At 41.5% G+C, this 118,694-nt stretch overlaps 4 protein-coding genes across 12 annotated transcripts; 1 reads left to right on the top strand and 3 right to left on the bottom strand.

Annotated features, from left to right (window-relative positions):
- Nucleotides 1-8,919: 8,919 nt before the first annotated feature.
- On the bottom strand, nt 8,920-21,844 carry si:dkey-182i3.10 (gastrula zinc finger protein XlCGF57.1). 5 transcript variants are annotated; one of them, XM_031573275.2, is made up of 5 exons: nt 20,996-21,838; nt 15,023-15,257; nt 14,771-14,877; nt 12,224-13,614; nt 8,920-9,143 (listed from the first exon to the last, which is right to left on the bottom strand). In XM_031573275.2, the coding sequence occupies exons 1-5, from the start codon at nt 21,152-21,154 to the stop codon at nt 9,140-9,142; spliced, it is 1,896 nt and encodes a 631-aa protein (XP_031429135.1). In that variant the 5' UTR covers nt 21,155-21,838; the 3' UTR covers nt 8,920-9,139. The 5 variants fall into 5 exon arrangements, with proteins under 5 accessions (XP_031429135.1, XP_031429136.1, XP_031429137.1 ...); XM_031573276.2 differs by lacking the exon at nt 8,920-9,143 and adding an exon at nt 9,187-9,225; XM_031573277.2 differs by lacking the exon at nt 8,920-9,143 and having other exon boundaries at nt 11,869-13,614; nt 15,023-15,280; nt 20,996-21,844.
- Nucleotides 21,845-24,224: 2,380 nt separating this feature from the next.
- Nucleotides 24,225-48,329, bottom strand: zc3h4 (zinc finger CCCH-type containing 4). Of its 3 annotated transcripts, none has more exons than XM_012827068.3 (14): nt 48,025-48,329; nt 42,882-43,116; nt 42,675-42,782; nt 42,068-42,326; nt 37,355-37,515; nt 37,172-37,268; nt 34,947-35,101; nt 33,926-34,027; nt 33,438-33,549; nt 33,197-33,306; nt 32,683-33,104; nt 32,174-32,490; nt 31,746-32,012; nt 24,225-27,003 (listed from the first exon to the last, which is right to left on the bottom strand). In XM_012827068.3, the coding sequence occupies exons 1-14, from the start codon at nt 48,102-48,104 to the stop codon at nt 25,442-25,444; spliced, it is 3,987 nt and encodes a 1,328-aa protein (XP_012682522.2). In that variant the 5' UTR covers nt 48,105-48,329; the 3' UTR covers nt 24,225-25,441. The 3 variants fall into 3 exon arrangements, with proteins under 3 accessions (XP_012682522.2, XP_012682523.2, XP_012682524.2); XM_012827069.3 differs by having other exon boundaries at nt 33,926-34,030; nt 34,965-35,101; XM_012827070.3 differs by having other exon boundaries at nt 34,965-35,101.
- Nucleotides 48,330-54,180: 5,851 nt separating this feature from the next.
- On the top strand, nt 54,181-75,977 carry ercc2 (excision repair cross-complementation group 2). The gene is made up of 23 exons (XM_012827071.2): nt 54,181-54,460; nt 59,335-59,434; nt 59,512-59,589; nt 59,673-59,735; nt 59,860-59,973; nt 60,053-60,169; nt 60,361-60,477; nt 64,923-65,046; nt 65,156-65,252; nt 65,486-65,619; nt 66,383-66,551; nt 66,912-67,030; nt 70,607-70,676; nt 71,678-71,747; nt 71,848-71,949; nt 73,392-73,455; nt 73,541-73,662; nt 73,866-73,958; nt 74,100-74,172; nt 74,536-74,606; nt 74,743-74,886; nt 75,061-75,204; nt 75,370-75,977. Exons 1-23 carry the CDS (start codon nt 54,456-54,458, stop codon nt 75,460-75,462), a joined length of 2,283 nt encoding a protein of 760 aa, XP_012682525.1. The 5' UTR covers nt 54,181-54,455; the 3' UTR covers nt 75,463-75,977.
- A 417-nt stretch (nt 75,978-76,394) lies between these two features.
- Nucleotides 76,395-106,342, bottom strand: klc3 (kinesin light chain 3). Of its 3 annotated transcripts, none has more exons than XM_031573279.2 (14): nt 106,034-106,342; nt 91,492-91,517; nt 90,459-90,698; nt 90,134-90,364; nt 89,975-90,050; nt 88,177-88,414; nt 86,811-86,898; nt 86,532-86,633; nt 86,092-86,265; nt 80,079-80,178; nt 79,136-79,185; nt 76,957-77,087; nt 76,806-76,872; nt 76,395-76,719 (listed from the first exon to the last, which is right to left on the bottom strand). In XM_031573279.2, the coding sequence occupies exons 3-14, from the start codon at nt 90,666-90,668 to the stop codon at nt 76,618-76,620; spliced, it is 1,569 nt and encodes a 522-aa protein (XP_031429139.1). In that variant the 5' UTR covers nt 90,669-90,698; nt 91,492-91,517; nt 106,034-106,342; the 3' UTR covers nt 76,395-76,617. The 3 variants fall into 3 exon arrangements, with proteins under 3 accessions (XP_031429139.1, XP_031429138.1, XP_031429140.1); XM_031573278.1 differs by having other exon boundaries at nt 91,482-91,517; nt 106,034-106,341; XM_031573280.2 differs by lacking the exon at nt 91,492-91,517.
- Between the last annotated feature and the right edge of the window lie 12,352 nt (nt 106,343-118,694).

Genomic DNA, 118,694 nt, shown 5'->3' with positions numbered 1-118,694 from the left:
GTATATTTCAATAAGTACTGGATTTGCAGTGTTATAATTTGAGCTACAAATTTGTGAATCCATTTCAGATTGAATTCTACAATAGAACATCAAAATGAATTTACACTGCTGTATTAGCAAGTCATGCTCGTAATGCAGCCAGTAAAATGAAATTAATCATACCTGGGATCCTGTGTGCATTCCATGCCTCTGCGACATTTGTGATGCCAATCCTAGCCATCTGGCATGTCAGGTTTGACACACAATACCTGGATGTGTTGTCCTCCATGTCCAGTTCCTCCTGGTCCACCAGCTGTACCAAAGCTGTCTTCAAAGGGTAGTTGACCCAGGCATTCACCTCCGACCACATTCTCATGGTTCTGTGCAGGTTTTAAGGATAGTGTCAGTCAGTCTGCCTGCCCTCATTAGAAATACGCCTTAATTGCAAGAAACCAGGATTCATGGAGGAATTCAAGGAATGATGTTTAGCATAAATAAATTGAATTATAAATAATAAATCATCTTAGTTTAAATGTTAATTTTTATTCTAAATGTTACATTTAATAATAATGTCATTAAGACGTGCATTTTTGGGACATTTTTGGATTAACAACCAACGTGTTTATGGTGATCGAATTAAATAAAAAAATTGCATTAGCCCCAGCCAAATGCGCGACTTTGCATATAACTGTGGTCAGCTTTTTATGTAAGCGTAGCATTCCTTTGTATGTTTAACAAAAGCGGTAATCGTGAAAGGTGGATGATAAAAAAAAACCTACCTCGAGAATACCTTCAGCGATTTCGACTTCAAGTTGACTATCAGGGCAGAGGTCCCTGACAGGCCCCTGCTCAGCACACCACCTCTGCACATTCCTCTCTAAAAAACCCCATGTCGTCCCAAACTGGGTACATAACGCAGTGGCGATATCACCACAAGACATTCCATTCATTCGGTGTTCTGAAATAAAACCTGCATATTCGTGCAATGCCATTCTGTTGAGGTGCGTCTCATGGATGTCTGACTCCAAATTGAATACACTGCCAACTACTGATAGCTAGGGATGAGAATTGATAAGATTTTAACGATTCCGATTCCATAACGATTCTTTCTTATCCATTCGATTCCTTATCGATTCTCTTATCGATTATTTTTGGGCAAGAAAAAAAAAAAGAGTACAAACAAGTTTATTTACATTAATTTTCTTTTATATAATATTCTCTGAATAGACGTTGCACAGCATATACAGTATGTATGTATACATTTAAATAACCAAAAACAAATCTAAGAATAGGTCAACAAACTCTCAAAGTAAGGTCCAGAGACCCATAGCCTAGGGATCCTTTTCCTTGATGGGGTGCCAGGGGGTCCCAACAAATTAGTTTTGACTATAATTCCAACCATAAGTAACAGAATGTATGACTGATTTGGTAATGGGTTTCATACAATTTTTGTAATAAAACATCTAAACTCAAAAATATCATCAGATGGGGGAGCCTGGAAAATAGTCTTATCAAATAGGGATCCCTCCCTGGTCTAATTTGTGGCAGTTTAGGTGTCCTTGATATACCAGAGTTTGAGACCGCTGTGCTTAATATTTGAACATGCCAATTACAGTGCTGTTTTTTTTTTTACAAGTGTATTCACCTTGAACTAAAAAATAAAACTGACAAAAACTGACAAAAAGTGAAAGCTGGTTTATACAATGAAACAAATGACACTAACACAATAGACTGTTAGAGTTTACCTTCAATATTAACAGATGAAGCGCTAACGTTAGCCGCGATGCTGTTGCTTGGTTGAGATTCAATAATGTTATCTTCACTCCATAGCGCTAAAAAACGTGACATTCCTGCAAAGTTATTGCATGCAGTATGGACAAATGTTTCGGAGTAATGGTAGTTTCCCCCCCCTTTGATGAAAGAGACGTTTTGCAAGCACTGCAAGTGGCCCTGTGGTCGTCTTTTTGCGTGAAATATAACCTCACTTTTGAACGCCTCTGCCTAGACGCCATGTTGGCTGCAGTCTAAAACAAAACAAAGCTGCGTGTGCGTGACATACCTAAACTGCACTTACATCGATACGGAATCAAAAAAAAAAAAAAAGTCTAAAAATGAATCATTTTTAAGGCATCTATATCGCATTCGGGAAAAAATATCTAAACATTAATATTTAATTTTTTTTTTTTTTAAGTATTGATAGCGGAATCGAAAAGGATTTTGGCTAACGATTCCAAGGAATCGGTCCACTGGGAACCGGTTCTTAACAAGAATTAAGAAGTATTTTGATCCCCGATGTCCAACACCGTATTTTAATTCCCGATTTCCATGTTTAAGCACATCAAAGAAAAGCAGATAACGGGTCGTTTTTTCGTTTTCAGTTTTCTATTATCAAAACAAACGGAAAATGGGTGGTTTTTTGTTTTCCTATTTCTAAATGGTAATTGGGAAACAGCTCGTTTCCCGATTTTGGTTTTCTCATTTCAAAAAGAAAAATCCGTTGGCCGCAAAGAACACGGACCTACACAACATCTGTCTAAGCCATGACATAGAGCTAGGAGAAGACAAAATGCGCATGGAACAAGATGACCACCCTCCCATCCCAGCTGGCTGGAACATGCACATCACTGCGCTGAGAAGAGGGGAGCTGATTCATCAACTATACCAACAGGTAAATAATGCTGATAAGAATAAATGCACACATGTTCACATTTTCTTCAGAATGTTTTATTGAGGCACGTTTGTTCAAAGAACCCTCAATAGCAGACAGAGTTCGGCAACAACCTCACTAACAGACTCATTCAAGTCCCTTTATGAATGAGAAGAGGAAGCCACTGGTGCTTCGGAGACGTGCTTCGGAGACGTGTCTTCTACCATGCCACATACTTTGCTTTTGCCATTACGCCACCACACAGGCTTTCGAACAATGTTTTGGCCCACATCTGCTCTTCCATCAGCAGAACGTGGATTTCAACCTCACTATAATTCTTCTTTTTACATGTTTCTTTCTTGCTTGCCATTGTCACAGAGAGTTTGTGCATTGAGAATGTGCTCAGTTTGTGCATTGAGAATATGCTAATTAGATTAGGTAGGGGCGTTTAGAGGGCGGAGATTCAGTTGCGCACCATTCCACGATCAAGGATTGGCGTACACGTGTTTTTTTGTGCGTACGTTGGTTTTCTGTGAATCACACTTACGATCATTTCAGAAAATGTCTTAGATCAAATGTAGGATGGTTTCTACGCAACATTTTATAAATGAGGCCCATCGCATTGATGACAAACTTTACTGCAAACTCTGCTTTGAAGCAGAAATGACCAAAGAACATGGAATGCTATCAAAAGTGTACAGCTTGGGAGAAAAAACATCAAGTGGAAACTTCTTTGCTCATGCAAAAGCTGCACACAAGGAGAGTACAATATTTCTCAAAGAACAATCAACTAAACTGGCTAACTGGATCCAAACTATTGCTTTGGATGCTAGTGTGATGTCTACCACAGATTCTACACCATTAGATACATCTAGTCTTGTACCTGTTCCATCATTTAGGAAAACTAGTCCTCTCTCTTCAATAAATTCCTCATTAACCATCATCTTTAAATCCCCAAACTGTACTGTGCGCATTAAAATCCCCACACCAAATAACCTTCCTGCTTAGTCCTCCCCATACTTCTTCCAAGTGCTCAACCTCCAACTGCTTACAAGGATTATAAAAGTTTATCACCTTAATACTCCCTTCTTTACTCCATATCTCAATTGCAATAAACTACCACTCATCTCCTCTCCTTAACTCTCTAATTTGCAGACCCTCTTTCACAAAAATAGCGCACCCTCCACCATTCCCATTCACCATTGTGTATCATTTTATAACAAAATCGAAAAACCCCTTAAGCCAGGTTTCCTGAATGCAAATAACATCTGGTTTAACATGCATTCTCTCAATAAAGCCTTTAAACTCATACCCATTGGAAATGGGGCTTCTGGCATTCCACTGCAGAATTGCTAACATGGCTCTGGTTGAGATGCTGACTCAACCCCTTCACTCTGAGATAAGCCAACCCATACCTTTTCAAAGGTCAATTCCTTAACATTCAGAAATAATCCTGCAGCTTTCATAATCATCTTGACCTTATCTCTCTTTGAGCTGGCTTGTTCAGCACAGTTTATTACATAAGCTATGAACAGAACCAGTTTCTCTGTACTGATTCCTTCACATTCCTTATTCACTGGTTTTGTTGTTTCTCTTTCTTTCTTTTCTGCATCAACCACTTTGATTGCCTGAGCATATTTTAGCTTTCTCTGCTCTCACCTGTTGCACTACCACAGCCCTTTTCCTTACAGGGCATCCACCATATGCTGCAGTGTGGCCTCCCCCACAGTTACTACCCTTTATTACCTCACTCCCAAATTGATCATACTCATGATCTCCACCACACTTCCCACACCTTTGCTTCCCTTTACAAAATTTTGCGATTCGACCGTAACTCTGGCACTTGTAGGCATTGGAGGAGGGACATATTCCCTCACATTAAAACACATATATCCAATCATTACTTTGGCTGGCTTCTTGAAACTGAAGAATTGAAGTGCTATCGACTTTCTGACCCTCCCTCACCATCTGCAGGCGCTTAATGTCTACTACATTTCCACCTTTGATGTTCTTTTTCAACTCCTCCAACTTTTCACCAAGAGGAATTCCAGAGATCACACCCCTTACCTTCCTGTGTGCACCAAACCTCTTTATCTCATACACCTCTTTTTTGCAAACTGTCGTTTATCGCATAGCCTTATCTTGTTGTCCAACATCCTTACACTTAATCAAAAGCCTACCATCGTGCAATACTTGTGCCAATTAAACCTCCCCAACTGATTCTTAATCACCATAGTTAACGCAATGAGAGACACAGCCTGAATATCATGTCCATCCTTGAACTTCATAACCACCTTATACTCATCTTCTACAACTCTCATTTGCACCACTCAGGTGCTTTTTCACAACGGGAACCCAGGCAAGTAGGTCTCGAGTCCCGTTCCTTCCCGTCACCCTGTATAAAAAGGATTCCTCCGGTCAGTGTGCCAATCAAAATAGTTCAATCAAAAACTCTGTGGCCATTAGTCCATCAACTCATTAGTCCACGGTAGAGTTCCTCCACACAGTTCCTCCCCCCCTCACTGGTTACAGCACAACACACACAATTATAATACAGCAAACACATGACTACACAAATCAATAATCAACAATAATTCCCTAGACCTCGGCCCCCTAAGGGTTAACAGTAGGAAATATGGCCATTTTATCAGTACCACAATTAGCATAATATGATATAAAAAGGAGAGGGAGGGACAGACTGCCCGGCAAGGTGTATGGGAATTGTGTTTATGTTTAGTTTTAGGCACTCTTCTTTTCAATAAAAAGCTTTAATCAAAATGCTAGGTAATATAAGGAACTCTTAAAAACACTTGTTGCCAACATGTTTCGGCCTAGGATCAGGCCTTCATCAGGGCAAGGGCAAACGTTCAGTGTCAGTCAGTAAGCTATACCCTACTCCAGCAATTAGCCTCGGATATACTTCAGCTGGAGTGGGCGGAGTAACCAAACAGCTGAGAAGTGCACAGTCTAAAAACATCAACCAGAAAACAGAAGCACAAACAGTTAGAAAATATCAGTGATAAATCCAGTATGATGACATTTTCTAACAGACTTTAGATAATTTAGCACAATTTCGGATCTTTTAAAGAAAGGACAACATCTCAATAGAGTCATTAAGACCTGGGAAAGTCATGGCTTTTAGTTTATAAATCCAGCGGCTCTCTTTTTTTTTGCCTATCCCCGCGTCTGGAGGCACATGATATATCCCCATTGCAGTAAAAGATGTAGGGCTGTCCTTAAAATGTTTTACCATAGCATAATCGCCAATTTTAGCTGCATATCTATGTTCGGTGAATCGGTCTTATGTACGACCAACATTGGCACTCTGAGATTCTTTTGAATCAAGAGTGCGCTACAAATAAAATGCATTATTATTATTTATTATTAACATAGAAGGCCTCACACAAACAACAGTTCAACTTATAAATAACATTCGTAGTTTTGCAATTTATGAAGTGTTTAGTCATAAATATTTGTTGTGTGACTGGGTGGGTAAACCCTTTTGTCTTTACTACAATGTCACATATTCTGCAATGTCCACATTTAGAGGTACCATTAGGCACTTTATGAACCAGGTTGTCTGCTCCTTTGCTGGTAAATTACTCTGTACTAGCCTATCACCAATTGTAGCTCTTCTAAAGGAGAAGACCAGTGACCCACTAAAGAGATCACTAAGAGTCTCATCACATTGAAGGAGGGCCCAATTCTTTCTAATTATCTTACGTATATTATAGGCCTCTGTGCTATAGCATGAGGAGAAAAAGACTCTGTCCTTTTTAGAGGTTACAGGTTTCCTTTGGAGCAGAGAATGGCAGTCAAGTGTGCTGGATCTAACCAGTGCTGACTCCAATACATTTGAAGGGTAACCGCGCTCTCTAAAGCGATTGTACATCTATTTACTTTTTATGTCAAAATCAAGATGATTATCACAAATCCTACGTAGCCTCTGGAATTGGCCAACTAGGAAATGTTCTGAGGGCTTTGGTCATGTTCAATATTTGGGTATAGAGCCTCCACATCCATCATCACCATTAAAGCGTCAGGTCCAATAAAGTTGTTTTCCTTGATTTTACAGGTTATAAACCTCTCCGCTGGCGGATCCGTGTGGGGTAGTTGTGAGGTGGGTTTCAATAACCTGAAAAAATTACTTAGGGCAATTATTTTAGGAAGGTGACGATATATATATAGAAATATAATTCTTTGTTGTAACAATGCTTCTTGGCAATAGATCTTATACCGTTGGAAAGCCTGTTTATTTCCCTTTTAAATGGTGACACATTTGAAAGGAGTATGTGGGTTGCGCCCATGAAAAATGTGCCAAAATTCTCCTGTTGGTATTCACTCTTGTTTTGAGTTGTTTTTTGGATTGGATGATTGAACTCTCGATCAGTAACAGGGAACAAACCAGAAATATTGGCAATTTTACACTTTATTCATTTAATACACCATCAGGGAGAGAATGGAATGGCCCGCCATGAGTCCAGACCTCAACCCAATTGAACACTTTTGGTATCAGCTTGGGCGTGCTGTACGTGTTAGTGACCAACACAACCACGATGGCTGATCTGCAACGACTCTTGGTTGAGGACTGGAATGCCATCCCACAGCAATGTGTGACCAGGTTGGTGACCAGCATGAGGAGGTGGTGCCAGGCTGTTGTGGCTGCGTATTGATCTTCCACCCGCTCCTGAGGCTCCTGAGGGTGTATTAAATGAATAAAGTGTAAAATTGCCAATATGTCTTGTTTGTTCCTTGTTACTGATCGAGAGTTCAATCATCCAATCCACCAAACAACTCAAAACAAGAGTGAATACCAACATAAGAATAAACTGTTTAGCATTTAGCAATTAGCATTTAGCAATTTTGGCACATTTTTCATGGGCACAACCCACATACTCAGCTCTGCTGCTCATCCCCCAAATGCATGTTCCTTACAAATGTGTCACCATTTAAAAGGGAAATAAACAGGCTTTCCAACGATATAAGATTTATTGCCAAGAAGCATTGTTACAACAAAGAAATAATCTACCAAACACAAATTTCCTTACTTTTTGTGCTATGTTTATATATTGCACTTGCATCTACTTTGGAAAAAAGTCTGTATGAAAATGGATAAAACACCTCATTACAGCAAGAGGGGCACAGGTTACAGGTTAATGGATAAAGGTGTAACAAATGTAATGAGAAACCTAAACAATCAACTACAGATCAAACTTTGTATGGCAGCACAGTAACCTATAACCAACCTTTTTGGTGAGGAGTTTATAGCCTACTTTTTACTTTTATAATATGGTCAGGGCCTAAAGTTTAGCCTATATAGAAGGGAAGGCTAGCCGAATTATTAATACAATGGACATGCGCCTAAAATGAACATTGTGTGGATTGATTATCCAGTCAGAGGTTAAAAGAGCTCTAATCAAATAAAATAAACATGTTTAACTGATGGATGAAATAAAATGGAACATGTTCAAATGTAGAAACTATGTTTAAGAAAAGCTATAGCTGATGGGCATGTCATTTTCTAAAGTTATGTATCGGTTGATAAATGAATAAATCTGCACAGCATCGAGTAATGCTAGCATTATGTCACTGATATATACTACAATGGTCAATGCTCTGGCCAATTAACTGGTAGCAAACAAAAATAAACAAACTAACAAACAAATAGATAAATAAAGTAAGCAAAGCCAATAATTACATTTTATTTTATTTATATAGCACCAAAACTATAACATTTACAGAGTCCAGGGCCTGAACCTCCTGAAACAAGCCCAGAGCCAACAGGGGCAAGAAAGGGAAACACTGTTAACAGAAAGAAACCTTGAGCAGAACATCGGCTCAAAAGGGCAAGGCATGTGCTTGGAGTGGAGGGACAGAGATGGAAAGGGGGGTGTTGATAGTGGATAAGGTAGGGAGAGAGCATTCAAGTGTTGGAGAACAGCTTAGGGCCGAAACACACCAAACGCGTTTTTAAAAACGGGACGCTAGCAAATGCATTGTTTCCTATGGTACGGCGCGCCTTGCGTGTGCACCTTTTCTCCGCCACGCGTTGCGTCTTTCTGGCGTTTTTTAGATGCGCTTAAAAGTTGAACTATTCTCAACTTTCCAGCGCAAGGCGCGGAGGCGCACCGCTCATCAATGTCACACTCAGCCCAGGCAGGTTGCGCACGCTGCTCCGCTTCCTAGGCGCCGGGCAAAACAGCCTGGTGATCCTGCGAATGTTTTGCCCGCCGCACTTTGCCAAGGCGTTTTTAAAGCATCTGCCGTTTTAAAAACGCGTTTGGTGTGTTTCGGCCCTTAGAGGGTATACAGTGTGCTCACAGCGCCCCTATTACAAGGGTAAGTCGAGTTAAGGAAAACATCGAATGTCGATGGTGGCAATTCTTTATTTTGCAGGTAAAGGCTAGCACTGAGTATGAGGTAGAAAGTGCATGACAGTGTGGGGTGGGCACAGGGTTTCTGCAAGTAGACCAGGTGTAGAGACTACAGTAGCATCCCACAGTGGAGACAGGCTTAACTAGGAGGGTGTGTGTGTGTGTGTGTGTGTGTAGACCAGGTGTAGAGACTACAGCAGCATCCCACAGTGGAGACAGGCTTAACTAGGAGGGAAAGAAAGAGACACAATGAGTGGGTAGAGTCATAGCATGTATGAACAAAGGTATAAGACAGAGAATATGGTTAGTAAACATCGATTTGATAAACAGATACATTTAGGTAAGCAATTAACAGTAGGTAATATGGCCACTTTATAAGTATTAATGCCTTAGAGGGAGAGACTGCCCGGCATAGTGTGTGGGAATTTTGTTTATGTTTAGATTTGGTTGGCTGACCTGGCGACAGCCGCAAAACGCGCCACATGCTGTACTTTGGATCTGTAAGAGCACTCCTTCACAGTACAACACGTGCTGTCTGTAGCCAAATTTGATTTATATTGGGAATTTTATATATGTTTAGTTATGTTGGCTGATTTGGTGCATGGGGGCTTTAGTCATATAAGGATAGTAAGGGTGGCAGGATACAACAACAGGCTGGTGACAGCCGAGATACGCACCACAGGCTGTACCCACGACCTACTTTTTACGTTTTGTTTATATACAAAACAAAATATATTTGAAAGTTCGAAACTAAAAAATCAATTAGCACTTTGTAAGGAGAATATAACTAAAATCTTGCACATTTCAGTCTCTGAGTGAAGAAGCAGTTGCTAACGACCCACCCATTAGCAAATGAGGGCTATTCATATGATAAGAGAATGGTAAATCGGTGATCGATATTGGGTCATGACGTAGCAAGAACACCTGAAAAAACACCCTGTTTCACCAGTCCTCTTGGTGAGGACAAACGTATCGACTTTGAGCTTCGTCTTGACCCAGCTGAGGATATTTGTGATGAGTAAGTTTTATCCGTTTGACTAACCCTTGTAATACATGCTGTGGATTAATTTATAGGGAGTAAAACACGTCATATTATGAGTTCTGAGTTTAGGCTACTACAGTCAACTCTGCACAGCGATTCATCCATATTCATTGTGTAGGGACACTGGTTTTGGAGAAGAAACAGTTACTCTGAAGTTACTAAAACTTTCTGATAAAATTGCCTATGTATAGCTAACACATATGTTTACCAGGTTCAGAGTTCCAAAGTCTTGGCCCGTAATCTTTACAATGTGTTCATGTAAGTCTGAGCATCTTTGAAAAAAGGTTTTTGTAAGTATGTTTACATTTGATTGAAACCACCTAGTAAACGAGAGATAATGTGACAAAGACCGCACTGCAAAACAAGCCACATTTGAAAAGAAATCGGTTGAATGGAGCATTATCTTATTATATAACTTTGCCTATTTTATGGGAGTTTGAAGGACTGCTCCAGCCAAAACATGATTTTTTTTCAACATAGTTTTCAGTTAATAAACTCAGCCGTAAGTTTTTCATAAACACATTTTCTTTCATTTTTAGATCTGTCAGCTAGCTTGCTATGGATGCTAACACTAAAAACTACAAACATGGATGCTAACACTAAAAACTACAAACTTCCAGTCAACTTCCACACTCTATTAGCCAACTTTGCTGTCAGGGGTAACTGGCCCTTTAATGGTGAACCATATTTTAGTTAATATGTTATTATTTTATAATAATTAATTCAGTTTGTAGTTTTCAACATAAAACTTGTTGAAATTATTTCAGTTTGTGTATCTGTAATTTTTTGACCATTTACAGCTCATTTTAACAATAGCGTAATAATACTGATACCTGAACATTTTGGTCACTGTAATTTTGATACTACATTTTCGTACTGTTTCATCTCCACAGGAAACACACCCTTGATCTGTCATTCCTCAAAGTAGACACAGGTCCATTCCAGTTAGTGCAACATTTCATGGAGATTCTTTTCTAGTACCAGTTTCACATCACTTTAACTATGTCCCAACCATAGCCTGCCTTTCTGGGCAGACCCCAGAAATCAATTCCACCTAGGGCACTCAAGTGGCCTGGGTAAAAACCACTTGACAGTGGTAGGGCTGGTGGGTGGGTCTAGGGCACGCAAATGGCCTGGGTAAAAACCACTTGACAGTGGTAGGGCTGGTGGGTGGGTCTCCCTCATTTTCAAGCAAAGAAACAGTTTCAAAGGGAATGTATACAAATCAGTATGCAAACGATATCAGAGGGAAAAAGAGCTGCATTACCTTTTTATAATTTCCTTTATTAACTGATTTAGTTTGACAAATCTACTGCCTCACACAACAATGGTTCTAGCAGATCTCACAGGTACTATTATATTCATGGTTTGTAGGCCCACAACCACAAAATGTATGCGTTTATGAGATGTTTTGTGCTTATCCCCAAATTACACAGCACTGCAAACCAAACAAGTGGACCATCGGGAGGCTCTGATTGTCTGTAGACCAAGGTCTCATACCCTTTTGCCTACCTCAAGCGACTCTGCTTGTGGTGAGTATGCAGAAACGGCTTTTTATGCATTACCCTTCCATTGGGCTGTCCTTGTACAAAGGGTGCTGGACTGTGGAACGATGTACAATGACACCATCAGCAGCATGATGTTCTTGGAGCTCTTTAGAGGTGATCTGTGGTTTGTCTGTGACTATTCTAACCATTCTTCATCTTTGCCTTTCATATATTTTTCTCGGCCTACCACATCTTTCCTTCACAAGGACTGTTCCTGTGGCTTTCCATTTCTTACTACATTTCTGACACCTCAAACCTTTTTGATAACTTTGTATGTCACTCTCCTAATTCATATTGACCAATCATCTTAGTTTGTAGGTCATTTGAGAGTTATGTTGAGGTTCCCATGTTGCTACTCTCCAACAGAGAAGGAAGGAAAAGCACACCTACAATTAGCTATGTTAAATTAGCTTTTTCATGATTTGTTGCAGCTTTATTTGCAGTTGAAGGTTCAATCAGCTGATCGAAAGAATTTTTAGTTTCAATCAGTTAGCAATAAGCGACTATATGTATTCAAATCAGAAGGGTGCCCAAACTTTTACACACAATTGTACATTTCTTTTCTCAAGTAAGAAGTTCCATATGACCATCGAGATTACTTTGTGTAAAAAACATTTAAAAGGGGTCAACATACCCGTCGTATCGATAGACACATTTGTGTTCTTTAAGGTTCCTCAGGTAGGAGAAGCTCTTTCCACATTTATCACACATGTAGGGCTTCTCCCCCGTGTGCACCTGGAGGTGAGCCTTCAGGCTGTTGGCCTGATTAAAACTCTTCCCACATATACTGCAGCTGAAGGGCTTCTCTCCTGTGTGTATGCGCTGGTGTCGGTTAAGATTTCCCAGAGTTCCAAAGTTCTTGCCACACACATCACAGCTGAAAGGTTTGTCCCCAGTGTGAACACTCTGGTGTGTCTTCAAACTGCTTTGTTGAGTGAATGTCTTTCCACATTTCTCACAGCTGAAGGGCTTCTCTCCTGTGTGGACTTTTTTGTGGGTTTTCAGGTTGCAGGATGACTTGAAGTTCTTTCCACAGACATCACAGTTGTGCACTTTGTCACTGGCATGAAGCTGCTGGTGAGTCCACAGGGCACTAACAGAACTTAGTTGTTGTCTGCAGACTGAGCACTGGCAAGGCATACTCCCAGCATGCATTTGTACATGCCCTCTAAAGGAATCTATGCAGGCCAGTTTCTCTCCACAGACCATGCAAGAGAAAAGGTCCTTACCCATATGAATGCGCATATGAGTTTTGAGCCCACTTCTCTGGACAAATTTTTTCCCACATGTCTTACAGCTATATGGCCTCTCTCCCGTGTGGATACGCTGATGGGTCTTCAGAGTGTCTAACTGGTTAAAGCTCTTCCCACAAGTGTGGCAGCAGAATGGCTTCTCCCCAGTGTGGATGCGCAGATGGCGGTACAGGTTTCCAGCGATGCTAAAGGCCTTGCCACAGGTGCCACAGCAGTACGTCTTCTCTCCCGTATGAACCAACTGGTGTTTCTTCAGGGTGTACAAACGGCTGAAGGATTTTGAGCACATACTACAGCTAAAAGTTGTTGGATTATAATGAGATCTCAGATGCTTTTGAACACATGGTTTCTCTGTGAAGGTTTTGCTGTACAGACTGCAAGGCTGTGGTTGGTCTGCAGTGTGAATGAGCTGATGCTTTTCCAAACTGCACTTCAGCATGAAGCCTTTTCCACAGCATGTGCAGGTGAAGGGCAGATCAACTTTGTGCATTGCTTCCTTGTGCACTCTGAGGTACGCTAATTTAGTGAAACTCTGCCTGCAGTGTCTGCAGCGAAACCGGTTCCCTGCATTGCAAGTGATCTTTGTGCCTTTGCTCCTTAAGGTTTTCAGCTGCTGACATGTCCTCTTGTTTGCTTGGTCACCAGTGACTGTATATAGTTTGTCTGAGGATATCAGCTGGGAAACCTCTCCATCTGCTCCATCAGTCTCAGTGTCTTCTGTAGAATCCTCAAACCCCTCTTCCTTTATCACAACCTCACTCAGTTGCTCTACCTAGTAAGAGAGGTAAGGAGACATAGGTCAATACATTTATAATTGATGTTTTGTTTAGTCTAAAATGTCATGTATACAATTCATAGGTGGTTTCATAAATGGTCCCTTTGAAACAGACAGTCTTGTTTTGGAACCATGACTTTTGTATTTTGTAAACACATGAACTCAAATTCACCACTCTTCTATCCTTTCAAAGACCATCCTGTTACTGGATTGCCACAATTGAAGATACCAGACCCAGCACTGTAAACATATAGTTATAGTTAGGGTATTTAGCATATGCTTTTGTCCAAAGCGACTTACAAAAAACAATGCATAAAAATACAATAAAAACAATACAATAAATCAAACAAAAATACAATAAAAACAAAGACAAAAACACTCGCAAGCAGCAATCGTTGAGGTCCAAGCCGAATGTGCGAAGCTCCCCAAGTTCCAAAAGGTGGAATCATTTGACAGCTTCAGCAGGTGAAAGAGGACAGTTAGAATTATGGAAATGTTACATAAGGATTTAAAGGCAAAAAAGAATTGGACAAAATTGCGCCGGGGGTGGTCCAAGGCCATGTAGAGAGACTCCCTACTTGGCTCTGGGGCAGTTTCATTCTAATGAGCACTACTTGGAACGTCACAAGCAGCAGCAAATCTAAAGTTCTCGCTGAAGCTTATCCTTCTGACATAGAGAGACCATAACAAGCTGACTGGGTTGTCTTTTTGCAGCGTGTTTGGGTTGGTAGGCAGGCCAGATACCCAAATCATTGGGTAGAAGCAACTTAAAAAGTGAACATTTCATAATATGTCCCCTTTAAGGGTTGTGATTGGCTGGTAAATTAAAATACATTTGATAGCATAATGGATATACCATAACATGGTTAACACACTCCCCCCCCAAAAAAAAAAAAATGCAAAAACGGATGGGATTAAATGGACAACTTTAACATCCAATCAAACAATTCTATGTCCAAATCCCAGCCTTGAGGATATCCTTTACCAACTCCAGTCTCACTCGTGTCATGTTGCTTAATCAGTTTATGACCGGCTTCTACATTATCAGTAGCAATGATCATTACCTTCATTGTCTAGTTTAAATTATCATTTTTTTTTTTAACAAACAACAAAAAAAAACCTTATGAAGCAACCGGGAACTTGAGACACTAACCTCTTCATTTCTGATGCAGTGTTTTTCTTCTGCAGCTTTTTCATTGGTTGACTCTTCCAAAGCAGAACATCCTCTTTCATCTGAACCTTGTGTATCTGAAGCATCCCCTTATGTGATGAGAATATAGCATTTGTTTTGGATAGGCACACAATCTGGTGAATAAACATTGATTTACAGTCTATGATATGTTCACTATTACTGACTAAGCTTTAGCTATTACTAAGCTTGACAAAATGTGAATGTCCTGCTCACTTTTTTGTTGGTTAGGGGAGTGAACTTTTCTGTAGAATTGATCTGAATACTGTTGATATGCCTCAGGCCCGTTGATTTTTTTGAGTGCAGTCCTAAACCCTTGGTCCATTCGTTCAAAATTTCCCTTCAATGTTTCCTGCTCCACCGGACTGCCGCACTGGCCTTCACTTACAAGCCTACAGATTTTGTCCACTGCTTCCTTTGCCAGCACTTCCAAGACAGACGTCAGCTGAGTCTGAAAGGACAAAGATGGGAGATCTGGAGGAGTGCAATAAAACAATCCAATAAATCATTACATATCTGAGTACATATTCACATATTCCTCAACAATTGAGGAGTTGTACTGGTAAAGTCAGTTAGATAAATAAAGTGCAAGATTGCGGTTAGGCTAGAGGAAAACCGTATGGGGTACTTGTGCCACCAGTATGGGGGACTGACACACAGACCAGTATGGAGTACTGACACAGAGACCAGTATGGGGTACTGACACACAGACCAGTATGGGGTACTGACACACAGACCAGTATGGGGTACTGACACACAGACCAGTACTATGGTGGCCATGAAGAAAACTGAAAACAAATCTATGTTTTTATAAATGAGCTTGCCTGAAAAATATAACCATGCCTCATAATGAATATACTTATGAATTAGGGAACTGTTCATCGTTTTAAGTACCTCTGCTTTTTAACATAAGCTTGACTGAAACAAAATACACCCGACTTCCCCGTCACAATGTGTTCTGGCCATGGTGATGAATATTAACTTCACAGTAGAATCAAAACAGTAGAATTGATTACGCTAGTTAACTCCTTCTTTTTACAATGCATGAGCTCACCCCTGTAACAGTAACCCTATGAGCATACTGTTTACCCACTAAGCTGTTTTGTATGCATCATGTATATACCATATGATGTTTGTTTGTATTATGTACAGTACATCTGCCACATGATCTGCTGTGTACATTTACCACTTGTCAGGAAGGAATCACTAGCAACAGGAGTGTGTGCGTATGTGGAGGGCAGATCTGGTGGAAGTGTGAATGATTCTACCAGGCCTGAATTAGCCCAACTCCAGTAGTAGATAAAACCCCACTTTAAAAAAAGAAAATCACTCATGATTGGTTGAGTAGATCTGTTGCTATGTGTTACGCTGGGCCATTATAATACAAGTTTGGATAAACCCCTACTTTACAATAATAATAATAATGTAAAGGTATGTATTAGTTTGTAAGCCTAAACCAAACATACTAGATTATATATTCATGAAATATATGCTATATGTTGTACATATTCATATTATTGATGTCCTATGGGCTACACCAGTGGTTCCCAAACTTTTTACAGTCCCGTACCCCTTCAGACATTTAATCTCCAGCTGCGGGACAAAATACAGGGGAATTTGGGCGATTATGATGCACAAAATGATGTTTCCGTCTGAAAGTTGCAATTCTGTTTCAAACGGTACATTCTGCGAATTCCGTCCGTTTTCTGTTATCGCGGACATTTTCTCCCCGCGTACCCCCTGAACCACTTCGCGTACCCCTGGGGGTAGTTCCCCAGTTTGGGAACCGATGGGCTACACTATAATCAAGGACATGCATGAATTTACTGGTGAAAGAAAAATACATTTGCAAGGCTTATTGATTACAAAAAAGAGCTTTATTGCACAACTGTGTAGAAATAGCAGGAAAGTTCCAAGAAGACCCTGCCCACAAAACAACTAACAACTAATGTGAATCTCACATTAACTAGCAAGCACTACTGTCTGAAAAGAACTACAGGCCTAGCCAGTAACTTTTAACATGTGCAGCAACTAGAAGAAAAGTCAGTCAACAGTAGGGACCTGGGGCCTCAGACTGCACCTCCGTGTGCAGACGTCTGTGTTGTGTTGCCATGTACTTAGATTAGCATCCAGTCTTGTTGTGTTGTGTAGCCATGTACTCAGATTAGCATCCAGTCTTGTTGTGTTGTGTAGCCATGTACTCAGATTAGCATCCAGTCTTTCCTGCAGTGTGGCACACAGGTGGGTGAGCTCCTGCCTGTACTTCAGATTAGGATCGTCTTGCCTGCAGTGTGGCACACAGGTCGGTGAGCTCCTGCCTGTACTTCAGATTAGCATCCAGTCTTGTTGTGTTGTGTAGCCATGTACTTAGATTAGCATCCAGTCTTGCCTGCAGTGTGGCACACAGGTCGGTGAGCTCCTGCCTGTACTTCAGATTAGCATCCAGTCTTGTTGTGTTGTGTAGCCATGTACTTAGATTAGCATCCAGTCTTGCCTGCAGTGTGGCACACAGGTCGGTGAGCTCCTGCCTGTACTTCAGATTAGCATCCAGTCTTGTTGTGTTGTGTAGCCATGTACTTAGATTAGCATCCAGTCTTGCCTGCAGTGTGGCACACAGGTCGGTGAGCTCCTGCCTGTACTTCAGATTAGCATCCAGTCTTGTTGTGTTGTGTAGCCATGTACTTAGATTAGCATCCAGGCTTGCCTGCAGTGTGGCACACAGGTCGGTGAGCTCCTGCCTGTACTTCAGATTAGCATCCAGTCTTGTTGTGTTGTGTAGCCATGTACTTCAGATTAGCTTCCAGTCTTGTTGTGTTGTGTGGCACACAGGTCGGTGAGCTCCTGCCTGTACTTCAGATTAGCATCCAGTCTTGTTGTGTTGTGTAGCCATGTACTTCAGATTAGCTTCCAGTCTTGTTGTGTAGCCATGTACTTCAGATTAGCTTCCAGTCTTGTTGTGTTGTGTGGCACACAGGTCGGTGAGCTCCTGCCTGTGGAGGCTCCTCCTCATGGGATATCACATCAATCATGATGCCCTTCCAGAAGTCCATTTGATCTGCAGTTAGTACACTCTGCCTCGCTTCCAGCAGCTGGAAACACAATCAGGGCAGAAAATCAAAACTGTGCAATGCAACTGAATCTACCATTGCAACTGAACATTGTTCAACAATGACAATAAAGTTGAATATACTCTAATAAATCTCACCTTCTTTCTTTTCCGTTGACTCCGAGCTGTAGTCGTCATAGCTGCCGCTAGGGCTCCAACCAAATAAATGACTGCCTGGTTGTAAGGCGAGCTCAGTTGGTGAAAACAAATAGTAGATAGACCAGATAATGTATTTATTTATATCCAGCATGCATGTTGCCCTTTTTTTATTTTTTTAAACACAGCCTTGCTCCAGTTCATATCGCCTGCAGAGATTTGAGGTTTGAAGACGACACACCACTTCCTATACAACAAGACAAAAAAAGTCACTTTTGTGAACAAACTTCCACTGGCTCTGTTTAAGCGCTCATGTCTCTCTCTCCTAAGCAACTTCCTCGCTAATCCAACAGTTGTTTACACGCTATTCAGATCTGTTTCTTCAGTTAGCGATGGGTTCTCAGAGCTGGCTAGCTAAATAGCTACTAATTTCTCACATCATTGTTATTTTCATAAGAGTAAGGTTTTGTTCAAAGTAGCGTGGCCGAAGTAAATTCTAGAACCAGATTTATGGCCAGAAAATCTACTAAATAAGTGGTTGAATTTAAACAGCTTCGGAGCCTACTGTTTGAAGACAGCTTTGTATGTTTACAAGATTTTCAACTGCAGAGCTCCAATTTATTTGAATACTTTAAGAAACTCTAATTCTGCTAATCTCCCCCATGTCTACCCATAACTGATGGGTAGGTCCTCTTTTCTCTATTTTGGGGCAGAGGAATGAAACAATGAATCTTTTAGATACCCTCCTCAACAGCAGACCACAGTGATATTTCTATGCAAGCTATGCGGACATGAACAATTCAAGCTAAGCAAGGATGGTGTACAAATTACAGTGTGGAGTGTTTAGTGGCATCTATTGGAAAGGTGGCTGAGTTGCTACCAGCTCGAGACAGTGTTTTGTTTTGTGTGTGCTGGGCTGTTTATTGTGTGTCTTATTCCAAGTGAAAATGTAAGGAACTATAATCTATGGATATGGTGGCTGTACACTGATAGGGTGTGGAGCAGTACCTGAGAGTTACGTTCTAAAGGTTCAACCCGTCTAGTGAATGAGGCATGAGTGTGACTTTCTAACAGATATATTCTTGCGTTAAATATGAGCATATTGTGAAATTGACATTGTTACGTTGTTTAAATGTATTAAGGAACAATAAGAGCTTCTTTGTATAAATGTACTTGCCATTTATTTACAAAGTTTTGAGAAATATGCATGTCTAAAATGAAGGAGTATTAGTTGAAAACAAGAATATGTTTGAAAACAATGCTAAATGTCCAGTATTGATATTTATAACAGAACAATGCACTATCATTATAATACGTCGAAATATAGCCACCAGCAGTGGTCATGGGGGTTGAAGCAGAACTGAGAAGAATTGTATGAAGTTTGAACCTTTGCATTGGCTGCTGAATTTTGATTGGCCGTTGGCAACCATGTTCTTGAGCAAGCCAAATGGATAGTCAAGAAATGTGAGCAAATGTAGCCAAGTAAGCACACCAAATGTCAACATATTATTATTATTATTATAACATTATAGCTTTAGTGCTTCTTGAGATATTGAAATATGTCCGTTGCAGCACCCCCTATGGACACAATTTCATGAACAAAATCTGTGGTAATGATGAAGCGTGTGAAATGTCATGAGGTTTTAACCTTTACATCACGAGATATTAGCAAATGAAGTGCTAGGTGTTTGCTTTGAACATTATTCACTTACTATGTGGCGCCTCTCCACAAATAATTGTAATGAGCTAGGTTAATGCCCCATCTAGAGGTTAACTTGCCATAAACATTTTGAAATGTATGGTGAAATGTGTCAGTTGCAGCAACATTAAGGACAACATGTCTTGACATTTGCCATGCATCCAAAGAACGTGGTGGAGCCAAGTTTGAAGCTTCATCTCACAAAATAGTGGCTAGTGAAGCTCTAGATATTTGCAAGAAACATTATTCACTATGTGGTGCTACTCCACAAATGAGTCTTAATGACATAGGGTCATGCACCCCCTAGAGGTTAACTTGCCATAATATTTTGGTGATTTTTGGCCTGACAGTGGTCGAGCTATTGCCCAAAAAGTGCTTGGAGCCTACCCCACTCTAGCATGAGGGGACACGCCCACCTAGGGACCCATACCATTCATTCCACATTAGCCATACGAGGCTACAATCATGCCAAGTTTCATGCGTTTCACCGCGTTGACCAAAACTTAGTGAAGAAAACACACACAGACACACACACACACACACACACACACGCAACTCTACTCTACATTTAGAAATCCCAGGTAGCCTTTAAAGCACTTTACTTCTTATTTTATTTTTCTATGTTTTTTATAATGCAATTCACTGTTCTAATATTTAATGTTTCTGTTCTTTTATCGGCTCATTTATAAAGCACTTTGAATTACTAATGTGTATGAATTGTGCTGTATAAATAAACCTGCCTTCAGACAGGCATTCTTCAGATTTAGGTTGCCCAGAATTAGACTAGCCAAAATGAAAAAGACAGAAATGTATACATTTGAAAAAACATTTAATAAATAAGGTGTGCATGGGCTATTGCACTCAGTCAGGATCAGCGATTCTAAGGCTGCGGTCGATTAGTCCTTTTCAATTACAGACTATGGCCTTTCCCCAAATTAGATTGTACATGACTGGTTGGCTGATGACTGATTGGTTATAAGGAAAGTAGAGAGTAACGCAATTAGATCGATTAAATGTATGTTGTCGCCTCTGTTAGCAGCAGGTGTAGTACCGGGTTAATGGAGACACAGACTCAGCCTGAACTACAGACGTGTCAATCACTTTATAAACACGATCGTAGGTATATCATTCAATTATCTAAAACTATTATTTTGAGGTAAAATCGTTTTGGTGTTGCTAAATTCCACTTGTTGCCAATGATTAACGTTACAGCAAATATGTTATTGTTTAGACGAGCTAACTAATCATCGATACAATTTTTGTTCCAACAATGTTTCGTCTCACTCACCATCAGTTCCGAAGATGTATTTGGTGAGTTAGAGTTACATGTGTCGATTTCTGTCAGGGACTGTAGGGTTCCAGTCTCGATTACTTTCTCCATCTCGGCTAACGTCGTCTTGACAACGACTTCCATAATTAATCTGATCTGGGAACACAGGTGCAACATCTTCTAAACATCAGCTAAATATAATTTGCTCGTGGATCTGGAGGTTGCGATTAGTGCTTGACAATCGACGGCTGTTCGCATCTCTACCGACAACAAAGATTTTATACAGCGGAGCGTAGCTAGCGACAATAAGGACAATTTCAACATGGCCGCCATTCGTAATATTTTCAAAATAAAAGTCGAGACTTATTTATTAGCTACAAATTATACAAGGCCGAAAAATGTATGCTCTTTAAAAAGATGTAGCCTATGTGCTACCAAAGGTACAACAAAAGTAAAGGTGGTGTACAAGATGGGAAAAAGCTTGAAATGCCTTTTTAAAATACAAAGTGCCTACCCAGATAGCAGGGAGAGGTTGGCCCAAAGTTGGCCCAATGTTGTCACAGACGTTGTTTCCTCAACAAAGTCCTCTGGGGTTTTTTCTCTCTGTAACTCTCAGTATTACTGTCTTCTCTTTTTACATGTGAATAACATTAAATGTCATGTAGACAAATGTACAGATCCTGCCACCTTCCCTGTCTTGATTGATATGAAGTGCAATAATTACAATTTACCCTTTGTTCACCAGCTGTCATGGGTGTATATACATATTGTATATTCTGTATGTTTGTGTATGTACTATACATACATATATATACCCTAAGGGTCAACCTACTTTATATGAGGATGGCAATTCTTGCACAACCCTATCACTCTTACAACAACTCTAGTTGTATTTTACATAAAAACTGTAGTTGGTGCTACTAATTCAAGTAATGTTACTGTATTCTCACAGAAGCCGCTATGAAATGTCAACTTGTATATTATTAGTTTCAGTAGCTCACGTTAGCAACAAAACATTTAATGAACTGTGAAAACAAAATTAACATTTCATGGAAAAACCCATTTCAAAGAGACGTTAGATAAGAATGGTAAATGGGTGATGTACACGATGTTAACTGAGTACTAAGCTTTAAAATGCAAAAAATATATTACTTCTCCGTCTCTCTTGTTGTGCTACTGGGTTATTTTATTCGTTAGTAAATGTTATGTTGTCAAACCGTGTAGAGATTAGATTAGATGCGCCTACCAGACGTTGAAAACCAAGATTTCCATGCAACGCCTACCTTTTTGATCAGACACCCATAGGTATCTGCCTTCCAAGGTGCTTAGGTCTGTGCACTTATGATGAATTTACCAAATGAACGATACCTAGTAATAAAATAAGCTTTATGGGATACCCTGATTTGTTACACGCAAAAGCCTGCTGTGTGCATCTATCAACATCAAACGCCCATAGTGTTTCTTAAAGAGCCACCACCACCAAGTTCAATATGAAGAGTGTTTTAGGCTTAAACCTTCTAAAACACTGGCAACTTCAAAATCCCAGCCCTCCCCGACACAAACCACATTAATGACGACTCTCATGAACCGTATCTGCCCAACTCACAATGATCATGCAAAGTAACAACGGAAATCCTATTCTATCTAGTGAAGGACAGGTGCCCAATCAACACTTTGTCTTCTAGAGCCATAGATGACACAAGTGTTAAAGGTATGTGTCTGATTCTGGCAAAGGGTACATACAGTACGTGTTGATTGGGTGGATTTGTTTATGGCTCCTTAGGAGCCATTATGGCCACTAGGCCTTCGATGGAAATATTTTGTTTAAAAATGGTTGAATAATCAAATAAACATTTTGTATATACACCCGCCTTGGAAAATTGTATGCAAGTTGTTTGGCAATGGCGTTCAAGAACTTTCATATAATTTTCACTAAATGTATTTACTTGTTTTCTATATTTTCAAAATCCACTCTGGTGAGTGATGACAATAAAACAGCCAAATACATCTCTTGTGACACTTCATTGAAATGATTGAGGATTCTATTGGAGTTATGGTAATTATATAGTGGTGTAGACTTTTGAAGGGGCAAAAGGGCCAAAGGGCAATGTTGGATAAATGATGTCATAGCTAGCCATTTATTTCAACAGAAAATGAAGCAGCCAGCTACATGATGTCATAACCAGCTAGCTACATGCCTCCCAATATTTTCCTTCTTCCACTTCCATGTGGGGTTACTGTAAGTTTCCATTGATAGTACGTTTTATTACAAAAGTTTTACCATTTACCTGCTAAAAGCATAAACATGCTGCTCTAAACGTTACTGTGTTTAAAAATACAATAAAATACAAAACCTAGTAGGCCTAAGGTTCCAACAGACTGTCCACAACAGACTTATTTACATTCATCATCATTCATTTGGTCAGCAGATAGCATTCTTCACGAGCAAGCCTGACGCTGCAATTCATCAATGTAAACCAGTCTCGACAAGACCACCGCTGCACTTTACCCCACTACTATGAGCTACATCATTATAAGGCAAGACCACCGCTGCACTTTACCCCACTACTATGAGGTACATCATTATAAGGCAAGACCACCGCTGCACTTTACCCCACTACTATGAGGTACATCATTATAAGGCAAGACCACCGCTGCCCATTCCCACCTTATCACTTTGCAAATCTATACCACCACAAGCACACACTGTCCCTAATGATAGTAACCTTATCAGTGCAATAGGACTCTCAACATGCTGGAAGAGCATTATTTTGATATGGTGACTTTCCACTCCTTTTCTACACCCTGCATGTATGTGCACACGATGCACGTGTGTTCACTGCACACACACATATGATTTCTGTCTGTCTGTCTTTGGTTGATTCTATGTGTGTGTCTTGATTCTTTTGTGGCACTTCTTTCCTCTTCTATCTAGCAGATTGGGTTCTGCTCAAGTTTCTTCCAGTTCAAAGGGGAGCTTTTCCTTGCCACTATCACCTTGTGTTGTTCTAGGGGGTTCAGGACTTGGTCTATGTTGAGACAATGTGTGTTGTTAATGGCATTACATAAATCAATAATATTGAACTGAATATGTCTAAAAATGGTCTTATATCCATCCACATTTAGGCTAAATTCATACAGGGGTGAAGTCAGGCAATGCGGATATAGGGTGTGATGTCACTTTATGTATGCGTATTATATATCAGACTCCCAAAGCCACACATTGAAACAAGAGTGGAGATCTACGTACCCTCTAGGCCTTTATTAATGTACATTACTGTGCATATTGTATTGCCTTTATTAAATACTTCACTTTATCTACAGTGAACAATTACAAAATGTAGCCTCTTCTCAAATATGGACACTATTTAATATACAAAAGTCCTTCTCCAAAGGGCAGACTTACAGAAACCAAAAGCTCTGATGATCTTGAACAGTCATGCACCCGACTATTCAAGCAGAGAATGAGTAGGGTTGTTTCCTCTTTAAAACAAATGAAAATATCATACAGTCGATTTTTTTCCTGTTGTCTTGATGATGCACAACCAGTGCATTCCATCAATGCCCTTCCAAATGCAGTTCGGGAAACATATCTGTACACTTTCCATAAAATTGCTTTGTTGGTGATGTCTCAAAAGAAATAAGCACATGTGTAAGTATAAAAAATATAAATTAAAATGATCATATTTCACATGTGAATGACAAACACAGCAGCTCTACAACAGATTTTCAGAGTGGCAAACAGGAGTCGAAACTTGAGTTACAGGATAGGCCCCTTCTGGGCACGGGACCCCAAACAACACACTGACAAATCCACAAATAACAACAACTAGGCTTAGAGTTAATACAGTGCAGGTACAGAGAGGTTAAAACACTTTAAAGCTGAGAAGTTGCTCAAGGCAACACAGGGAGGACATCTGGGCTGTCGATTTACAGAGAATATAGACCAGCATGTATTATTATAGTCCTATTTATTGTCATAGTTGGATGAAGTGGCAGTGTACAATTTTGTTATTGTTATATCTTGCTGCTCCAATGTGGACAGTGAGACTCAAATTGATGGCTGAATTTGTTAAACAAAATGGTCACGAGAAAGTAAGCAGTCGGAAAGGCCTTGATGTAAAGGGGCAGGGACATTTACAGAAGATCAAGAAGGCTTGGGGTAACATTCAAAACAGATGAGAGACGTCTCATATGCTAGGAAGGTTTAGATTAAAGGTTACCCTGGTTCTCTGCTGGTGTTGAATGTTTAGAGCATGGCTCCAATAAAATAAATCTATTTGAACCTGATTTTTTTAATGTTTTTAAATGCTAACTTTGCCACTTTTCAGCATCCAAAAACAGAATATCTAAACTCCAAGTTTGACAAGGAGGGTTGTGTCCCCGTCTCTCCATCAATGTCAGCAAACTGAGAATTCATACCAGAGTACTGTTTTAAACCCAAATGACAGCACTGGTCAGGTGTCACTGGCAAAAAGGGGACGCTGTGGGGTCAAAGCCTTTGAATACATCTTTGAGAGAAGCAGCGTCCTGCTCTGAGGTGTCTAGTTGTGCTGGGCTGTTGCCACCGAAGGGACTGCCTGAGCCAGGTTTGCTGACCTGCTTTACCATGTGGAAGAGAGACGAGGAAACGGGTAAGTTATGGACTCCAGGCAGCTGCTGCTCAAGCCCAGTCGTTGTAGCAGTGGAGCCTCCTGGGGTCCCAGGGGAGGGTGAGGGCTTGGGTCGTGGACGGTTGTAGCTGTTGTAGCGGTCAGTGGGTGGCTCGTTAGGGCCCCGCTCAGTGTCAGGGGCATCCAGGGGGGACTTGCGCACAAACAGTGGCTCTTTGGGCTTGGCCTTGACTACTACATCAGCAGTGCTGGCTTTGGGTTCAGCTGAGGAAGCAGAGTTCGTCGTCTGCCCTGAACTCTCTGAACTTTCCGCAGTTCTGGGGTCGTATAAACTGATACTGCTTAGCACATTGCTGCTGGTGCCAGTGACTCCTGCACCCGCTCTGCCCACCCCACCTGCTGACAGGAGCCGTGGATCATACGGGGCAGTAGTGGGGGCTGAGGGGGTGGGGGGGCGGCTGGGGCTGGCAGACTGAGCGGGCTGAGGTGCAGTCGACTCTGAAGGAGGTTTCAAGGCAGATTTCTGATGCTGCAGCCGGGGATCTGCCGTGACCTTGCGGGCCATGCGGGGGTCCACTGGCTTTTCAGGTTGAACGGGGTGAGCAGACGGCGGCACTGATGGAGCAGTGGAGACCACGCCAGTAGGGCTATTCTGAGAAGGACTAGGAGAAGAGTTAACAGTCTTGAGAATGCGAGACAGCAACTCAAAGTCTGGAAGGGAGGATGAGGAAGACTGGCCGTGCTCTACGGGAGCAGGAGGAGCGGGTGGAGCCGTGTGAACCTGCTGCTGGACACGTGAGAGTCGGGGGTCCTGGGACGCCACAGGAGGGATGCCAGGAGGAAGCGGAAGAAAATCCTGCTTGGGGATGGGCACAGGAATGAGGTCTTCAGGGTTCCACAACACAGTCTTGGAAAAATGAGGGACATGAAAGCTTAAGTCTTTCTTGATGTGGCTGAACTGCTGCAGCTGAGAACGTGGGTCCCGCAGGGCCATGCCCATCAGAGGGTCAAGAGGGATAGGGACAGGTTTGTCCCGCAGAATCCTCTCCCCCTCCTCCTCCTCCGCCGGTGCTGTGGCAGGGACAGGGGGCTTGTACACAAGCACAGCATCAGCTTTGAGCGCATGTGCAGTATTGCGAGCCAGGCGAGGGTCAGAGGAGGAGGAGGAGGACGAGAGCAAGGCACTGGGGCTGGGCTCAGAGGCCTGCACTGGCTCGGTACTTCTGGACAGGCGTGGGTCACGGCCTAGCCGTGGGTCCGCTGGACGAGCTGCTTTGGACAGCCGTGGGTCACAGGCTTGCTGGAGCTCAGGTTTGCTGGAGCTCTGACTCTGTTGTCGTAATGTTTTGATGATGGAGGAAACGCTGCTGCCTCCATCCTCATCTTCACTGGAGTACCAATTTGCAGAGTCACCTGAAAACACCAAATACTGCAGTCAATAAAAAGAACACACTCAATGGACATTAACCACTATTTGTGTCAAATCAGTCCATACAGGACAAAAAACATGGAATTGGATCCAATCGGTGCCCCATCTACTTTTTATGAATCAGCTATAAGACGATGTGACTGCTATCTAACAGAGATAACCATTTGAAAGACATTTCATCCTGGTGGCACCGGTGTCACCAACTCCTTTGGTTTGTGGCGCCGGCACCCGATTTAGTGGCTCTATTTTTCTTTACGTCAGAATACAGAACATGTTCATCTTAGAAATCAAAGCACCATTGCCCTGTACAAACTGGCAACCTGCTCCAAATATAGTGACATGTAAGATGTGAGGCAAGCAAGACAATGTGCAACAATGTGCAACAATGTGCAACAATGCGCAGCAGTTCAAGAAAAGTGTTATTAGGTTACCAAATGAAGATTGGATAATGAATGTTTTGGCATAGCAGGTTTAACATGTAAGGGGGAGCAGAGTCACACAGTTCATTCCTCCAACACTAGGGGCATCATCTCAAAATCAAGGTCACTAACTGAGCTCAATTTCTCCATTTTTTTATTCCTTCCAAGGTAAAAATATGTCATACAACATTTCTGAGTTTAAATACTGAATTTTTTAACGTGTGTTTGGGGCAAGTTGTCACATGTTGTATGGACTATTGAAGCCTGACAGGTTCTCAGCCGTAAAGTGGAGATCCAACTGGTTATCACTAGGTCAGCGAACATTTACTTTGGTTCATTGCCAAGTAGCGCAGCATTTTAAAATCTCTCCTGTGTGGGCAGTCACCCAAAACGAGTTGAAAACAGTGGAGACTCCTATCACTGTTGAGTGTTATACTGCGCTGACCGGTCTGTGAATGAGCGACTCCTCCTATCACTGTTGAGTGTTATACTGCGCTGACCGGTCTGTGAATGACTCCTATCACTGTTGAGTGTTATACTGCGCTGACCGGTCTGTGAATGAGCGAATCACTGTTGAGTGTTATACTGCGCTGACCGGTCTGTGAATGAGCGACTCCTCCTATCACTGTTGAGTGTTATACTGCGCTGACCGGTCTGTGAATGAGCGACTCCTGACTCCTATCACTGTTGAGTGTTATACTGCGCTGACCGGTCTGTGAACGAGTGACTCCTATCACTGTTGAGTGTTATACTGCGCTGACCGGTCTGTGAATGAGCGACTCCTCCTATCACTGTTGAGTGTTATACTGCGCTGACCGGTCTGTGAATGAGCGACTCCTCGCACTGTTGAGTGTTATACTGCGCTGACCGGTCTGTGAATGAGAGACTCCTCCTATCCCTGTTGAGTGTTATACTGCGCTGACCGGTCTGTGAATGAGAGACTCCTCCTATCACTGTTGAGTGTTATACTGCGCTGACCGGTCTGTGGAGACTCCTATCACTGTTGAGTGTTATACTGCGCTGACCGGTCTGTGAATGAGCGAAACACTGTTGAGTGTTATACTGCGCTGACCGGTCTGTGAATGAGCGACTCCTCCTATCACTGTTGAGTGTTATACTGCGCTGACCGGTCTGTGAATGAGCGACTCCTGACTCCTATCACTGTTGAGTGTTATACTGCGCTGACCGGTCTGTGAACGAGTGACTCCTATCACTGTTGAGTGTTATACTGCGCTGACCGGTCTGTGAATGAGCGACTCCTCCTATCACTGTTGAGTGTTATACTGCGCTGACCGGTCTGTGAATGAGCGACTCCTCGCACTGTTGAGTGTTATACTGCGCTGACCGGTCTGTGAATGAGAGACTCCTCCTATCCCTGTTGAGTGTTATACTGCGCTGACCGGTCTGTGGAGACTCCTATCACTGTTGAGTGTTATACTGCGCTGACCGGTCTGTGAATGAGCGACTCCTGACTCCTATGACTGTTGAGTGTTATACTGCACTGACCGGTCTGTGGCGACTCCTATCACTGTTGAGTGTTATACTGCGCTGACCGGTCTGTGAATGAGCGACTCCTCCTATCACTGTTGAGTGTTATACTGCGCTGACCGGTCTGTGAATGAGCGACTCCTCGCACTGTTGAGTGTTATACTGCGCTGACCGGTCTGTGAATGAGAGACTCCTCCTATCCCTGTTGAGTGTTATACTGCGCTGACCGGTCTGTGAATGAGAGACTCCTCCTATCACTGTTGAGTGTTATACTGCGCTGACCGGTCTGTGGAGACTCCTATCACTGTTGAGTGTTATACTGCGCTGACCGGTCTGTGAATGAGCGACTCCTGACTCCTATGACTGTTGAGTGTTATACTGCACTGACCGGTCTGTGGCGACTCCTATCACTGTTGAGTGTTATACTGCGCTGACCGGTCTGTGAATGAGCGACTCCTCCTATCACTGTTGAGTGTTATACTGCGCTGACCGGTCTGTGAACGAGAACAAAATGTCCAGTGTGCGTGTAGAGGAGGCCCTGTTTGCCGTTTATGAAAACCTATAGTAAATTGTCAGTGGGCGGGAAAGGTAGTTATAATCTGTGGGTTAGCACAGGGTTGGCAGATTGATCTAATTTGCCTAGAGCAGTGGTTCCCAAACTTTTTACAGTCCTGTACCCCTTCAGACATTCAATCTCCAGCTACCTTCTAAGGTTGTTGTTTGCCAGCCATCAACAGAACATAAGACTAAAAAAACATTATTTGCAGGCGATTGGGAAGATGAGCAAATTAATTTGACAGGCTGTAGGAGGTGTCAACCGTTGAAAAGGGGGGCGTGGCCGGAGCGGAGTTCAGCAAAGATGTTCGGCATGATGAAACTGCTCTTATTCTGAACAAAGGTAATATCATTGCTCTTGTAAATCGTTTCACCGCATAGTAAGAGAGGAAAATGCCACGGCTGTACAATTCATTGAGCTGGAGCTGTATATATATGTATATATTCCAATCATCCAATGTTTGTGGAAGAGATTGTAACTTCGACTACCGTTTTAGAAGGGAATAGCCTAGTTCTCGATGTTTAGTTTGTGATGTACATAGGCCTCCTTACAGTGTCTAACAAGGCAACCTATTTGTGGGTGTGGGTGTCCAATCATTTATCATTTTGATAGCCTCAAAAAGAGGGCACACATTACATTACATTGTGTAGGAATTTCTGTTTTTTTTTTTTTCTTCACAATTTGGCAACCCCAAGAGTTTTGGGCTGTAGTTCACATTTAGATCAGACACTGCAATGTAAAAACCTTATTGTAACTGAAAAATATGTCTGCGCCAGCTATCTAATGTTAGCAGGCTACTCCCACAAGGTAAACAGCGATGTATTGACGGATTGACGGAGACGGATAGTTAAAAAATTTGGGAGCTCGGAGGGTGTTTGCAACGACGCAAGGGGCTCTGCGTGTCTGCGTAAAAGGCCGACCACAAATTAGGCTTTAGAGTTGGTTGTGGAGAAAAAGATGTTGCACAGACAGCATATCACCTCCATGGCCTACTTGTTAGACTGTCTATCTATGTCTATCGAGAAACAGCCAAACTGCAAGCTAGTGCAACACAAAAGACATTGCAAAGCAGTTTATCTGTGCCATGACAACTGTACAGAGTATAGCAATCTACTAGTCAGCCACTAGCCGAAGCAGCCATTTTGGGAGTAGCTGCAGGACCATATCTGGTGATGTGTGCGATAGCAAGACAGCAGGTTTTGCAAACTTACATAGTGCCAGTTCAGCCAAGAGGGAGACTTAACGTGAAAAGCAGAGGTATCAATCCCAATGTTACAAGCCTGTGCACCATCAAAATTATTTTAAGCTTTTATTTTAACCCTTCTATTGTCTTAAAACTGATGTTAGAAAAAGGAAAAAGTTAGAAAAAGGTTGACCTGGGATGTAATTTATCTTATAACTGACCTAAATATTTTGTACAGCTCTTCAATTTGGCATATTAAAACTACTTGTGTAGAATTCAACCAAATAGGTGTTTGCTAAGTCAGGTGATTTTCTCTATGTATAGCGCTTAAACAATCAAATTGTCTCAAGGCGCTTCTCTAGTTTTCTTAAATAGTTTAAAAAGTGTAGAAAAATGCCATAGTGCAACAAACAAGATCTACGCAAGTTTGAACGAGGTTTCTATGTTAAGCGGTTGAAGCTGATTTTATCCAGGATTTTTATCCAGGAATCAAAAAAAAAAAGAATGAAAAGCCTAGAAAGAACAATACAGTGCATTTATCTGCATGAACTGTAAATAGCTTTCTTGAAATTGACATTTTAGCAGGTAATGATGAGTATAAGGGAAGACTAGTTTATATCACACTGAGACAGAACAGCTCACATAGCCTGTTCTACATCAAACGCTTTTTGGGTCATACTGACATACAGCCTTTACGTCTTTTATAGCAGCTACACTGAACCTGACAAATATCAAATTCTCAATAGGTATTTATGGGCTCATTTTACGAAGCTGAATGGACAGCCATGGAGTTGGCCGACAGCCGTCACCAACTTCTATAGTTTTGGGTCACTATGACCCAGGGACAATATGAGGGTTGAGTTTAAATTCATTAATTGTGTTGTGTTAAACATTACATAACAAAACACTATTTTGTGTTATTTTAACTATTTTTAAAGAGCCAGCCAAGATGCACATTTTCTTAGAATTATGACTTTGAATAGTCTGCTAAAACAGCATTATTTTTACTGACAGCCATTTGACATCTATGTTGTTGTCTGTATCATGTTTCTGATGTGTGATGGCTGTATTGTGGCAGACCTTCTGTGTCTTTCTGAGCTCCAACTTCTGCCAACCTCCTGGCTTTTTCCTCATCCTCCTGTTGCTTCTGATGGATCCTCATGAACAACACACGTTGTGCTGGCGGAAGGAAGTCTGGCACTGTCAGGCTGGGTGTGTGGCCCTCTGCAGCTCCATTGGAGGAGGAACAGTCTCCACTGCCAGTGGTGCTGTGGGTCCTAGAGGCTTGATTTAAACTTCCTTCTCCAGGACATTCTTCAATTGTTCCAAAGCCCTGGTATTCATTACCTGTCAGTACAACAGGAAGGTTTACTCATCACACATTAATCCAAAAACTGTATTTCCTGCAAATTCCCAACAAAAGGTATACAAGGAAGTTGTGAAGTTGTGTGTGTATATATATATATATATATATATATATATTAAATATATATGCAACAAACTGATACCATTGTCTCCTCCTTCCATTCCTTGTTGTTGATGAAAGAAGCCGTCATAAAAATTGGCTCCAGTTGGTGCAGATATTTGATGAGTCATGCCCTGGTGGGGTGAGCCCTCCCCAGGCCCAAAGGTGGGCATCAAAGGTGGCCCTCCTTGGTTGGGATTACCTCCTGAAGGCATGTCCACGGGCCCAAGTGGGATCATTCCACTTGGATTTGGCCCTATATGTCCAGGTGGTGGTGGAGGGCCTGAGAAGCGAGGTGGTGGCCCTCCCTGTGGTGCTCCTGAGGGGCCAGAGGGAACAGCTGCACCAGGGCCTTGACCCCTAAAATGTTAATGAACAAAAAAAAAAATTATAATCACGGTTGTGGTTATTTATTTAGAGTTGTTTTATCCAAAGTGCCTTACACAATTACCTTAACAAGACTAACAACAGGAACAGCTTGTTTAAACGTGTTTAAGCTCTTTCAAACATGTGTTATGCCACTGTTTGAGACAAGAGAAAATGAAGACAAACCTGACTCCAAGTTTGTGAGCCAGCTGTCCTGTGGGCTGTACAACAATCTCAAATAAGGATGGAATTTTTTTCCCAGCAGCTCCTTGACAAGGTGGTGGCGGGCCCAAGGGTGGCTGGGGAGGGGGGCCAGGATTTGGTGGCCCTTGAAATGGGTTACTGTCTGGACAAGGGGGTGGGGGTCCTGGGCAGGGCCCAGCTCCAGGGCCCAGAAGAGGTCCTTGAGGTCCATTATGGGGCATATTGGTAGGCGGTACAGACAAGCCAAACTCCACAGGGCCAGCGCAGTCAGTGACTGGCCTAGGTGGCGTTGGGAGAAGGCCCACCCCTGGTGGGGGTTTGGGTAAAGGGTTAATACCCTGCTTCTTCAGCTCCTCCACCTCTTTTTCATCCTCAGCACCAGCCTCCGCATCTTCTGCCAGCATCTTCAGAGAGAAAACAGGAGAAATATGAATAGGACTATAAACATGACATAATTCATAGGTAATGTGCTCTTCAGATTTGTGCTTGACATTACCTTGTCTAATAACTCTTGAGTGTCCTCTGTCAAGGGCTTGTGAGAGAACATACATTCATCTCCATTCACACAATTTCCAGTGGTATGAAACAGCTTGCAAGGAAAGTCACGTGCTGATGAGTTAAGGACCTTACCAACACTGAATTGTAATTCCTATCAATGTCACTGTTACTCCGGCTCAACACTACACCTGCCCTACTGCTACTAATGAGCAGAATGGACAACACAAGGGAAAGGATATCATGCATATACGGGCAGTTCTCTGCCCTGGCGCAGAAACCCGTGATGTAAAACTTGCAGAGCTCTTTCCTCTTGGGTAGTTCAATGTCGTGGCTGAAGTTGCAGTGCTCACCCTGTCAAAAAAAGGGACGATTAATGGATGATTACATGGAAGAATACATTAAGCTGAATAACATGCATGTTAAATGAGGACAAGTAGTTTATTCTGTTTCAAAGCAGATGACATAAGGTTTTTTCTTATCCAACATCAATCTACAACGAAATAAACCCGACAGCTCACACATTCATTTAAAGATAGCCACATACTCTTAGGTACAGGTACAGGTCAAAGTTTGGCATTGGAAAATAGAACAGGATCGGCACCAGTGGGAAGTCCCCAACCAATAGCACAAGGAATTGAACATCTTTTTCTGTGTAGAACTAAATAAGTCAAATAAATAGCTTTAGCTGAGCACAGTCCTATGGCCATAACAGCTGCATTCGTCGTACCCATGTGCAGCGGCCCTCTATATAGTATTTGCAAATTGCTTTGCCCTTCTTCTCCTGGCCATGCTTCTCTTGGTCAGCACGACGGGGTCCTCCGCCACTATCCTGCTGAAACAATGGAGCATACTATTAGTCACCAGTCTGTTTGATTAGTTTCAAGTTAAAGGAGTCTTATTTACAGCATACTAATAATTCTCTGCTATAGCTAAAATGAACTCAAAAACAGTGAGTGCATGCATGTGTTTCATCATTTATAGACACAAGTTATTCCATGTCAACTCACCTAGGGCCTCCTGGGACATGACATGAAGACTAACTCAATTCTCAAATTCAGAAATGGGCCTTTGATCTTCAGTTTTGAAAAATGGATGTTTGCACACTTATCCATGAAACATGATTTAAGTTAACATTCAAATGAGGTTGAAATTCAGTAGAGATTATCTGCAGGATCTTATTTATAACCAGCATGAATTTCAGCTCAATCCATTACGCATCTACTTTTGGAGACGATTAAGATCAACTGGAGAGAGTAAGCAGGTCTTACTTCTGTTCTACAGCTAGTTCTTCTAAGCCTCTTATTGTTCTGTCTAACTGGTAAAGAAGTCTGTCTGTTATCCTTGAAACATAATGTCTGTGCTTAAAAAACTGGGCGCCCTAATTCCAACTATATTTCAAATGGTGTGTAATCAGAGCATCATTAGGTTGACTTAGAAAACAAATGGTGACCATTCCCATGTGCTAAATGATGAGTTTTAACTCCTCCCATATTGTATATCACAATTTCAGCCATTGGTGAGGTTCAACATATGTGGATTCAGAGTGGACAAAATCTTTGAAAATCACAAATCACAAAATAATAATAATATTATTATTTTCTTAGCGCTCTACATGAATCATGACTTATTTGCGTTAATTTTTTATGAAAATCCATGACATGTGAGGGAGACTCTAGATGAGTTTTCATGGAATGGCCGACAAGTATCTTGTAAACTATGACAGGTTGTTTAGCCTAAGGGAACTCAACGGCAGTGTTTTTTCTTACTCCCATGTCCACATCTCCAATGTTTTCTTCATCGTTTGCTTGATCACCCCCACGGCCTCTTCCTCGATTTCTTCCTCTGCCACGGTTCATGCCACGTCCTCCTTTACTTCTGCCACGGCCTCGCCCCCCTTTCCCACCTATATCAAGAGTTGGACAATGACAATATGCATACATTCACAATTGAGTTTACAAACACAAGTTCAAATATGTAAAGGCCTACAGTCATACATTTGATGTTGTTACTACCCTTGAACAGTGCAGCTAAAATGTACAGAAGATATTGGTACTAAGAAACACCTTAACACTAGCTAATGTTATACGGTAGGGAGGGCTAAATTGATTTAAATACATTTTGAAATAGCTATTCATTTTTGTGAATACATTTTGAAATAGCTATTCATTTTTGTGACACCCCCGCACACACAATTGAAATACTTTTCCCCTCCCAAAGTAAAAATATGGCATACAACACACAAAACATTTGATGGAATAAAAGGTACCCCATAGTACCCTCCACAACTACTGACACAGAGGTCAAATGTCATTATTCACACGAGGAAGATAAGAACACACACCTACTGACACAGAGTTCAAAGGTCATTATTCACACGAGGAAGATAAGAACACACAACTACTGACACAGAGGTCCTTATTCATTATTCACACGAGGAAGATAAGAACACACAAATCAAATAAGGTCAAAGTGTGTTGACCTTCATAGGTCAGGGTGTGGCATTCAAAAATAGCTACTTGCTTGAAAATGCCAATATCTACCATTAGAGCCATAATTGAAAAGTTCAAATCAACTTATTCTTCCCCCACACACAGTGAGGGGGATGACAAGAGAGGTAGTCACAGCGAGTCGGAGTGTTACAGACAAAAGGAGCCTTTTGAGGTCACCAATTCTCTAAAACTACCATTAAACACTGTTCCTGTCATTTAAACACAAACGGAAGCTCTTTAACTACCATTAAACACTGTTCCTGTCATTTAAACACAAACGGAGGTCTCTAAAACTCCCATTAAACATTGTTCCTGTCATTTAAACACAAACGGAAGTCTCTAAAACTACCATTAAACACTGTTCCTGTCATTTAAACACAAACGGAAGTCTCTTAAACTACTATTAAACACTGTTCCTGTCATTTAAACACAAACGGAAGCTCATTAACTACCATCAAACACTGTTCCTGTCATTTAAATACAAACGGAAGCTCATTAACTACCATCAAACACTGTTCCTGTCATTTAAATACAAACGGAAGCTCATTAACTACCATCAAACACTGTTCCTGTCATTTAAATACAAACGGAAGCTCATTAACTACCATCAAACACTGTTCCTGTCATTTAAACACAAACTTAAGTGCCTACAGTTTGCTAAATGCTACTGGGACTTTGACTGAAACCGTGTTCTATGGTCAGATGAAACAAAAATTGAGCTTTTTGGCAACAGCCACTCAAGGTGGGTTTGGTGTAAAATGCCAGATGACTATACTGAAAAGAACCTGATCCCCACTATTAAGCATGGTGTGATGCTGTGGGGCTGTTTTGGGGGTTATAATTGACAACATAATTAGCATAATTAGCATAAATTATAACTTTGATAAATACAAACCATTTAATAATTAATGATTTTTAGCTGTATTGTAGTCCTTCCTATTAGCTTTGAAATGAGATATCAGACATTAACATATGTTTCAAAGTTTTCTTAAATCATCAATCGTTTTAATTGAATGCGCCCCAAATCAGTCATGTTGGGGGCTGGCACCAAAGGGTTAAGGTCCATGGCATCATGTACTCCATGAAACACCAGGACATTTTAAATCAAAATTTGGCTGCCTCTGCTAAGAAACTAAAACAAGGTCCTCGTTGGATCTTCCAACAAGACAATGATCCAAAGCATATGTCCAGATCAACACAAAAACCTGACCCAAACCCCATAGAAAATCTGTGAGTGCACACGAGAGAACAGCACCCTGGACAATCTTGAAAGATTCTGTAAAGAGAAATGGTTTCATATTCCCTATTCTGTGTATTCTCCAGCCTTATGGGGTGTTACAGGGAGTATAGCTTTATATTATACAGCAGTATAGTATAAGTTGGGCAGACCACAGCTTGGAGAGGGGTTGAAACAGGTCTGCTTGAGGCCGTACTGGATGAGGGATGGGGAAAGGGAAAGTGAGACGACTCATTCTCCAACTTACCACGTCCACGGTCTTTAGTCTTTCTATACTGGTTCAGGTCTTTAGAGTATTCTTCAAAATCGTCATCCCCCATGTTATCAAAGTCCTCATCTCCAAACTGAAAAAAAGTACAAATATTCATTAGAAACACAAGTCTTAATAATTAGTGACAATAAAGCATCCAAAACAGGATGGAATACTAACCTCCAAATCGTCTCCATATGTGCCTTCATCATCGTTGTCTGCACCCATCTTTCCACGTCCTCTTCCTCTGCTCCCTCCACCTCCTCCACCTCCTCGCCCTCCACGGCCCCGCATCCCTCCCCGACCACGACCTCTCTGGTTTTTGAGCCTGCCTTTCCCCCCTGTCAAAGAAACATGGTAGTAAACGCACTATTATTTGCCAAGCCTAGAATGTTTGGGGCGTGACATGAAAATCAATCCAGTTGATAAAAGCCGTTTTATTGGATATTCTAAACACAGTTAATTATCTTTAAAATTGGTGCTGCCAATCCAGATATATTAGTATCATCATCTTAACAGAAATCAAGTTTGAAGAAAATCAGCTATGAACTTTGTGATGTGTAAATTGAAAATCATGTACTGGTACATGGGCATGCATAGCTAGCATAACATAAGATAGACGGCTAAGCAACAGACTGTTTAACTGATGTTACGGCAACATTAATTTACTAATTTGATTACGGTCCATGGTCAAGTAATTGTTGGGATACCTTGTCATTCAGTATTAGGTAGTTGGCTTCGTCACATACTACATGATATGATGTTAGTTATACATCACACAGACGCAGGGTGTAACCTATCCTGGCTCTATTAATAAGTTATAAGCCCCAAGAGGCTGTGGTTTACAGTGATTTTAGAATAGCTAAGGGGCATTGCTAGGCACAACGCAGAGCAGAGTTTAGCTGTTCTAAAATCACTGTTAACCACTTGTATGCAAGTATACAGGTATGCAAGTATTTATTGATAATAAAAAAATATTCTATATGTAGCAACATATAGCATAATGGTTGCCAGGCAACACACAGACACAGTGGCGCAGAAATACAACGCGGCTCAGCCAATCATAATCAAGGACCGTAACTATCTGTTTTATAATATTACTTTGATCACATACACATACTTTGAACTGCAGTATGCAGCATAAATTAGTACATCCCCCCCAAAACAAAAAGATGTATTTATATTTTTCAATTATCAATTTCAAATGACAACATTGAAATATATAAACATTTACTTAATAACATAGAAAGATATGTTATTAATTAGGGAAAATAGTTGAGTATCAGATAATACCCATCCCAGAGTGTCGAATCCCAAAAGCCTTAAACATTGAAAATGGGCCAATGCCAAGTCTAAACTTCAGGGTTAGCCAACGCCAAGTCTAAACTTCAGGGTTAGCCAACGCCAAGTCTTCAGGGTTAGCCAACGCCAAGTCTAAACTTCAGGGTTAGCCAACGCCAAGTCTAAACTTCAGGGTTAGCCAACGCCAAGTCTAAACTTCAGGGTTAGCCAACGCCAAGTCTTCAGGGTTAGCCAACGCCAAGTCTAAACTTCAGGGTTAGCCAACGCCAAGTCTAAACTTCAGGGTTAGCCAACGCCAAGTCTTCAGGGTTAGCCAACGCCAAGTCTAAACTTCAGGGTTAGCCAACGCCAAGTCTAAACTTCAGGGTTAGCCAACGCCAAGTCTAAACAAGATTTCTTGTGCTTGGGCTTCAGCAGCGGACCACAACCATGCAATCCACTTCAATGTTACTGTGCGAGATTAAACACTCACTTCAGGTCAGCTTTCCTCAGGTTTGGCCAATTCTGAAACACTTGCTTTGCGATACTCTTTCACGTTTATTAGCGAAAATTGGTCATCACCAGCTGAAAGCTTACTTCCATAACCTGAACATTTGAGGGGGCTTGTCACAAGGCCAATGGTACTTTTTTTTCTTTTGTCTCTGTGATATCCCAGAGTGAATCTACACATAGTGGTGCTAGAAAGTTTGTGAACCCTTTAGAATTGTCTGTATATCTGCAAGAATTGTATCTAAAATGTGATCATATCTTCATCTAAGTCCTAAACTTGCTCCGACCCTGCTCCGACCACAATCTGTGTGGCCCCACTCCCTCTAGCTTCCAGCCTTCTGACACTCTCCACAGCTGTACCCCTCCCCCAGGCAACCACACACAGTCCCCCCCCTCCCATCACGGGGGTCAGGTCACAGGAGAGTTGAGAAGACTGCGCCCCAGGAAAGTAACCGGCCCTGATGGAGTCTGTCCAAGACTTCTCAAAGCATGCGCTGAGGAACTGGGACAGCCTCTGCAGCATATCTTCAACCTGAGACTCCAACTGGGGAAGGTCCCTGCACTTTGGAAAACATCCTGCCTCATCCCCGTTCCAAAGAAGCCACACCCCAGTGACTGAATGACTTCAGGCCAGTCGCTTTAACCTCACACATATCAAAGACAATGGAACGACTGCTACTTCACATCCTCAGACCCCAGGTACGCCATGCACTCGACCCGCTGCAGTTTGCCTACCAGGAGAAGGTGGCCGTGGAAGATGCCATCATCTACCTACTGCACAGGGCAAACTCTTATCTGGACAAGGGGAAAGGTGTTGTGAGAATCATGTTCTTTGATTTCTCCAGTGCCTTTAACACCATCCAGCCCCTCCGACTGAGTGACAAGCTCTTGCAGATGGGTCCACAGGGGACTTTGCTCTCACCAGTCCTGTTCACCCTGTATACGTCTGACTTCACCTACAACACGGAGTCATGCAACATCCAGAAGTTCTCTGACGACACTGCTATTGTGGGATGTATCAGGGATGGACAGGAGGGAGAGTACAGGAGCCTGGTGGATAACTTTGTGCAGTGGTGTAGGAAAAACCATCTGCAGCTGAACACCTCTAAGACCAAGGAGATGGTGGTGGATTTCAGGAAGTCTCCTCTGCTACAAGTCTCCATTGAGGGGGTCAATGTGGAGGTGGTCAACACCTACAAATACCTAAGAGTTCATCTCGACAATAAACTGGACAGGTCAGCCCAACACGGATGCACTCTACAGGAAGGCTAAGAGGCGGCTCTACTTCCGGAGGAGGTTTCGGTCCTTCAATGTCTGCAACAAACTTCTTTGCATGTTTTACCAGTCTGTTGTTGCCAGCGTCCTCTTTTATGCTGTGGTGTGCTGGGGAGGCAGCATAAAGAAGAGGGATGCGGGGCGACTGGACAGGCTGGTGAGGAAGGCGGGAGCTGTTGTTGGCACCGAACTGGACTGCCTCACAACAGTGGCATCGAGAAGGACCCTGAGCAGGTTGCTGACTATCTTGGACAATGACACCACCCACTTCACAGTACTTTCAATAAACAGAGGGGCATATTCAGTTGCAGACTTCTGTCACTGTCATGCTCAACGGACAGGCTGAGGAAGTCCTTTGTCCCCAGGCCATTCAGCTGTACAACCACAAGATGGACTTCTCTGCATGAGTCTACCTCAGTCTGCCCTATCATCCATCCCATCTTATTATACCAACCCACTGGCCATCCTTGTACTGGCTATATTAGCCCTTTGCACAGACTTTATCTCTCACTTTTGTCTTCCTTTTGCAAACTAGTTTTAAATGTTTAGTAAGTATCATTACTATTTGTGTGTATTTATGTTTTGTAAGCTTCACTACTATTTGTGAGTTGCATAAGCTACTGGATGTCCTAAATTTCCCTCTGGATAAATAAAGTATCCATCTATCTATCTATCTATCTATCTACGTATCCTATCTCAAAACTTTTGTTTTCATTGAAAATAAAGCTGACCTCTCCTGCTCCCACAAGTTGGACCACTGTCAGCGTATTTAACATTTCAGCAAAGGTGCTTACAGTCCCTGGCTCTGAAGTTGCAACTGTGTTCCATTAGACAAATTGAGATTATTAAATTGAATAACTCGTCATGGAAACTATGACACTTTCTTACAGGCTCCAAATAACATACTCTGGTTTGCAATATAACACATAGTTTGAAAGGATATTTTAAAAGCTACAATTATGTGTCAAATGGAATTGTTTTGAAAAGAAGCAGCACAATGAAAGCGCTCATGGCGCACGCTGTCCAGAACCTGCAGCCATATTGCCATCTTCTTACTGTGTAATCTCCTGAGGCACATTCAGTTTAAAGGGGTTGCTCGGCAATGCGATTGTCCATCTTTTACCAAACCTTTCAATAAATAACCTCAACATGGCTCTGCCTTTGACCACACATTTACCTCTTTCTCTGAAGCTCTTGTTTTTGTGCAACAAATGGCATGTGACTTCAGTTGCCGACAGGCGTTTTCAATCTTAAACTAACGTCCAAGGTTATATATGACACACACACATAGAATACCATTCAAAGGTTTGGAATCACTAAGAAATGACCTTGTTTTTGAAAGAAAATAATTTTATGGCACTTCATGTTAGCCGTAATCATGCCGAAAAGGCTAATTCATCACTCCAAAATCCCTTTTGCATTATATGTTAGGGTTATTAGGGTTATGTTATTATGTTTGTGCAGCTGAAAACTCTTTTAAGGAAGCAATAGAAAGTGTCCTCTTTGGGCCACTTGAGTATTGGTTTAAAAATTTGGTTTAAACCAAACAGAGCTATGCCATTGAAGTGTTCAGTTTCTGAGTGGAACTCATGGCAAATGAACCTGGCTAAACTTTGAGGATTTTCTTAATGTCTTTCCACTACACCATTTTAGTAATCCCTTAGAAGCAGTTTCATGTTAAACTTTGCAATTATAAACATATTTGTTTTAACAACCTTTCAGCGCAACAACAGACTGAAATAAATATGGTCGGGTTTACATTTACAATTCAAATGTAGTCCCTGTGAATAAGTTCAATCAATATGAATGTATGTGTGTGGCCCTTACCTCTGCCCCCACGGGGGCCCATGCCTCCTATGCACGGCGTGCTGCCCCCCTCTTTAGCCTTGCGGTACTGGTTGAGCTCCTTGGTAAAGTCATCGTATTCATCATCAACCATTTCTTCATCCTCCTCACCCTCATAGTTTTCTTCTTCATATTCATCATAGTCTCCATAGCCCTGCTTCTCCATCTTCATGTAAGTGCCCTTTTTAGGCATAGAAACACCATGGCCAGAGGTAGGGGCAGAGGTGTAACCTCCATGAGACTGAAAACAGTTAAGAGGCAATGTGTCAAGTAGTGCGTGCTGAGTGATATTGACAGCAGGTGGAATCACTACCTACTTAAAACTACTGACTGTGTTTGGAATAAAGCTTTCAGGGCGAGGTCACTACTTAAAATGGGGGTAGGTTTAATCCAAGGCAAACTTTGGAAATACTTAGAGGTATCATTTTGCAGACCTTCCTTTGAGATGTTTGGGCACATAATGTCAGTGAATAAGGAAAATCTGAGCGGGAGGCACCGGTTGATTTCACATAGAATGACCCTCTTTCATATGTACTTACAGAGGCAGTGTACTGGGGGCTATACTCTCTGTACTTTCATATGTACTTACAGAGGCAGTGTACTGGGGGCTATACTCTCTGTACTTCCTCTTCTCATTAGTACTGTAGTCTGAGTCTTCACTGTAGTCAGAGCGGTCATCACTAGAGGAAGCATGCCGCTGTAATGTACAAACAATAATAGTTAAATTACACGGAATCATAATTACACAGATTAATCAAAAGGCCTTTTAAAATCCAATATGAACTTGATGAATTACTTTGTGTTTAGATGACTTGCGCCTTTTCTTTGCCCTTCTTTTCTCTTTATCACGCTCCCGTTCTTTCTTTCTCTTCCTTTTGCGGCGATGACTTTTCTCATCATCTGAACCACTGGCTTGATGGTCCTTATTGTGGTGAAGTTTACCCACTGATTCAGACCCTTCCTTCTGAGGAGACTCTGGCTCTGCCCCATCATCCTCTAGTTCCCCTTCCTCCAGCTCACCCTCCTCAGGTCTGTACAAATAAACACAACATATCGTGCACTGTTCAGCAACACTTGTCTTTAGCTTGAATGCAGCCACTTAAAGGCAAAAATCAAGCAAGCCCGCCAAAACACAAAGATAGGTATTCGGCTTTATGAAATTGAATTAACAGTTTAGAAATATTAAGAACACTTCCTTTAAGTATTTTGGACCTTTCACCTTTAAACTCCTGTTATACAAAAGCACCATCATGCTGATATACTTAAGCAAGCAAACATAGCAAGAACAGCTAAAAGAACATATTGCCAGGTGACCGATAGTTCAAATCAATTGCTGAGATTCTCAAAGATGGACATACATTCTCGGTATGGTAGAAGGCTATGTTCTATGGTTAGGCTAACATATAGTGACTGATGCCCCGGTATTTTGGGTTTGATTTACAGGTGGTCTAGTTACAACAAAAACAGATCAAACAGTGGAATTCCCCCTTATGATTGAACAAAGCACTAGTTTTTTTTAAACAAAGTACCGGTATTGTGTTTTAACATGAACTTGCACATGGTTTGAAGTTGCTGGATGAAATAAACCCATCTGTCTGGATTCAGTTAAACCAACACTGGGTTGGTCCAATTTACCCAGCGGTTGGGTTCAAATAGCAATGTTAACCCATTTGAATGGGCTAGGTTCATCCAACATTGGGTTCGACCTAATTACCCAGGAGTACTACCAGCAGTATTTTAAAAGAAATGCCCGTATGAACACAGATATGAATCAAGTCAAACTACCCAGGTGAAATGTATACATCATGGCTTAAGAATGTGAAAAACAAACAAAGCTGGAATGTTCACTGGCAAAATTCAATCCACCTACCAAATATATACACACACACACACACACACACAACCCTAGACTAATTTAAAAGTACATACAAAGAAACAATAGTTGTGCATTATAGAAACTGATTTTGCTGGGTTGGTCTAATGTCAAACAACTCAATTTGGGTGTCCTCTGCAGCTGTTTGAGATGGCAGGTCGGATGATTGGCCATTCTTTCAAATATTCGTAGTTCAAGCATGTTCAATCACGCATGACAAGGGCTTTAACAATCTAAACATGCTATATTCCAACTTGGTGAGCAGCTACCAGATGCCATTAAAACACAGATTCCTCTTTGTGTAATCAGTTGTATGTCCGTTATGGTGAAGTAGTTCATATTCACTGCGCAGATGTATCGCATTGTGGTCACATTCAATCGCACCCTCGAATTTATGTTCATATGATTGGCTGAAATTGTTAAGAGACATCTGATTGACAACAGAGAATGTCCTTTTGAAAAATATGCATTTGTGAATCAAGCCATGTCAGGAAAGTCAGATAGGGATGATCACAAATGGGGAATAGTAAATAAATGTAACAGCCTTTGCATTTGTGAATTATGTGACATTTATATGTGAATCAGGAAATACGTTTGTGAGTGGCGTGACACATTTGTGAATCACAAAATACATTTGTGAATCACGTGACATTTATTTGTGTATTAGTGGTGCTTGACTTACGACAGCCCTCGGAATGCAGTTTTTGGGGTTGTTCTGCCTGAAGCACATGATTGCCTTCAAGGCGCACAAATCACAGACTGTGCAATACTGACCCTGTGCTGGGTTTTGACAATAACCCAAATTGGGTCAAATGTAAACACAAATGTGTTACAGTGTACAAGTACCTGTGCAATGACATGTATGTGTAAACCCCTGACCACTTCGTTACATTTGTCATTGTTGTTGTTGTTGTAATGCATCAATTAAAAAAAATAACTTTCTGGGACATTGGGGATTTCTCTTTTGGCTGCAACTTTTTGATACAGGGTTGAATCCAATCCTCTTTCGCATGATAAATCTATGACAATGTGAGATTACAAACAATCTGTAACTGATAATTGCCATTCCCACTAAGCAATCAATCACAGCAATGTTCCATGTGTCTTAATTCCCACGTGAAACAGCATGTCACGGAATAATGAGCACTGTCAGCAAAGATTTCTAGCATAGTGACTAAAATGGATCAATAATTCCCACCAGTCACAGTTAAGGACTCATGCCAGTTAACCTAGCTATCCAACTCTATCTTAGAGGGCTACCCTAACAGTTGACAGTTGCTAGGGTTTGTAGTATGAACAAATTAGCTGCTAAATTAAATGTATGTATTTTGGGGCCAAGCTGAAAAACTTCTCAAGTAGCCTTACATTTTCCTATTCCCACCCTTACATTTCCCAAGCTAAATTGTGGAGACTATAACGTCAGTTAGATAACAAGCCATCATTTCATGCGAATGGAACTCTGCCATTTAAACCATTTAAAGTTATTTAAAAGTTGCTTAGCTAGCTAGCTAGTTCGCTAGCATTGTCAGCCATAGCAATGTCTCAAAATAAGCTTACCAACAAAAGACAGTCTTTGGTTCAAAGTGATCACAACCACTTGTGGATGATGCTAAATAGCTTAACACAGACATTAAACAATCCAGAGATTACAGACAAACCCTAGTCTTTGGTCCCTTATGGGCGTCCCTGGCTTGTGGTTACCAGGTTAAGGAACTAAACAAGTAAGCAAGACCGTAGTACGCTCTTGGAAGTTAACTGACTACTAGTAACAAGTTTGCAATTTCTGGTAGCCTAAATATGAGCAACTAGCTACCTAGCTAATGATCATGAACAACTATATTTGCTGTTCATTTTACCGAGCAAACTAGTTATAAGTTAAAAAGCTGTGACTACACGTTGCATAATTTATTTCAGCAACTTGGCAGTCGCCGTGTCGCATCACTCAGTATTTACATTAAATAGACTTCTAGCCTTATTTAGCCCTGCCTACTTAGCTTTACAACAACCACTTGTCTCTTGTCGCTGTAAATTGCCTACTCTCATTGAAAATGAACAGCAGCTGCTCGTTCTGCTGCGTCATCCGTGTGACAGTGTGACAGTATCTATGCAGAAAATGAAGGGGAGAACTGCCCCCTTCCCCTTGCCCTTCTCAAAGACAGGACTCTTGTGTCTCGCATTCCCACTTGAACTGTGAGTGGGACTCGGGCCTATCATTTCTAAGCACAGCTGTTTGCAAAGCTCATCAGTTTAGAGGAACACCTTTCCAACTAGTACCATTACCTGAAACAGTTTAAGCAGATTTTAATGATGGGATATCTTTTCAACTAGTTGGCTTTTCATTATGATATTGATCACAAAAATAGACACAACTGTGGGAAAAATACAGCCAGGATAAATTTTAAACAAAATCCAACTGTACCAATCACATTTTGTTTCTGAAATAAAGTGTACAGTTCCTTGTGTTACCAAACACCTCCAAGGGAAAAATGGAACTACTATTCTGATGCTCCACACTTTGTGGAGAGCAAGTCATAGGACAAGCATTATGAAAATCGGCTTGTGCTGTTAATTGGGCTGGCAAACAATACATGCAAATAATGTATAAATGCCAATACAAGACAAAAGAATCCTCCAAATAGGCTGTATGCCTTACAGCATCAATTAGCAGCCCAACACAGTGAATATTAAAGTGTAAATCACCCCCAGCTCTGGGCCTAACTCCACCCACTGCATAATTTTGAAAAATGCTAAGAAGAGGGCAAGGGGCTGACAGGATGGCCTGAGAGTTTATTCTGAGAGTCTATGACTATCATGGCAAAGAGATGTACTAAACAGTTAACTACGTCAGGCAATGACCTTGCTCCATTTTAAACAGTAGATGTCGTGTTAAGCCATTTTCAACTAAATGCAGATTTTTTTAAAATGTGAATTTAGTCAATATTAACACCAGCATTGATATGTCTCATCACAGTTCTGTCATATGATTTATTTTACAGCTAAAATGTTTATGGTGCACTTGAATTGGCTAGCTTAGATCCTACTTTGTCTGTATTGATCCTACATTGTTCTTTAGGCTGAGGCTAGCTTACACCATATGTACGCCTGAACAGTGGCTCTTATGTAACGTTACCGACGTCAGTGACTATTTGGAAGCATTCATACAGCCATGAAGATAATGTCACAATAGCATTCTGCCGTTTTGACGTAACTATTAGCTTTGCCTGACGCAGTTAGCGTTAACCTCGTTGCTGTTTTGGCTTAGTTATACAAATGTTGAGGGGTGGGGGGATACGAGTTACTAGCGTATGTACAATTTCCTAAAGCTAAGATGAAACTTGTGCATGATCACTGAAAAATGTAAGACTATTAAATACAGCTAAGAATATAATGTCTTTGGCCGTTTATTTCAGGGCTGAGATTGGACAATTAACTGTTAGCAAGTTTGTTTGCCACCATGCGTACTTTACTAGCAGTGAGTAACGTAACGCATATCATCAATGACTGACTAGCTCGCTAACATTGCCTACAGTAACTAAAGGGTCGTACAACGAACAGGTTTTCATTCAAGCTGGCTCGGTAAAGACAAAGGTTTTTATCGCTACAGGACGTACGATTTATTCCACGTGTTAATTACACGGCGGTTAACAGTTTATTAACTATCTTGTCCACTTAACTGGCCATGGCTAATTTAATAGTGTCAGCTAGCAAACGATGGATCATAAAGGTCTTGTATTTGAAAGTCTCAGTTGAGGCGTAGATACTTAATATGGATCAGATACGTTTTAAATGGTCACCCCCTTCACAAATTCACCTCGTTTAAACGGCCCATTAACTAAGTTAGTTGATGTTAATATTCGGAACAGATTCTGAGTTCATGTTTGCCTTTCCAGACTGTGCTGTGCAACGTTTCAAGATGGCGTTCGTTACCTCTGTACTTGTTCCCCAGAAAAGGCGACTTTAATCCCTTTTGTAAGACAAAATAAAAGCAAAACCCAGGCTTTTTATTTCTAAAAAGCACTTGGGAAAGTAATAGTTGTATAGAAATATGATTGTAGAATTACTCGACCTTTCGTCAGTGAGGCTGTTGTGTTCGTGGTTGGTTGTTGTTGGGGAGTTTGGATGGACAGTCATGCTTTCCACAGCCATTTCCTCTAACGTTAGCTAACAGTTACATTAAAGGCTAAAAATCGAGACAGGATTCTACTGGATTATGCGTAACTTGACTTGGATCTAGTTGATGAATGATTTAAGGAAAAGCTTCAGGTCAAAGGCAATTCCCTACTAATAGTTTAGAAGAGAAATTGGTTGAATTGGTTCCAGTTCTCCGTCCTATGCGTTGTACATTGAAACTCAATGACTTAAAATGGCGGCCTTTGCGCCCCGTCAGAGAATGGGCGGAGTATGTAAAAATGACGACATCACGCCATTTTACTCAACTCCTCCGGAAGTAATTTTGTAACTTGATATCCACAAGACAGTCAACTACCCTACAGCAAAGTCAAGATTTTACATTTGAAATCTTTGGCAAAGCCCTTATAATGTATCATTACAGTTTGATGGGGAAAAGGTGACTTTTCAATTAAGCAGTTTCTTACTTTGACATTTTAAGTTGCAGTATGTATGCGGAAAGAAGTAGAGAGAAATTATTGATAACCTACCCTTTAGGGCCTTGTCGCTGCCTGCCATTCTGCACATGTGAGTGCATCCACCCTCGGAATCTTATCTGCAATATATCAAAGATGAGATGTATCAAAGAAAACAAGTAGGATACATATTACAATGTGGTAATTATGGTCAATACCAAGGGGGATACTAATACAATCAAAACATAGAGAATGGGGGAATACATTATACAGATGGTGGAGAGCCAAAAGTAACACTCCCGTTTTCTCAGAGTACAAAGATGATAGACATACATCCTTGGGTCAAAACATAAAGCATTTAACCTTCATCTATATGCCAAACATCTTCCTGTTATGTCCAGTTATAGCCAATAAATGATTTTTGACAGTTCTATGCATTTCATCAGTGGTTGATGTTTTTCGAGTATTAAATCGTGTACTATTATCATGTTTAGCCTATTCATTAGACCATTTAGTGCTATTGACAATCTCAGACATGCACATGGAATACGAGCTGGGCTATAATGGCAAATATCTATTTATCTTGTACGTCGCTTTGGATAAAAGCGTATAATAAATGACTAAATGTCTAATCTAAAGTGAGATGAAAGTAACACCTGTTACTATTGTCCACACCAAAACAGTGCCCGCAGATGAATGCATTAATATCGATGCTTACATGTTTTGTGGAAGTGAGAAATAACAGAGCAGTTTTAGTGTGATGTAAATATCTTTGGGCATATTAGGTATAGGGGGGTTTGGGTAGTGGCCATATAATACAAATAATAATGTTTTTTTATTTATATAGCACACTTTAACATACAAAGAAGTCTCAAGGTACTTTACAGGGTTAAACAATGAATCACAGTAATACAAACGCTGACAACAACAAAAATAGGATAATATAAAATAAAAACAAAAAATGTATAAAATCCTAATGAAATCGAAGAATCTGTATTAAAAAAGAACAATTAAAAGAAAAAAAAGCAATCTAAAATAAATATGGACTAAGGTCACGAAGGGCACCTATTTGGATGTGCAACGGTTTGACTTACAAATATACACAAATAGTAGTGGTCGTAAGACATGCTTCATTAGCAAGTTTTTGTCTAAAACCTTGAACAGTCTACCTTTCAAATAAGGCCTATAGGTAGAAAGTAAATATATTTGTAGAGCTTTGTGTGGAGAAGACATGGGCATTTAATGCAAAAATGCTACCTCCCCTCCCCTCCCCGCATGCATCGACACACACACAACTCATTCCCACTCACAGTGAAAATCATTTACACTGCTTGAGAGAGGGTGTATCCAGGACTCCTTAACTGTTTGTTGTCCTGTTATGCAGTCCCGTACACTCCTGGATATGTACCAGATTTGGGGGCTTGCCTGGAGCTATGAGTTGTCAAGGTGAACAATCCCCTTGGGGTGCTTGAGAAGGAACATTTGCATTTCACACCAAGTTTTCTTCAATTGGTCAGAAGTCTTGCCCCTCCTCTAAACCAGAATACAGGTCTCCTAGTAATTCCCAGAATATCAAAAAGCACAATAGGAGGCAGAGCCTTCTGCTATAGAGTTTCCTCCCCCCTTCCTGCCTGTATCCAAGAAGCAGGCACCCTTTCCATCTTTAAATCTAGACTTTCTTCTTTATTAATAATAATAACAATAATAATAATAATAATAAACTTTATTTGTATAGCACCTTTCATACAAAACAATGCAGCTCGAAGTGCTTAACAGCAAAGAAATAACATGCACAAAGAAATTACATGCACAGTGATCCACATAAAAAAAGATATCAAATAAACATAAAACATAAAAATAGAATACATACAGTGCATAACATAAGATAAAACTTTGCAGTTCGGTAGCTTTTCAGTTTGGAAAGTTGGCTGACTGACGCCTCGCAAATCACTTCAACCATTATTGCTGGTTAAAATAACTGTGTTATTGGATAGTAGTGTCTATTTCTCGGTAACTTTTGAAAAATCTAAGCGAGAAAACGCCAAAAACTGTACATTTACATACAAAACACGGCCGTCAGCGGAGTTTGGTCCGCCATCTTTATATACCTATATGGCATCTTTATATATCTATATGGCATTTGGATTGGTTAGTTTGTGTCTTTGTATGGTGCTTCTGAAATTGAAAGTGATCATGCATCTTATTATTCATAAATCCAAAACATAACAAGCAAAACAACTACGGTGGGACAAAGAGGATTTAATGTGGTATGGAGGAAATGAGGGGAAACATGTAAGGGAGGGTTACTGCAGGAGTCACTGAGAAGCACTGACACAGTCTATAGCGAAGATTGATGCATTTTTTTTGTGTATCGTGTGTGTATTTACTGTAATTTATGTAATTTATTTACGATGGATCTTGCTGGTGACGTTCTCGGGTACTTTGCTGTTGGGAGGGATGAGGGCCTTCTGTCATTTGGTGTGTCTGGTCACCCTGGGTTGGCTAGCAGTAGTTTAGTTACTAAGGATAGGGTTGGGTTTTCTGCCCCTGAATCACATGATTTGCCACCACTGAGCCTGATATGTTGAATTGACTGGTGAGCAGGTTGAAGAGATCGGTGCTGATCGGTCAATCGGTCAGTGCGGGCCTTTTGAGCGATATTCAGTCGGATGGGTACTCTATGTGTGGCTGGAAGGGATTGTTGGGGGGGCATCATAACAGGAGGAGCTACAGTGGGAGAGAGTGTGTACATTAAGAGACTACAGTTGGAGAGAGTGTGTACATTAACAGGAGGAGCTACAGTGGGAGAGAGCGTGTACATTAACTGGTTGGCAGACTACAGTGGGAGAGAGCGTGTACATTAACTGGTTGGGAGACTACAGTGGGAGAGAGTGTGTACATTAACTGGTTGGCAGACTACAGTTGGAGAGAGTGTGTGCATTAACTGGTTGGCAGACTACAGTGGATGAGAGCGTGTGCATTAACTGGTTGGCAGACTACAGTGGGAGAGAGTGTGTACATTAACTGGTTGGGAGAGAGTGTGTACATTAACTGGTTGGGAGAGAGTGTGTACATTAACTGGAGGAGCTACAGTGGGAGAGAGCGTGTACATTAACAGGAGGAGCTACAGTGGGAGAGAGCGTGTACATAAACTGGTTGGGAGACTACAGTGGGAGAGAGTGTGTACATTAACTGGTTGGGAGACTACAGTGGGAGAGAGTGTGTACATTAACTGGAGGAGCTACAGTGGGAGAGAGCGTGTACATAAACTGGTTGGCAGACTACAGTGGGAGAGAGCGTGTACATAAACTGGTTAGGAGACTACAGTGGATGAGAGCGTGTGCATTAACTGGTTGGCAGACTACAGTGGATGAGAGCGTGTACATAAACTGGTTGGCAGACTGCAGTGGGAGAGAGCGTGTACATTAACTACAGTGGGAGAGAGCGTGTACATTAACTGGTTGGGAGAGAGTGTGTACATTAACTGGAGGAGCTACAGTGGCAGAGAGCGTGTGCATTAAGAGACTACAGTGGATGAGAGCGTGAACATTAACTGGTTGGGAGACTACAGTGGGAGAGAGCGTGTACATTAACTGGAGGAGCTACAGTGGGAGAGAGCGTGTACATTAACTGGTTGGGAGACTACAGTGGATGAGAGCGTGTACATTAACTGGTTGGCAGACTACAGTGGATGAGAGCGTGTACATTAACTGGTTGGGAGACTACAGTGGATGAGAGCGTGTGCATTAACTGGTTGGCAGACTACAGTTGGAGAGAGTGTGTACATTAACTGGTTGGCAGACTGATGGGCCACGCAGGGGATGTGGTTGGAATCTGGCTCTGCGGTGATGTGGGTGCTGTCTTTTAGGTGGTGTTGTGTGTTCGGGTATGCCCTTGACGACTGGATCAGGCCAAACAATCCCTGGAGAATGAGGATAGGGCAATGGCACTCTGAGATTCAACTGAATGAAGAGTGCGCTATAAATTAAATGCATTATTATTCATTAGACATATTTCCTGATAGAGACATTTCCTGGATGTTCCTCTGGAAGCCACTGAGTGAGTGGACAGCCTGTGAAGTCCAAGCCCATCCGGATGAGTTTTTATGAAACCTTATGCAGCATGTCAGAGTCCTCAGTCAGGGTGGGCAATCCAGAGAGCTTAACTACAGAGGGTACCACACTGGACAGGTTACTGGGCATGCTGGAGAGGGCGTTGGTGTGTAATGCTCAGGCTACCCAAGGTGGCCGACCTCAGCAGAATGTGAGGTGGAGCTTTAAATGTGAGATTACGTGATCATACTGCCAATGCACACTATAGGTTACTGAAATTGTGCTTTTTTGTGTTTCAGTCCTGCGCACACATGCTCACTGTGTCTGGGTGGGTGACAGGGCATGAGACGTGCTGGCGTTCCTGCTGTAGTGGAGACTGCACAGAAACCATCCCAGGGAAACTAGAGAGCCTCCATTTGGATGAGGGCAGTGGCAAGCATCTGAGTTTACCCTCTGGCATGATGATCATATATAGTCTGTGTATTCGTGTTTGTGTGAGATGTTGCTAAAATTAAGTAAGTTAGTCGTGCAGAACATCACGAGAGCTGCTCAAAGTGACAGTTTGTTTTACACTTCTGTGTTGGTGCAGGGCAAAGTTGAGTTAAAGGGGATGTAGAATACTGGGTCGATGGCAACCACGCTTAGTGCAGATGTTGTGCCACGTCAGAGGGAAGCAGGTGTCGGGCCCCTATTGATATATTCCTGATTGTCTGTGTAGGCAAGCACACTAGTCCTCTGGGTGTTTGTGACCTATTGAGATGTATGGGTTTCATACAAGTCCCAGTATTGATTGTCGAGGGGCAGGCAGGTCCATTGATTGTAGGCACGAATGTTTTAAAGCCTCTCAAGTCCAATGATTTCATGGTTTCTAGCGTGTTGTGGGTCAACCTGATGTTGCAGGCCAGCAGGACAGCAATCATGTCTTTTGTCCAACCTGGAGAGCTGGAAAGGTGAGTCCGTCCCAGAGAAAGTGGGCACACTGAGGTTGAAGAGCGCAGTTTTTCTCAAGCCTATGACTGAGCATCTTTTGTGAGGCAGGTAACAGCCCAAGACTCGGTTGTTCTGGAGCCCAGCATCTCCCTCCCAGACAGATGCTGGTCGGACGGATTGCCTCTTCTAGGTGGGGAGATGGGTGGCTCCCAGTGAAGACTGTTTGTTGCCAGATAGCTTCATTTTGCGGACGGACTTTTTGTCTTGATTAATGAGGATTTTCTGTATCTTCTTGCTTTTATTTTATCTTCAGTTTTATTATTGTATTCTACTGGGTCTGAGTCTGTGAAGGTCATTTGCTTTCTTTATACAGTTTAATAAAGTGTATGCTATGTGGCAAGAGACATAATGTAGTCCGTCCTTTTTCTGCTTTAGCATATCAGTGGCAACTTTAACGTTATTTTAACGAGACAAGACAAGAGTTCGGTACAAAAGACATTACATTTTAATTTTCTACTGCCGTTGTTTTGCTCACACCTTATTTTCGCCGATATTGCGAAAACCCATTCATTTTTCCAAAGGGATTTTTACTTTGGAACCAGAAAGTGTTTAAAATGCTAACCCTAAAAACTACAATGTTCCGGTCGTCTTCATTTCCCAAGATTCTTAGCGACCGGAAGTGTTGATGAGGCTAGAAAAATGCTATGCGCTATTGATAATAGTTTCACGGTGCTTGTTTTAAGCAGGACCCTCTTGCAAACAATCGGCGCAGGGCGCTAATCCAAACAAACATTTGATGGTAATGTGTTCAAAACTCAAAGAAGAAGAAGAAGAGTCTAGCAACCAACACCACAACCAACAAGGAACAGTTAAGCTTCTCGGAACATAGTTGAAACATCTTGTGTTGGATCCGGTTTTGTAGTTGAAGAGAAATGAAGTAAGTTCAATAAGCTCTGACAAGGGCTGGTTTCGAACGCCAATTTTAACATGTGGTGATACAGCTCTCTAGTTTGTTGCCATATTCATCTGGTCACTTATTTTCTGCACTGGGCCAAAGTGCTGGATTTGTATTCGACTGGGGCTTTCTGTACAACACACATCTATCAAAGGTGCACACGCACCAAAAGCGTGCTTAGGACTTTTCTATGCAAAGATAAGGTCATTTAATTTAACAGGTGATAAGGTAATTTAACAGTAGTACGTAGGGCGATATTGAAATTTGTTTTGCAGTACTGTCCGTGTAATCGGATTCATGGACTGTATACGCTTATTGAAATACAGACACCTAGACAGAGTGATTAGTTTGATAATGAAAAAGAAACCTTCTGTTGAAGCAATACCTAAATTATATGAGACTCGACCATGACACTTACAAACCTAAGCGCAACGGCCTGGACGATTCCTTTATTCTTTATTGAAGCAGTGAACTGTAGAAATTGCAGAATGGAGAAGTGTGTGGTCTCGGTACAAATACATTGTCTATACAGTGTTATGAGTGTTACTTGTATTCCACTACAGATTACAGACCATATCCTAAAATCTAATTTGTAACCTATTCCATTAGACTACTCAAGGTGCGTATTCTAAATACCTAAGATTACATCAGCATTATTTGTATGTATTTTTAGCTGTTGATGAAAATATATTGCAGACCTTGAGGTTGTAAGAGCCACCACCAACGTTACCCCCCCCCCCCCCCCCCCCCATGCAATAAGGATAGATAGGTAGATAGATACATAATAATAATTTGTCGGTTATAACAGGCCTATGAAATATTATTATTATTATGATTGTGACTACTAACAACAGCAATTGTCAATTTTGTCTGCACATAATTAAATACCAAAACGATGGCCAAATAACCTATAAATTGATTTAAAAAACAAAACATTACCAGCATATAAGAAGGTGGAGATGAATGCCCACAGAACACTGTGTCAAGAAATCTGGACCAATGACTGGCCTATTGGCCTAAAAAATGATTAACTGATTTTATAGTTCCAACACAAAATTGAAAGGTTTTAATTAAGCTATCATAACCTTAGGCAAAGAGAGAGGATGCAGCTGTACAGGAACAGCTTTTGCACAATGTAGGCTGACTTCTAACAAACGTAACAAATCAGACTTTATTTCAAAACATGGTTTGGCTAGAAATAATGCGGTTAATGACATCATTCTAATATGACGGGTGCACCTGCTTTCTCGCGATTGACAAACAAGGAAGACATTATGATATGAGCTGTGCTCGGAACATCCACTGACTCTACAAAAAAATGTATTGAGTTCACTGTGTAGGAAATCAGACATTAAAACAACAGTACAACAAAACTAAATTTCAAAACCTTCCATGTTGATGACTTGGAAACATAGTATCACTAACATGGCAACGGAACTGCTTATCTTTGGTAAAATGCCTTTAAATGGTAAAAAAGATGAAACAAATGCACTTCATATTTTCCATGTTTTCTGGGGGAAGATAAGCTTTGCAGTCACAGCTTCTACTGGAAATCAGGGGAAGCCAGACTTTTTCAGCAATACAAGCGACATTTCATGTCGTTATATATTAATTTTGATGTGCACAGTATACTTTTACAGTGACATTTGTTGCTTTTACAATTTTTTGAAAAGTGATATAAAGGAGATATTATGAGTGCATTAAACATCTTGGGTGATTTGGTTTGCCTGGAACAGGTGATTGCTGTAGGCTAAATTGTTATAAGCTTCTTGTAATGATGTCATTTTATTTACATTAGTCTACTTTGCTGTAGGAATGGCTATTATCCGTTAAATCTGTTGTAATTGAGAGAGATTGGGTAATGGAGCCCTATTGGCTAGCCTACTGATACTGCTGAAAGACTGGGCCTTTTCTTAGGCTATTAATTAGCCCTCAACATAAAATCATACACTTCCTTTCTTAATATAACAATATGTATAATAATGAAACAGAGACAATAACATAGCCCCACTGTGTATTGAAAAGGCTAATCAATAATCACATCTCAGCAGATGCACACTCAGTCAGCTTTCTACACACAATCTGATGTTAGATTAGCAGCCAAATGTACATTTATAAACGTGACAAAATTACCTCTAAACCCTTAAATGATGAGATTCCAAATAGTTAAAATATGAATAAAGTTAATCAGGATGTAATATGCTTTATTAGGACTTAAGTCTTAGTACACACAGTAATGTCCAATGTTACTACAATGTTTGTATGCACAAAAATATGTGTACATCAAATGCGTTATCAACTGGGATTGTTAACATCTTGTAACAATTGCTAACAACAACAATTGGTATTGCATTTGTTTTCCGACTTGTTGTTGTACTGGAATGCGGTGAACTTGGGTGTGATGTCATTCTGAGTTCTGACTTCTGAGGTAAATGGAATGCAGCATAATGCCAGGTGTGAACTGATGTACGTAGAGCTGTCCACTTGTGACCAGATCACCCAAGATGCATGTCGATACCACAGGGAATGGATTGGATTGTCACTTTACATATTGCATTGCCAGTTGCTAAATGCTTTACCATATAATCTACTGTATATGTTATTTATACCCTGCATGCTTAATCATACACGTTAGAAGAGGCTTACATATGCCGTTCATACTGTGGCTGGCTTTGCGTGTATGCGGCATATATACACTCAAGCATACGTACAAGATTGACTGTGGATGAAAATAAGCTGCTTAGTTGGTATACAGTATGGTTGCCAGTCAGTGATGGCATTTGTTCATGTTACAGATAAAGAGGATGGCACAAAGAAATATACATAAGATGAATCATAAGTAGAGTAGAAATTGTGCAGAACAGTTAGGGGGGAGTGGAGAGCTGTAAGCAGAGGGTTTGTGCAAGTGGATCAGGTGGAAAAACTACAGCAGTATCCCACAGTGGAGATGGTCTTGAGTAAGAGGAGTCAGCCACATTGAGTGGTCAGAGGTAGGTTGCCTTATGCGTATATGGAATTGTAGGTTGTGGTAGTAAGGATTAGGGTTGCAAAATTCCGGGAATATTCAAAGTTGGAAACTTTCCATGGGAATTAACAGGAAATGTTGGGGTTATTTATACTAACTGTATTTACCTTGTCATGGGGCAGACAATGGGCCTCTTTTTCAAACATTTTCTTAAGTGTCTTCTTAAATATCTTCTTATGAACTTGGAAAGACTAACCTAAGATTAGATCTCCCCCGGATTCATGAACGCCTGGAAATGTTTTCAAAGTGTTCTTAGCTGTGCACTGAATTTGCATATATAAACGCCCGCCATCTTCTTATGAGGGCATTTAACTATAGCGATGTGTGCAGAATCCACAGGCAAAGCGAAAGCAACTTGAGACTGATTAAAATCATGTCAAAGCCGAAAGCGAACACCGGTCTGTTATGCCGTGTAGTGCATTTTAAAATACTACTCTCACACGGCCAGCGTGGGTTTTGCTCAAACTTTACTGGAGCGACTTTAACATGTTACCATGACGTCTACAGCCCGTATGCCTAGTGCATTCTGGGTAATGCAGTTCACTTAATCTGCACATAACACACGGCCCAGTAAAAGCATACCTAACTTCACCGGTGCAGAGGTGGAGGTACTGTTACAGAATATAGATGTCCATTCTATTTCACTATGGCTATATCCACGCGATTGAGTTTAGTGCTTATTTATTTATCCATCCACTGCCATTTGCAGCGTTTGTGTAGTGCTTTTATTTATTTTAGGACATCACGATGCCTTGTAGAATCATGACTAGAAATGTGAACGTAATTGATTATGATACAAATATTCTCGTATTTATTTTTATTCTAATTATTTAAATCTGAGGATCAGAATCAGAATCAGAATCATCTTTATTGGCCAAGTACATTTCCACATACAAGGAATTTTTTCTGGGTTTAATTGCTCTCAATGTACTTAAACTGAAAAATATGCATGCAACAGTTTAGGATAAAATACATAAATATAATATATAATATAATAATAAAATATAATCATTTGTCAACTGTTCATAAGAGTGACGGCAAGGATGTCTGTAGAATGGATGTGAACACATGATCCAATGATTTCTCACAAATGCAGCCCTATAGAACATGGGCACACTCCAATCTGGCCTATTTAGCGTTATAGGCTAACTTTGGCAATTTCTTTTTTCAACATTTCCAAAATTCCCGAGCTTAACTTCCCATGGAAAGTTTCCGGAAATTTACCGGAAAGTTTCCGCCCCTTTGCAGCCCTAGTAAGGATCAATGTTATCACAGCCATCAGCATTTTCAGGAAAAGGCCCTACTATATGGGAGAGAACAGAAACAAGTCTGTTAACAGAATATTAGGCGTGCACTAAAAAAAGATTTCGAAAGTGCTGGATTCACACCGTGTCGGTAAGCTCCAGTATATTCAGATGAGGTCAGAATGCTCACGTCTAGCTTATTTACACTTGGCAAGCCCTTGTGACGCAAGGGAAGATTTCCACCTCTAGAAAATATCCTTGTCTCCTTAGGAAAACAATGGCTCTGCTAGTTCTGTGGGATTTGGTTGGAGTAGGATGTTGCTGAAACTTGTCCTCATGCCTAGCTCGGGGCTCTTGATGAAGACAACAGCATGCAGATTAAAATGATTATAAATGAATCTAAACTAGATCTTAAAAGCTTGAACCTGGTGTGTCCAGGTTCGTGAATTCTATATGTACAGTTATAATATTTTTAATTGTCACTACATTTTACTTTGCAGTACTTTGCTGTCATTCTAAGTCATTTTTGGATTGTGGAAAATAAAGATACATGAGCTTATTACTTTTTATTGTTTTCTCTCTCCAAGGTTAAATATTGAAGGGCTGTTGGTGTACTTTCCATACGACTACATTTACCCTGAACAGTACTCTTATATGCTGGAACTCAAGAGAACACTTGATGCCAAGGTAGGAAATAACCTTTAACCTCCCATCATGGGAAGCCATTTGTCATATGTCCACTTACTTGCACAAACTTTCTTTAGGGACATGGAGTTCTGGAGATGCCATCAGGGACAGGAAAAACCATCTCCCTTCTGTCGCTGATTGTTGCATATCAGCGAGTGAGTAACCATGCCTAGCATTTATTGATATGAAATAATAAAAATGTGTTGTCTTTAGTACTCTGTGTTTTTGTTATTTGTAGGCCCATCCTCTGGAGGTAACCAAGCTCGTTTATTGCTCACGGACAGTCCCTGAGATTGAGAAGGTGAGGCATTTGCGTTCATATTTATTTTAAAATGTTGATACCTATAACATACTGCCAGGACTTCCAGATGCAATTGATGGATGGTCAGGCTTTTAATGATGTGTTTGTGTCCCCTTTTTGTTAGGTTGTGGAGGAATTGAGGAAACTTATTGAATTTTATGCTAAAGAGACAGGCAAGCCAAACAACTTCTTAGCACTGGCTCTCTCTTCCCGCAAAAACCTGTGTGTTCATCCAGAGGTGTGTATTCACAACTGGTCTGTTTGTTTTGGGAAGAAAATACAGCACGATTGCAATATATGTTTGTGTACTGGTTCAGGTCAGTTCACTGCGCTTTGGGAAGGAGGTGGATGGGAAGTGTCACAGTCTGACTGCATCGTATATGCGAGCCCAGCGCCAGAGTGACCCCAGCCTGCCGTCCTGCTGCTTTTATGAGGTGAAGTGCCCGAAGTAACCATAGCGCCAATGTTGTTCACCATAACCAACAGAAGCGTAGATTGTTGAATTACCTGTCTTTTCTTCCACAACCTAGGAAGTTTTATGTCCGACATCAGACCTAGGGATAGCCAATCATACTCAAATCTCAAACAGAAACCCTGTTTCAGTCCTCCTCTCTGAATGTTTCAGGAGTTTGATGCTGTCGGCAGACAGGTGCCAGTCTCAGCTGGTGTGTACAACCTTGATGACCTGAAGGATTATGGACGCAGAAAGGGATGGTGTCCCTACTACCTGGCAAGATACTCAGTAAGTGTCATACTACTCAAATTAACTCCTTTTAGACAGTATCACATATTTCCAAGTTGTTTTTGACATTTTTATACACAATTAGAAAGAGTAAATCGTAAATAGCAGCACACTTGTGAAAAAACAAATGTGTGAAAGGGTTTTAAAAGTTCAGTGCAGTGGCAGACAGTGGCTGACTCACTTACAGGTGAGTCAGTGCCTGTCTATGAGGGTTCTGCTAGTATTAATTTTATGCAATATATTTGGAGACCCAGTCTTATATGTGATCAGTCAGGAAACAGGTTTAAATCTTGTACAAATGGCAGCCACCATTGTGAGACAGAGACTGAAGTTCACTCACTCAGAGCTTCACCTAAGACTCTTCTAACTTGAGCCATTGGAACATTTCTGTTATATGTACTCTGAGTATAGGGGTGTCACCCTATTCATGAGGCTCAGGTCCATCAAGGCACTTTGATTTGACCAAGAGGAAGGGAGTGAGACCACTTATCACACCTCACTCAGGTCAAACCATCATAAGCACCTAGCCTAAGTCCAAATAAAGCACATAAATTACAACTAGCTTGAAACTGAAAAATGTTTTGTTCATCTTCAAACAAAACGTCCCAAAAAGCCATTATGAATTTTTTAAATTTTAATCTTTGTAACATTTTGTGAATGGGCTCCTGAGTATCCCAAGGTATGCATAAGGCACAACCTGAGAGCAATAACCTGGCGATCTGATACAAAGCCATAGCATTACATCAGGATCATCCGTTTTACAAGCAAGTTATCTGTACAGTGACTGTGAAATACTTTCAGCAACATGCACACACATCCCTTGAACAATAACGTTACTAGCAGCTATTTTGCTCCACACTGCTACGCTATTGTAGTGTAGATTGACACCAGCCTAGCTAACTAGCTAGATACTTCGCCAGAGATGGAATAAAGAACACGAATAAATAATCTTTGTAGGTTATTAGCTAGCTTGACATATTATATACAGATCTTACCCAGCGATGAAAGAACATGACTAGTCTACAAGGTTGTGCTGGTGGCATTTAATGAAGAGGTGGTGGGGTTTCTAATTTTTAGATTGAGACCTGTGTGCTTTTGCTTCGATTATTGTTGTGTCCCCTTTCGTTGTTGATCTTAATGTTTTGGATATATCCTTACACTGCATATTGCAGTCCATTTTGCCTTGATCTGGAGCAGTGGCGATTTGAGCCTGACATTTCTGGTGGGGCAATTTTGTATGACTTCATGTCACCGTCAAAAAACTAGAGGTAGCTGATTATTATAAGCAGTAGACCAGTAAGATATGTTATGGGCTGCATTTTGAGTGCCAGCAGGGAGCAGAAATCCTATTTCAAATACATTTCACATGCTTCAGCGCTCAGAGCAACACAAAGATGTTGCCTATAATACAGCATTAAAGTAAAATTATTGCAACAAAATAAAAATATTAGACAGACACATAGCTCAAATAACTTGACTAATTTATTAAGCTTGTGGCACACGTGTGGCATACAATATGAAGCAAAAGGCACAACTTAAACAAATAACAGCAACAAAACATGCTGCTAAATGAACAAAACTTTGTAAAAAGACGATGTCCTTGCAGATTGCATTGACATCCATCAGCTCCAAAAAAAAAAAAAAGGTTTGACTCACCAATGCAGATCACTTAAATAGGAAGTTGGCGCGGTGGTTCTTTGCTTGAGCAAACCTCTCGATGACTTTGCTGTTAAAATCCACCAGTCCATGAACAAACGGGTTTTCAATGGAAAGCATGGAGAGGGCGTTCAGTCTGCTGTCCCATCGTGTTTCTTGTGAATGGCTTAATCCTTTTGTGTGGCCCCAAACGTTTCATTTCTAATTTATCTTCCAACGACAATGTACTAAATTGCACCCTCAACAACTAGTCTACATTATTCATTGTAGGCTGAATTAAAACACTTCCCAAATACTCGAAAACTAGCGATAGCTAACTAGCAGTAACGTTACTGGCATTGATCTGTCTGATTTTGATCTGACTGTATGTTTTTTTCTCTCGTAGTCACGGGGTACAGGTCTCGCGGTTTTCGCATTATTCCAGTCGTCTAGTTGCCAGGCAGATTTCGTGGGGCACATCTGAAAGTGCCCCACCGCTCAATGTTAACTTTGGCCTGTGTGGTTCACGCTCATTGGTGTTTCCATGGTAACGGTCAATAACGCATTAACGTGCGCTAGGACCACTGATTCGCCAAACCTGCTTGCAGTCTGTGTTCTACCACAGTCCCCGACGTTGGTCTCGTCACTCTCATGATTATTTTTTTTTCGAAAGATGATTTGATTTTGTAACGAGTAAAAGTATCCGTTTTCTTTGCAAAATGTAGCAAAGTAAACAGAAATAGAAGTAGTAAAGTACAGATATCCAAAAAAACGACTTAAGTACAGTAACGAAGTATTTCTACTTCGAAGTATTTCTACTTCGTTACTATACAACACTGGGTATATCATTATTAACTCATTATTAACTCTGAACCTTAAATTCTGATTCTCTCAGTTCCAGACAAGACATAGATCTCTCTCCACAGTGGCAGATTACAGAAACAGATGGCTTCATCTATCTCTAGCACTGCTGCCATTGTTGGAACTGCATTATGTCATCATCCCCTTTAATCATCCCCACTGGTTGCTGATTGGTTGGATTGCCATTGTAGGTGAAACCGTGGTTATTACATTAAGTTAATTAAATCAGTCTCATAAAATTTAACAATCATTAAATTTAGTATTTAATATTTTATAATTAAATTACTAAACAATGGAAAGCTCTAGTTGTGTCACTATGCTACAATCTACGTATGGTATCACAATACTAAAGTACTACAATATCACTACACCGTCTATAACACTTTATGAAACAACTAGAAAAGTGAAGGCATTTGAAGTACTTGATTGGCGGAAAATGGCTTTCAGTGTAATATTGGAACAATAACAGGCAAGACAATTGTTTAAGTATAATATAAACAATTTATTAAAAGTAACAAACGGTGATTAACAGTCATATAAAATCAGGTATAATCACAGTACACTGGAGTAACAAAATCGAGCAAGGCACAAAGTGGAGTTGTGAAATGAGGTACTCTGTTTCAGCAAGGCAGAGGAGGGTGCGTTAGCTTCCTCGTCTCTGTGTGTGTGTGTGTGTGTGTGTGTGTGTGTGTGTGAGCGGGTGCGTGCGTGTGTGAGCGGGTGCGTGTGTGGGTATGCGCAGTTGTGAGTAAACGCGGCCGCGCGCTCAATGGAGAGATGGGGGGAAGTGAGAGGAAGGCTATGCGCAAGCGCACAGGGGAGGGATGCTCTGTGCGCGAAGTCAATAGTGTCTCCGGCTCCAACTAGAGTTAGGATGGTCACCGGATGCGGCTGCGGGTCCGAGACAGGAAACTTTAGTTTGCTTAGGCGCAACTTTAGTTGGGGGGAGGTGCACGAGTATGGAATGCCTAGAACAAAAGATTTTGCCTTAAGGACAAATCCTAGCTGGGCCTTAATTCAAATACTAAGATCTTTGAAAACACTGAGATTGCAATGTGTGCGTGTATATGTTCGTGTGGTGATGCAAAAGGGAGTTAGAGAGAGAGAGAGAAAGAGATAGAGAGATAGTGCATGCACAACCCTATCTAATTAACTAGCAAAAGAACTAAGCAAGATTATCAACGGTCAAAGACCGGGTAGATTGTGAAATTACAGTTTGCATTTAGATCTTAAACGAAATCAAATAACAAAACTTATCACACCGATTAAAACATACATGTAAAACTAAATTCTGCCCAGATATCAGCCTTACTTCGATCGCTCTTGCGTGGCGACCAAGATGTTTTCTGCGGGTTTCCTTGGAGCAGCGTGGAACGCAGGCGTAGGGAAATTGCCGGGTCTTCCTTCTTTAAAGCAGTTCGTCAACTGGACTCTGGTCCAGCCTGGTGGAGGTCGTGGTGAGTCTCGAAGGGGATGAAGAATTCTTTTCGTCGACTTGAATAATGGTGAGGAGGGATCCGGTCGCCTTCTCCTATTCAATTAAACTGCGGGCTGCAGTGTAGTATATCGATATAAACTCAGGTTTTAAGTAGCGATTTCAAATAGATTAGAACTTTGATCAGAAGTCCTATAAGCTATGAGTCGTCGTGTCGTCCTTTGTCCTGATGAGGGGTCATCTGCAGGGAGGGTATCTCTATGTGATGAATGGACTTCACTGCAGCGAAAACCAAACGAGAGAGAGCGAGTTTCAGGTTTACCGCAGTCTTAAAGGGCAAAACGCGTCACCCGGTTTTATGACCTTGTTGCGGCCAATACAGAGTCAATGAAAGGTAGATAAGGAATGAAAGGTGATAAGGGACCTCTGGGTAATGTAGTCTATGGTTAGACCACCTACACCATCCATTGTGTTCTGCTATTAGTATGATCACACACTCTGCTTCTTCTGGCAGATCCTTCATGCAAATATAATAGTGTACAGCTACCACTACCTCCTGGACCCAAAGATTGCAGACCTGGTCTCCAAAGAGCTTTCTAAAAAATCTGTGGTTGTCTTCGATGAAGCTCACAACATTGGTAATTAAAACCCTGGCTTTAAAATCTATTAAAAGCATTTTTTAAATGTTAAATTGAAGAATACGTTTTTGTTAGCTGTTTATAAAGTATGTGTTATTCTCTTTGTCAGATAGTGTGTGCATTGATTCTATGAGTGTCAACATCACACGCAAGACCTTGGATCGCTGTCAACTCAACGTGGACACTTTGCAAAACACGATTCAGAGGTAGATTGTTCTCGTGATGGTGTGGTCATTTGAGATGACACTAAGTTGAATGATGAGTTGGGACTGTGATATGAATGATGAGTTGGGACTGTGATATGAATGATGAGTTGGGACTGTGATAGGTTTTCATGAAAAGCTGAACATATTTTCCTGTCGTGTACTGCTTTTCTGTAAGAGGCTTTTTCACGTCGGACTTAAAACAAAAAAAATTTCTTGGTCTTTGGTATTTTTAGGATCAAAGAAACAGACGCAGCCAAACTCAAAGAGGAGTATAGACAGCTGCTGGAAGGGCTGAAGGAGGCAAGCGTGGCAAGAGAAACAGACGTCTTCTTGTCTAACCCAGTGCTACCAGATGAAATCCTTCAAGGTTTGTTCAGCTTTATAAGGTGGTGGAATCAGGGAGCACTAACTTTAGCCTGTAGGAACGCAGGAAAGCCATATGCATGTTGTAAAATTTTGTTTGTCAAACACTGCATTTTAAGCTAATCTCTAGCTAGTTGGTGTGGTGTTAGTTTAATTACTGGTGTAATATACTGATATGTGTCCCTCGGTGAGGAGGGCCCTCTGAAGCTATGTGTGAGTGGAGGAAGGTCCTAAAGTACCGGCACCTCGTGTCCACTTGAGCTCTGTGGATGGTGAATGTTAAAACTAAATTCTGGCAGATTGAATTTGTAACGGTGAAAAAATAGTGGGCCAAATATTACCTGCTTAATAATTAAGAAATCTTCCAACTGAATATTTTAGAACTATTTTTGGAAGGTGAATTATTTAGCATTGAATTTTCCATGTTTGAATTATGTTTTCAGTTAAAATATCCGGCAACAATGAATTGCATTTCTATACTATCCCATTTGTGTAAGATTACATGGCAGAACATTTCAGGCAAAGCATTATCCTGTCAGTTTTAATCAATTCAGTATATTCAATCTGTTCAATTAAATCTGTTAAATTCAATCAATTCAATCTGTTTTATTCAGTTCATGTCATTCAACCTTTTCACATTTTAAGGACTTGAGGCATTTTTTGTCCCTACATCTACACTCAATGATGTCGCCAATATCAAAAGGTTCATTTTGTTGTTGTACAATTTAAACCTTGTTACTTTTTTTTTACCTTTTCATTTTGAACAGAGGCTGTTCCTGGCAGCATCCGCACTGCAGAGCACTTCATAGGCTTCTTGAAGCGTTTCCTTGAGTACTTGAAGTCCAGGTTACGTACCCACCATGTGGTACAGGAAAGTGCTCCTCAGTTTCTCAAGGACATCTTTGAGAAGGTGTGCATTGATCGGAAACCCATGAGGTCAGTTGCTTTCTGTGTTTATTTCTGGTAGACAGTGTTAACATTTTATGTAAAAGTTATTATTTCCGCTCTAGATTTGTCAGTATAAACATGTCAAGTCAAGTGTTTATTGTCGCATGCACCAAATTGCTTCAGCGCAGCGAAATTCTTAAGACTTGGCCGGCAACATCTACGCAGTAGACAGCATACATTACAACAAAGTAACATATACCAAATGTGAAATTGGTATAGAAAGCAATTTGTGGTGAAGTTAGAATCTGACACATCTGTTGAATCTACTGTAATTGTCAGGCAGCAAAACAAACCAACATCATGTTCTATATCCCTCAGTTAGTGAAACTCCCTCCTTTAATGTTCAAGGTTCTGTGCTGAGCGGTTACACTCTTTACTACGAACACTGGAGATCGCAGACGTTGCTGACTTCTCTGCTATTACACTCATCTCACATTTTGCCACTCTGGTCAGCACCTACAGCAAAGGTAAGTGTAGTTCTCTAGCGAGCGTCACTGACTGGGACTGAAGAAACTGAGACCGTTCCAAAGGAAATAGATTATGTGTCTACTGAACATACACTAACATTCAAAAGTTTAGAATCGCTTCATTACTTCTTATCCATAAAATAAGTGGCAATGAACTGAAAACAGTCAAGACATTGTCAGTGGTAGACATAATAGTTTACACTTAAATATAAAAAATAACAATTTTGTGAAATCTCCCATGTACAACAGTCATAACCTCACAGTCCTTTGAATTCAGTTCAGTTTTATTTAATTATTTAACTCCATTAACAATCGACATAGTCTCAAGGCACTTTCAGATCATAAGGTCTGAAACAACAGACGTACTGGTGGCCTTTGGAAAGCGCCTCTGGGCCTATTTTCCACGCACAGTGTGAGCAGTCGTGGCTTAACAATCGGGCCGTAGAGTGTGGGTACAAATATCGTGGGCTTGGCTTTAAATCACGGTAGATTTATTCGTATAGCATGGAGTTGGAATTGGACATTTCTAAAAGGGTACAGTGTATGCCCAGTTTTATGGGGGAGCATGTCCCCGGACCACCCCAAGTTTTTCAGCTTCACAATTGTACGCTTCATATTCTGCCACTGATCCAGCACCAACATTATATCAGGGTTCCCGCGGGTCCTTAAAAAGTCTTAAATTGTCTTAAATTTCACGTAAAGTTGCTGTAGGTATTAATTTTTTTGCCGGTGCGCTTAATGACGATGAGAAAGCACAGTGGCGCATCGTAAAACATCTCACAGTTGTTTAATTTAGTATTGTGTGAATTGAGTCTCCGCAATTTAATAGCTGTTTACGGTAGGTCGGCTACAGACGCTGACGTCAGGCTGCGTGTCGCCATTACGCGGTTGTCGATGTGAGGTTCAAAATGCAAAGAAGATGGGGAAGTGCAACGCAGATTTCGGTGCTTCATTTCGGTGCCTGAGCCAATTGAACACGGTCGCTAGGCAGATTCCATGGGGCACATGTAAAACTGCCCCAGCTCCCAATGTAAACGTTTTCCTGTGTCGCTCACGCTCATTGGTGTTTTCATAGCAACAGTCTTATGACAGTGAAGAGCTGGCAGCATTTCACAGAGCAAGCACAAACAGAACTAGCCAATCAACCTTTTAACAGAGAAAATACCGAAAGGTAAACGGTCAAAAGTGTCACTGTATTTCGCACAAAAAGATTAAAACATCGCGACGTGCAGCAAATGCAACAAAACAATTGCGTGAAAAGAGGGGAGAGAAGGCAAGAGTCAACGGCAGATCAGCAACCGAAGACTGAAAAATAAACGGAGATGACAGCTAAAGGTAGTCTCTTAAAGGGGCAGTACACATTTTCTCGTACTCAGTGTGTTCAAGTAACAAGATTAACTATAAACAAGATAGAAAAGATAGGTATAAACAAATCATAAAATGGTGAAATTTCATGAAATAAATGCAAACAAAATAATACATTTTTGACTCCAATAATACTATTTTTGCAAAAGAAGTTTGAAGCTGTTTTTTGTATTTATTTAAGTATACCATAAACTGTTGTTTACAGTTAATATAATGTTCATAGTTTGAAGTTAAAAAGTTTGAAGCTGTAGTTGGAAGCCAAGTGTTTTTTATGTATTTATATTTATAATATACTTTAAACAGTTAATATATTGTTCAATTTGAAGAAAAAAAATTGCCTTGGCAATGAAAAAAGCCTTTCTTTAATGTCGTCAATCGTCGCTTTGTGCTTTAAAAAAAGTATCGGTTCAGGCACCGTTTATGCACCGGTATCGTTTTAAAAGTATCGGCTTAGCACCGGTATCGGAAAAAACCCAAACGATACCCATCCCTACTAACGACGATACATGTTCAGACGCCACCTCTCAGTCGGCTGTAACAAGTTTCATTTCACCGCCAGACACCCAAAAGGCAGAGGTACTGTGGGTTCTCCCTACTGTGACGAGGCACAATTCATTTAAATCTAACGATGACATACGTGGCGTCTTTGCTGCCATGTTCCCCGATTCGCAGCTTGCAAAGTCATTCACCTGTGGTGAAAAAAAAACGGCATATGTCGCCAAATATGGCATCGCTTCATTCATCAAGAAGGAGCTATCGTGCAGCGTTAGTGAGAAACCATATGTTGTCATGTTTGACGAAAGTATGAATAAAACGACAAAGAGCAAACAAATGGACCTTCATTTGCGATTCTGGACTACTGATGATGAATTTGGGATGTTACAAAACAATGGACCTCTCTATTCATTGGTTTCTGTCATGAAGTCATGTGATAACATTAATGTTTTCAAACAGTTATTATTTTCATTATTCGATATGATGCCTTCATCAATATACAGGGTTCTTGCACCATTTCAAAAGTAAAATGTAATGCTTTTTAAGAGTGTTGTTTTGTGACATTTTTGGGTCTCAAATTATATTTGTTGAGGTCTTAAAAAGGTCTTAAAAAGCATTACATTTTACTTTTGAAATGGTGCAAGAACCCTGTATATTGATGTTGGTTAATAAATCTGAATAGTTTCAGGATCATGACCAAGTTCTGTACATTTATATTCCTAATCACAACGGAAAAGAAGAATGGGTCATATTTTGTGACCTCCTGGAATATTCCAGTGGATCTGAATGGATCTGATCGGCATAATAGGAGGTTCACAATCAGATATGGGTTCCCAGAAGTGTTTCATCATGATGCATCTTTCCCCTTCCATTAAACTTCTGTGCATTGTTGACAAATCAAAGTTGACAGTTGTGCGCATCCCATGTTCTCTTTTTTTATTTTTTTAAAACCCTGAAGACAAAATCAAAAACAAAAATGGCTTGTTGTTTGATTTATACATTTTGGATCTAGGATTGAATTATGAATTTTGAGTATTGATTTATTTATTTTTTACTTTGGTTTTTAAATGAATTTATATGAAAAGATAAAAAAAATAGTTATACAGAGATTCCTTTCCAGGTATAATGGTCATTGACAACATTAACAATGCATACCTGTCAATAGTGAGATTTGAAAATTAAGGAGGTTGTCTGGCCATCTTACCGACTACATTTAGGCAAGAGTGCACACAGTGGACCCTGAAATCCCAACTAGGCCACCACTAGGCCTTAAAATAACAAGGATTGGATTCTCTAGTTCTTACATGAAGTGACTACAAATAGGTGGTCAGTTGCCTGGTTGAAAGTAAGCCTCCTCCCATTCTGTAAGGCTCCTGCTTGGAGCCGGCCGGGTAGAGGGGTAGGGGGGTAGGGGGAGATAGAAAAGGGGGAAGGGTGGGGGGGAAATCAGAAACATGGCAGATGAATTTATACACTTATCAGGATAAGCTTGCTAGCATACATGTGGCAAATGTACACAATACATCCAAACATAAAGATGTTATACATGATGCATACAAAATGAATAGAGGACAAAAGGAGGAGAGAGCATGGCATTGCCTAGACTATGTATATCAATGGAATGGAATATTAATTGAACCAAATGAGATTTACATTGAAAAACAAGGAACATATTTAGTTGAAAGTTTTGACCAGTAGTATATGTTGCCTTCTCAGGCTTCACCATCATCATCGAGCCCTTTGAAGACAAGACCCCCACCATTGCCAATCCAGTGCTGCACTTCAGGTACGTTAGGCGCTCTCTAATCTGTCATTTGTTGATAAGAGGTCACCGTGTTTTGGTATGAACTCCACTGATTGGCTCTCTATGATACTGGAGCATCAACTCCAGATAAATTAAACAAGTTAACACAAAATCCCATGTGTGTCTTATGGTTATGAAATTAAGTTGTGCAGTGAAGGCTGTCATTGGAGAGAAATGTTCTCTATTTTCTTTTTGTCACAAAGACAAGCAGAAAACAGGTCATGCTCTTTAAAGTCAAGAGCTCAGGAGTTAAAGGGGTCACTATCAAAACTAGTCAACATTTATGAGATAACAAATCTAAATGGCTACTCATAAACAGAATTCTCAATTGGATCGGATCGAATCAAAGTTCGAAAGGGGTCTGCCTCCTTGGTTTATGCTGCTACCCTTTCTCCACACCCAGGGTCGGCATGACTTTCTTAGGGAAGAACAAGTCTAAGTCCTGCAGTGGACAAGTATATCACATGATTACAACCCTATTGAGCACCTGTGGGGATTTTTGAAGAGGAAAGTTGAGCTGTTCTCCCCCTCAAAGTTCAAGAGGTCATCCTTCAAGAGTGGAACAGGATAGACATGTTGCAAACTTGTGCACTCTATCATTACATCAACCTCATGTAATATAAATGTTTATGTCCCCATTAACTCATGACCTCTTGACCTTAGAGAATATAACCTGTTTACCACCCTTCAATTTTGGGACTATAAGGGAATATTTTTGCTTTGCTTGTATTGCTTTTCTTCGCTACTTGCATTTATGATATCTCATTTTGTTGGTTTGACAACAAAATATTGCCAGAATATACAAAACTGCAGCAAACACTTTACGTTTAAAGGGCTGGATTGAAATTAGTTGTGAAAGTTCGTCTTTATGAAATGGTTTTCTGTCTACATGTTCTATTCTGCACTGATGAGATTAGCAGGTGGGTGGGCTCACTACCTTCACTGCTTCAGTCCACTATTCTGAAGCTCTCTGTTGTCCGCAGTTGTATGGATGCTTCCATTGCCATTAAGCCAGTGTTCGAACGATTCCAGACAGTCATCATCACCTCAGGGGTAAAACTTTCTTTCAGTTCCTTGTCAAGTGTCAAAATGCTTCAGGTCATATTGCGCTCAACACTGTTCTTGATGACACTCTTAATATCATGTTTTCAAGACACTCTCTCCTTTGGATATCTATCCCCGTATTCTGGATTTCCGTCCAGTCACCATGGCATCGTTTACAATGACACTGGCACGAACCTGTCTTTGTCCCCTGGTAAGTAACTCAGGATATCTTCTAAAACCAAAGTTTCATATCACCTGAAGTATAACAGAATAAACACACAATCTGACTCCTGGGTTAAACAATTATAACCATGTTCCAAGATAAAACAAAAACTGAAAAAAATAAACGTTCCTGTACTGTGAGGTGCTTCCAACAAAACACAAATCCACATATATCTGCAAGCGGCAGACAACACAGTCCGCGACGCCACGATACCTGGCCAATTTCATGAGTTTCAGATATTCAGCACCTGTTTCCATATGATGGCGCTGTAACATAGGCACACTGTTGACATACTGATGGCATTATGCTCAATGTAGAAATTATTCTGTGCATTTTTAAGTTATTTAATGCATCGTGTCTATCTATCACACCTCTGTTGTGTCGCGTAATACATTAATTACATAATTTGACATGACTTTAGATTCTCAACCATGCTTCCATAATGCAGGCTTAATCCTGTATGCATGTGATAAAGGATAGGTTTGCATCTCTGGTTACTTCAGACGTGTGTGGTAAAGGACATTAGAGGTATCGGTTTATTGTGTATGGAAGACGGTGTTCTAAGGAGAACACAGCTGTGGGACTGAAACCGATACATTTAGCAACTGATCAATACTTGGACCAATCAGATTGGTTCATTTCAGCCTCTTCAGATACCTCTACAATTGATGGGATAATATTATATGTGTATTTGATGAGCCTTATAAAATGTTTATGTAATTTGTATCAAAATAGTGTGTTGCTCAGTATTTTCACATCCTCTATTCTAATAATTATATCAGTATATTTGGAGGATGAGGGAGGAGGGAGGAGGAACCAGCACAGATCCGCAGAGGTGCATTATGGGAGAATACGGCCCAATGTGTCCTACCCTTTTTCTTAGACATTTTTTTACCAGTATACAATTTTTACAACTCTAAGCTCAACAAAATGAACTAAGGCAAGCATACAGTGGTAAAACCTTGGCAAGCATTAAAGTGGCATTATGTAGGAATTGCTAATCGCTAACGAAATGCTAGCGGCTAAACCTAGCGAAACCTCTTGGAATTTGGCCCATTTTTTTTTAAGCTGTTATTTTAAGGTAAAACTGCTAATCCTAACCCTAACCCTGAAGTACAATTCCTACATAATGCCACTTTAATTCCTTTTCCTTGATATAGATGCAATTTCAGCCTGAGATCAAATGTCATTAAAGTGCAATGAATTTGTGTTAGAATTAACATTTATATTTGAATGTAGAAAGGGGGAATGTTATTGAAAAGACTATTGAATTGCATTTTCAGTTATTTCAGCCATTTCAATTTTCATGTTTAAAAACTTAATCCATTTGAATTTGCAAACAAAGTAAAATTGTATGCTTTAAGTACTATTGTGAGGCTAATATGTTCAAGTTTTCTGGTGAAATCCAACGGCTATGTGATACTCCTTAGATTGTTGGAAGGGGCAATGACCAGGTGGCCTTGAGTTCCAAATATGAGACACGAGAAGATTTTGGTGAGTTTCAAAACATTCTGAAAGCATCTGATTTACTATTTGACTATTTGAGAGTGTACTAACTTTGTGTGATAACCTCTCACAGCTGTCATTCGCAACTATGGCAACCTGCTACTTGAGATGTCTGCCATTGTTCCAGACGGCATAGTGGCATTCTTCACCAGTTATCTGTACATGGAGAATATTGTGGCGTCGTGGTATGAACAGGTATGTCTCTACAGATTACTGTGTTACTGTAAGTCACTTTGGATAAACGGGTTTAATAAGTGAAGAAATGTTAATGGATCACAATTACAGGAAACTGTCATACAGTTACGTTACTTCAGTACCCATGGAGAACTTCAAACCTGTAGTGACATGACTGATATCTCTGCTGACTTCTGCGCTTCCCCCTTTGTATTGGTGGATAGGGGATCCTGGAGAATGTCCAGAGAAACAAGCTCATTTTCATCGAGACGCCCGATGCAGCTGAGACCAGCATGGCCCTGGAGAAGTATCAGGAGGTAGGAGTGCACTTCGTCTCTACGCCACAATCCCACTGAGCAGTTCATGCATTCGTTCAGCTTAGTGCTGAAACCCAATCTGATTCCAGTGATTTACTAACGCCACCTCCCCTTATGCTCACATCGGACCTGCTGTTGCAGGCGTGTGAGAACGGCCGAGGAGCCATCCTGCTGTCTGTGGCCCGGGGGAAAGTTTCTGAAGGAATTGATTTTGGTGGGTATTCTCTGACTTTCTTTTTTGAAATGTTTCCTAGTATAGCACATACACACCCTAAATCTGTTTCCTATATCACACACACACCCTAAATCTGTTTCCTATAGCACACACACACACACACACACACACACACACACACACACACACACACCCTAAATCTGATTCATATAGCCCACACACACATACACACCCTAAATCTGATTCATATATCACACACACACACACACACACACACCCTAAATCTGATTCATATATCACACACACACACACACACACACCCTAAATCTGATTCATATATCACACACACACACACACACCCTAAAGCTGATTCTCAGTAAGATCTGCCTCTCCTCTCCACAGTGCATCACTATGGACGGGCCGTGATCATGTTTGGGGTCCCATATGTTTACACACAGAGCCGCATTCTCAAGGTAAGACCCTACACCCAGTCTTTGAGCTCTAGTCTGACTTTCATTTCCTTCTTTCGATCATCTTGCTCTTGTTTATTTATGAACCATGATATGAGCTGCAGTCAGTACATTTACTGAATCTTAATGTGTATCGAAGGCTCGCCTGGAGTATCTTCGAGACCAATTTCAGATCAGGGAAAACGACTTCCTGACTTTTGACGCCATGCGGCATGCTGCGCAGTGCGTTGGCAGGGTCATCCGTGGGAAGACGGACTATGGCCTCATGATCTTTGCTGATAAAGTGAGTGTATGGTGTGTGTGTGTGTGTGTGTGTGTGTGTGTGTGTGTGTGTGTGTGTGTGTGTGTGTGTGTGTGTGTGTGTGTGTGTGTGTGTGTGTGTGTTGCAGTGTCATTAGCATGAGAGTTAGATGGTCAGTCTTCATGCCTTACCCCCTCCCTGCTCCCCTCTTGCCAGCGCTATGCCCGGGCTGATAAACGAGGGAAGCTGCCACGCTGGATCCAGGAGCAGATCACTGACAGCAGTCTGAACCTCTCTATCGATGAGACCATACAGCTGTCCAAGCACTTCCTGCGACAGATGGCCCAGCCCTTCAAACGGGTTAGGACCTGCCCACAACACATCCTCTCGCCCACATGCCTGCACAGCACAACCACACTGAACATGCTGTTCAGTTGAGTAGATGAGACCAAAGTACACTGGATGTGGTGGTAAAAAGTGAATGAATGTGATTTTGTTTTGTGTTTTTTTTTTTTTTTTTTTTAGGAAGACCAGCTGGGCTTGTCCCTCCTGACTCTGGAACAACTCCAGACAGAGGAGATGCTCAAGCGGATCACCCAGCTGGCCCACCAGGCCTGAGGAGCAGACACCCTCACACCATCCATTCCAGTCCTTTCAGCCACGAATAAATCTACTTTTGTACAATTTCTCATGATGTACTTATCATTTATACAGAACGGAAACCTTTATAGTTTCTTACACTATACAACCTTTAACCTTTAATGCCCAGCTGTATCTGTATATGTATTTTTAAGGTCACACACCACATATTTCTGCGCCGTAGAGAACCTGGTTTTGTTGTCAAAATAAAAATGTCCTCTTTCTGAAACATGAACATTGACAACACAGGATTCTGATAATTGGGTATTGACCCTTGTTTTGAGGATGTACAGTACCTTGCGAAAGTATTCAACCCCCCTGAAAGTCGTCACTGTTTTCTAGAATCTAGATTACGGATAGTTTCTCTAGTATGTCTCTTTCTATACACATATTTTCTCAAGCAGTATTTTTGTAGTAAACATTTAGGTTACAGTATACATCCAAAGTCTTAATAATTTATCTACGTACATTCAAAAATAAATCAATAAACTGAAGTATGTTTTTTTGCATAATATTTATGTTATTGACGTGGGTCACATTGATCGGTTTTTGATTGGATTGTTGCTGCTGCATTTAATTGTGGGGCAGTACTATTTCTTTTTCTTTCATAAAGGATGGTCCAGTGTATCCTATGCTAAAGGAGATAAGAAATTGAAGCATTGAAGCACCTTTCCTTCAGCATTTAGAGAATTCAACCAGCTCTCATCATGGCTGCCACTTAGATACTTCCGGGTCATTTCACTCAGTTAGGAACCTTACTAAGCAAGACTATCCAAACAGGGCCCAGCTCTACTTTAACACCTATTCTGGAATGTAAAGCCTGTAGACTATTTCAAGGATGTACAGAAACAGAAGTTGAACTGGCAACCTGCCTTACTTTTGTTTATAGTAATACAAATACAGAACCTACATTTCAGTTTGAATCCTTACATCCAGTAAGAAGGAAGGCGTTTATTCCTCATTTCACACACAGTATCACAGATCATCAGATTCAGTGTTCACCAAAGTGGTTGAATTACATCTACATTCTGAGAGAAAACTAGTTATATTCTCTCCAGTTAGCAGAACAACACAGTGAGCAAATAGGCTTTTGTTTTGTCTGCGAAATTGTAGCCATTATTTAAGTCAGCATCTTCAGTTCAGTATTGGTGAGGTGAGCTGGCTCGTCGAGCAGCGACGACCCAAGGTCAAGGGACGGGGGCTTAGGCCTTGTGACGCTATCAAGCCACTGAGACTCTGCAGGCAGAAACACAGGAGACCGTAAGCCACTGATGGACATTACTGAAAGAATATGAAGCATGGGGGTTTGATGGGGGTCTCACCTGGGCAGCCTCTGAGGTCTCTCTTCTCTCCACGTTGAGCACATTCAGGGAGTTCGCCCTCTTCATCCTGGGGTCAAAAGTAGTAGATTTCTAAAGTAAGCAGTACAGTGAATGCCTGAATTGTGCTAAAACTATTCAAAGAATGCGTTACCCAGCAGTCCGAGGGGTCATGTCCTGGGCCCCAGTCCCCTTCAGCTTCCTCACCAACTTCTCACTGCTGCGTCGGATCGACTCCCGGAGCTTTGTGAAGGAGCCACTCCGCTTCAGGCTGCTAAGGCTGTCCTACAAGACCACATACATACAAAGCACACTAGCTGGTTATCTCTACTCTTAGTGAATGCAAAGATATATATTGACATGCACTATTGCACTTCAAAAGGTTTGGAATCACTCAGGAAATGGTGCAATCAGCACCAGCAGTCGGTCAGCAGTGGACTAGCTTAGCTGCACTTTAGAACTGTACCGTTGTACTTCTACCCCTAGTTGGGTTTCATTTGATTTGCTGTTACACCATTACAACCATAACTCAAGAATCGGAATGCAACTTAAAGGCAGAGTTCAGGATTCTGGCAAAAGGTTGATATTTTAGCTCAATGGCTAATCACATTTCACCCCTCCCTTGCATGCTCCTGAAGCAACGTGTGGATTGGCTGAAGCTGCTTATGGCTTCGTTGAAGCCCATTTACAGAGCCAGGACTGAACACTGCAGTTTTTTTATTTTTTTTATTGTGCACACAGACCTAGAGGAATTTCTAATACAAAGCAACCTTGAGGCAGTCCGCCCCGCATCTTGTACAACAGGGGGTAATAGTGTCAAACCATTCTTCTGTAGGTTGAAGCATTCACGTCCATGTAGCTTGCATAGAGTAAGAAAAAGCACAGTCCTCTGATGCTGTGATTACAATCCCACTTATCTCTAGTTATTCCAGCTGCTTCTGCTCCCAGCGCGTTTGAGATATCAACACCACTCCAACTCTGACATGTCCATCCATGTAGTGCTCTTGTAAAAATGGTTGCAATGCCCCCTGTCATTCTTGTACTTTTTCATCCCTAATTTCTCCCATTGAAATGCATCTCATTCTCCAAAGCCACTCCTTTGTTCTCTTGGCTGTGTGCTTCGGGTCGTTGTCATGCTGGAAGGTAAACCTTCGCCCCAGCCTGAGGCCCAGAGCGCTCTGATGCAGGTTTTCTTCATCTTTCCCTCTATCGGGACTAGTCGCCCCGTTCTCGCTGCTGAAAAACATCCCAATCACGATGCTGCCACCGCCATGCTTCACTGTAGGGATGTATTAGCCAGGTATTCAGGCCAAAAAGTTCAATTTTGGCATCATCATTTTGGGCTTCCGTCTGGCCCCTCTACCATAAAGGCCTGATTGGTGGAGTGTTGCCTGGATGGTTGATCTTCTGAAAGGTTCTAGGAAGATTCTTGGTGGTCCAAACATCTTCCATTTACGAATGATGGTGGTCACTGTGCTCTTTGGGACCTTTAAAGCTGCAGAGATTTTTCCATACCCTTCTCCAGATCTTGACACAATCCTGTTTCTGAGGTCTGCAGATAATTCCTTTGACCCCATGGCTTGGAGTTTGCTCTGACATGCACTGTCAACTGTGGGACCAGGGGCGGTTTTAGCAAATTGGAGGCCCTGGGCAAAGAACAATTTTGAGAAGCAAGGCAGGCAGGGCTATTTGGTGCTGTAGTAGCTGTTTGCCTGCTGCTGCTAGCATTAGCTAAACTTGGCTCAGCAAAACCTGTTTTCACTTTGTCATTATGGGCTATTTTGTCTAGAAATTTGAAACAAAAAATGAACTCAATCTATTGTGGAATATGTCTGTAACGTAATAAAACATGGAAAAGGTGAATGGGGTGTGAAGACTTTCCGGCTTGATGCAAGCTGCAAGTATTTTGATAACCATATTTCAGTGTTATTTCTGTAAAAATATTATTTCAAATAATGTTCTAAAGCACTAAGGTCCAACGTTGCGGGCTCATTGTCGCATGGATCATAGTGTGACCTCATTTCCATACCTGTTTGGAACTCACACGGCGCCCACAGTGGGCACACATTCAATAGAGCCATTGCAAATGGAGCTGTGTGTACATCTAGGGCCTTAAGCACTTTCTTGGCACTGGTTGCCAGAAACCCCTTTTGTTTCATGTATTCCCATTTTGTTGTTTCTAAGTTGACATTTACTGACTGGGATAACAGAAAAATGGTTTTGCACAGTACTGCACGGTACTTGACTTAACACTATGACAGATTAATCAGTCATTTAATACATAAAAGTAAATATTTTGTATTACTTGGTGAATGGTATTATATTTAGGGTACCTGATTTGAGCTTCCTTCCTCTGAGTAGACCCAGACTGACCGCCCATCTCCTAACAGTGGTGTGTCGCAGCATGCCAACATAAAAATACATTTACAAAACAAATACATCTAGTTGAAACCATTGAAAAACAAATACATCTAGTTTAAACCATTGAAAAACAAATACATCTAGTTGAAACCATTGAAAAACAAATACATCTAGTTGAAAGAGTAGCTCTGGTTCACACTGAGACCCAAGCACTGTTTAAATCCATGTTTCATTTCAAACTACACAAAATTCTGATCAAAGCTGGGGCCATACTTCATATGTTGCTTGACAAATACAAGTCAAATCAGTTACTTCTGACAATCAACCTTTGGCTCATTTGGTTCTTTAAAGATCAGTGTGACCATGCTTAGTGGAATTGGGGTTTCTGAGATCATTGTTGGTGTATCAATATTGAAAACTGGTTGAGGGAAATTGAGAGAGAGAGAGCACTTTTGTTTCTCCTTTGGCTAGTAGCAAGGTATATGAAAGGTATTGTTTAACCTTCAAGTATGCATCACTGACTAGTCTTGACAGAAGATAAACATAATTGATAGTTGTGATACATTACAACATATATTAGACAAAGTATTCTAGAACTTAAGTCATGTATTGCCCCTGCATTTCACCATATTGGCATTTACTTTGGTATAGGTGCTTCACTTGTCATTCTTAGTGTAATAGTAGGATACATATCAATTCTATCTCAGGTTAAGCCTATGTCTAACCCTAAATGCCCTATGTATTGTGCCATCTATCATGCTCATGACATAGTGGCATGGCTGACCAGGACAAGGCTTCACTGACTGAAATCTTCCTGAAAGAGTAATCCACGTATTAAAATGGGGCACTGGTCAAGCATAGCCTGGTCATCTAAAGAAATGAAATGGCAGTTGTCAAGTGGTTAAACTTGCCTACCTTCCACTGATCCAAATTCTTTTTCATGGGCACGGGTTAGGATCTCTTTGTAGAGTGCTTCAGCTTGCCTATACTTCCCTTGCTTTAGATAACACGAAGCCTGCCAGATAACACACACAAAAACTTTTAGATACTGATCCATGCTCTTGATGAAAGAAAACGGCAATCAAATTTCCACAACAAAACAGTATGGGTTTCACAGACAGTAGAGCATGGAACTCATGTGGGCTGGGCCTCTGAAAGGCACTTTGGCAACATCTCACTACATACTACACTACATACGTATTGTGCTTTACTTGAATAGGTTGAATAGTGTTACGTTTTATCATTATTGTTCCGCATGTCCGGATTGACTTCCAACACTCAAGTGTCCGTCCAAATGCTGTCATCCCAGTCAGCTTTTTCAGGTGTGTCTATTTATTTGCCCCGTACCTCAGGGGGAGCGCTGTGTATCTATTTATTTGCCCCGTACATCAGGGGGAGTGCTTGTACTCCATACCACTGCACTTTGTTCCTATCTTTTTTTACTTTATTGTATTTTTGTGTTGTGATATGTTGTCCCTCATGGCACCAACAGAAGCTTTCAAAATTAAAAATTTCGAATTCAAAAAGTGTCATGATCCTGCCCAGGATCTCCTAGTCCATGTGTTCTCGTTGTTTTTGCCCATCTTGAGTTTCACTTCCTTGTGTTTAGACATGTGTATCTAAACCCTAGTGTTTCCTGAGTTCTTGGTCTGTCAATCTGTAATGCTGCGCTTAATTAGGCAGACATGAAAACAATGAAGAAGCTTTACTTACAAAAACTGTGAAAACCCAGGAACAGGGCAGCAAACCAGTGTGGCCATGAACAAAACACAGGTGGGCAGGGGACAACGAGAGACACCGGGCAGTAATGAAAGGGGCCAGAACAAAGGCACATGGGACAACGAAAGCACATGGAAGACAGGAAGTAAACAAAGAAGCACATGACCAACCAAGGAAGTAAACACAAGTAACAAAAGAGAACAAATGAACCAGGAGATCCTGGGCAGGATTGTGACAACAGCAATGACACTCAGTGTGTTTACATGATGGTATAATTCGAATCTTTGCTTAGTCGGACTATGCTTTCTTTCGAGGGTAGGTGCTATTATCCCAATGTACATGGCAGTGAATAAATCGAATCATTGGCCGAAAGCATGTCATATCCGATACGATAGGTGGCGCTGTTTTTATTACAACTAGTGGTGATACAGCCCTTTCCGCTTGACCTCTTCACCACTACCAATAACAACAACAGTTGATTGAGCATGAATCGCGTCTGTTCATCGGTCCAGAAATGCGTGTTGCCTCTTGGGTTGTTTGTTTGTTTGTTTGTTTGTTTCTGCCAGGCCGATGTGTTTATAAGTTACATTATTCAAAGGTGAAAGATAAAAGGCGAGAGAAACGCATGCACATTCACACACACACACGCGCGCAAATAATGGGTTACAGCCAAAACGCATTGCCCTTCTGCCAGTTGCATCAAATTGTTTAAGTACTTCTTCGCTGTCGATTTCCAAATCTGTGTGAATATTCATAAGAGCAAGTCCAGTCAGTCTTTTGTCAGTCATCGTACTTCGTAAGATATGTCTTAAGACGCCCCATTGTACTGAATGACCGCTCAGCAGACGCTGTGGAAACGGGCAAATGTGCCGAACTTTCCAGGGCTTGATAAAGCTCACTGCATTTGGGCTGTAGGTCATTTAGCTGTTTCCAGCTCTATATCTGCATCGTCAACGCTGGGCATTAGTTGTCCGTACTCCGATTTTATAGTTTCCCCATCGTAATAAATATGCATTCATGATATTTTTCTATGACCGAGTTTGACAGGTATTGGTCAGGTAATAGTCGAGTGACAGCTGATTTCACAAGCATTAACTTTAAACCAGAATATTATAACGTGTCGGCATAGTCGCCCCGTAATGCCGTGCAGCGGGCGCATACTGTTATACTTTATGTTATGCATGACGTTCCCTAGGCTATATGTTCCTTACCGTTCTAATTACATGTCGTTGTTCTGTGTTGGGACAGAGCTTATACAGGTGGGTGACGGTAGCACAGTCTGTTCGTGGGCATAAAGCCCGTGCCATTGTGACAGTGTGTTGTGTTTAATAAAAAGCCATAACAAATATACCACGCTTCCGTGATTTGTTACAATATAATGGTCTTGCTTCTATAATGTATAAACACGTAGGTTACAGGGTGGGTGTGGCAGAGAGAGAGAGGGAGAGCGATGATGCACACGGATATATCAGATTTAGCGACCGGAGCAAAGTTATGTTGCTGTAACGTTGAACTCTTTGCAATCAATAAATACAGTACTTAATAGGCTAATTGATACAATATCTCCTCGTTTGAGTGTGGTTGTTTGAGTGCAATGGGAGTGTATGATCGTTATTGTCTATAAAGCAGTGTTTCTCAAACTTTTTCAGACCAAGGACCACTTAGCCAATAAAAATTCGCGGACCATTTAACTAAATATCCCCGGAACAACATGCCTCCTACCCAAGACCTGGCGCCAGACAATTGTTAGCGCACACATGATTTTCGCGGGCTCTCCTTTTGTACGTACCAGTAGGCTAGTTATAGATATGACAATGCGCAAGGCAAAGCATCTGGAACCCTGCTCCATGTCGCAATAATGTCGTAGAAATGTCGCAATAATTTACTTGTGGCCGTCGCGGACCACACTTCATCATATTTGATAGAATGAAGAACACATTAGTTGTGAATACTATCACCGAGTTTGAAAGGTATTTGGTCAGGTAACAGCCCTTTAACAGCTGATTTGCTTTCTGATTTGACAGTACTGCTGTGTGTTTTAAGCAAATAAAATGTGGACTGTTTACAAGCGGGCACCTGCTATCGTTGATTATACAGTAAATACGTTGTGAAATGAAACAAAAACACATCACAGTTAAAGATGTATTAGTATTGATTGATTCACATCGATATGAATGGATGACATGACTAACAAGTGGTGGGAAATTAATATGAAAGTATTTGTTCGGTGAATTAGCGCGCTCTGTCCAAACAGTCGCAGTCAACGTTTTTGTCAACACTGGCACCACATAAGTATCGTAATTTGAACGTCCTTATACGTTTTTAAGGAGGGGTTGTAAAGGTACTCATATCTTCGGACCTCTTCTGTTATGTTTGTTCATAGTCAACAAGAATAAGCTTGTGAGACAGTCTGCAGGATATTCATAAATAAACGTGTCATTAGTATGAACAGCTGAGACAACGTATCGTCTCTTTCGTCTTCCGGGTCACGACCTGGCAGGGAGGGAGGGAGGATGGCGGCGGGATCTCAAGCATGCGCAAAGACGCAAAGTCCAGTTCCTTATCCAATTCACCGTTACATGCCGCAATAGTCGAACTATCAACTGGATCGGATCGAGTTATCCAGGGGTGTTAGTCCGACTATGTGCGGTCCGACTACGATCCAACTAAGGTGCTTACATGAAACGGATAATGCGATTTCAGTCCGACTAAGGCAGTTATTCGAATCCATGTAACCACGGTCACTGAGGATTTCAAAGTTACATACCAATGTTGCACAGAGTGAATCGCATTCTAAAAACAGATTCATCTTTCAGGTCTGTCTGTACACTATGCTAGGGTGACCAGACATCCTCTTTTACCCGGACATGTCCTCTTTTCGAGACCTAAAAAATGCGTCCGGCAGGGATTCCAAAAACGTCCGGGATTTTGCCTCGTCGGATATTTGTGTTTCTGTCTTTCACAAACTAGTTATTACCTCCTTACAAGTTTTGGAAACGGTATCTCCCTTACGTTCCACCTTCTTGCGCGAGCTCTAACTGTAGAGAGAACTGTCATTGGTCGACCACCTTCCCAGTGTTGCCAGATAGGAAAATTATCCTCCAAATGCGATCATTTTGTGCCTTTGATACTGTGATGAATGTAGCGTCAATTACGTGATGGCTTGCATTTGGTTGGTGACGTGATTGAGGATGTGAGACACCTGGACAGAAATTTTAAGAATGGCATGGTGCGTAACCAGTGGCGTATCTATCCCTAGATAGAGCTGGAGCTGGAGCCCCCCCCAAAAGTTTCCTTAGCCCCCTGCAAAAATATATATTTTTTTATTTGTATTTTGAGATCGTCAAATTAACACCTAACAACCTATTTAGTGAACTTATTTTGTTTAATTTTTAGAGTTAGAAATAAAATGGACTCGAGTAGCACAGGAATCCCGCTTGTTTGAGACTGTGATGGCAAGTGCACGGCTCTGTTTGGTCGTGAGTGAGCCTCGCGAGCGTGCAGACAGACGGTGATAACGTCTAGTAAACAGACTTGGAGCGACTGTCCGACCCAAGCTGGTGAAAGCTGCCATAATCAGCTGCTGGATATAAAGGTATAGCACATGAAGTTTTAAATAGTAAAAGAAACGAAATGGTTAAATCACGAGTTAATTATAGATGTCGTGGCTCTCTTTTATCATGCCGGTTCATTGATCCTGTGGGTATGCTACCCTACTCAGTAGCTCCGCCAGCTATAACTAGCTGGTGAACTCTAGCCTACAACGTTTACCTACTCACTTGAGCTGCAAATCCCTACCATGCTACAGTATAATTAGCACCTATCTCAGCAGATGTCTTCAATATGTTTATTGTTGTGCCATATTTTAAATCTAAATTGGTTAATTTCTCTTCCTAAAACACACTAGAGGACACTATTTAAGCACGCCCCCAGACCCCCCTAGTTTTACTGGGTCACAGAAAAAAGAATAGGTTTTATCTAGGGGCCAAAAGTGGGAACCTAGATTCGCCCCTGTGCGTAACCTCGCTGTTACATTACAATACGCCATTTCCAATCTGGCAACACTGAGCACCTTGCCGCCTCCACTAGTTGCATCGTTTACAATAGTACATGACATCTGCATGTAAAAAAGATGTCAAAACTTCGTCGCGGGGAGGGGACGGGGTCATCTGCATGTGAAAAATATGTCCAAAAACTCCATCGAGGGGGAGGGGGCGGGGTCCGCGACGAAGTGTCCTCTTTTTCACAAACTCAAATCTGGTCACCCTACACTATGCTACTGTCAGAGGTTCAGGGTTTTGTTGTGTACAGTAATTTAGTTTAAACTGAGTCTGAAGCTTACTTTTATTTTGTAGCTTTTTTACGTATGCAAACCAAATTCATCAAGGTTGTAATGGCATGATTTACCTTATGGTAATTGGTATGCTTAAAGAGTTGTGCCTATATTGGCCCAGGGTATCAAAAGTAAAAATGTTAACATACCTACATAAAATGTATACATTGATTAACAAACATCAACTGTGCTTTGGAGATAGACAGTGCACCTTTGTGTGTAACGTTGGCAAGCAGGTACAGTGCTGTGCAGTTAGTTAACCTCACTCCCCGACACGTGCTAGCGAACATATCTTAGCACTAATACGTTTTAGCCTCCTAGCAATGCATGCCTCCCATGCCCGAGGTTGGGAATTCAAGTCTGGTGTGGGACTAGAGAGACATATTAGTCTCTCTTCATCCATACATTTGTGTTCTTGTATACATAACGCACATAACATAATTATGTCTTAATTGCCTGTGCACTGCCCCTCTCTGATCCGTGTGGTTACAGTTAGCGGACTCTACTACTGTTGAGAAATCATACTCCACATTTTCTTGCAGAAATGCATCTTTAGTTGTTTTTTAAATATGTGTTGTAAACAAATATCTTAACTATAGCTACATATTTTTATGAGAAGGCTTTACATTTTCCATTCTGTGCAGAAAGACACATTTTGCCATTATATTCACTGCACCATCCAGTGGAATCAAACTGATAAACTCAACACTATACTACACATCTAAATCTTATGGCTCTATGACAAAGTGTCAAGCTCAAACAGAATTCCCACTGCTAGTGTGCAATCACTACTCAAGCTCAAACAGGATTCCCACTGCTAGTGTGCCATCACTACTCAAGCTCAAACAGAATTCCCACTGCTACTTTCTGACACACCAGGTTGTTCTTGGTCTTGGCCACGTTTGTGTCATCAGGCCCGAGGCAGCTTTTGTAAATGTGCAAGGCTCGCTCATAGTAGTGCTCAACTTCCTGGTACTTCCCTTGGTTCTGACACAGCAGTGCCAGATTGTTGAGCTGCTTGGCCACGTCTGGGTGCTCTGTTCCTAGGACCTGACCAAACAGAATAAAGATATGAATTACCAACAGTGCATGAACAACTTTAGATTTTGAGCCAAGTGTGCATTCTTATGTGGGTAGGAAAGCTGTCATTTAAAAGATGATAACCAAAATAGGAAGAAGGTCGCACATGTATGAGCCATTTCAGCTGAATTGAAGAATGGAACATGAGAGGGACATGAATCATTTTGATTTTTCAAAAACAACAACTATGATGAATGAACTACACGTTTCTCTCCAAATGGCGTCCTTCGCCACACCTTTTCTCTGATCTCCAGTGCTCTTTTGCACAATGGCTCTGCTTCCTTGTATTTCCCTCTCTTTCCATAGAGTACAGCCAGGTTATTCAGTGTAGCGGCCACCTCCACATGCCAACATACACACAAACACACAAATCAGATTTGGTAAATATTATTGCAGTGTAACACAACAGATAGTGATGTGATGAAAAACAGCATGTCATTTTGCAATGCTTTCCACAATCTGCTCATGTGACAGAATTCTGCTTGAAGACACAAAGGCCTGTAGACTCCACTCACCGCTGGGTGATCCATGCCAAGGGTCTTCTCACGAATAGCAAGAGCATCATTCAGAAGAGTGGCTGCTTCTTTGTACTTATTCTGATCTCTGTGAACACAGAGACAAACACGTGAAGTCCACACTAAGAACTACAGTACATGACAACATTAAGAAAAAAGAAAACCATAATTATCTCTGTGAACACAGAGACAAACACGTGAAGTCCACACTAAGAACTACAGTACATGACAACATTAAGAACAAAGAAAACCATAATATAGCTGCAAGCCAGGCAGCACAGCAGGGCCTCTCTGAGTGGTCAAATGGGGGTATTTCTTTTCACAGTTTGCAGTAAAGCATTACTGAGATATAGCCTCACTTCCTGTTTGGATGAATGCATTTGCAGAACAGGAAATGGCAGTTTGAAGTAATGGAATTCCATCGAAGGAGATGGAGTACATGTGTAAACGGATATATGGAGAGAACTGGAGTCGTTTTTTTTTTTACCAAACTTTTCAATTCCAAGGACAATGAAATATAGTGTAAAATGGAGCTCCAACTTGATGAACGACTACTATCTGAGGAGGAGCCTGGTGAGTAAGTTTAAATATTTCTAACTTTCACACTGGGAGAATTGCATGTTGTATAGGCAAAAAATGTTACCATAACATTATTTGTTAGTGGTGTTATGACAAATAGTAATATGCCACTATTTAAAAAACAGTCAAACCTTGCATTTCTGTGTGCAATAAGTAGTGTTACATAGCCAATCATGAGTATTTTTTCTTAGTTTGCTGTGTGTGCTAGTGTGAACTCTTACTTTATATATAATAGTGACTCAGGTAGAAGTAAAAGTACCCATCAAAATCATTACTTGAGTAAGAGTAAAAATGTATCTCAGAAAATGAGTACTCAAGCAGTGAGTAACTTCATATAATGATATTTTTACATCTATTAAGCATATGTATTATATTCAAAAAACGCAGAATAGCCATCTGCACATTCAATTAAATCACATTCCGAATAAAACAAATTAAAAAATAAATGAATTGTAGGCTGGAGAGCTGCTGCTGGCCATTTGGGTGGGATGTTTCATTAAAATGTATTTTACATGTTGTTATTGTTATAGAGATTTTAACGTCTTTTCAAGTCATTTCATTCTGAGGAAGCCGGGCTTCCCCTGATGTCCACTAAGAGTCGCAACTGGCTGTGCAACATTAAAAGGCATTGTATTAAAAATACAGTTAGTATTTCTGAGCCCAAGTTAAATAAAGCTACTTGCTTGTACCGTAATTGGCTGAGGTAACAGCTGTGTACCTAGGAATGGCTAGCCCAACTAAACTTTACAGTAGACCATTACAGAAATAAATCATATTCACAACTGACCTGTAGACTAGTGCCAGTATATTGAGCATGGTGGCCACATCTGGGTGGCTGTGACCAGACGATTTCTCCAGGTCTTCCAGCGCCTGTTTGCAGAGGGGCACAGCCACCTCATAGCGGCCCTGAGTGGCGTACTGGATCACAAGGTTGTGGAGGGTGCGCAGACGGGCTGGGATCTCATAGCCGCCGTGCTGAGCAGCTGCCACTGCACTCACATGCTGCTGAGAGCCTGAGGACAGGACTGGGGAGCGGGGGAGAGGAATGAGCTGCACAAAAGTGTGAATGTGTGCACATACAGTACATACACAAACACTGAAATATTCTGAAACCCTGATGTGATACAATTCAGACACTGACTGTTAAAGACGTATATAAATATACTTAAAGATCTAGGCCAAAGCTGTTTTTTATATTTTATTCAGCATTTTTAATAACAGTACATGCAAAGCCATGCACTGTACTGGTATCGGGTGGCGTCCTCTTCTTCCTGTTCTTCCTAGGCTTCTTATTTCAGTGCATGCAATGAAAGAAAATCTAATACAGATGTTCCCATTGACTTACATTGGGCCATTGTGACATCATAATAGGGTACTTAAACTGGCCTGCACCTGTGCTTCACTGACGCCTGCACCAAGGTTCCTCTTCTCTTTGTCCCTTTCCACTCAACTGTATAACTAGGAATATTGATAAGAAACACCTACCATACTCTATGTTTTTCTCTCCATCTCTCTATCTATCCTTCTTTCTATCTATCTATCTCTCTCAGTCTACTCTCTCTTACACTCCATCTCTCTGCTTCAATCCATTTTCTCTTCTATCATTAGTTTCCCTCTTCACTCTCACTTTACTGTCATTAAAGTAATTTTCTTTCAATTACTCTGTCCATCAATATGAGCTTTCTCAGACTTTAGTTCTCTATCCTCCCTTCCATCTTATTTCCTTTTTTCTTCAATGCCATGTCTGTCTTCCACTCTATCCATCGATCATTCTAACATCTCCTTCCTCCCCTCTGTCCATTCTCTTTCCTACTTTCACTCATTCTCTCTCTCTGTAGAACCTCCATCCACTTGTTTTTTCTATCACTCTCCAACTCCTCTTTCCCACTCTCTGTATCCCTCCATTTTCTCTCCTTCTTCCCAACTTTACTCTCTCTACTCGTTTATCCCTCCTTGCTGTATCACCTCTCCTTTTTATCCCATAATAAATGAAGCCAGTCACTTCACTCCCTCGATCTCTTCCTGTCTCTTTCGTTCCTGTTTCTCTTTCTCTCTCATCTTGTCTTTCTGACAAGCTATCCATATCACTCCATTTTCTCTCATTTCTATTCTATCTACTCATTTTTTCTCTCTATCTCGACTACTTTCAACTCCACCATATCAAGCAAAACATTTAGCTCCCTCTCTATGCCCCTTTCTCTCCTTTCTGACACAAAGGAACCACAATAATTTGCAATCGCCTAGCAACCACAATGACAACCCTAGCAACCAGCATAGCAACACCTACTCTAATGACATCCCTGCAACCAACATGACTGCCCTAGCAACGCCCTAGAAACCAACATAGCAGCCACTTCAATTACCATAGCAACCACCGTGACTACCCTAGCAACACCCAAGCACCCACCTCAATTACCCTAGCAGCCACCTAGCGACCACTAATAAAATGACAACCTTTGTCTCTCTCTCTGCATACCTTGAATTGCATTAAATGTCCTGATCTTTTACTTAATATTAATCTGCATGCTTTGCATGGTGTTTCCTTTAGGAAATGCTAATCTAGTGATTTTGCTGTAATCCATTACTGTGTGTTGGCTCCTCTTCATCAGTAGGAAAGAGATCATCCAGACACTCCATATTTGCTGATGTCTCTTTTGTTTCCTGCTCGGGAAAACACAAAATGAAGCTGATAAACTAAAGATTGTGTGTCCTTACCTGTCCTCATCTGTCTTGGTTGATCTTACCAGTGGAAGCTGGTCCTGGTCGTACTTGTGGATGCTGCTCATAAACTGCAGGTGGCGGTTCTGCTCTTCCAGCATCACCAGCTCTTGCTCGCACCCCTGGAGCCGCCGCTGTACCCCAGCCAGCTCATCCCGCAGCCACTGGTTTTCCTGGCACAGCCTCCGCACCTGGGCACGCAGCTTCTGCTTCTCTGCTTCCAGAGAGCCCAGGTGTGTAGACAGTGCCACCATCACCTGTAGTGAGAGAAAGAGATATCAGACATTGCCTTGTAATTATTTAAACCCCAATCTCCTTTTTCCCAAACCAGACTGTCCTCTTTTTGCATACCTGTGCTTCCCCAAGGCCAAGCTCTATCCTCTCCAGCGATTGTTGGATGATGATGCTCTTCTCCTGCTCCAGGGTGCCATGCTCAGTGGCTGCCTGTCTCTGGAGCCCCTCTTTGAGTCTGTCCAGCAGTGAGCTGCTCTCTCCACGTAGAGCCTCTAGCCCGGCCATCACCTGCTGGGTGCTGCACAGTAGCTCCTCCCCTGACAGCATACTGCTCACTCACCTCTGCCTTCCCCTGAGCTGTCAAGAGACATCATGGAACAGATAGCACATGAGAAATCAGCAAGAATCCCATTCTTACAGCTACATCTAGTGTGTTCTTCTGGACATTTAAATATGCAATGTGATTAAAGGAACATTTCTGGACCTTTTAACCTGGGCCCTATTTATGTGTTCTTTTCTTAATGATCGAAATCGGTTCAGTATTGAGATAGAGATAGAGCGCTAAAACCAGAAGCAAGCATCTGCGCCAAAGTAAACCACTTGTTTTTGCCACTGACAGGCTCATCATTGTTATTGTTAGAGTTTGATAATATGGAAAGGGTGAGATACTGAGATACACCTCCACCTGTTTACCTCAAGAACCATCTTCTGTCTTTTGTTCTGGGCTCTGACATAGCAAACCATTTAGTGGCTGTCGTCGATTACTTCTCCTTTTGTAAATGCTAGACAACAGCCCTCAACCGTGATAATTGCAGACGCAGGTTGTCAAACCAACCCTTAGAATAACATTCATGAGCCGGCCATCCAAATGCTTGCCTCATAGGATTCCACTGTATAGCCGTTTTGCTGTTGCTGGTTTTAGCGTTGTAACACTGGACCTATTTCGATTGTTAAGTGTCCCTCGTGGTCCCAAAAGGATCCAAAAATAAGGTTAAAAAATCCAGAAGTTTTTTCTATGAATACTGCAAATGGAGGATCTATATGGAGGGGCTACCGCTACTAAAATGGTGAATACATTGCACCACAGCTCTTAGACATGAAAGAAGGCTTCAACTAAAAGAAAAAACAAAACAGCCTTACCAACCCTTACCAAATGAATCTTCAAATGTATTCACACTGTATTCAAACAAAGGGAGGAAATGTTGAACAGTTAATGTGTCACTGGTGGAGCCTGTCTGGAATGAATGGTGAGCACTGCTTGTTTTAATCTCACAAAATTTGACCAACAGCTCAATATGTTTTTCAAACATACAGATGCCATCTACAGTAGTATCAAGTGGGCTAGAGACTGCATTTCTTTTTTCGAGGCTAAAGCCAAAGGGTGCATATGATGAAAGACAGAGAAGATGTTTCTCAAAGACTTTTGTAAAAAAGTGGTAAGTCGACCAGAAGGTTGCAATGACTTGATGCATTTGCTAAATGGTACGTGTATGCTCAGTGCAGAGGTCTGGGCGTTTAATAATAGTTTTTACGTTCTCATGTGGAGAGTGGAGAGAGAAAAAAAATGCATCTGCTGTGGACATCCTTGTCAAAACGTCATGGACATCATCCTTTTCAAAGGTAAAGAATATTAGTGTTTTCAATATTCTTTTGTTAAATAGTTGCAACTCATGGGAATCAGAGAAGAAGAATGTGTCACATTTACATTAAGTAAAAAGCCTTTGCACATTGAGGCGCCATGTTCATTGAGATTCAAATGATCAGACAGACCTTCCTATCTGCAGACCTTCACATTCTTGACATCTAGGCAGACCTCATACTACACCCTATTTACTAATATTCTTCAGATACGAACCCAAGTTAGGGTTGGAGGTCAGAGAGCCCTAGAATTACAAACCCAGATTAAGGAAGAAGAAACTGGGTAACATGTAACAAGAAACAAGTAACATGGCCACCTCATCTGTATCAACAACATTGGGCAATGTGATATGTAGAGAGAGGAAGAGGTAGAAGTTGCCCAACATGGTATTTTTTTCTTTTAGTTATACACAGTGATACAATCAAAGGAGCACACTGAACTTGAAGAACGGACCGGAAGCCTTGTTCTACAGACGAAAGTGATGTAACCGTACATTGATGTTTTTCCTGTTCTAATTGGTTTTATTCATTTAGTCATTTAGCAGACGCTTTTATCCAAAGCGACTTACAAGGATGTATACACATTTTACATTTACACTGCACATCAGGAGCAATTAGGGGTTCAGTGTCTTGCTCAAGGACGCTTTGACAGGGAATCGAACTAGCAACCTTCTGAAATGTGCATGTATGAAGGAAAAATATAGATGTAGTTGAAGACATTATCCCACTATTATTGCTGCATATGTAAGTCATGGGCTATCAATGAGACAAAGTGACCCAAAAATGCAACTATAACAAAAGAGTATCTTGCATTGCCCAGGATTTGAACCCAGGTCAGCTACTTGCTGTTCATCAACACTAACCATTGTACAACTGATCACACATGGTAAATTTGCCACACTCAAAAGTAGTATCTACAGTATTGTGATAGGCACGCAACAGATCAAACAATCAGGCCCCCCAATGACCAGACTGGACGCTCATCGGCCCCCAGGTCATTGGAGTTTGAGACCCCTGGTTTAGGGCCTACAATCATAATCTTAGTTTTTTCTGTGTTAAGGAGCAGGAAAACATTAGTCATCCATGCTTTGACATCTTTTAGGCAAGCTTTTGTCTTAGTTTCATCAGGTTTCATGGATAGGCATACCGTAATTTCCAGACTATTAACCGTGGTTTATAAATAGATAGAAATAGAAATAGATAGAAATAAGCATTTCTGCAGCCCTGCAGTTAATACTTGGGCTATAAATGGAAGTTAGTTAGAGGCGCGGTGAGTCAGCGGGGTAAAGCTCTCCCCCTTTCACATAAGAGACCATGACTCGTGCGTCAGCGGGGTAAAGCTCTCCCCCTTTCACATAAGAGACCATGACGCGTGAGGGGTGTAAAGCTCTCCCCCTTTCACATAAGAGACCATGACGCGTGAGGGGTGTAAAGCTCTCCCCCTTTCACATAAGAGACCATGACTCGTGCGTCAGCGGGGTAAAGCTCTCCCCCTTTCACATAAGAGACCATGATGCGTGAGGGGTGTAAAGCTCTCCCCCTTTCACATAAGACACCTCCATGACTGGTGAGGGGTGTAAAGCTCTCCCCCTTTCACATAAGACACCTCCATGACTGGTGAGGGGTGTAAAGCTCTCCCCCTTTCACATAAGACACCTCCATGACTGGTAAGGGGTGTAAATCATACCAGGTCTCTTGCCAGTTAACCTAGGTATCTCTAGCTAGCATCTTTACAGTTGGTACTTACTACAGCGTGTAATATGAACTAATGTTAATATGAAGCTGCACAGGCACCCACTAAAGCACTATTGTAGCTTTTTAACTATCCTATGATACGTTCTTAACAGTTGGCAGTTTGTGACAGATATAGAAATAGAAGAATAGAAAAGCCTTTATTGTCATTGTATTTATACAACGAAATTTTAAGTGCTTCTCCTGTTGGTGTGACGAGGGACAACATATAACACAACAACAACATATAACATAACAATACTACAACTATCCAAAAACAGTAGGAACAGCCCAAATATATATATATATATATATATATATATATATACATTAAGAGTAGAACAAAGTACGGTGGCATAGACTAAAGTACTTCAATAAATACACCAACAGTACTTCCCTGAGGTGCTTTACAATAAACACAGACAGCTTTGTTTATGCACATGTGTAAGGTGACTGAGATGGTATGTGACTTGTAGTCAATAAAGTGCTTAGTGTTTAGTGCATGTCGGTATTTAGAGTTCTGATGGCCGTCGGGAAAAAACTGTTCTTAAGACGCGTGGTCCTTGCTCTAAAGGATCTGTACCGTCTGCCTGAGGGCAGGAGTCTTTTAAGATGTTATTGGCCCTGCTAAGGTAGCGGGAGCGGGCAATGGATTCCAGGGAGGGCAGTGAGCAGCCAGTGATTTTTTGTGCTGTGTTGATGACCCTTTGGAGGGCTCTCTTGTCTGCTGCAGTGCAACCGGAGTACCACGCCGAGATGCAGTAGGTTAGTACACTTTCGTTTTTGTGGTGTCCAGTGACAGATTGTTGTCTGAGCACCACACTGTCAGTTTCTGTACTTCATCTCTGTACGCTGATTCATCATCTTCTGATATGAGCCCGATCACGGTGGTGTCGTCAGCAAATGTAATGATGGTGTTGGTGGGATGGGTTGGAGTACAGTCATGGGTGTACAAGGAGTACAGTAGTGGGCTCAGCACACAGCCTTGTGGAGCAGCCTGGTCTCAATCAGCCGTCGTACATATGTATACGAAAATCTTGAAGATACAAATTCGTAACAATACTTACTAAATCAAGTGAAATTTTGGTATGGCATTATTAACCACGCCCATAATACAATGTGAGTCAACGTCTGTCTCCTCCATATTCCGCCATATTGGATTTTTTTTATCTCCCATTCACTTCCATTGTACCAAAATGTTTGTAATAACTTGTGTTCTGCGTCATGAAATGCAGTTTTTCTGTTATATTCTTACAATTTAACATTGATTTCTCGTTAAAAATGCAATCATAACACGTTTATTTTACATCGTTTGACTTCACAAAGTGTGTTTCTTCTGTCTCAGTCATATTGGAGTTTTTGAGCTCCCCATCCACTTGCATTGTATCAAAATGTAGGTAAAAACCTGTGTTCTGCTTCCTGAAATACAGTTTTTCTGTTATATTCTTACAATTTAACATTGATTTCTCGTTAAAAATGCAATCATAACACATTTATTTTACATCGTTAGACTTCACGAAGTATGTTTAATCACCATTCACTTTGAATGGGGTGACGTCATCCGTTTTGTTGTACCAAAATATGTGTAATTAATTGTGTTCTGCTTCATGAAATACTGTTTTTCTGTTATATTCTTACAATTTAACATTGATTTCTCGTTAAAAATGCAATCATAACACGGTTATTTGACATCGTTAGACTTCACGAAGTATGTTTAAGATCAGGATTCACTTCCTCATTCACTTTGAATGGGGTGACGTCATCAGTGACCTTCGACCTTTTTCTGCTTAGATTTTTTTTTAAACTTACCGAGAAGTAGACACTGCACACTGTAAACCTCGTTATTGTAACTGAATAATATGTCTGAGGGGATTTGCGAGGTGTATGGGCCCATATATATATATATATACGTCTATGTATGTCTGCCAGACGTATGTCTGCCAGACCCGGTGGCGCACCTCTTAGTTCTCTCAATCCTGTGATGCTTTCCATGGACCACTTGGTAGATAGGTAAACAGATGCTAGTGTAAGACAAAATCACATAAACCAAACAAATCTAAACACATGTAATACCCCCCTAATCAACTAAACTGGACTAAAATCTAAATAATATATTAAATAATATTCCCTTACACCTAGCCAGGCAGCCCCTCTCCCTCCCTCTCTCTCTCTCCCTCCCTCTCCTCTCATATCACATTGCTAATGCTTATAATAATACTGATAAAATGGCCATATTGCCTACTGTAAATCTACTACCCAAAGGTATCTCCTTATCTGTTTCTGAAATAAATGTCTACTAACAAAAATGTTCTCTCTCCCTTGTAGCATGTTCCAATTGCTGATGGAAGTGGAAACATTGCTCCTCACCCCCACTACTCCTCAACTACGCATATGGACAGCCAAACTCTATCCACTCACTCTGTTCTTTTTCTTTTTCTCCTAATCCAGACTATCTTCGCTATAGGACGCTGCTGTAATCTCTCCACCCGGTCTACCCGTAGAAACCCTCTGCCAATTGCACCCACCGCCACCGCACTGCTGTACACTTACTCTACCTCATAGCCTATGCTAGCATTTATATACAATATATAATATTGCCACCATCAACATGTTTCTCTGTTCCTACTCCCCTTACCCCTGTAACAGTAAACCTTTGAGCACAGTGTATACCCACTAAACTGGTCTTGTTTGTATCATGTATTTACCACCGGATGTCTGTATATATATTATGTACACCTACCTAATGCAGGATATGTACAACACCTGTTGTTTCCCATCCCCTTCTGCCACACAACCCTCCCCATCCCCCCTTCCTATCTCTACCCGGCCGACCTCAAGCAGATGGGTCCCCCCTTATGTGCCGTGCTTCTGCTTAAGGTTCCTTCCTGACTAACAGGGAGTTTTTTCTTGCCCGTGTTGCCAATGTGCTTGCACTAAGGGGGTTCAGGCTCTGGGCTCTGTAAAGCGCCTAGAGACAATTGTATTGTTATGGCGCTATATAAATAAAATTGAATTGAATTGAATTGAATGTATGGGCCAGCTATGTTAGCTGCGTGATTGGTTGTTGACCTGTCAATCTCACTTTAAACGTTTCCGTAACCACCATAAGACAGACGCCCCATTGACTTGCTAGCGACGTACACGCGTCGTCGCCATTTTGTACAGGTAAAGACTGGCCTGTAACAAGGAGAAGGAGGAGGAGCTGTGTGTTTTTCTGAATAAAAAACACTAGCGTTTACATTTCTCACCCGATTTCACTGAGTCCTTTTTATATTCAGAGGTTTATGGTCTACGTGAAGTAGCAGAAAAAGTTTTGTCTCCATGTTACTTAGAATCTCGATAGTAAGCTATAATCGCCATGGATACTGTATAAACATACATGCATGTCTATGATAATCGCTGCTAGACGCTCACTGTTTTTCATTCACTTGGAAATACTGAAAATAAATCTAAACTAGCGAAATAGTGCATTTTTAACTACTAATATTTGACCATCATTGAGAAAAAATTGAACAAAATCTGCTAATTTTATTATTATGACTATGAGGAATAATAATACACAAGAAGCATGTTACGTTAGCCTGGATGCCAGACGAACTTAGCCACGCCCACACATTTTTTGGTCGGGAAGTTCGGTCTGGTGTCGCTCCGTTGGGGAGAAATTATCTCCTCACAAAAATCTGTGAGGAGATAGATAGACCAATCAAATTGTCAGGGCGGGCTTTATACGATGATGGACATATGATCAACCCTAACGTAATCAACCACGTCACCAAAGAGCTTTTGGGGTGAAATCGTTTTCAACAAACATGGCTGCTGTTGGAGAGCTGAAATGTGGAAATTCGAGTCTGTTTTAGAAGACATTGACAGCACATTAATTTTGAAAGAGGAACAGAGAAACGCGATCAAGGCATTTGTCGATCGAAAAGATGTTTTTGCCGTCCTTCCTACGGGATCCGGTAAAAGTTTAATGTATCAGCTGGCCCCATGGTCTACGTTATGGTCATACTACGTTGCTCTGATTGGTTCTAGATATATCCAATTGAGCGAAGAGGCATTTTTTTTCCTGGTTCGGTTGAAACACGCCCCATAATCACAGTCCAACGGAGCGGTATCAGACTCATATTCTGACTAGAATTATGAGTATGACATCGTCAGGCTAATGTTATGTGGTCATGTGCACTACTATGTCCTTTTTCGATAGGGTTACAGTTTTTTTTCGAGAGGTTAGATTTGATATTGATATTGGCTTGATATTGACTTGTGATATTGATATATGCACATAAAAGCATCATCATTTCAACCTCTTCTTCATATGAATGATTCCTTCACTGACCAAGGCTGTTAAACCACTGACTACAATTCAATTAATTTATATAGTGCAAGAACAATACAATTGTCTCCTTAGAGGTGGTAATAAGGGAGGGGAAACAATCAGGAACATGGCAGAAAAAATGGTCAGACCAGGTGAGATCATTGCTGATATTCACCCCCAGGAACCTGAAGCAGCTGAACTTTTCCACTTCAGATCCGTTGATGTGTAGGGGTGCATGCTCCACCTCCTGCCGCCTCCTAAAGTCCACAATCATCTCCTTAGTCTTGCTGATGTTAAGAGTGAGGTTATTATCCTGACACCATGTTGTCAGGGTATCAACCTCCCCTCTGTAGGCTGACTCGTCCCTCTCAGTGATGAGGCCCACAATGGTTGTGTCATTAGCAAACTTAACGATGAGATTGGAACGGTGCGTTGCCGCACGTCATGTGTGAACATCATGTGTGAACAAGGAGAACAGGAGGGGGCTGAGCACACAGCCCTGGGGGGTGCCTGTGTTGGTGATCACTGTGGCTGAGGTACGGTCACGATTCTCACCACCTGTGGCCTCCCCGTCAGGAAGTCGAAGATCCACTTGCACAGGGAGATGTTAAGTCCCAGGTCCACGAGCTTGGAGAGGAGTCTGGAGGGGATGAATGCTGAACTGTAGTCAATAAACAGCATCCTCACATACGTATTCCCTTTGTCCAGGTGGGAGAGTGCGGTGTGTACAGTGGGGGAGATGGCATAGTCTGAAGACCTGTTGGACCGGTATGCAAACTCCACTGCAGGGGGGGTCACTTCTCAAAGCGAGTGTAGAAGGCTTTCAGCTCGTCAGGTAGTAGGACAGAGGACTGGGTCTCACTGCAACCCCTCCCTTTGTAGTCTGTGATGGCTCTTAGTACACTCCACATGCGTCTGGGCTCAGAGCCGGACTCAGAGCTGGACCTAGTCCTGTTAGTCCTTTTAGCTGTTGTGGGGGCAGGGGGTGAGAACAGAGGCCAAAGGGTGATAGCAGGAAGTAGCAAAGACTTACAGTATAAAGGTCTATGTTACTGGGCCTTGTGGGGTAATGCCTGTGACCCTGAGTGTGCTGTGTTGTCAAGGCTTTGAGAAGTGACCCCCCCCTGCAGTGGAGTTACCTGATGGCCTAGCCAGTGGTGTGCCTACATTAGCTGTAGCCGAGCATTGCCGGCATTGCTTCAAAAAGACCAACCCTCACAAGGCCCAGATGCCATTTCAGGTAGGGCCCTCAGGGGTTGTGCTGACCAGCTAGCAGGGGTCCTCACTGACATCTTTAACCTCTCCCTCAGCCTCTGTACTTCCCACCTGCTTCAAGAGGAACTGCACCGTCCCTGTGCCTAAGAACATGTGGGATATTTTTTATGTTAGGATGAACATGGATCAACTCATCAGTATGAAAGTCTCACTTTAGGAAGGACAGACTAGGCGGGAAGCAGTAACTTAGACATGATTCACTGATGTTAGCAAGTCAGCAATAAAGTCACGACACACATTTCAGGAAACCCCCGGTAAGAAGGGGGTCTCAGGGGGTCTCAGAGGATGTCAGGGAGTCTCAGGGGATCCAGACACACACACACACACACATACACACACACACACACACACAAACACACACACACACAGGAGTACTCAGGGGAGTTAGAGGAGAGGGAATAGTTAATTCTGATTGGTTTTGGCAAACAGCCAGATAGAACACACCCCATGATCTACCATGATGATGTACAGGCCTTAAAATGGCATGCAAAACGTTCATACAATGAGATTGAGCTAATCCATGGACCATCTCCTTATTGTAGCTTATTGATTACAATAATAAACCTCCAGATTTCTACATCCAGTCTCCGGTCTTCTGATTGAAAGAAAAGGTGTGGGACTCAGTCTCGCCACAACAAACACTAAGGTCACCTGCATGAGTGACTATCGCTCGGTAGCACTGACCTCTGTCATCATGAAGCGCTTTGAGCGGCTAGTCAAGTAATTCATTTGCTCCTCACTGCCCCCCACCCTGGACCCTATGCAGTTTGCATACCGGTCCAACAGGTCTTCAGACTATGCCATCTCCCCCACTGTACACACCGCACTCTCCCATCTGGACAAAGGGAATATGTATGTGAGGATGCTGTTTATTGACTACAGTTCAGCATTCAGCACCATCATCCCCTCCAGACTCCTCTCCAAGCTCGTGAACCTGGGACTTAACATCTCCCTCTGCAAGTGGATCTTCGACTTCCTGACGGGGAGGCCACAGGTGGTGAGAATCGGTGACCGTACCTCAGCCACAGTGATCACCAACACAGGCACCCCCCAGGGCTGTGTGCTCAGCCCCCTCCTGTTCTCCTTGTTCACACATGATGTTCACACATGACGTGCGGCAACGCACCGTTCCAATCTCATCGTTAAGTTTGCTAATGACACAACCATTGTGGGCCTCATCACTGAGAGGGACGAGTCAGCCTCCCTCTGCAAGTGGATCTTCGACTTCCTGACGGGGAGGCCACAGGTGGTGAGAATCGGTGACCGTACCTCAGCCACAGTGATCACCAACACAGGCACCCCCCAGGGCTGTGTGCTCAGCCCCCTCCTGTTCTCCTTGTTCACACATGATGTTCACACATGACGTGCGGCAACGCACCGTTCCAATCTCATCGTTAAGTTTGCTAATGACACAACCATTGTGGGCCTCATCACTGAGAGGGACGAGTCAGCCTACAGAGGGGAGGTTGATACCCTGACAACATGGTGTCAGGATAATAACCTCACTCTTAACATCAGCAAGACTAAGAAGATGATTGTGGACTTTAGGAGGCGGCAGGAGGTGGAGCATGCACCCCTACACATCAACGGATCTGAAGTGGAAAAGTTCAGCTGCTTCAGGTTCCTGGGGGTGAATATCAGCAATGATCTCACCTGGTCTGACCATTTTTTCTGCCATGTTCCTGATTGTTTCCCCTCCCCTATTACCTCCTCTAAGGAGACAATTGTATTGTTCTTGCACTATATAAATTAATTGAATTGTAGTCAGTGGTTTAACAGCCTTGGTCAGTGAAGGAATCATTCATATGAAGAAGAGGTTGAAATGATGATGCTTTTATGTGCATATATCAATATCACAAGTCAATATCAAGCCAATATCAATATCAAATCTAACCTCTCGAAAAAAAACTGTAACCCTATCGAAAAAGGACATAGTAGTGCACATGACCACGTAACATGCTTCTTGTGTATTATTATTCCTCATAGTCATAATAATAAAATTAGCAGATTTTATTCAATTTTTTCTCAATGATGGTCAAATATTAGTAGTTAAAAATGCACTATTTCGCTAGTTTAGATTTATTTTCAGTATTTCCAAGTGAATGAAAAACAGTGAGCGTCTAGCAGCGATTATCATAGACATGCATGTATGTTTATACAGTATCCATGGCGATTATAGCTTACTATCGAGATTCTAAGTAACATGGAGACAAAACTTTTTCTGCTACTTCACGTAGACCATAAACCTCTGAATATAAAAAGGACTCAGTGAAATCGGGTGAGAAATGTAAACGCTAGTGTTTTTTATTCAGAAAAACACACAGCTCCTCCTCCTTCTCCTTGTTACAGGCCAGTCTTTACCTGTACAAAATGGCGACGACGCGTGTACGTCGCTAGCAAGTCAATGGGGCGTCTGTCTATGGTGGTTACGGAAACGTTTAAAGTGAGATTGACAGGTCAACAACCAATCACGCAGCTAACATAGCTGGCCCATACAGAGACATATATATATATATATATGGGCCCATACACCTCGCAAATCCCCTCAGACATATTATTCAGTTACAATAACGAGGTTTACAGTGTGCAGTGTCTACTTCTCGGTAAGTTTAAAAAAAAATCTAAGCAGAAAAAGGTCGAAGGTCACTGATGACGTCACCCCATTCAAAGTGAATGAGGAAGTGAATCCTGATCTTAAACATACTTCGTGAAGTCTAACGATGTCAAATAACCGTGTTATGATTGCATTTTTAACGAGAAATCAATGTTAAATTGTAAGAATATAACAGAAAAACAGTATTTCATGAAGCAGAACACAATTAATTACACATATTTTGGTACAACAAAACGGATGACGTCACCCCATTCAAAGTGAATGGTGATTAAACATACTTCGTGAAGTCTAACGATGTAAAATAAATGTGTTATGATTGCATTTTTAACGAGAAATCAATGTTAAATTGTAAGAATATAACAGAAAAACTCTATTTCAGGAAGCAGAACACAGGTTTTTACCTACATTTTGATACAATGCAAGTGGATGGGGAACTCAAAAACTCCAATATGACTGAGACAGAAGAAACACACTTCGTGAAGTCAAACGATGTAAAATAAACGTGTTATGATTGCATTTTTAACGAGAAATCAATGTTAAATTGTAAGAATATAACAGAAAAACTGCATTTCATGACGCAGAACACAAGTTATTACAAACATTTTGGTACAATGGAAGTGAATGGGAGATAAAAAAATCCAATATGGCGGAATATGGAGGAGACAGACGTTGACTCACGTTGTATTATGGGCGTGGTTAATAATGCCATACCAAAATTTCACTTGATTTAGTAAGTATTGTTACGAATTTGTATCTTCAAGATTTTCGTATACATATGTACAAACAGGTTTTGGAGATCACGTTGCGTGGAGAGCCAGTGCTTAGAGTTATGGTGGAGGAGAGGTGGGGGTCGAGTTTTACAGTTTGTGGGCGGTTTGAGAGGAAGTCCTTTATCCAGGTGCAGATGGAGGGGGAGAGGCCTAGTGCAGTTAATTTGCTGACTAGTATGTCAGGGATGATAGTATTAAAAGCTGAGCTGTAGTCAATGAAGAGCATTCTTATATAGGTTCCACGGAGTTCCAGGTGGCTCAGTGCGGTGTGGAGGGCTACGTCGATGGCATCTTCCGTGGACCTGTTTGCTATGTGAGCAAACTGATGCGGGTCGAATGTGGGGGGAAGGGTTGATTTGATGTGCCGTGAAACTAGTTACTCAAAGCACTTCATGATTACAGGTGTAAGTGCAATCGGTCTATAGTCATTCAAGCTGTTGATGGCTGGTTTCTTAGGGACGGGGATGATGATAGCTGATTGGCCTGTTGATGGCTGGTTTCTTAGGGACAGGGATGATGATAGCTGATTGGCCTGTTGATGGCTGGTTTCTTAGGGACGGGGATGATGATAGCTGATTGGTTGACCTCAAAACGGGCAAAGAAATGATTCAGTTCCTCTGCCAGTGCGGCATCAGCGTGGACAGTGCTGGTGTTGCAGTTCTTGTAGTTGGTGATGTTTTGAATTCCCTGCCACACTCTCCTTGGATTATTATTAGATATATAAGCATCACACAAGGACTTGAGCAGCAAACATGAGAAGAAGGGCATGGTAAGATACATGTAAGATACATGCAGGTTCAACAAGTGGACATCAATCTCAAAGGCAGCATACTGAAAGCATCAAAAGAGATGTTTCATTAGAACACAGAAGCAATTGGTCTATTGGTCAATATAGCTATTGGTCAAAAGGGATGAATGACTCACGTACTTCTCAAAATCAATGCACATGTGCCGAGGGGTCCTTCCTCTAAAGCACATAACCAAGTGCAATGACAACATTTGTTGAGGTTACTTCTAAATAATATTCTATATTGCTTATGCCTTTCTGATCATTTTAGTTTAGTTTACTTCTGTAAGCCGTCCTTTGTTGGCTGAACAAATCCCCCCTTCCCGATCCTACATAGGCTTATTTGGACCAGACCAAACAAACTAGTAACGTTGAACATCCGGATCTCACCGATCATGTATTGACAAAATAACCTGGGTCTAGCCATTGCTATAAACCAAGACAATGTTCATCCACAAATGGATACTCACACGTTTCCCTCTCTCTCCAACATACACACCTACATACATGCACACACCCTCCTCACACCCAGTCTCTCCCCACATGCTCACCCAATGTCGCTCTCTCCAACCCCTTCCACACAGACATCCTCCTCACACCTAATCTCTCCACACATGCTCACTCCCCCTCTTTCTCTAGTACACACACCCCTCCCCACAGACCAAACAACACTCTCCTCACTCGACGCACATAAGGCTATCAAACATCAAACTTATTTGAAAACAAATATGATAATGTGGTAATCTATGGCAACAAAGGTATTGTAAAAGACAGATCTCCCTCACCTTCAACACATCAGCCTACCACATCAAAAAGATCATAGGTTTCTACAGGTTGCTCTGCCTCTCCATAGAACTGTGCCCAAGGTCACGCTTGTTTCATATATTGAGCGTTCTAGCTGAGGGACTCACTACTGCCCGGAGGGGAGCTTCATCCCCGCAGGCCCTGTTCTGCCACATGTGTCACACACCCGGCTTCAGGAACCATCACTCTGGATTAAACACCATTCTAACATACAGTAAGTACTGTGATGTTTACACTTTTTGTTAGTATTCTCTCTGCTGCTTAAAGGACTCTGGCTGTCATGTGCCTATTACGTTTGTTTTTGTCATGTGCTCCTTGTGTTTTTGTCGTGCCATGTGTTTTCTGTTTTGTTCTGAGACTCCGCCCCTACCTGCCCTCTGCCACTTCCTGGATTTCCCTGTCGCCATCTACCACACCTGTCCTGTTAATCAGTCTGCTTATTATCCTGATTAGTTTCTCCTGCCACTTGTTTGCTTCTCACCAATTACCTGTTTCTCCTCCAGTATTTAAGTTCAGTCTGCCCTCTGTTCCCTGTCTGATCGTCACCAAAAGTCTGTGTAAAGGACTCTCTGTCTGTTTAAACTTTGTATTACTCTTCTGCCTCTGTCCTCCTGATTATCTGCCGGTGTGAGAAGTTTTGGCTTTTTGTTTTTTTCCTTCTGCTCTGAATTTTGGATCTTTTGTGTGTTGCCTTTTTGGACTTTTTGAGTAACCTTTTGTACAATAAATTCTAAGTTTTTGCCTGCATTTTTGGTCTGCAATTGGGTCTTTCCTTTGGAACCCAACACTTTTTTCTTGCTTTATTTTGCCTTTTCAGCTTGTACAACCCCACGTCATGGATCAAAGAGCTCCAGACATACTCACCTTATCCAAGCACCCCTACTTGCCCTCAAACATCAAAATGGTGCCTCAAAGTACACATACTCAAAACATACATGGCCCTAATAACACTTTGTCATAGGTTTGTGTCGGTGAGGGACTATTAACTTTGCGGTCTTCTTTTCTTCTTCTACTATTTGACTAGCACTTTTAAAAAAACTAAAGTTTAGGCAGACCTAAACAAAATCAAATTACTATAATAATTTCATCAAATGTTTACACACAGTTCGTTTTTACTTCTTGAACTTAAAAACAGAAACAAATATTATTAACTGTATTTATGGCACATGCAAAAGTATGGTCATCCTTCACAATTATTAGATTGAGATTGGTTGGGACTAATAAATCAAGTTAATTGTCAGCACATGATAATTCCAGAGCTGCTAAGCAGACTGTCGGCTACATTAAGTTAGTTTTACACTGTTTATACCGTCTACTGTTTATACTGCTACATTTAAATATCTCAATCGCAGTAGAATTCACAGTTCTCTTTTGGAGATTGATAACAACAGTGGGCCACGTTTGACATGTTAGCCCACAAATGGTAAATGGTGAGGTAGGCTGCATTCTTATTCCAAACTAGGCTTGAAGACTTGAGTTAATAAAAGTAATAGCCGTTATAGATCTAAGAGTCAGAGTCTAGATTGGAATCTCTGGACACAATGTCACAAACTCAATGCTGTAGACTAGCCAACAGTTCCGTTAGCCTGGGTTTATTACAAATCTTTTTAAATGCGTATTTTACCCGAACACGCAACCAAATGTTTTTCCAGCAACCGAAAACGTGCGCAGAGATGTAATTATTTTGACATTGCGCACACTGACATTGAATAGGTGTAGGCTGTTATTTCGCTGCTCAGTAGAATGAATTAAACCTACCTGTTGATAATCCCCACCGCATTAGTCCTGACGTTTTCGGATTATTTCGAGGATGTAACCTAAATATACTATAGGCTACTGGTTGTTCAAGACTATCATTAAATTAATGATGCCACTATGATAATGTTGACCAAGCAATGGAGATTTAACAGCCTACGATGTTTATTTACTCAGCGTGGTACTGGGTAAACTGTGTATTAACTGTGCTCCGTGTCTGACGGGATTATTGGTTTGCTCGTCCCCGAGCACCCATGGCGGATTTGAAGAAAAAGCCTTCGCTACGGACGCCATCTATCTGTGGAACCCCTGACTTCACTGATAAACCGTAAGGATCATAGATTTCTTTAGCATGACATAAAACTGACCACATGAAACATGACATTTTCTTAAATTACAAAACGTTCTTGCATCACTTACATATAGGTGCGGATTTTGTCCAGTTTGTCATACTTCTTCAACGTAGAACATCAGCAATTATTTTTGTTAAATGAGCATAGGCCTAAATATTTGAAGCCCCTGTTACATTCTATGTATTTTTCTTTATGTATTCAAAATTATTACAGGGGTAGCCTAATGCTTGCATTTGCAAATATAAGAACTCCTAGGGAAATTGCTTGTTTTAAACTGTGCTTTTGAATTTGAACCCTCAGGAGTTTGAGGCCTGTCAGGTACTTTAAAGGTATTTTCCTCTCATCTAAATCAGGGCAATGTCTATTTTTATGTCCATGTAATTTCTTTGTGCATATTATGTATTTGCTGTAAAGCACTTTGAGCTGCATTCTTTTGCATGAAAGGTGCTATATAAATAAAGTTTTATTATTATTATTATTATTATCTAAAAACATCGCTCCCATAGTGCTGCATAGGATATTATTTAATAATCTAAAAGCAGTAAGAATGTCATTATTATGCTTTTTAGTTCAAAAGCCTATTGTCAGAGGTGCTGAGGTATTGCAAAAAAGAGGGAGTGTTACGTGGGGAGCCGTATTGTGCGTTTGTTCTCCCTACCGCTCTCTCTGTCCCCCTCTACAGGTGACCTGGTGTCTAATTGGGCTGCGTTTGTGGGTTGGCCTTCGTCTATAAAAGACGGCCATTTCGTTCCATCGCGCTCTGGCTCGCTGGCTCACCCTTCCATTCCAGCCACACCCCGTCTCCACTTCCGGTCGGACTCTGCTGTGGGCATGCTGCACGGTGCTCCGCTGGCGCCCTGCTTTAGTCATTGTTTGTTGCTATCGTTAGTTTGACGCAATCTACCCGGTTGTGTTAAGCGTACTTTACTTTATGTTTACTATAGAACTGGTGGTGTCAGGTGGTGGGTTTTTGGCACGCTTTAAGCTTAGTTTAAGTTCAGAGTAGGAAGATTCCCGGAAGACTCACCACACTCCTTTGTCCTTTTGTTTGAACGGGAGTTCAGTTTCCCCCATTTGATTTCTAAGCAGACTGTGTGAGGGTTTGTTTTTCTGTTTTGTTATTCCTTATGTTCACCGCCACCATGTTCTTCCGTTAACTCTTGATTTATCAATAAATACATTACCATTTCACCGTCACCATTTCTCTTGGCTTCTTTATGTTATGTTTGCCATTTCTTTAAGTTGATGGTATCGTAACAGGGAGGCAAAAGGCGAAAACCTTTTTCTCTTCACCGGAGATAAAATAAGACAGGAATACATAGACCAGAAGGTGGCGATTCTTTCCATCCCCCAGGCAAACCACAACTTAGGGAGAGGTGTTAGTCACAGGTTCACCTTAAACAGTATGGCATTTAATTAGGGGTGTAAAAAATAACCGATACGTATTGATATCCGTTTTTAGCGTCTAAGATACGACTACATCGATGCGTCGCGTATTGGTATTAAAATTACATGAACCGGTCGTTGCCCCGGTCGTTGCTACGCAAAACACTCACTCACTGACCTGGTGCATTTTATGTCATTCAGAACAATGACAGTTTCTTCCCCCTCGCTGTCTCACTACTGAACAGCTAACCCACTGTAGCATATATATTTATCCCTGCACTTCTTACACTCTCCACTTCTTCTTTGCACTATTGTTGTGTAACAATTCACAGCTACTGTATATAGCCATTCCGCCTTGTATATACTTTCTTAAACTTCTTAGACCGTTGCACTGTTTGTTTTGTATTGTGTTGTAATGTATATTTTGTGTAAACACTGAGAGCCACTTTACCAAGTCAAATTCCTTGTTTGTGAAAACTTACTTGGCCAATAAAACCTGATTCTGATTCTGATTCTGTCATTGGCCAAAGCCTGCATAGCATAAGCCTATCAGGCTGTATTCTCAAAAATAACGCCCAGAGGTACATGGAGGTATTATATAGACCTGTAGAGAATGACTTATTACAACTCCCATTCATTTCAATGGCCAATGCTATGCTAGCTACGCCATTCATTTCAATGGCCAATGCTATGCTAGCTACTTCAGCCAAGGAAGAAAAATCGTGATGTCCTAAAATAAATAAAAGAACTATACGAACACTGCAAATGGCAGTGAATAAATACATAAGTACTAAACTCAATCGCGTGGATATAGTGGAATAAAATGGACACATCTAGATTCTGCAACCGTACTCTGCACCGGTGAAATTAGGTCTGCGTGTACTTCGTTTACCGGTGCTCGCTTTCCGCTTTGACATGATTTTGATCAGTCTGAAGTTGCTTTCGTGTTGCCTGTGGAGTGTGCACACATTGCAATTGCATGCCCTTATAAGGAGCGGGGCGTTTCTGTATGCAAGTTCAGGTGCATGAGAATGCGCGTTCAATTTAAGAATCAGTGCACTTTGGCAGTGGAGATCTTTTCTTAGGTTGGTCTTTCGAAGTTGGTAAGAAGATATTTAAGAAGACACTTAAGAAAATGTTCGAGAATGAGGTCCATTGTTTCCTCACAACGCAGTGTTTTCAATTATTGAACTGCATCGAATCGCATTGAATCCCATCGCATCGAATCGCACTGAATCGTTTTTTATCAACATGCATCTTTTCTTGTATCGTGCCCATGTATCGAGATACGAATCGGATCGACTTTTTCATGAGAGATTCACACCCCTACGTTTAATGTTAGTTTGCGGTTAAAAAGCTAGAGTGCTACTTGACATTCTCCTTCCTGAGATTTGTTCATGTGTCAGGCTAGATAAGGTAAAGTTGTGCCCTGCTGCTAGCGTTCCCTAGTCAGTGCCAGCCACTGGGAGTTATTTGTGCCTTGCTGCTCTGTTAGTTGTGTTGTTTTTCAGTTTGAGATGCCTTGCAACATTATAAATAAATGTATTTTATAAAATAAAATAATTCAGATTTTTGCTGAAACTTTATTCAGTTTTCTGCTTTGTTTTGCTTGTTTGCAGCCTTGTTACCAACTACACAAAAGTGGTGCAGTACAGCATTTGTTTTGGAATGTGCATGTATGAAGGAAAAATATAGATAAAATAAAAAAATAATTAAGACCTTTGTCAGGTTTTTAATGGCACACACAACACACTGGAACACACACGTGCATATATGGAGGCGACACAGGACACACACACGCAGGTAAGCCTGAGATCGCTGTGAATTTAGTTTCTGCTTTTTCCCATCCTGGACTGTCCTTCCTCAAGGACCCCCCAGGAGCAGTGGGCAGCTTGTAGCGCCCGGGGACCAAGTGAAGTGAACTGTCCATCTTTGGTCAGGGATGGACATGTGTTCTGTTATTTTGCATGTTTTTTCTGTTGGGGTTCTTACTGGAGGAAACCCCTTGTGAACACAGGGAGAACATGCAAACTCCACACAGAAAGGCCCGGGAGATAGCCCACTTGAGCACTGTTCACTCTGGGGAGGACCTGCCCCCCAGAGCCAACAGCGCCCCATGTGGGAATCGAACCCATGACCTTCTTGCTGTGAGGCAGCAGTGCAAGCAGTGCAAGCAACTGAGCCACCGTGCCAGGGTGTAGTTGTCAGTGAAAACATCCCACTAGGACTGCGGAGGAGTAGGGGCAGTGTGGAGTAGCTGGTTGATAGTGGAGAATAATATTCCAGAATTTACAGCATTCTCTGTAATAACCTTGGAAAAGTAATCCTTTCTTGCCAGACACATTGGTTTGTTACAAGCAGTCATGGCCTCTTTGTATATATTGCAGTGAACTATGAGCCTAGTTTTCCTCCATTTTCTTTCAGCTGCCTGACAGATCTCATTACTCATTACATCACTGTTATTATTTAACCAAGGGGAGGTCAGTTGACCTCTTTTTAGCCATTGAGATGGGATTTAACAGAGTTTATTGTAAACAGCCAGGGACAGGGGGAACAGGTGAATAAACGGGAGCTCAACCACAAAACAAGGGATAACGCTCAGAAGGTATAAAGTCCAATAAACACAACGCACAGGAGTTATACTAGGGAGAACTAGAGCGCACAAGCTCGGAACAGAGAGAGCAACTAGAAATTGCCTTTCCTGAAGGAAATACCAGTGCATGAAATGCAAAAGTTAAGAAAGGAAGAAAAAAAGGAAGGAAGAGTGAACTAGAGTGAAAAAAGAAAGGAAAGAATAGTGAACAAGAGTGGCTATGGACAAATACAGTAAAGAGAGAGTGAAGAAGTAAAGGAAATGGAAGGGAGGTTAGAGGGCTGTTAAGTCAAAGAAGGCTGACAAAAAAGTTGAAAAAAGAGTGAACAGGAGTGGCTATGGATAATGAGATTAATGAGAGTTATCTCTCTTAAATATTGAAAGAAGGAGAAAAAAATGGAGTGAAGCAGAGAGATGGAGTGTGAGAGAAAGTAGATTGAGAGGGATAGAGAGAAAGATGGTGAGAAAAAAAGTAGAGAATGGAAGGTGTCTCCTAGTTTTACAGTTGAATGGAGAGGGACAGAGAGAAGATGAGCCTTGGAACCTTGGCGCAGGTGTCAGTGAAGAACAGGTGCAAGCCAGTTTAATGACCCTATTATGTTGTCACAATGGCCCAATGTAAGTCAATGGGAAGATTTGTATTAGTTTTTCTTTAATATCTTGAAAAGTATATAAAGTAAAAAAAAAACATACATAGCATACGTGTCCTTTACAAGACCTACGCGCCAAAGTTCGAACGAAGTTTCTACGTTAAGCGGTTTGAGCTGAATTAAGCGCAGAAGTTTGGTACAAAGAAAAAGAAGAAGTATAAGAAGCCTAGGAATAACAATGCAGGGCATTTCATGCACTGTAATAATGGATGGCTAGAATGATCACGGGAGACATGGCGTCAGGAACCTCTTGCGTCGTGGAGATTAAACCTTATTACAATGAAGCCAGACAAGAGAGTGAGGAGTTTATATAGTGGTGGAGGGAGTGCCAGGTGCAGGTAATCAGGGGATTGTGAAGGTGACTGAGGCAGGTGTGTTGAATCAGGGGGCGCGTGGCAGGAGTAGGGCTCAGCACTGGCGTGACAGCTATATTAAACTTGCTTGTCATAACTGGGGCATTGTGGTTCTCTCTCCACTTGCCCCTTTAAAACAAGCAACACCTATAAATCAATGTAAAATGTATCCATTGATAGCTCTACTGATGGCTGTAATGGGTAAGTCCTCAACTGTCAGTACAGAACATCAATTTCAGAGCCGTAATGATTTATTTTATTAAAATACATGTCTGTCGGTTAACAAAGTAACTAATTGGAACACAATAATATGTTAATGACATGAGCTGTTAATTGCCACTAACCCCCCCCCCAGCTGATTTATATCACCTAGGTTTTCTATTTCTTTAAAAACAAAAAAAAAACACTGAGAGCATGAGATTCAGTTGTCTGCCTCTTGTAAAAATAAAAATCTTTTGTTTGATATTTTGGGGAAGTTATAACTATAACAATGTGATAACATATTCAATTCAATTCAATTTATATAGCGCCATAACAATACAATTGTCTCTAGGCGCTTTACAGAGCCCAGAGCCTGAACCCCCTTAGTGCAAGCACAATGGCAACACGGGCAAGAAAAAACTCCCTGTTAGTCAGGAAGGAACCTTAAGCAGAACCACGGCACATAAGGGGGAACCCATCTGCTTGAGGTCGGCCGGGTGGAGATAGGAAGGGGGGATGGGGGGGAGGGTTGGGTGGCAGAAGGGGAAGGGAAACAACAGGTGTTGTGCATAGCCTTCATTTGGTAGATGTACATAATATATATACAGACATCCGGTGGTAAATACATAATACAGACAAGACCAGTTTAGTGGGTATACACTGTGCTCATAGGGTTACTGTTACAGGGGTAAGGGGAGTAGGAACAGAGAAACATGTCGATGGTGGCAATAATATTTATTGTATATAAATGCTAGCATAGGGTATGAGGTAGACTTACGGCAGTGTGGTGGCGGTGGGTGCAATTGGCCGAGGGTTTCTACAGGTAGACCGGGTGGAGAGACTACAGCAGCGTCCCATAGCGAAGATAGTCTAGATTAGGAGAGAAAGAAAAAGAACAGAGTGAGTGGGTTATTATAGGCATTAGCAATGTGATAAGAAAGGAGAGGGAGATAGAGAGAGAGAGAGAGAGAGAGAGAGAGAGAGAGAGAGAGAGAGAGAGGCTGCCTGGCTAGGTGTATGGGAATTTTATTTAGTATTTAGTTGGCTGGTGACAGTCGCAAAACGCGCCGTGTGCTGTACCCGGGATCTGTCGCACTCCTTCACGGTACAACATACGCTGTCTGTAGCCCGGTTTTGTTGATTAGGGGGGTATTGCATGTGTTTAGATGTGTTTAGTTATGCTGGCATTTAGCCTTTAGTTTGGTTTGGCATTTAGCAATTAGTTTGGTTTGGTACATATGGAGATTTTAGTCGTAAGCTTTGTTAGGGTTGCTGGGTAGAACATACGCTGTCTGTAGCCCAGTGTTATACATTTTTATTTTGAATTCTTGTGTGTTCAGATATGTCTAGTTATGCTTGCTGACTGGCTGTCCCAGCAGGTGATGGGTTTGTTGACGCAATTACTTGTGGCTATAGGATGCACTAAAGAGGAATGTCTTTAGTCTCGATTTGAATATAGGTAGGGTGTCTGCATCTCGGATGGAGGCAGGGAGATTGTTCCAGAGGAGGGGGGCTTGGTAGCTAAAGGCTCTGCCTCCTACTGTGGTTTTTGATATTCTTGGAATTACAAGGAGGCCTGCACTCTGGGAACGGAGCGGTCATATAGCATGCTGCATAGGAGGAAGTGTGCAGGGGGCTTAGCATTTCTAGGCTACTGCATTGTAGGTGGTGGGCCAAAGCCCCGTATTTGTTCAACTTTGCAATTTAATTTACGATGACCTGGATTTCTAAAGTTGGGATGATTATGTTATTTCTAACGATAAACCAGTTGTTGCCAGCAAAAGGTTCTGCATAATTTGTCAAAACCATAGTGTAAAAGTTTGTTAACTCGCCATCAGTCGAACCAATAACACGATGTAATACTGGCGTAAGAACATTATTAACCAATCAGATGCAGCCATATTGACACCCGTTTCACGATAATATTGACATCTTTCACTGCAGCCGCGACAGCTCCGAACCATTGGAACGGAGACGTGTTGTAAGTAATAATTTGATCAGTATAAGGCTGTTTTAAAACATGTTTGTTTTCTAAACCGTCTTTTTTATACGTGATAGTGTTAATAGTTTTAGTTCGCTAACGAGCCGTAGTTTGTACTATATAGGCTAGCCTACTGTTAGCTATGCTATTTGTTAATTCCTCATTAACCTTTTCCTTGTCAAGTTTGAACTTGGAAGGCTTCATTGTCATTGGTCGTTTTGCACATTGCAAATTATTATAAGACTGTAGGATTGATAAGCTCCGACACAACCGGTTCTTTTATCGGTACTTGTTAACATTTTGGTGTATTTTTGTATCATGCTGCAGTCTCTCCCCTGCACTCTGTGTCTGGTCTGAGCTCCTCCACAAACACACGTCATGGTAGCCAGTGGGGGCAGTGCTGTGCGCTGAGTAAACCTCACTCCCCCAAACCTGAGGAGCCATGCTAGCGACAGCACGCCCACCTCACATGTCTGAGGTTGCAAGTTCGAGTCTGGTGTGAGACTGATTGTTTACACTATGCAGGATACACACACACACACACACACACACACACACACACACACACACAGGCAGAGCAAAGTAAAAAAACAACAGAGCAGAGAGGCAGCAGTGAAGACAAGTGAACCAGGTGAAGTGAAGATATCTCAAAGGTTATTCAATTTGAGGACAACTAGGGTTGTTACTAGCGCTTGTTACTGCAACCTTTGTGAGTAAAAAGTCAATACTTTATCAATACACCTGTTCAACAAGCATAAACATGTAGAAAGCAATATTTGAATCTGCTTTGTCCACAGTCACATCCACCGCTGCTATATTTTACACAAGCACATCGTCATAGCTCGGCTAATAGTGTAATGTTACAAATAAGCTAAAATGAAAGCTGTGTGTGTTAGAGATGAAGCAGCATAACATTTTTATATCACAATTATATTGACCAAAATGATTACGGAAATCAGTATTATCACGGTATTGTTCAAATGAAAATGTTCAAAAAGTACTGATACAACAAAATTGCAGTGATCAAACCATCTCTCAAAAAACCTAACCTTGATCTGATAATCTGGCCCATATCCAACCTCCACTTGAAAAAGTAATAGCAAAGCAAATTGCTTCCTTTCTACAATATCCAAGAAGTTTTAGGTCTTATCTTTCTGACCCTCTTCACTTTGTTCATGTCCATAATAAGCCATCCAATCACACCAGAGTATGTTATGGCTCTTGGTCCCCTGCTCTTGTCCTTGTACATGCTACCCTTAGGTGCTGTCATGAGGAAGCATCATTAACTTCCATTGCTATGCTGATGACACCCAACTTTACCTTTCCATGAAACCTGGTGGAATTGTACAGCTTCCCAAAATGGAAGCTTGCCTGCAAGATGTAAAAGCATGGATGACTAACAACTCCCTGCTCTTTAACTCAGATAAAACTGAGGTTATGCTTGTAGGCCCTAAAAAATTGAGAAATTACATTATCCAGCCATCTACCCACTCTCAGTGGCAGTGGTGATGTGTTTAGATGTGTTTTTTGTAAAATGGTCAAATTAATTGGGAGAATAATGAAATATGGAAGTGATCTGTGTGCATTCAACCTGTTGGACTGTAATTAACTAACATAGTACTAGGCTACTCTGAGACAATGCTTACAACTTTTTATCACATTTAAAAGGTAAAAAAGAAAATGATTTATATTTTGTAATTTTAGACAGTTTGTGACTGTAACATATTATCTGAATTATAAATTACACCACTAAAAACCCTAGTTTGTGTACATTTCTTGTCAATAAACCCATACAGTTCTTTCAAGAAGATAATATATTGTAGATGCAATGGTGGCAAATACACTTTTGTGAGCAGCATTTTGTGCTATTTTTGACTGTATAGCCAGTACATAGGTTGCTTATATCCATAGAAAATCTAAGCCTGCCATGGGAGAGGGAACGTGAGCAGGGCAGAGTTAGCTCTTCAACCAGAGGAGAGTGAGGATGAGACAGTGGAGGGTGATCAGGAGAACAATATTGACATGAACCTTGATGACAGCAGTGGCGGTTCAGAGTAAGACACAGACACGGAACCAGAGGAAACAGGTAGAGGAATACGAAAATTCACCCTCTAAGGCAGGGGCGGACTGGCCATCGGGGATACCAGGGGAATCCCCGGTGGGCCGACGGGGTTGGGGTTGTCTAAAATATCGGCCCACATCTATCTCCCAATGGCCCTCCCTTTCACTTTGCGGCATTGACTATAGTATATGCTTCACAGAACACGTATAATTTACTCTATCTTTACTTGTCAGAAATCACTGACTGAAATTTATACTACTGCTCGCGATCTGTATTCACACTCATGGTGCATAGTTTTCGAACATTTTCTGAAGTGTCTTCTGAAATGTGTTCTTACGGACTTCGAAAGACCAATGTAAGGAAAGATCTCCGCCTGATTCATGAACGCCTGAAAATGGGTTCTTACACAGCCGACGTGGATTTTTAGGATGATGATTCTTACATTGAACGTACGTTCTCGTGCGCCTACTCAACACTTGCGTCACTCGCTAGCAGACAAAGTCGTTTTTGACAGTGAGAGCATGTCATCGGCACCAAAACGTAAATGGAGAAAAAGAAAAGATGTCTGGAGGAAGGTGCATCAAAATATTTAAAAATCTCTAATTTATTTGGGAAACCACCGACTGCTGACAGTGGTACGAAAGTAAGTTGTGTCCTTGACCTGGCCATTGTTAGCTTGCTTTTCAAAGATGAGGTAACGTTCCCTACAAGCTAGCCTATAGCTAGCTAGTAGTTGTAAAGAGGGCAAGCTAGTAGTTGTAAAGAGGGCAATCTTATAATTTCTAATAACGTATGTCAAATAAATTGACACAACAAAGACTATTAAGACTTGGCCTGATGATGCCTCTCAGCAGCTGCAGGACTGTTTTGAAACCACCAACTGGGATATTTTCAAGCACCAGGACCTGGAAGTGTACACCTCGACTGTTTTGTGCTACATCAAACACTGTGTCGACACTGTCACAGTGGACAGGCGCATCCGGGTGTATCCTAACCAGAAGCCCTGGATGACAAAAGAAGTCAAAGTGCTGTTGAAGGAGAGGAGCGGCGCCTTCAGGTCTGGGGATGAGGCACAGTACAGGACTGCCAGAGCCAACCTGAGGAGGGGCATCAGGGAGGCCAAGACAGCATACAAGAGGAGGATTGAGGACCACTTCAGCAGCAACAACATACGGCAGGTGTGGCAAGGGGTCCAACACATCACCAACTACAGGTCCAGCAACCTAACTGCAGCCGACGGTGATGACTCGCTGGCTGAGGGGCTAAACTGCTTCTTCACACGCTTTGAAGTTGATACACCGGATGTGACCACGCCACTTCCACTAGACCCCTGTAGCCACACCCTCACAGTGCAGGCACAGGAGGTAAGGTGTGTTCTGCGGGCAGTGAACCCAAGAAAAGCTGCTGGACCAGACGGTGTGACTGGGAGGGTGCTGAGGGACTGTGCAGACCAACTGGCTGGTGTGTTCACCAACATATTCAACCAGTCCCTATCCCAGTGCTTGATTCCACCCTGCCTGAAGTCCTCCACAATCATTCCTCTACCAAAAAAGACCACTGCCAGCACCCCTAACGACTACCGACCAGTGGCACTGACACCTATCATCATGAAGTGTTTTGAGAAACTGGTCCGGAGTCACATCACAACAAGCCTGCCACCCACTTTTGACTCCCACCAGTTTGCATACAGAGCAAACAGGGCTACAGAAGATGCTATTGCCACGGCTCTCCACACCACACTTACACACGTGGAACAGAGAGGGAATTACGCCAGGCTGCTCTTCATAGACTTCAGCTCTGCTTTCAACACGATCATACCAAGCAGACTGGTCACCAAACTGATGGACTTAGGGCTCTCACAGCAAATCTGCTACTGGATCAGAAATTTCCTGACAGACCGCTCCCAGAGGGTTAGAGTAGGATCCCATCTCTCCTCAGCTCTCAGCATCAGCATCGGCTCACCGCAGGGCTGCGTGTTGAGCCCCCTACTCTACACCATCTATACCCATGACTGCACTCCCACCCACCCGAGCAATGCCATCATTAAGTTTGCAGATGATACAACCGTGGTGGGGCTCATCTCAGGAGGAGATGAGACTGCATACAGGGAGGAGGTGCAAAGGCTGTCGACATGGTGCACCTTGAACAATCTTGTCCTCAACACCTCCAAGACAAAAGAGCTGATAGTCGACTATAGGAGGAAAAAATCGGACATGCAGCCTATTGCCATCAATGGGGAGAGAGTGGAGAGGGTATCAGACTTCAGCTTCCTGGGCACTCACATCGAGGAGGACCTTTCCTGGACCAGAAACACCATTGCACTGCTGAAAAAGGCACAACAGAGGCTGTATTTCCTGAGGTTACTCAGGAAGAACAAATTAAAAAAGAAACTGTTAGTGTCCTTTTACCGCTGCTCTGTGGAGTCAGTGCTAAGCTATGGCATCTCGCTGTGGTTTGCCAGCTGCACGGCAGCAGAAAGAAAGGTACTCCAGAGGGTCATTAACACAGCGCAAAAAGTAATTGGCTGCTCTCTTCCACCTCTTGAGGACATTTATAAAACACACTGCCTCAGAAAAGCCCACAGTATCCTCAGAGACTCAACACACCCTGGTTACCACCTATTTGAACTGTTGCCCTCAGGGAGACGCTTTAGGACCATCATAGCAAAAACAGACAGGCTGAGAAACAGCTTCTATCCCAGAGCCATCATAGCACTTAACAATGCACAAAACTGACCTGTATTTGTCTCTCTGTTGTGTTATATGTCTTGTGTTTTTATAGTGTAAATATGTATATATATATGTTCAATCTATATTTGTATTGTTTTTGTGTCTGAGAGCTGCTACCTCAATTTCGTTGTACTTGTGCAATGACAAATAAATATATTCTATTCTATTCTATTCTAAATTGACCAGCTAGCTTGTTATGCTAAAATCACTGTGTTACACACAACACTAACATTATAAACAATGTTAATATGTTATCTAGATTAGATAGTGATGTCACGATCTGAGCCAGATCCATGTTTTCTATGTCATGTGCCCCATGTCTTGTGTGGGTGTGCGCGCGCTCTCTCCCTCTCCCT

This window comes from Clupea harengus, chromosome 9 (assembly GCF_900700415.2).
Source record: "Clupea harengus chromosome 9, Ch_v2.0.2, whole genome shotgun sequence".
In the NCBI taxonomy this organism is placed as follows: Eukaryota; Metazoa; Chordata; class Actinopteri; order Clupeiformes; family Clupeidae; genus Clupea; species Clupea harengus.
The sequence above is the reverse complement of the archived record's forward strand: the minus strand, read 5'-3'. Positions and strand labels throughout refer to the sequence as shown.

What these genes read in the sequence shown, in the direction of transcription:
- si:dkey-182i3.10 (XM_031573273.2), bottom strand. Translation starts at nt 21,154, where the DNA reads ATGTTGCACCTGTGTTCCCAGATCAGATTAATTATGGAAGTCGTTGTC. An exon ending in CTCCCCTAACCAACAAAAAA is followed by an intron (nt 14,878 to 15,022) that starts GTGAGCAGGACA and finishes TCATCACATAAG; the next exon opens with GGGATGCTTCAGATACACAA. An exon ending in ACTGCATCAGAAATGAAGAG is followed by an intron (nt 13,615 to 14,770) that starts GTTAGTGTCTCA and finishes CTCTCTTACTAG; the next exon opens with GTAGAGCAACTGAGTGAGGT.
- zc3h4 (XM_012827068.3), bottom strand. Translation starts at nt 48,104, where the DNA reads ATGGCTGTGGAAAGCATGACTGTCCATCCAAACTCCCCAACAACAACC. An exon ending in TAGAGGGCCGCTGCACATGG is followed by an intron (nt 33,550 to 33,925) that starts GTACGACGAATG and finishes TTTTTTTGACAG; the next exon opens with GGTGAGCACTGCAACTTCAG. An exon ending in AATGGAAGGAGGAGACAATG is followed by an intron (nt 32,013 to 32,173) that starts GTATCAGTTTGT and finishes TTGTACTGACAG; the next exon opens with GTAATGAATACCAGGGCTTT.
- ercc2 (XM_012827071.2), top strand. An exon ending in AGAGAACACTTGATGCCAAG is followed by an intron (nt 59,435 to 59,511) that starts GTAGGAAATAAC and finishes AACTTTCTTTAG; the next exon opens with GGACATGGAGTTCTGGAGAT. An exon ending in ACTACCTGGCAAGATACTCA is followed by an intron (nt 60,478 to 64,922) that starts GTAAGTGTCATA and finishes TTCTTCTGGCAG; the next exon opens with ATCCTTCATGCAAATATAAT.
- klc3 (XM_031573279.2), bottom strand. Translation starts at nt 90,668, where the DNA reads ATGCTGTCAGGGGAGGAGCTACTGTGCAGCACCCAGCAGGTGATGGCC. An exon ending in ACCAGGACCAGCTTCCACTG is followed by an intron (nt 90,051 to 90,133) that starts GTAAGATCAACC and finishes TTTCCCGAGCAG; the next exon opens with GAAACAAAAGAGACATCAGC. An exon ending in AGACCTCAGAGGCTGCCCAG is followed by an intron (nt 76,720 to 76,805) that starts GTGAGACCCCCA and finishes TTCTGCCTGCAG; the next exon opens with AGTCTCAGTGGCTTGATAGC.